General features: G+C 34.1%; 1 non-coding gene across 1 annotated transcript; it reads left to right on the forward strand.

Moving 5' to 3' along the window:
* Positions 1 to 114,020: 114,020 nt before the first annotated feature.
* Positions 114,021 to 114,127, forward strand: LOC139851183 (small nucleolar RNA R71). Its single transcript, XR_011760540.1, has one exon. It is a non-coding gene; the product is annotated as a small nucleolar RNA R71 (small nucleolar RNA).
* The last annotated feature ends 30,052 nt before the right edge of the window (positions 114,128 to 144,179 follow it).

Below are 144,179 nucleotides of genomic sequence, written 5' to 3' on the forward strand. Positions count from 1 at the left end.
ATCTCTTTAATGTAAAGTCGTGCAAGTTTCTCCATTTTGTCGGTTTCTTTCATGGCGAGAAAGTGCGCGGATTTGGTGAGACGGTCAACAATGACCCAAATTGTATCATAACCGCCTGACGTTTTCGGTAGTTTGGTGATAAAATCCATCGTGATCCTTTCCCACTTCCATTGCGGGATCTCGGGTTGTTGAAGTAACCCGGACGGTCTTTGGTGTTCGGCTTTGACTTTGGCGCAAGTCAAACAATTGGCGACGTATCTAGCAACCTCCTTTTTGATGTTCGGCCACCAATATTGTTCTTTAAGGTCATGGTACATCTTATTGGCGCCGGGATGAATCGAGTATCGCGATTTGTGGGCTTCGTCTAGGATGAGGTTTCGTAGATCGCCATATCTAGGCACCCAATTTTTTCCCGCGTAATATCGAAGTCCGGTCTCCTTAACTTCGAATCGGGAGACGAGAATGTTTAAAAGTTCGCGTGCGATGTTGTTGTCCTTAAGAGCTTCATCTTGGGCTACCCGAATTTGGCTATTAAGGTTGGAGTGGATGGTGATATTCAAAGCTCGGACACGAAGAGGCACCGCTCTTTCCTTTCGACTTAAGGCATCGGCCACTACATTTGCCTTCCCGGGGTGGTAACGAAGCTCGCAATTATAATCGTTCAAGGTCTCAATCCACCTTCGTTGTCTCATGTTTAGTTGCTATTGATCGAAGATATGTTGGAGACTTTTGTGATCGGTAAAGATAGTACTCTTGGTACCAAGAAGATGATGTCTCCATAGCTTAAGTGCAAAGATGACGGCACCGAGTTCAAGATCATGTGTCGTGTAGTTTCGTTCGTGAACCTTGAGTTGTCGAGAGGCATAAGCAATGACTTTCTTTCGTTGCATTAGTACACACCCATAACCGTTTTTCGAGGCATCACAATATACAACAAAATCATCATTGCCTTCGGGAAGTGACAAGATAGGAGCGGTGGTTAGTTTAGTTTTCAAGATTTGGAAATCGGTTTCTTGTTCGGATGTCCAAACGAATTTTCGTTCCTTGTGAGTTAACGCGGTTAAAGGACGAGCGATTAGGGAGAAATCCTTGATGAATTTACGATAGTATCCGGCGAGACCCAAGAATTGACGAATTTGAGTAGGAGTAGTAGGAGTCTCCCATTTACTAATGGCTTCGATTTTTGCGGGATCGACTTTAATGCCTTGATCACTTACAACATGACCAAGAAATTGAACTTCCTTTAACCAAAATTCACACTTGGAGAACTTGGCATATAGTTGCTCTTTTCTCAAGAGCTCGAGCACGAGTCGGAGATGTTCTTTGTGTTCCTCTTCGCTTTTAGAATAGACCAAAATATCGTCAATGAACACGATAACGAATTTGTCGAGGTAAGGTTTGCACACGCGGTTCATGAGATCCATGAACACCGCCGGTGCGTTAGTGAGACCGAAAGGCATGACAAGGAATTCATAACTACCATAACGAGTCCGGAAAGCGGTTTTGGAGACATCTTCCCCCTTAACCCTTAGTTGATGATAACCCGAACGGAGATCGATTTTTGAATATACACGAGAACCTTGTAGTTGATCAAAGAGATCATCGATGCGAGGAAGGGGATATCGGTTCTTAACCGTCAATTTGTTTAGTTCACGATAATCAATGCACATTCGTAGGGATCCGTCTTTCTTCTTGACGAATAAAATCGGAGCTCCCCATGGTGAATGGCTAGGTTGAATGAAACCACGGTCAAGTAACTCTTGGATTTGACTTTGTAATTCTTGCAATTCGGATGGAGCGAGTCTATATGGTGCACGCGCTACGGGTGCGGCTCCTGGAATAAGATCGATTTGAAATTCAACCGGTCGATGAGGTGGAAGACCCGGTAATTCGTCGGGAAATACATCGGAAAAGTCACTAACAATTGGCACATCTTCGATGCGCTTTTCGTCGGCCTCGACTTTCTTAACGTGAGCAAGAATCGCGAAACAACCCTTGCGAAGTAGCTTTTGAACTTTAAGGCACGAAACGAGATTGAGTCCGGTGCAATTTTTGTCGCCATAGACAATCAATGGTTCACCATTCTCGATAGGAATTCGGATTGCGTGAAGATCGCAAAGAATGTGAGATTTATTTTTGACCATCCAATTCATACCGATTATTACATCAAAACTCCCTAATTCCATGGGTATCAAGTCAATTTCAAATTCCTTACCCAAAATGTTCAAAGTACACCCCCGGTAATATGTGTCGGCACTTAAGAGTTTTCCGTCGGCCACTTCGATGGAATAAGTAGTATCTAAAGGGTGTGGTGGAGTGCAAAGGGTAGGAGCCAAAGTCTTAGACACAAAACATTTATCGGCACCCGAATCGAATAAGCAAGTAACATAAGAGTTGTTGAGAAGAAACGTACCCGTGACTAGTTCATTGTCATCTCGGGCTTCCTCGGTGTTGATGTTAAAGGCTCGGCCTCGGTTGTTGGGGTTGGCTTTCTTTTTCGGGCATTCGTTCTTATAATGGCCCGTTTGGCCACATTCGTAACAAGTGACCGTTTTTGGAGGATTGGGCCCCTTTCGAGCAACGGGGGCGGCGCTTGTGCAATTGTTGGCCCTATGACCAACACCTTGGCAACGGTGACAAACTAGCTTGTTACATTCGCCGTGATGATGCTTGTGGCATTTGTTGCAAAAAGGTAAGTTTCCGACATAACCCTTCTTGCCGTCGTTGTTGAAAGGCTTTTTGGTGAAGGTGTTGTTGTAGTTGGTTGATGGAGTGGCTTCCCATTTCCTTTTGTTGCCACCCGACTTGTCCTCGGCCTTAGGAGCCGGCACTACGACTTCGTCAACCGTTTCAATTAGTTGGCGAGCCATGTTCATAGCGGCTTGATGAGTAGTGGGTTTGGATGACATCACCCCTTGTTTGATGCTTTTTGGAAGACCGAGCATGTAGAGCTCAATCCTTTGAGATTCGGGGTTAACAAGATTAGGACACATCAAGGATAGTTCGGCGAAGCGTTGATTATAAGCTTTAAGATCGTTTCCGACCGCTTTCAAAGCTCTTAGTTCTTCCTCAAGCTTTCGGGTTTCTTCGCGCGGAAAATATTCAACAATCATCTTTTCCCTTAGATCGGCCCAAGAGAGGGCATGAGCTTCATCGGTACCCACCGATTGAACATAGGTGTTCCACCATGTTAGAGCAATTCCGGAGAAAGTGTGGGTGGAGTATTTGACCTTGTCTTGATCCCGACAACCGCTTATGCTAAAGACGGCCTCGGTTTGTTCAAACCAACGAGTAAGCACAACCGGTCCCCCGGTTCCATCATAAGTGTGAGGTTTGCACCCCATGAAAGCTTTGTAGGAGCACCCTTCGCTAGAGTTACCGGCTCCTTGGTTATTGTTGTTGTGGTTGGTGTTATTGTTGTTGTTAGACGAGTGACCGGCCATGGCCGCATCCACGGCGGTGGCTATCATGCGTTGTAAGGCTTGTTCGGGAGTTTCATTGCGTCGTACATGGCGAGGAGCCATTGTTCCTTCAAAACAAAAGAATACCGTTGGTTAGTATTCTAAATAATACTAACCGTGATATGGGATAAAGATAGAGAGAAAATTATCCTTGACCCGCCTTAAATTCTTTATGTCATAATGTCGGTATGTTCATATGAGTCACCGTAATATAATTTCCGGGAATTATATTACCCTAATTCATATGTGCATTCGACATTACATCATATAGTCAAGGTGGCGTGTCAATTAAATTATATAACGCAAGATTTAGATAGAATAAGAGCAGAGATGAGTAGAAGAGTTAGAGTATAAATGCACAATTTGTCAAGTAATTCCTATGTCAAGTCTATATGCCGGTTGTAGTCTAGACTCACCAATGTACCCTATGACTCGGGGTTGACACCAATGAACTCTAAATCCCTACAAATAAAGCTCTGATACCACTTGTAGCGACCTCGACAAATCGTCAAATGACGGCGTCATCTACGTATGGTCCCGTTACATGGTCGTAAGTCTTTATAACAAAGTTTGACCGAAAAGTATGTTGCATTCATTTCATAAATAAGGGTGTTTCAAAGTTTACAAAAGTAGTTTCCATAACAAGTACATAACAATGTTTAAAGTTTGTATGAAACACGTGCGACACAATTAAAAGTAGTCAAAAAGACGCTCCACGTATGCAAGTATACTCGACATCCAATGCAAGTATCAAAAAGTATGAGCGGAAGCATATATCACCTAAGTTCAAGGACCTGAGAAAAACATAGAGAATCTGTCAACGAAAACGTTGGTGAAATCATAGGTTTAAGTGAGTAAGTGAGTAAAAGTAAGTTGAACCACAAGATTTGCAACATCGATAAAGTCATAGTACATTCTAAAAGTTAATATTCACGAGCACTCAATTATCAAAGCTTAACATTCCGTCCGTTGAACCCCGTAATAATAGTGTTAGAACATACACTGTTTCCCGAAAATATATTTCACCCGTAGACGGTAGCGAACCGTCCGAAGTGAGGGTTTGTCAAACCCATATGGCCATATAACATAAGTTCTCGCTTACACCATCTGATGTAACTAATGATAATCGAATTGAGGATTTGTGTTCAAACTCGTATGTAGAATGTTTGTTTTCCCTGTACTTGTGTTCACGTAGTTTAAAAGAACGTTTATGTTTTCTCATCCCAAAAGTAAGTTCAAAAAGAGTAAAAGTGGGACTATGATCTCACCTTGTATGCACGAACCAAAAAGTACTTCGACAAGTAACGTGTGCAAAGAACAATGCTAGTCTTGACCTAAACAAATAGGTTGTATCAATAACGATAGTCACGAAGGGTCAAAGATGTTCAATTAGTCCTATGGCTCGTTACGACTCGATTATATTAACATGTGAATCAACTAGTCAAGTTTCATGCAAGTTACAAGTAAATAATCATGTTAGAAAGGTTGCATAAGTATTTGGTTAAGTTTGACAAAAAGTCAAACTTGGTCGAGTCAAAGTCAACGGAAAAGTCAACATGTTCGGGTCGGGTCTCGGACAAATTTTCTATGCTAGTTATTCATATATAAGCATGTTAAAACAAGTTGCAAGTGAATTGGAGGTCTAGAACATCCCAAACATTTTTCGTCAAATGACAACCCAAACAGCCAGTTTTAGTACAATGGGACGGCGTCCCAAATGGCTAGACGGCGTCCCAAAATGAAGGGTGGGACGGCGTCCTGATATCCTAGACGGCGTCCAGGTTCAAAAGGTGGGACGGCGTCCCCAGTATCTGGACGGCGTCCTGATCGGTTTCCAGGCCCTGTTTGCTGTATTTCCTAAGTGCACGAACCAAAACACAAACCAACACATTTCATGACCCGCAAACAATCAAGATATGTATCTTATATCATCGGAAAGGTAATTTGACAAGGAACATAACTAAGCACTTTTCATTAATCAAAATTCCACTTACAACTACCAAAAACCGCCATCAATGTTCCTCATTCAATGCATACAAGTCATAAATGCCATTTAATGATTCGGTAACCAAATTACATGAACAATATGCCGTTTCGAAGGTAATTAAGAATACAACACAACCTAACACTTACAACTAACATTCCATGTCATTCAAATCATTAAAAGTCCATTTTAAGTTCATGAAACCTTAACCTAAATTCACCAAATTTCATAATCAAGTTTAGGAGGTTTCATTAATCAAACTATACATCATAATGAAGCTAGTAACACTAGAAACACAATTAAAACATGAACTCTTAGCATCAAACAACATATGAACACTCAAATTTCAAGATTAAGCATGTCATCTTTCAATATGAACTAGTTACATTAAAATATCAAAAACGAGCATACAAATCACATAAACAAACTAGACTCGAGCCATAGACACTAATTAACAACCTTATAACTTAAAAATCTCAAGAACACAAGAATTAGTGATTTTAGAAAGTTACCCAAAATTGATGAAATCGGTATGGAAACGAAGAGGAGATCACGAGGAGTTCAAATATGCAATTTGTTTTGATCGAATCCTTCTTGAACGAATTTGGATGATGATTGAAGGTTTGAGGGTTTTGAGAGAAAAGGTGAAGTAGAAAAATTAAAGAGATGAATGAATGGATGAGAATAAGGGTTGACTCTTTGACCTAGTCAAATGTTTCAACCTTTGGCAAGTTTGGTCCCTCAACTTTAAACCGGGTGCGGGAATTACCTAAACGAGATAATTCAACGCATATTAACGGGATATGTTATAAACATATAACGGAACTTAAATAGTTAAACGGAAAAGTAAACGGAAAAAGGCGGGATGTTACATCAACCGGAGACCAAGTCAAAATATATATATCTTCAAGGCAAAAGTGAGTATATAGTCCCACTTTTAAACTCTAAATATTTCGGGATGAGAATACATGTATTTTATGTTTTACGATATGGACACAAGTAACTGAAAAATATATTCTACGTTGAGTTGTACCACTGGCATACTTCCCTGTAGCTTGGTAACTACTATTTACAGCGGTATTGTAAACGCGAATCCTGTTGATAGATCTATCGGGCCTGACAACCCCAACCGTACTGGACGACCAGTATTCAACGGTTGCACAGTACTTCGTTTCGTGACTATACTTGGTACGGTGTAGTAAGATTTCATAATAAAGGGAATATGCGACGTGATTAAATGTTAAGTATGGTTACCAAGTGCTCAACCACTTAGAATATTTTTATTAAAATGTTTATATATGAAATCTTGTGGTCTATATATATATATTTTGCTGCCGGCATTAAACCTATATCTCACCAACTTTATGTTGACGTTTTAAGCATGTTTATTCTCAGGTGATAACTAAAAGCTTCCGCTGCAACATGTTGAATTTAAGCAAGATCTTGAGTATGCATATTTGTGTCAAAAATAAAACTGCATATCCGAGGAATTGTAATGTAAAATATGCTAGAAATCGTATTGTTATCATCACATGTAAAGTTTGTAAGTCTAAGATTATCGCTAAACGATAATCATCTTTTTATTGTCTAAAGTTTGTATTAAAATAAGAGTTATGGTATATAATGTAAAATAAATGCAGTTGTTCTTTTAAAAATGTCGCATATAGAGGTCAATACCTCGCAATGAAATCATACGTTATCTAACTCGTTCTTATGGTTAAGGACGGGTTATGACAAAGGTTGCAAACACCAGCAGCAGCACCAGCAGCATAATTAGCACCACCATCAGTAACATCAATAATACCATCATCACCACTAACAAACAACATCCGTATCACACGTCTCGACATCATAACCTGTCCCACAAACATCAACATCATACGCACCATAGATACCAAGGAGTACCAACAATAATGAACGATGAAGTATTGATCCATAACTTCATTGATATTCTGTGAAGAATATGTGGTTTCAAAAAGTTTTAGAGATTTCTTATTCTAGCTCAAACCGAAAAGCAAATGAGATTAATATCATATTAACTCATTAAATTCATGATTTCATCTGAAGAAAATATATATGTATATATGTTTTCATAAAGATTGTAATTAAAAGTTCTTTTGTACAAAATATTAATGGTGAAATTTTTTTTTAACGGGTAGGTAATACCCGAGGAATAATTAGATTTCATCTTAATAAGTTACATTGTACATTCGTCGAAGCTGATTCAACAGTCATTTACTATCCTACTTACAACCACCGATATACGTATCCGTTCACCGCAGAATAACCATTTTCATTCAATTTCATATTTGGATTTTGACTTCCCAGAATCCAACAAGTGGCATATGAAGAAAACATATGACAAAATAAAATCTATTAGAAACAAACAAATTAACTATGAAAAATTTTGTTAAGAATCCACGCTAACTGTTCCAGCTAACTGTTCCTAGCTAACTGATTACATTTTATTTATCGCAGTTTATTTATCGCAATTTAATTATCGCACTTTTATTTATCGTCATTTAATTTCTGTAATTATTTTACGCACTTTAAATATCAGGACACGTATAAATGTTTTGACATATCATATCGACGCATCTATATATATTATTTGGAATCACCATAGACACTCTATATGCAGTAATGATCGAGTTCTCTATACAGGGTTGAGGTGGATTCTAAAATAATATATATAGTTTGAGTTGTGATCGAGTCTGAGACGTATACGGGTCACGACACGTATTAATTAATTCGTATATTATATATTAAACTATATATGAATTATTGGACTGTTACTGTGGACTATCGACTGTGGACTAATGACATTGGACAATTAAAATGAATTAAAATATTGATTATAACATATGAAACTAAACATTTCTTCAAGATTGCCACTTGATTTCATCTTAAACCTCATTCTATCTCGACGTTTACAATCAGCGTTCAAATCTACCATGATTCTTTAAAACACCTCAATCGAGAGGATAAACCAACCGCACTTCATCTACGGAAGAAAATATTGATGCATATAGTTATGCACCTGAAAAACCCTCGGAAACTGAGTAAACGTTTGACACGTATCTGTTCTAGATCCTTTGACATTGTTATTACCGAAGATCGTTTTGCAATCCCTTTGCAAAGTAGCTAATTTTGTCACAGCTCCAGCAAGTCAACTCCGACTTTTCATCCGAAACAACTTTATTATAACCGCGATATATATGCGTACTCTTTATTGTTACTGGGGAACCTTTTATATTCCACAATATTACCATCAGCGATTAATCATTCTAAAAACACAATTCTCCTGAAACTACCTCGGTTTGATAACCGATGACCCAGATCAGTTAACTTTGAAAATGCTAACGAAGCAGCATGTTGTAGATGATCTTAATGACCAAAAGTTTGATGATAAAGAAAGGAGTGTTAGGAACGCTCGATAGAAAATTTAGTACCGAAAAGCGGATTATGTGAAACTATGAAGAAAGCCGTGGACAAATCACAAAGAATAAGTTTGCCTTCAAAGAATCCAAATGATTCTGTGCCTGCTGAAATCGTTAGCAAACATCTTATTTCTCATTCTAAACCTTCACAGACAAATCTTCTTCATCATCTATTGATATTAGAAATTCTAAGATATTCTCGTATGTTCTATTATAAATAAATCCTCCATATTTCTGGCGATATTTTCACAACTATTCTTATCTGAGATCATTTATCTCTCCGTAATATCTGCAACATAAAAGAAACTGTGTTAGTTTCTAAATTCTGAAACCTTCGAGTTTAAAATATGAATGTTTTGAAGTAGTGTTGGGAACTGAAGCATGGATTAGTATAATATAATGACACTTGATCAACGTCATTATATTACAGTAAGTCATGCTGAGTTTCTAATGAAGCATGATGATTCACAGTACCGTCATCATGTGCCATTTACACGACTCTTACATTCTATCTAATCTCTAAACATATCAAGAGAATATTTTTCTGGATGACTCGGTCTTCTCCAGGGTATTCTGGTAATTTAACAAATCAAAATCATTCTATTACAATTTTCTTCTTAGAGCATTAGCTATGTTCATTCTGAATTTCATATCTACGAATTCCGGACCATTACTCGCTTGACTCGAAGTCGGGAAGAGAAAACGAAAGCATGAAGCTCCGAAAAATATTGAAGAATATAAACTTCGATAATAACCCCGAAATTACAAACCGTGTATATCGATGCAGATAGCAATATAGAGACACGGGAGAATTGGAAACACTATAAACACAAGAGTATAGTAGAAGTAAATAGATTCTTCTGGTGGTAGATGAAAAAGAAGAATGACAGATATAAAAGTTAGGAGTATATCAAGAATCAGGACTGGATGGAGCATATTGATGAATACTTTAAAGTAAGAATCAAGGGAGAAAGAATAGAAGGTGTGAGTCGTGGAAAATAAGGAAACGAAGGGGTGAATTTATAGTGAAATATCCGACAGAGCAATCGAAACAGATTATTGCATATAATCAAAGAAGATCCTGATTTCCTTAATCACCAAAGAACCAAATCTTATTACGTAAGATTCTCTTTAAATCCCTTAAATCCCGAAAATCAATCATAACTACGTCATCGGTTAAGACGAATATATTTTACTCATCTCACTCTTTTACGATAGTCTCATTTATATTCTTCGCATAATCGAATCGTTTTATCTATATTACTCAATGATGATAAAACTCCATTATCACCTTATATTTGTCATGAAAACCTTCTTATTGTTATCCATAACAACCTCTATCAAATTTCGGGGACGAAATTTCTTTAACGGGTAGGTACTGTAATGACCCGGAATTTTCCGACCAAATTATACTTATGAGATTAATATTTACATAAATTAAACCATACCAACATGATAAGCAATCCAAATTGTTGAGACTTGTGTTTTTGAAAAGAGTTTTACACAACGTTTGACTGTCCAATATGACCGATGATATCACGAACTATATAACATACGACAATTATACGTTTGTGTATATATATGTATTTATATATATTTAACATGATCTAAGGATGGTTTAACATCTCATTATGTACTAATGACAATGAGTTATAAGTATATTTTGAAACTACTAACTTAAGTTTTCAAAACGATAACTATACGTAACATTCTTTGATATATATACTTATAATCTATAATGCTTATACATGTATCGTATATATAATGTATTTAATCACTTTTTAAGGACTTAAATACATAAAACAATATAAGTATATTCACAAAATATAGCTATATTTGAATTCTCGTTCCGTTTCCTCAAGATTTCTATACGTATATCTAGGGTATATGTACCCGTATCATACCCAGCTTCTATACGTATTTACTGTTGGTATATACACATTAAATGAACATCCTAATCAACATTATTACTGCCCTAAATATGAGGTAACTAGGATTTGTCAAGTAGTATGAATTATTAGTAAGAAAATAAAATTAGGAATCCTTTTCTTTCTTTATAAACTAAAAACGTTTTTATAAATGAACACCATTTCTTCACTCCATTTTCTCATACCTACACCCTCATTTATCTCTCAAAATACTTCTAACTTCATACTTGATCATCTCCAAGCATTTTTCCCATCATTTAGCTTCAATTATAAGCGTTAAACACCATAAGAAAACTCTTTCAAGAACATATCAAAATAACCACCCATTTGAAGAAGTTTACTTCCAACCTTTTGATCTAACTCCACCACTCTTTGATTCCAAGATTATTTCTTATCTTTTGCAGTAACTTTGTCCAAGTAACTTGAGATAGTAACCTTGTTCATAATCTTATTCAATTCATATTCATATAGCTATCTTATTTTGTGGTATAAAATTTTAACAACAAGAACATAGTTTGAATGATTTCAAACTTGTTCGCAAACTAAATAAATCCTTCTAACTTGACTTTTAAAACATTTCAAGACCTGTAATATATCATAATGATATGCTAACCTAACAAGATATAACTTGGTTTTACAAAGAACATCTTAAAAACTGAATCTACGTCGTCGGAGTGCAACCGGGGGCTGTTTTGGGTTGGATAATTAAAAACCATCTTGAACTTTGAATTAGAAGTTCATGTTCTAGAAAAATGATATTTCTTATGAATATGTTAACACATAAAAATTTCATGGTTTAACTCAAAGTGTAAGTATTTTTAGAAAAATGATCATTAAATGTTGTTTTTATGATGGAAAATGATCACTTTCATAAGTTTTACCAAAGTTTGACCTATAACCTATGATTTCGAATACAAACTAAGGTATTTTCAGTTCATATTCTTAAAATTTGACTCGATCCAAGGAAGTGGCAAGTTGAACCAACAAAAACGGAGTTGTAATGAAGAAACTACGACTAAAACAAGATTGGGTATCCGAAGCTAGTTTAGCTACGAAAATATTTGGAGAAAAATTAAATTAATCATATCTTTTCTAATTAATATGATATTTTATATATAATTACTTATGATTTGATTTTATATATTTCAGGACCACCCGTAAACAACACGAGAAGATTAATCATAAGACCTCATGATTGTACGCAACACGTTATTTGACAACACGGTACTTTATGTACGCAACACGTCATTTGACAACATGGTACCATGGGTCAAGATTAATTCTGATCAATACGAATATGATGGGGTCTTTATTTATTTTATTTAAGCAACTAATTGTGGACCACTAACATCGGACTGCTAACTACGGACTAAGAAAAATATTAAAAGTATTAAAAGTATATATATATGTAACGATTACTTAAAAAGAAAATATGTTGATATATTATATATATGGTTAGGTTCGTGATATCTATCGAAGACCAAGTCGAATTAAATACCTTCAAGGCAAAAGTGAGTTTCATTTGCTCCCTTTTTAATTGCTTTTGCAATATATATTTTTGGGCTGATAATACATGCACTGCTTTTATAAATGTTTACAAAATAGACACAAGTACTTAAAAATATATTCTACGTTGAGTTGTACTACTGGCATATTTCCCTGTAGCTTGGTAACTACTATTTACGTGGGTATTGTAAACGCGAATCCTGTTGATAGATCTATCGGGCCTGACAACCCCAACCGGACTGGACGACCAGTATTCAACGGTTGCACAGTACTTCGTTTTGGTGACTACACTTGGTACGGTGTAGTGAGATTTCATAATAAAGGGAATATGCGACGTTGATTAAATGTTAAGTATGGTTACCAAGTGCTCAACCACTTAGAATGCTTTACATACACTTGCAAGTGTATTATGTTTATGATTATGAAATCTTGTGGTCTATTAACATATTGAAATGATTGTTATGATAAACCTATGAACTCACCAACCTTTTGGTTGACACTTTAAAGCATGTTTATTCTCAGGTACGAATTAAGTCTTCTGCTGTGCATTTGCTCAATATAAGGACATTACTTGGAGCCGATCATCGCAATGGGACCAAATGTTGATGACTTCGTCCAGGTGGATTAGGACGGGTCCTTTCATTTCAATACACATCCCATACATAGAGATAAAAATCATTCATATGGTGAACACTTGGTAACCGACATTAACAAGATGCATATATAAGAATATCCCCATCATTCCGGGACACCCTTCGGATATGATATAAATTTCGAAGTACTAAAGCATCCGGTACTTTGGATGGGGTTTGTTAGGCCCAATAGATCTATCTTTAGGATTCGCGTCAATTAGGGTGTCTGTTCCCTAATTCTTAGATTACCAGACTTAATAAAAAGGGGCATATTCGATTTCGATAATTCAACCATAGAATGTAGTTTCATGTACTTGTGTCTATTTTGTAAATCATTTATAAAACCTGCATGTATTCTCATCCCAAAAATATTAGATTTTAAAAGTGGGACTATAACTCACTTTCACAGATTTTTACTTCGTCAGGAAGTAAGACTTGGCCACTGGTTGATTCACGAACCTATAACAATATATACATATATATCAAAGTATGTTCAAAATATATTTACAACACTTTTAATATATTTTGATGTTTTAAGTTTATAAGTCAGCTGTCCTCGTTAGTAACTTACAACTAGTTGTCCACAGTTAGATGTACAGAAATAAATCGATAAATATTATCTTGAATCAATCCACGACCTAGTGTATACATATCTCAGTATTGATCACAACTCAAACTATATATATTTTGGAATCAACCTCAACCCTGTATAGCTAACTCCAACATTCACATATAGAGTGTCTATGGTTGTTCTGAAATATATATAGATGTGTCGACATGATAGGTCAAAACATTGTATACGTGTCTATGGTATCTCAAGATTACATAATATACAATACAAGTTGATTAAGTTATGGTTGGAATAGATTTGTTACCAATTTTCACGTAGCTAAAATGAGAAAAATTATCCAATCTTGTTTTACCCATAACTTCTTCATTTTAAATACGTTTTGAGTGAATCAAATTGCTGTGATTTCATATTGAACTCTATTTTATGAATTTAAACAGAAAAAGTATAGGTTTATAGTCCAAAAAATAAGTTACAAGTCATTTTTGTAAAGGTAGTCATTTCAGTCGAAAGAACGACGTCTAGATGACCATTTTAGAAAACATACTTCCACTTTGAGTTTAACCATAATTTTTGGATATAGTTTCATGTTCATAATAAAAATAATTTTCCCAGAATAACAACTTTTAAATCAAAGTTTATCATAATTTTTAATTAACTAACCCAAAACAGCCCGCGGTGTTACTACGACGGCGTAAATCCGGTTTTACGGTGTTTTTCGTGTTTCCAGGTTTTAAATCATTAAGTTAGCATATCATATAGATATATAACATGTGTTTAGTTGATTTTAAAAGTCAAGTTAGAAGGATTAACTTTTATTTGCGAACAAGTTTAGAATTAACTAAACTATGTTCTAGTAATTACAAGTTTAAACCTCCAAATAAGATAGCTTTATATGTATGAATCGAATGATGTTATGAACATCATTACTACCTTAAGTTACTTGGATAAACCTACTGGAAATGAGAAAAATGGATCTAGCTTCAAAGGATCCTTGGATAGCTTGAAAGTTCTTGAAGCAGAATCATGACACGAAAACAATTTCAAGTAAGATTTCCACTCGAAATAAGATTGTTATAGTTATAGAAATTGAATTAAAGTTTGAATATGATTATTACCTTGTATTAGAAATATAACCTACTGTAAGTAACAAAGGTTTCTTGATCTTGGATGATTACTTGGAATGGATTTAGAAAACTTGGAAGTAAACTTGCAATCTTGGAAGTATTCTTGATTTTATGAAACTAGAACTTTTGGAATTTATGAAGAACACTTAGAACTTGAAGATAGAACTTGAGAGAGATCAATTAGATGAAGAAAATTGAAGAATGAAAGTGTTTGTAGGTGTTTTTGGTCGTTGGTGTATGGATTAGATATAAAGGATATGTAATTTTGTTTTCATGTAAATAAGTCATGAATGATTACTCATATTTTTGTAATTTTATGAGATATTTCATGCTAGTTGCCAAATGATGGTTCCCACATGTGTTAGGTGACTCACATGGGCTGCTAAGAGCTGATCATTGGAGTGTATATACCAATAGTACATACATCTAAAAGCTGTGTATTGTACGAGTACGAATACGGGTGCATACGAGTAGAATTGTTGATGAAACTGAACGAGGATGTAATTGTAAGCATTTTTGTTAAGTAGAAGTATTTTTATAAGTGTCTTGAAGTCTTTCAAAAGTGTATGAATACATATTAAAACACTACATGTATATACATTTTAACTGAGTCGTTAAGTCATCGTTAGTCGTTACATGTAAATGTTGTTTTGAAACCTTTTGGTTAACGATCTTGTTAAATGTTGTTAACCCATTGTTTATTATATCAAATGAGATGTTAAATTGTTATATTATCATGATATTATGATATATAATATATCTTAGTATGATATATATACAGTTAAATGTCGTTACAACGATAATCGTTACATATATGTCTCGTTTCGAAATCATTAAGTTAGTAGTCTTATTTTTACATATGTAGTTCATTGTTAATACACTTAATGATATATTTACTTATCATTTAACATAATTAACCAAGTGTATCAATATCTTAATATGATTCATATGTACCTAGTAAGACGTTATAACGATAATCGTTATATATATCGTTTTCGAGTTTCTTAATTTAATAGTCTCATTTTTTATGTATATAACTCATTGTTAAAATACCTAATGAGATACATACTTATAATAAAATCATATTAACTATATATATAACCATATATATGTCATCTTATAATTTTTACAAGTTTTAACATTCGTGAATCACCGGTCAACTTGGGTGGTCAATTGTCTATATGAAACCTATTTCAATTAATCAAGTCTTAACAAGTTTGATTGCTTAACATGTTGGAAACACTTAATCATGTAAATAACAATTTCATTTAATATATATATAAACATGGAAAAGTTCGGGTCACTACAGGCGCGAATCTTAAATATAGATCTATTGGGCCTGACAAACCCCATCCTGACTATGGGATGCTTTAGTACTTCGAGGTTATTTTAAACACACCTGATCTGGTGTACTTCAGAGGGTAAAACATGAACGTTAAGGCTTGTTACCGGGTGCCTACAACTTATAGAATACTTTTATACACTTGCGAGTGTACATATATTTATAAACGGAAATCTTGTGGTCTATTAATATATTGAAATGATTGTTATGATAAACCTATGAACTCACCAACCTTTTGGTTGACACTTTAAAGCATGTTTATTCTCAGGTATTAAAGAAATCTTCCGCTGTGCATTAGCTCATTTTAAGGATATTACTTGGAGTCATTCATGGCATATTTTGAAAGACGTTGCATTCAAGTTATTGAGTTCATCAAGATTATTATTAAGCCAATTATAGTTGGATGTATTATGAAATGGTGTGCATGCCGTCAACTTTCGTTGTAAAGAAAGTTTGTCTTTTAAAAACGAATGCAATGTTTGTAAAATGTATCATATAGAGGTCAAATACCTCGCGATGTAATCAACTATTGTGAATCATTTATAATGTATATGAACAGGTCCTTTCATCTTCCTGGTCTTCCACCTCCTCAACAAGTTGAATTCCAAATTGATTTAGCTCCCGGTGCTGCTCCTATTGCTAAAGCACCATACCATTTAGCACCTTCCGAAATGACAAAATTATCCAACCAACTCCAAGAACTATTGGTTAAAGGTTTCATTCATCCAAGCTCGTCCCCATGGGGAGCTCCTATTCTATTCGTTAAAAAGAAGGATGGTACGTTGAGGATGTGCATTAATTACCGTGAACTCAACAAGCTTACTCTCAAGAATCGTTATCCGTTGCCACGTATTGATGATCTATTCGACCAACTCCAAGGGTCAAGTGTTTACTCAACTCAAATTCAAGGAATCCGACATTCCTAAGACTGCTTTTCGCACTCGTTATGGGCACTATGAATTTTGTGTCATGCCTTTTGGCTTAACTAACGCTCCTGCCGTATTCATGGATCTTATGAATCGTGTTTGCAAGCCGTATCTTGACAAATTTGTCATTATGTTCATTGACGACATCTTGATCTACTCCAAGAGTGAGAAAGAACATGAGAAGCATTTGCGCATGATTCTTGAACTCTTACGGAAGGAACAACTTTATGCTAAATTTTCTAAGTGCGAGTTTTGGCTCAAAACCGTACAATTTCTTGGACATGTTGTTGATAGTAATGGAATACATGTCGATCCAGCTAAGATTACCGCTATTCAGAACTGGGAGATACCAAAGACTGCGAAGCATATTCGTCAATTTTTGGGACTTGCCGCTTATTATCGTCGATTCATAAAAGATTTTTCTCTTCTTGCTAAACCCCTTACGAAGTTAACTCACAAAGGGAAGAAGTTTGAGTGGTCCGAAGAACAGGAATATGCTTTCAAGATTCTGAAGGATAAATTGGCCACAGCTCCGATTCTATCTTTACCTGACGGTACTGACGACTTTGTTGTTTATTGCGATGCCTCAAAGCAAGGCTTTGGTTGTGTTTTAATGTAACGTGAAAAGGTTATTGCCTATGCATCTAGACAGTTGAAGAAACATGAGGAGAACTATACCACACATGACCTTGAGTTAGGTGCCGTGGTATTTGCATTAAAGATATGGGGACACTATCTATATGGTACCCAGTTTACGGTGTACACTGACCATAAAAGTCTTCGACACATTGATGTCAAAGCAGAGGGGTATAAAATACTATTAAATTTTAGAGGAAAACACTATTAAATACGATACAATTTTACACAAGATATTTATTTATTTATAGAATGGATATACTTAAACCTTGCTACAACACTTATAGGCAGTGTACCTAATCGTACAGTAGTGTAGTTTTTAGTAAGTCCGGTTCGTTCCACAGGGAGATCTTTAAGCAAAGCTCAACGCTATATTAGTTTACTTTTATTAAAAATACAAATATATATATAAGTAATATTATTATTATAAAGGGGGGTTTTTACCGTTTAATGACCGGTTTGTCGATTTTAAAACTTTAGTCGCAGTTAAAACCTAATGTGAAATATAAAATAAATACAAGACTTTAAATTAAAGCGTAAAGTAAATAACGATAATGAAATTGCGAATAATAAAAATGCGATAAAATTAAATTGCGATAATTAAAAGGTACGATAATTAAAAGTGCGATAAAATAACAATAAATAAAAATGCGATAATTAGAAGTGCAATTAAATATAAAATAAAGGAAATTAAATATGAAATAAAAGAATTATGCTTATTTAAACTTCCGTAATCATGATGTTTGACGTGTTGATTTTAGTTTTATGCCCATGGGTTAATTGTCCTTTGTCCTGGATTATTCAATATGTCCGTCTGGTTTTTGTCCATAACAGTCCATCAGTCATAAATATAAATTGCAAGTGTCCTTGTCAAATTATTATTATACCCGAAGATAAATATTCCAACTAATTGGGGATTCGAATTGTAACAAGGTTTTAATACTTTGTTTAATGAATACACCAGGTTATCGACTGCGTGTAAACCAAGGTTTTACTACTTTGTTAACAATTACACCAATTACCCTTGAATGTAATTTCACCCCTGTTTTAATTATTCTAGTGGCTATTAATCCATTCCCGTGTCCGGTTAAATGAACGATTATTCGTACATATAAATACCCCGCCCATCGTGTCCGATCGAGTGTATATGGTAATTTATAGGGACGCCCAATTGTAAATCTTTATATTAACATTAACAAACTTTCATTTAGTTAAACAAATATAAAGCCCATTAATAGCTCATAGCCTAGTTTCCACAAGTGTCGTTCTTTTGTCCAAACCCCAATTATGGTACAAAGCCCAATTACCCAATTTTAGTAATTAGCCCAACATCATGATTACTTCGTTTTAAACAAGCATAATAATAACTTAGCTACGAGACATTAATATAAAAAGGTTGAACATAACTTACAATGATTAAAAATAGCGTAGCGTTACACGGACAGAATTTCGACTTACACCCTTACAACATTCGCTAACATAACCTTATTATTAGAATTATAATTAAAATTAAAATATAAATTATAAATATAAATATATATTACTTCGTATGAAGAGAAGAAAAAATGATGTAAAATTCGATCAGAATTCGGTTGGCTTTATAGCCAGAAATGAATTTTGGGGCTCCGCGACTCGCGGCAAAAAGCCCTTCAAACTCCGCGAGTCGCGGAGAGGTATTTTCATTTCACACCCTTGGAGTTTCTGGCTGCCGACGGTTTTAATAATATATATATATAATATATATATAATTAATATAATTAATTATATATTATATTATATTTATATACATAGTTAACTTGTAATTTTTAGTCCGTTGCGTCGAGCGTTAAGAGTTGACTCTGGTCCCGGTTCCGGATTTTCGAACGTCCTCGCGTACAATTTAATATCTTGTACTTTGCGTTTTGAATCTTGTATTCTTGTGATTTCGAGACGTTTCTTATCAATAATTGGAACCTTTTTGATTGTCTTTTGTACTTTTGAGCTTTTTGGTCGTTTGCGTCTTCAACTCGTCGAATCTGTCTTTTGTCTTCACCTTTTATTATTTAAACGAATATCTCTTGTAAATAGAACAATTGCAACTAAAAGCTTGTCTTTCTTGAGGAATAATGCTATGAAATATATGTTCGTTTTTAGCATTATCAAATATTCCCACACTTGAGCGTTGCTTGTCCTCAAGCAATATCGTCTTGAAATACTAGAATCACTTCTTTATTCTTCACACTTTGTACATCAGTGATTTCTATACGGTGGTATAAACAATGGTAGTAACGATATGGTTTACAGTCCCACATGACTATAAAAATTTAGATCCATTAAGGAAATTGGATCTTTATGAAAACATTTGATCTTTTGAAAATTAAATCTAGTTTTTACCCTAGATAAGTTTTCCGGAATAACCCTTTACCGGTGTTTGCAAAATATTTTTGTGGGTTTGGTGGGTTTCAGATTTGAAAATTTTAGCTCAAAACTTGCGGTTTTGTGTCACCCACTTGCTAACCTTGTATTTGGAAAGCAACACGTCCAGTTTACTTGTTCCGTATATTACCTTTCGGCAAACTACCGTCCGGTTGTAAAGGAAAGCGTTGAACAAGCAACTGTTTAAGGCAATGTCCCGTGACATGCTTTTGATTATGGTCTATAACGTGTCGGACGCAATTACTATCCTTGGTAGGAGCAATAGTAAAGCTCACCCTTATAATTTTTCGGTCTGGCACAAGGTCCTGTCTTTAACCATGCTATGCAACCACCGTTCTTACGGTTGACACCCGATTTAGTTCAGGTGACCTAATGAATTCCAGGTGAATTCCTAGGATTTTACGTTCAATGGTAATGAACGCATTGAAAATAGGGTTTTCAGAAAACAAATCGGTTTGTAATTTTGATCAAAATATTTTCTCGTTTAAGCTCGAGTTTAGATATCATTGAATTCCATGAGTTTGTAATTCTCAATCTTTAAGGTCAATCTCAAGGATTGAGTAATATCAGTCTTAAAAGCTGATTTTTAATCTTTAAGGAGATTATCCTTTCTGGGGATCTGATTCATTAGTCTTATCCAGCTAATTTGCACGGTGCCCCCCCATTGTACTTGATAAATCCTTCTCATGGTTAGGATAAATCTGACCACTTGGCGACCCTGTTTAATGCTGAGGTCCGTGGATTTCCTGCTGATTTTAGTGATGACTTTTCTAGATTTTTCGTCAACCTACAGCTGGTCTGGACGACAACTTCATGACCTAAATCAAAAAGCGCGTGTCTTTTTCGGAAGACTTTACTTCCTTTTAGTGATGGAATTGATTCATCGTGTAGATCCATCTCTTCTTTTCTTTCATCGGGTAAAACAGTTTAGTTTAGTCCAAAGCAAAAGTATTTTCAGTTATTGGTTACAGATATATGTGGCATATGTTTAAAATAACTTGGTAAATTTTCCCACACTTGACTTTTTATTTTTCTTTTTATCGTCCTCTATTCCATTTTAAATGAATTTTAACATTTTAGTTTGTTTCTCAATTTATGTCCTTTCCGAGGTAACAATAATTTCGGTGTTAAAACCTAGTTTTATCGTTCATAAATATGTATAAACATGATTTGAATTCATTTAATTGAAAATTTTGAAAAATTTTACTAGAATTGGGTAGTCAGTATATAAGACTAGGGCTGTTCTTTTTTATCAGAGAGCACTAGATTCTAATACAACTACTGCTTTACTAGTATTTTTAATGGTAACCAAGTGTATAAAGTAAAAATTTTTTTAAAATCCGAAAGAATTTAACCCCTTCCCACACTTAAGATCTTGCCATGCCCTCATTTGCAAGAAATCAGTAACAATTTAAATTATTGAGGGTGATTTGTGTGAAAATGATTAAATTTTTACCAAAGTTTCCAAATATATTGGCGTTTGTTTGCTGAATGATAAATGGTGCACGTCATTTGTTCATTCCGTCTTGTTGTTATTTCACATATATTTTGCATCATTGTCGTCAAAATTAGTTGCTTTTGCTGAACTTAATGCCAGTCTTTGAAAATGCGTTGTTTTACCCTGTTGTGTACATAAGATAAACTGCAAACATATATACATATTTTTGAAGTTTGGTATATTACCCCACATTCAAAAATTATTAAAATCTAAGAATAAAAGTTAGATAAATATAAAAAATGATTACAATATTAACAAAAAATATTAAACATATCAATAATTACAAATTACAAAATAAAAACAAAATAGGTAAACTAAGGATGATATTGGTACCAATAGGGATTCCACGCATAACCATAAGTGCTATAGAATGCCTCGGCAGGGTCATACGTAGGATATGGTGGCTGCATCTCTATCGACCAAGGAGGGAAGACGGGTTTCGGTGTAGGAATATAGTTTCTACCTATGTGTTGGCAATGCGCTATGATCTGGTTCTGATGAACTTGCCAATCTTCAAATGCTCTCTGTCTAGCATTTTCGTATTCCTGAGAAGCTATAAACCTATGAATTTCTTGCCCCCCTCCTACATTACCTTGTTCCTGGTTTCTCTCTACCTGTGGATGTCTACCATTGTATCGTACTGCGGCGTTATTTCGCCGCTTCAACACTTTCGCACCATGGTATACATTTAAACCTATAGTGTCGCGGGGTTCCGGCTCTTCTACCAATAATCCCCCCCGACTTATATCCACACCGAGATATTCACCAATCAAAGTAATAAAAATACCACCCCCTATTATGCTATGTGGACGCATCCCTCGAACCATAGCTGATAAATAATAACCCACACAATATGGTATACTTACAGCGCTGTGTGGGTCTCGAATACACATATGGTAAAACAAATCTTGTTCATTTACCTTTTCTTTGTTTTTACCCCTTTGTGTAATCGAGTTAGCTAAAAACCTATGTATTACTCTTAATTCGGCTCTATCTATATCCAAATAAGAGTAGTTTCCCCCTTTAAAACGGTGATGGCTTGTCATTTGACTCCACACACCGTGTGTATCAAAATTCTCATCTATTTTCCTACCGTTTAGTATCAATCCTCTACAATCGGCAGACGCTAATTCCTCAGGCGTATATATACGTAAAGCCTGAGCCATGTCCAGTAAAGACATGTGGCGCATCGAACCGCCTAACAAAAATCTAACAAAAGAACGATCGGTTAAACTGGCTACCCGATCATTCAACTCTATACTACATAACAACTCTTCACACCATACTTTATATACAGGTCTGCGTATGGTGAATAAACATATCCAGTCATTAAAAGAAGAATTACCATACCTCTGTACCAGTAATTCCCTAATTGGCCCGGCCAATTCTACAGCTTCCAAGGGTCCCCATTCTATGACCCTCGGTACCTCAACAACCTTTGAGTGAAGAGTATGCAAACCCCGTTGATATTTTGGATAATCTATCCAAAGTCTGTCAAATCGCAGGTTCGGGTGCAACTGTTCCAAATGCATATCTGAAAAGGTCATGACTGGATGAGGTACATCCTGCCTGTAGTAGTTATCTACCTCCTGTTGTTCCAAGTTCTCAGCAGGAGCGTGGCGGGCTTGGGATGAAGATTCACCCCTTTCATTCTGCAAAACACATCAAACACAAATTTTGTGCATCCAAATATGCATTAGTGTCAGCAAAATCATCAATCAAAATAATTACAATGACATTATCAATTTATATCAAACTTAAGCTTATTTTCACATTTTTATCAATTCTACACTTTTTCAAATAAGTATATACGAAAATTTTCGCCAAGTTCATAAGCATTCAACTCAAATAACATGTCAAAATAATCATTACTAGCAAATAAACAAGTCTCAAATGGCATTATCTTTCAAAAATCAAGTTCATGAATTTTGGACTTGAAAAAGTCCACTTTAATTCTCAAAATCATGTTTAGGCTCAAAGTTTGGATCATTTAACTACCTAGACATGTTACACTACTCAATTTAGCAATAATTCATGACAAAAATCGGCCATAACCTGTTTATATCAAAAAGCCCCAAATTGCTCAAGAACACAAACCCTAGATTCTAAAGATTTTGAAGTTTTTGGCTTCAAATCATGTTAACAAGCATCAATCTAGGTTATACATGCATAATATACTAACAATTTAACACTAATTACACTAAAAATTAACAAAATTCAAATTATGAAAATATGCTCAAGAACACACTAAAATTCGGATTTAAAGGTGATTTGGGGTGTAATTGTACCTGTTTTCTTGAGTAGTTCCTAGATATCATCCTTCTCAACATGATTGTAGTGAAAAATTTGAAGATTAACGGTGAAAAATCGAGTTTTTGGGATGATTTTCGTGGGTTTTCTCGGGTTTTTTTCGAAGTGCAGTATGTGTGTGTGTGTTGGTGGGAGTGAACTGATCGTGTGCAGCTGTTTTATTTTTTTCTGTAATTTGGTCCCTCCGCGAGTCGCGGAGGTTTGTACTGCAAACTCCGCGAGTCGCGGAGTTACTTTTTTTTTTTTTTTTTTTTTTTTTTTTTTTTTTTTTTTTTTTTTATATAATCTTTAACTTATAAAACAATTAAGAAATTAATTTTAAAATTTTGTTTCCCTTGTTATTTAGGACGAGGTCGTTTCGGATCGATGTCCTAGTCCGTTCCTCGACAAAATTTTAAAATTTGTCTTTTTGTAGCGATTGTTTTAAAAGCTAAGATTTTTGGGTTTTTTAATGTTTTTGGCATACTTTAAATCAATAAGATTAAAAATAATGATAATAAAAGTTCTCGTCCCTCCCTCGGGTAAAGCAATTTCGGTTCAAAGACCTAGTCTTCAACTTACGACGAATTTTAAAAATCATATTCTTAACTTAATGAGATAAAGTAAATTTTTGTTTTTAAATTCACACAACTTAAATATAAAATTCAAAATTAATATTAAAAATTCAAAATTCACACCAAACTTAAAATTTGAAATGCATAAAATTAAAATTTCATATTTTAAAACTTAAAAATTCACACCAAACTTAATTTAAAAATTTATAAATTCATATCAAACTTATATTAATTTTTCAAATATTTACAATTTTAAAAATATTGTTTTTACAAAGTTTACAATATTAATTTAAGATTTAAATATTAATTTTAAAAACATGGTAAAAATAAAATTAAAAATCTTTTTGTCTTTTTATCCCACTTTAATCAATCAAATATTATCAAAAATATGCGCCCCTCTTTTCGGTAAAGTAATTTCGGTTCCAAGACCTAATTTAACTCATGACGAATTTTTGAAATATTTTGGGTTGATTGATTAAAGATATTTATACCTTAAGAATAAACGTTAAATTTCGCAGTGATGTACTAAATTTTTGAATGATATCAATAATTTCGGTCGCCAAACCTAATTTTATTTAATACCAATTTAATACTTTTTAGCGAACAAATTAGCATTTATTATCAAAAGGTTAAAAATAAAAATAAAAATAAAAACTGTACAGACATACCTGTGAAATAGATTTCTTAGTTATATGATCTATTATATTCATAAGATAGTCGGTTTAATTGGTCTTCCATGGCTGCATAGGCGTAACCTCGAGCATTCATTGTCTTTTCTTCTAAACATATGAACGGTCCGTCTCTGCATAAAGTAACAAATTCGGTATTTGAATAGGTTTGATTATTTGAACATTTACCTCCATGTGACCATTTTCCGCATTTGTGACATTTTTCTAGGTGTCGTGCTCTTCTTTTCGCTGCGGATTTTGATTTTCCTTTACCAAATTGTAACTTATTATCTTCGCATCTGGATCCTTTTCTAACTCCGTCCATTCTTTCTCTGATTACTGATACTAATTCACTCGGTAGTATGTCATTATTTCTTTTAGTGATCAAAGCATGTAGCATTAGACCATGGTTTAGTTCACAGGCAGTCTTCATTTCGTAAAAACCTAAAAAAAATAAAAATTCAGAATGGGGGGAGAAGACTAGTTCTTTAGGGTCTGCTAGGGAAAGACCATACGTGTTCCATTTTCGAGAACTACACGAAAACAGACAATCTAACTCTAACAGAAATACATATTATCCTTTAAAGACTTGATTCTCCCCACACTTAGTTAGCTGTGGTGTCGAAATTGTGATTAACTTCGTTGTCGACTTCCATCGGACCATGTATGTAATGTTTAACTCTGTGACCATTAACTTTAAATTCAATCCCATTTGAATTTATCAATTCTATCGTTCCGTATGGGAAAACTCTTTTTACTATGAATGGTCCAGACCATCTTGATTTCAATTTTCCAGGAAATAGCTTGAATCGTGAATTGAAAAGAAGAACTCTGTCTCCTTCTTTGAATTCTTTTGAACTTCTGATTCTTTTATCATGCCATTTCTTCGTTCTTTCTTTATAGATTAACGAATTTTCGTATGCTTCATGTCTTAATTCTTCTAATTCGTTTAGTTGACTTAATCGTAGACGTCCAGCTTCATGTAAATCAAGATTACATGTCTTTAAAGCCCAAAATGCTTTGTGTTCAATTTCTACTGGAAGATGACATGCTTTTCCATACACAAGTCTAAAAGGTGTGGTTCCAATTGGAGTTTTGTAGGCTGTTCTAAAAGCCCAGAGTGCATCCTCCAATTTAATGGACCATTCCTTTGGATTTGATCCTACGGTTTTCTCAAGAATACGTTTTAAAGCTCGGTTTGTATTTTCAACCTGTCCACTTGTTTGTGGATGATATGCGGTGGAGATTTTATGAGTTACTCCATATCTTTTAAGAACTTTCTCAAGTTGATTATTACAGAAATGAGTACCCCGATCACTTATTAAAGCTTTCGGTGTTCCAAACCTTGCAAAAAGACGTTTTAAAAAGTTGACTACAACTCGTGCATCGTTGGTTGGGAGAGCTTGTGCTTCCGCCCATTTAGATACATAGTCAATGGCTACGAGTATATATAGATTATTATGAGATTTTGGAAATGGACCCATAAAGTCAATACCCCAAATGTCAAATACTTCACATACTTGGATGACATTTTGTGGCATTTCATCACGTTGACTTATTCTTCCGGCCCTTTGACATGCATCACAGGATTTGCAAAGAAGGTGTGCGTCTTTGTAAATTGTAGGCCAATAGAATCCAGCTTCATAAACTTTTCTTGCTGTTAGTTGAGGCCCATAATGCCCTCCTGTTGGTCCTGTGTGACAATGGTTTAAAATTTTACTAGCTTCATCTCCAAATACACATCGGCGTATTATTCCATCAGGACAACTTTTAAACAGATGTGGATCTTCCCAGAAATAGTGTTTTATATCACTGAAGAATTTCTTTCGTCTTTGGTACGATAATCCTTTTTCAAGGAATCCACAAACTAAGTAGTTTGCATAGTCTGCAAACCATGGGATTTCTTTATAATCTATCTTCAATAGATATTCATCAGGAAAGTTGTCTTGTATGGCCGATTCATTCAGAACTTCTAATTCGGGATTTTCAAGACGAGAAAGATGATCAGCGGCGAGATTTTCTGCTCCTTTTTTATCTCGGATTTCAATATCAAACTCTTGTAAGAGTAAGATCCAACGGATTAATCTTGGTTTAGCATCTTGTTTTGAAAATAGGTATCTAAGAGCAGAATGGTCGGTATAGACCACCGTTTTTGCTAGAACGAGATATGATCGAAATTTGTCAAAAGCAAAGACAATAGCAAGGAGTTCTTTTTCAGTAGTTGTATAGTTCGTTTGTGCTCCTTGTAATGTCTTACTAGCATAATATATAGGTTGAAATCGTTTTTCAATCCTTTGTCCTAAAACGGCTCCCATTGCAAAATCACTTGCATCGCACATTAGTTCAAATGGTAGATTCCAATTTGGCGTTATCATGATCGGCGCATTAGTGAGTTTTTCTTTAAGAATATTAAAAGATTTGATACATTCATCTGAAAAGATGAATGGCGCATCCTTTTCTAGGAGTTTATTCATAGGAGTGGCAATTTTAGAAAAATCTTTTATGAAACGTCGGTAAAAACCGGCATGCCCTAGAAAACTCCTAACTCCTCTAACATTGGTGGGATGTGGAAGTTTAGCAATTACATCTACTTTAGCTCTATCCACTTCGATTCCTTCTTTTGAAATTTTATGTCCAAGAACGATGCCTTCTTTAACCATGAAATGGCATTTTTCCCAATTAAGTACTAGATTTGATTTTTCGCATCTAATTAGCATTCGTTCCAGATTAACTAGACATGATTTAAATGTATCACCGAAGACTGAAAAGTCATCCATGAATACTTCCATGCATTCTTCTATCATGTCATGAAAAATCGCCATCATGCACCTTTGAAAGGTTGCAGGGGCGTTACAAAGTCCAAATGGCATGCGTTTGTAAGCAAAAGTACCATAAGGGCACGTGAATGTGGTTTTCTCTTGATCTTCGGGTGCTATTGGAATTTGAAAATATCCGGAAAATCCATCTAGAAAACAATAGTAACTATTTCCGGCTAATCTTTCCAACATTTGATCTATGAAAGGTAAGGGAAAGTGATCTTTTCTGGTGGCGTCATTTAATTTTCTATAATCAATACATACACGCCATCCTGTTACAGTCCTAGTAGGAATAAGCTCATTTTTCTCATTTGTGATGACAGTCATGCCACCCTTCTTAGGCACGCATTGAACTGGGCTTACCCATGGACTATCAGAGATTGGATATATCAAACCTGCATCTAGCAGTTTAATAATCTCTTTCTTAACTACATCTTGCATATTAGGATTTAGTCTTCGTTGGCGTTGCACATACGTTTTATGACCTTCTTCCATAAGGATTTTATGTGTGCAATACGAAGGACTTATTCCTTTAATATCATGAATCTTCCATGCAATGGCTGGTTTATGAGCTTTCAACACAGAAATGAGTTGTGATTTTTCATTTTCAGTAAGAGAAGACGATATTATTACAGGTAATTCAGATTCACCATGTAAATAAGCGTATTCCAAATGGTTTGGAAGTGGCTTTAACTCTAATTTCGGAGGTTCTTCTATCGATGATTTATATCGATATCTGTCTTCTTCTTTTAGCATTTGAATTTCTTCTGTTGTTGGTTCATATCCATTAGCTATAAGTGTAGCTAACATTTCAGCTTCATCAATTGGTTCATTACCTTCTCCTAAAGAACATTCTCCCGTTCCTTGTAATTCTGGAAATTCTTCTAATAATTCTGCATGTGCATCTATAGTTTGAATATAATAACATGTATCATCTGCAGATTGTGGTTGTTGCATTGCTCTATCAACTGAAAAGGTAACACTCTCATCCTCTATACTTAGGGTCAGTTTCTTACCGAACACGTCTATCATTGCTTTAGCCGTGTTTAAGAATGGTCTTCCTAATATGAGAGGAACTTGAGAATCTTCTTCCATGTCTAAAACAACAAAATCTACTGGGAATACTAAAGTACCAACTTTAACTAGCATGTTCTCCATTATCCCTCTAGGATATTTTATTGATCTATCGGCTAGTTGTATGCTTATTCTGGTTGGTTTCAATTCTCCAAGGTCTAGTTTAGCGTATAGTGAATACGGCATTAGATTTATACTAGCACCTAAGTCTGCCAATGCTTCTATTGAACTAAGACTACCCAGAAAACATGGAATTGTGAAACTTCCTGGATCAGATAATTTTTCTGGTATCTTATTCAACAGCACTGCTGAACAATTAGCATTCATAGTAACAGCCGAGAGTTCTTCCATTTTCTTTCTATTCGTGATTAGATCTTTCAAGAATTTAGCATATCTTGGCATTCCTGAAATCACATCAATGAAAGGAAGATTTACATTTATCTGTTTAAACATATCCAAGAATTTGGATTGCTCGGCTTCAAGTTTTTCTTTCTTCATTTTACTCGGATAAGGAAGTGGTGGTTGGTATGGTTTAACATAAGGTTTAGCCTTAACTGTGTTATCTTCATTAACCTTTTCAACTACCGGTTCTCTTTCCTTATCTTGATCGGGTTGTGGTTCTTGTGTAATAGGAATAGTTTCATCAGAAGTTACAGGTATTTCAGGTGGTTTAAGTGTTGTACCACTTCTTGTGGTAATAGCTTTAGCTGTTTCATTCCGGGGGTTAGCGTTTGTATCGCTTGGTAGACTTCCCGGTTTTCTTTCACCTATTAACCTTGCTAGGTTACTTACTTCTTGTTCCAGATTTTGAATAGAAGCTTGTTGATTTCTAAATGCTTGAGCATTTTGTTCATTTGTTTGTTTTTGAGATGTGAAAAACTGCGTTTGAGTTTCAACTAGCTTCGTCATCATATCTTCTAAATTCGGCTTTTTATCATCGGTTTGTTGTGGTGGTTTGTTTTGAAAATTCGGTCTTTGCTGATTGTAAGTATTATTGGATAATTGTGGATTGCTAGGACCTTGTTGGTTGTTGTATGGAATATTTCGGTTATAATTCTGGTTTTGATTATAAATCGGTCTTGGCGGTTGATAATTATTCTGATAATTATTTCCAGGCCTTTGGTTTATGTATGAAATATTCTCTCTTTGTTCCATTGTTAATTCAATACTGAGACAATCTTTTGTCAAATGTGGTCCTCCACACTGCTCACAACTAATTCGTATAGCATGAATATCTTTAGTCATCTTTTCCATTCGTCTCTCGAAAGCATCTATCTTTGCGGAAATGGAATCTAAGTCATGGCTAGAATCGGCTCTAGCTGCTTTAGATGATCTAATGATATCTTTTTCTTGGTGCCACTCATGTGAGTGGGAAGCAGTATTATCAATAATTTTGTAAGCATCAGTTTCGGTTTTCTTCATAATAGAACCACCAGCTGCTATATCTATGTCTTTCCTTGTAGTGATGTCGCATCCTCGGTAGAATATTTGTACTATTTGACAAGTGTCTAAACCATGTTGCGGACATCCTCTTAACAACTTTCCATATCTTGTCCACGCCTCATATAGAGTTTCATTTGGTTTCTGTGTGAACGTAACAATTTCTGCTTGAAGTCTTACGGCTTTGGATGCAGGAAAGAATTGTTTAAGAAATTTGTCAATTAAAACATCCCATGTATCGATCGCCCCTTCAGGTAACGATTCCAACCAATCTTTGGCTTCTCCCTTTAAAGTCCAGGGAAATAACATGAGATATATTTGTTCATCCTCCACTTCTCGTATTTTAAATAGTGTGCAGATCCTATTAAAGGTACGTAGATGTTCATTTGGATCTTCCTTCGGCGCACCACTAAATTGGCATTGATTAGTCACCATGTGTAAAATTTGTCCTTTGATTTCATAATCTGGCGCATTAATGTCTGGATGAGTAATTGCGTGACCTTGGCCAGTGCGTTTAGCTCTCATTCGGTCTTCCATACTTAAAGGTTCCAGATTCTCCATAATTGAATTTGTTGAATCGGTATCACTAGATGATTCTGATTTAATAGTTCGTTCCTCAACAATCTCTGTTTGAATGATTGGTGGTTCCGGAGGAAAGTTTAATGGTTCAGGATCTATGAACCGTTCCTGAATATTTTCTGGATTCTCAATTGTGAGGTTGGGTTTCAAAAAATGGATTATCGGAAATTTGAACTGAAGTACTTGGTTGACTGGATGACGATTCTAAAGAAAAATCAACGGCGGTTATATTTGTTAAACGATGTCTTGATCGAGTTACAGGTGGTGAACGTACAAAAGGTGATGAACGTCTTGCTCGGTGCATTCACAGAATATCCTATTAGTTTTTAAAAGGAAAGAAAAATTATAATAAGTTATCCAATCAATAGACTTTTCTGATTTTGCCCACGTTTCGAATAGCCAAAAGATGCAGCAGAGGGGCAGGATTCGTTTGGTCTCAATATAATTGAGGACTGTTTGGCTCCAATAACCCGGTCCACGTACAAATCCAACTATTACTACGAACCAGAAAATTTTGATGTCTATTAATTTAACCACTTAAAATAAATTTTCGTAATTTTAAGAAATTTAGATAAGAAGTAGAATAAAATTCTAAGTCCTAAAACTAGAATGGCGAGAAATAAGAGAGAAAAAGATTGCGCGTCGAAAAAGAAAAAATGGTTGAAAAATAAAAGGTGACGGAAATAAAAGAAACTTATCAAAACTTAAAAATACTTAACTAATTTAACCTTATTACTACAACTAACTTAAAATTATAATCGCAAATTGAAATTACTAATTGGAATGATAATTGGTACATAGTAAAAGGTCTAAAAATATTAAAGCTTACAGGAAAAAACTAAATCCCAAATGGAAATAACTTAAAAAGAAACTAAAACTTAAAAAGGCGTCGCAAAATTCTAAAGCACCTAAATCTTAGTTTAAAGAAAAGGCACTTAAGGAATTCTACGGCAAAGCCTAAAAATATAGGAGTAAAAATAACTATAGCTAAAACTAAGTTTAAAATTAAATATGAGCTAAAAAATACAAATATTACGCTACAACGATTAAAAAGGTACAAAATATAAAAATATACAAAAAGTTGTAAAAAGTACAATTTTTATAAAAATATTATTTTTATATTATTTATTTTATAAAATTACTAATTTTACAATTTTAATAAAACTAATTAAACAAAATACATATATAAAGTAAAAAGTAAAAATAAAACTAAAATTAATAATAATAATAATAATAATTAAGTTAAATAATAATAATAATAAATTAAAACTCCGTAATTAATGCAACTTTAGGGTTTTGTCCGTGTGTCAGAAGACCTCCGCGAGTTGCGGTGAATAAAGAGGAAAACCCCGCGAGTCGCGGGGTTCAGAAAAACAGTTGACAGCTTTAACTTTTTACGCGTTTTTCTTTATTTTTTTTTTTTTTTATTTTCTTTTTTCTGTTTTTTAGTTTAAATAAACGATTTTTAATAAAATTTATATTTTTATAAATTAAAATAAAGATAAAGAAACTTATAAAACTTAAATATTTAACAAAATCCTAAAAATACTTATATTTTTGTTTTTCTTTTTATATTTTTGAATAATTAAAACGTAATTTTTACAAAAACGACTTTTAATAAAAGTAGATAAAAATCTTTTTTTTTTTTTTTATATTAGCGTTGCGCTTCCGGCTTTTAAGATGTTCCCCGGCAGCGGCGCCAAAAATACTTGATGTCAAAGCAGAGGGGTATAAAATACTATTAAATTTTAGAGGAAAACACTATTAAATACGATACAATTTTACACAAGATATTTATTTATTTATAGAATGGATATACTTAAACCTTGCTACAACACTTATAGGCAGTGTACCTAATCGTACAGTAGTGTAGTTTTTAGTAAGTCCGGTTCGTTCCACAGGGAGATCTTTAAGCAAAGCTCAACGCTATATTAGTTTACTTTTATTAAAAATACAAATATATATATAAGTAATATTATTATTATAAAGGGGGGTTTTTACCGTTTAATGACCGGTTTGTCGATTTTAAAACTTTAGTCGCAGTTAAAACCTAATGTGAAATATAAAATAAATACAAGACTTTAAATTAAAGCGTAAAGTAAATAACGATAATGAAATTGCGAATAATAAAAATGCGATAAAATTAAATTGCGATAATTAAAAGGTACGATAATTAAAAGTGCGATAAAATAACAATAAATAAAAATGCGATAATTAGAAGTGCAATTAAATATAAAATAAAGGAAATTAAATATGAAATAAAAGAATTATGCTTATTTAAACTTCCGTAATCATGATGTTTGACGTGTTGATTTTAGTTTTATGCCCATGGGTTAATTGTCCTTTGTCCTGGATTATTCAATATGTCCGTCTGGTTTTTGTCCATAACAGTCCATCAGTCATAAATATAAATTGCAAGTGTCCTTGTCAAATTATTATTATACCCGAAGATAAATATTCCAACTAATTGGGGATTCGAATTGTAACAAGGTTTTAATACTTTGTTTAATGAATACACCAGGTTATCGACTGCGTGTAAACCAAGGTTTTACTACTTTGTTAACAATTACACCAATTACCCTTGAATGTAATTTCACCCCTGTTTTAATTATTCTAGTGGCTATTAATCCATTCCCGTGTCCGGTTAAATGAACGATTATTCGTACATATAAATACCCCGCCCATCGTGTCCGATCGAGTGTATATGGTAATTTATAGGGACGCCCAATTGTAAATCTTTATATTAACATTAACAAACTTTCATTTAGTTAAACAAATATAAAGCCCATTAATAGCTCATAGCCTAGTTTCCACAAGTGTCGTTCTTTTGTCCAAACCCCAATTATGGTACAAAGCCCAATTACCCAATTTTAGTAATTAGCCCAACATCATGATTACTTCGTTTTAAACAAGCATAATAATAACTTAGCTACGAGACATTAATATAAAAAGGTTGAACATAACTTACAATGATTAAAAATAGCGTAGCGTTACACGGACAGAATTTCGACTTACACCCTTACAACATTCGCTAACATAACCTTATTATTAGAATTATAATTAAAATTAAAATATAAATTATAAATATAAATATATATTACTTCGTATGAAGAGAAGAAAAAATGATGTAAAATTCGATCAGAATTCGGTTGGCTTTATAGCCAGAAATGAATTTTGGGGCTCCGCGACTCGCGGCAAAAAGCCCTTCAAACTCCGCGAGTCGCGGAGAGGTATTTTCATTTCACACCCTTGGAGTTTCTGGCTGCCGACGGTTTTAATAATATATATATATAATATATATATAATTAATATAATTAATTATATATTATATTATATTTATATACATAGTTAACTTGTAATTTTTAGTCCGTTGCGTCGAGCGTTAAGAGTTGACTCTGGTCCCGGTTCCGGATTTTCGAACGTCCTCGCGTACAATTTAATATCTTGTACTTTGCGTTTTGAATCTTGTATTCTTGTGATTTCGAGACGTTTCTTATCAATAATTGGAACCTTTTTGATTGTCTTTTGTACTTTTGAGCTTTTTGGTCGTTTGCGTCTTCAACTCGTCGAATCTGTCTTTTGTCTTCACCTTTTATTATTTAAACGAATATCTCTTGTAAATAGAACAATTGCAACTAAAAGCTTGTCTTTCTTGAGGAATAATGCTATGAAATATATGTTCGTTTTTAGCATTATCACACATCTTTGATCAGAAATAGCTGAATATGAGGCAAAGCCGATGGCTCGAGTTATTGAACGATTATCACTGTGAGCTGAAATATCATCCCGGAAAGGAAAATGTGGTTGCCGATGCCCTTAGTCGAAAAGACGATGTTAAATGTGTTCGTGCTTTAAACCTGAAAATCAAATCAAATCTTATATCACGAATTTGTGAAGCTCAACTTGAAGCTATCAAACCAACGCTTATCGAAGGTGAAGGACCTATCGGTTTCGAGAACCAACTCCAAGTGAAAGCTAATGGTACACAGTACTTTGGCAACAGAATTTGGGTTCCTCACTTTGGTAATCTCCGTGAACTAGTCTTGGATGAAGCACATAAGACTAGGTACTCTATTCATCCCGGTTCCAGTAAGATGTATTATGATGTGAAGGAATTCTACTGGTGGCCTAACATGAAAGCCAATATTGCTACTTATATTAGTAAGTGTCTCACTTGTCTGAAAGTCAAGGCTGAACATCAAAAGCCTTCTGGTCTGTTGACACAACCCGACATCCCGCAGTGAAAGTGGGAATGTATCACTATGGACTTCGTTACTAAGTTGCCTAAGACTTCAAACGACAACGATACTATTTGGGTCATAGTTGATCGTCTTACTAAATCTGCACATTTCATACCGATCAAGGAAACTGACAAGATGGAGAAATTATCATAGCTTTACATTGAAGAAATTGTCTCACGTCATGGAGTTGTTATCTCGATTATTTCTGATCGCGACAGTCGATTCGTTTCTAGATTCTGGAAAACTTTGCAATCTGCTCTCGGAACTCAACTCGACATGAGTACAGCCTATCATCCGCAAACTGATGGTCAAATTGGACGAACTATTCAAACCATGGAAGATATACTACGTGCTTGTGCAATCGATTTCAGCAAAGGTTGGGATAGACACTTGCCTTTGGTTGAATTTTCTTACAACAACAGTTACCACTCTAGCATTAAAGCTGCACCTTTTGAAGCTTTATATGGCCGGAAATGTAGATCCCCTTTGTGTTGGGACGAACTCGAGGACAGATATTTAACTGGTCCTGAAATCATTCATGAAACTACCGAAAAGATCGTTCAGATTAAGCAACGATTAGAAACTGCCCGTAGCCGACAAAAGAGCTATGCCGATAAGAAGCGAAAGGACATAGAATACCAAGTTGGAGATAAAGTCATGTTGAAAGTATCCCCTTGGAAAGGTGTTGTCCATTTCGGTAAACGAAGCAAACTCAGTCCATGATATGTTGGACCTTTCACAGTCACTCAAAAAGTCGGTCCCGTGGCGTACCGATTAGAACTACCAACTGAACTTAGCCAAGTACATGATGTGTTTCATGTCTCGAATCTTAAAATGTGTCTTGGTGATCCTTTAGATGATGTCCGCATTGATGAGCAAATGCACTTCGTTGAAGAACCTAGCCGAATTTTTAAAGGGTAAAATTACCCTTTTGCCCTCCCAAATTCGGCCACCCCATCACTAAACCCTAACCCTAACTTTTCCTCTAAGTAAACCCTAATTCTAGAATGCTCCATGTGTGTATATAAATAGGGACCTAGGCTAAAGCTTTTCATGCACCAAAACAATTCTCCTAATTCTCTCTCAAAGATAAATCTCTCTCTCCTTCTCCTAGGATCACGGCCACCACCACCATCGAAATCATCACCACCATTGATAATGCTAAAAACGAACATATATTTCATAGCATTATTCCTCAAGAAAGACAAGCTTTTAGTTGCAATTATCCTATTTACAAGTGATATTCGGTTAAATAATAAAAGGTGAAGACAAAAGATAGATTCGGCGAATTGAAGACGCAAACGACCAAAAAGCTCAAAAGTACAAAATACAATCAAAGAGGTTCCAATTATTGATAAGAAACGTCTCAGAATTACAAGAGTACAAGATTCAAAACGCAAAGTACAAGATATTAAATCGTACGCAAGGACGTTCGAAAATCCGGAACCGGGACCAGAGTCAACTCTCAACGCACGACGCAACGGAGCGAAAGTTACAAATTAATTATGTATATAAATATAATATAATATATAATTAATTATATAAATTATATATATATTATATTTATATAATAAAACGTCGGCAAAGAAGATCCAAAAAGGGATGAGCTGTAAAAGCAAACTCCGCGACTCGCAGAGTTCGAAGGCAACAAGGGTCGCGACTCGCGGAGCCCCAAATTTCAGTGTGGGCCTATAAAAGGCAACACATTTTTCTGAATTCAACACATCTTTTTCTTCATTCATCAACGTAGTATATGTATATATATTTATATTTTAATTTTAATTTTAATTATAATTTCCAATAATAAGGGTATGTTAGCGAATGTTGTAAGGGTGTAAGTCGAAATTCTGTCCGTGTAACGCTACGCTATTTTTAATCATTGTAAGTTATGTTCAACCTCTTTAATTTAATGTCTCGTAGCTAAGTTATTATTATGCTTATTTAAGCCGAAGTAATCATGATGTTGGGCTAATTACTAAAATTGGGTAATTGGACTTTGTACCATAATTGAGGTTTGGACAAAAGAACGACACTTGTGGAAATTAGACTATGGGCTATTAATGGGCTTTATATTTGTTTAACTAAATGATAGTTTGTTAATTTTAATATAAAGATTACAATTGGACATCCCTATAAATAACCATATACACTCGATCGGACACGATGGGCGGGGTATTTATATGTACGAATAATCGTTCATTTAACCGGACATGGGAATGGATTAATAGTCTATGGAATTATTAAAACATGGGTGAAATTATGTACAAGGACACTTGGCATAATTGATAACAAAGCATTAAAACCTTGGGTTACACGCAGTCGATATCCTGGTGTAATTATTAAACAAAGTAATAAAACCTTGTTACAGTTTAAGTCCCCAATTAGTTGAAATATTTGACTTCGGGTATAAGAATAATTTGACGAGGATACTCGCACTTTATATTTATGACTGATGGACTGTTATGGACAAAAACCAGACGGACATATTAAATAATCCAGGACAATTAACCCATGGGCATAAAACTAAAATCAACACGTCAAACATCATGATTACGGAAGTTTAAATAAGCATAATTCTTTTATTTCATATTTAATTTCCTTTATTTTATATTTAATTGCACTTCTAATTATCGCACTTTTATTTATTGTTATTTAATTGCACTTTTAATTATCGTACTTTTTAATTATCGCAATTTTATTTTATCGCACTTTTATTTATCGCAATTTCATTATCGTTATTTACTTTACGCTTTAAATTAAGTCTTTTATTTATTTAATATTTTACATTAGGTTTTAACTGCGACTAAAGTTTTAAAAATCGACAAACCGGTCATTAAACGGTAAAAACCCCCCTTTATAATAATAATATTACTTATATATTTTTGTATTTTTATAAATTAAAACTAATATAGCGTTAAGCTTTGTTTAAAAGATTTTCCCTGTGGAACGAACCGGACTTACTAAAAACTACACTACTGTACGATTAGGTACACTGCCTATAAGTGTTGTAGCAAGGTTTAAGTATATCCATTCTATAAATAAATAAATATCTTGTGTAAAATTGTATCGTATTTAATAGTTTTTCCTAGTAAAATATAAGCTATTTCATATACACCTCGCATAACATCAAGTATTTTTGGCGCCGTTGTCGGGGACCAATCTAGCTTAAAAGCCGGAAGCACAACGCTATATAAAAAAAATTTATTTTTAGTTTACTTTTATAAAAAAATACGCTTTTGTAAAAATACGTTTTAAAAATTCAAAAATATAAAAAGAAAAACAAAAATTTATATATTTTTAAGAGTTTGTTAAAAGTTTTATAAAGTTTCTTTATTTTTATTTTAGTGTTAAAAAAAATATAAGTTTTATTTAAATATTTCGTATTTATTTAAAACATAAAAAAAAACCTGTCGAACGAAACCAGCCTGTCATTTGAATTTGCATTCTCCGCGACTCGCGGAGTTTGTTGCCAGCTAGGCACCGCACTCGCGGAGTTTAACCTGACGCGCCTGACATAACCCTAATCGCATTAATTACGGAGTATTGTTAATTATTATTATTAATAAACCCTAAATTAGTTTAATTATTATTATTATTTAGTTTAAGTTTTTTAAATTAATTAATAATATTAAATTATAATTAGTTTTATTTGTATATAAAAAATTACTACTTTTATAAAATAAATAATATAAAAATAATATTTTTATAAAAATTGTACTCTTTATCAATTTTAAGCCTATTTTTATTTTTGTAACTTTTTAATCGTTTATTCGTAATATTTATATTTTTCGCTCGTATCTAATTTTAAGTTCTAGTTTTTGCCGTAGCTTATTATTATTTCTAGATTTTTAGGCTTTGCCGTAAAATCCCTTAAGTGCTTATTCCTTAGACTAAGATTTAGGTACTTTAGAATTTTGCGACGCCGTTCGACGCGCTACTTTCTTATTTTTATTTTTCGACGCCTTTTACCTATGTATCAATTATCACTCCAATTAGTAATCTCAATTTGCAATTTTAATTTTAAGTTAGTGATAATAATAAGGTTGGGTTAGTCGAGTGTTTTAAAGTTTTATAGTCACTCTTTTTCTTTCTTATTTTTCGACGCCTTTTATTTTTCAACCCTTTTCTTTTTCGACCTTTTTCGACGCGCTCTTTTTCTTTCTCATTTCTCGTCATTCTAGTTTTTAGGACTTAGAATTTTCTCTATTTCTTATCTAAATTTCTTTAAATTACGAAAATTTATTTTAAGTGGTTAAATTGATAGACATCAAAATTTTCTGGTTCGTAGTAATAGTTGGATTTGTACGTGGACCGGGTTATTGGAGCCAAACAGTACTCAATTATATTGAGACCAAACGTATCCTGCCCCTCTGCTGCATCTTTTGGCTATTCAAAACATGGGCAAAATCAGAAAAGTCTATTAATTGGATAACTTATATAATTTTTCTTTCCTTTTAAAAACTAATAGGATATTCAGTGAATGCACGAGCAAGACGTTCACCACCTTTTGTACGTTCACCACCTGTAACCAGATCAAGACATCTAGCTAATATTGTCGTCGTTGATTTTTCTTTAGAATCGTCATCCAGTCGACCAAGTACTCCAATTCAAATTTCCGATAATCTATTTTTTGAACCCAACCTCACAATTGAGAATCCGGAGAATATTCAGGGACAATTCATAGATCCTGAACTATTAATTTTTCCTCCGGAACCACCAATCATTCAAACAGAGATTGTTGAGGAACGAACCATTAAATCAGAATCCTCTAGTGATTCAGATTCAACAAATTCAATCATGGAGAATCTGGAACCTTTAAGTATGGAAGTCCGAATGCGAGCTAAACGCACTGGCCAAGGTCACGCAATTACTCATCCTGACATTAATGCGCCAGATTATGAAATCAAAGGACAAATTCTACACATGGTGACTAATCAATGCCAATTTAGTGGTGCGCCGAAAGAAGATCCAAATGAACATCTTCGTACCTTTAATAGGATCTGCACACTATTTAAAATAAGAGAAGTTGAGGATGAACAGATATATCTCATGTTATTTCTCTGGACTTTAAAGGGAGAAGCCAAAGATTGGTTGAAATCGTTACCTGAAAGGGCGATTGATACATGGGACGTTTTAGTTGAAAAATTTCTTAAACAATTCTTTCCGGCATCTAAAGCCGTAAGACTTCAAGGAGAAATTGTTACGTTCACACAGAAACCAAATGAAACTCTATATGAGGCGTGGGCAAGATTTGGAAAGTTATTAAGAGGATGTCCGTAACATGGTTTAAACACCCGTCAAATAGTACAAATATTCTACCAAGGATGCGACATCACTACAAGGAAAGACATCGATATAGCAGCTGGTGGTTCTATTATGAAGAAAACCGAAACTGATGCTTATAAAATTATTGATAACACTGCTTCCCACTCACATGAGTGGAACCAAGAAAAAGATATCGTTTGATCATCTAAAGCAGCTAGAGCCGATTCTAGCCATTACTTAGATTCCATTTCCGCAAAGATAGATGCTGTCGAGAGACGAATGGAAAAGATGACTAAAGATATACACTCAATACGAATTAGTTGTGAGTAGTGTGGAGGACCACATTTGACAAAAGATTGTCTCAGTATTGAATTAACAATGGAACAAAGAGAAAATGTTTCATACATAAACCAAAGGCCTGGAAATAATTATCAGAATAATTATCAACCGCCAAGACCGATTTACAATCAAAACCAGAATTATAATCGAAATGTTCCATACAACAACCAACAAGGTCCTAGTAATCAACAAGTATCCAACAATACTTACAACCAGCAAAGACCTAATTTTCAAAACAAACCACCACAAACCGATGATAAAAATCCAAATTTAGAAGATATGATGACGAAGCTAGTTGAATCTCAAACGCAGTTTTTCACATCTCAGAAACAAATCAATGAACAAAATGCTCAAGCATTTAGAAATCAACAAGCTTCTATTCAAAATCTGGAACAAGAAGTAAGTAACCTAGCAAGGTTAAAAGGTGAAAGAAAACCGGGAAGTCTACCTAGTGATACAAATACTAACCCTCGGAATGAAACAGCTAAAGCCATTACCACAAGAAGTGGTACAACACTTAAACCACCTGAAATACCTGTAATTTCTGATGAAGCTATTCCTACTCCACAAGAACCACAACCTGAACAAGATAAGGAAAAAGAACCGGTAGTTGAAAAGGTTAATGAAGATAACACAGTTAAAGCTAAACCTTATGTTAAACCATACCAACCACCACTTCCTTATCCGAGTAAAATGAAAAAAAAGAAACTTGAAGCCGAGCAATCCAAATTCTTGGATATGTTTAAACAGATAAATGCAAATCTTCCTTTCATTGATGTAATTTCAGGAATGCCTAGATATGCTAAATTTCTGAAAGATCTAATCTCAAATAGAAAGAAAATAGAAGAACTCTCGGCTGTTACTATGAATGCTAATTGTTCAGCAGTGCTGTTGAATAAGATACCAGAAAAATTATCAGATCCAGGAAGTTTCACAATTCCATGTTTTCTGGGTAGTCTTAGTTCAATAGAAGCATTGGCAGACTTAGGTGCTAGTATAAATTTAATGACGTATTCTCTATACACTAAACTAGACCTTGGAGAATTGAAACCAACAAGAATAAGCATACAACTAGCAGATCGATCAATAAAATATCCTAGAGGGATAATGGAGAACATGCTAGTTAAAGTTGGTACTTTAGTATTTCCAGTAGATTTTGTTGTTCTGGACATGGAAGAAGATTCTCAAGTTCCTCTCATATTAGGAAGACCATTCTTAAACACGGCTAAAGCAATGATAGACGTGTTTGGTAAGAAACTGACCCTAAGTATAGAGGACGAGAGTGTTACCTTTCAGTTGATAGAGCAATGCAACAACCGCAATCTGCAGATGATACATGTTATTATATTCAAACTATAGATTCACATGCAGAATTGTTAGAAGAATTTCCAGAATTACAAGGAACGGGAGAATGTTCTTTAGGAGAAGGAACTGAACCAATTGATGAAACTGAAATATTAGCTATACTAATGGCTAATGGATATGAACCAACAACAGAAAAAATTCAAATGCTAAAAGAAGAAGACAGATATCGATATAAATCATCGATAGAAGAACCTCCAACATTAGAGTTAAAGCCACTTCCAAATCATTTGGAATACGCTTATTTACATGGTGAATCTGAATTACCTGTAATAATATCGTCTTCTCTTACTGAAAATGAGAAATTACAACTCATTTTTGTGTTGAAAGCTCATAAACCAGCCATTGCATGGAAGATTCATGATATTAAAGGAATAAGTCCTTCATATTGCACACATAAAATCCTTATGGAAGAAGGTCATAAAACGTATGTGCAACGCCAACGAAGACTAAATCCTAATATGCAAGATGTTGTTAAGAAAGAAATTATTAAACTGCTTGATGCAGGTTTAATTTATCCAATTTCTGATAGTCCATGGGTAAGCCCAGTTCAATGCGTGCCTAAGAAGGGTGGCATGACTGTCATTACAAATGAGAAAAATGAGCTTATTCCTACTAGGACTGTAACAGGATGGCGTGTATGTATTGATTATAGAAAATTAAATGACGCCACCAGAAAAGATCACTTTCCTTTACCTTTTATTGATCAAATGTTGGAAAGGTTAGCCGGAAATAGTTACTATTGTTTTCTTGATGGTTTTTTCGGATATTTTCAAATTCCAATAGCACCCGAAGACCAAGAGAAAACCACATTCACGTGCCCTTATGGTACTTTTGCTTACAAACGCATGCCATTTGGACTTTGCAACGCCCCTGCAACCTTTCAAAGGTGCATGATGGCGATTTTTCACGACATGATAGAAGAATGCATGGAAGTTTTCATGGATGACTTTTCAGTCTTCGGTGATACATTTGAAACATGTCTAGCTAATCTTGAACGAATGCTTATTAGATGCGAACAATCAAATCTAGTACTTAATTGGGAAAAATGCCATTTCATGGTTAAAGAAGGCATCGTTCTTGGACATAAAATCTCAAAGGAAGGAATTGAAGTGGATAGAGCTAAAGTAGATGTAATTGCTAAACTTCCACATCCCACCAATGTTAGAGGAGTTAGGAGTTTTCTAGGGCATGCCGGTTTTTACCGACGTTTCATAAAAGATTTCTCTAAAATTGCCACTCCTATGAATAAACTCCTAGAAAAGGATGCTCCATTCATCTTTTCAGATGAATGTATCAAATCTTTTAATATTCTTAAAGAAAAACTCACTAATGCACCGATCATGATAACTCCAAATTGGAATCTACCGTTTGAACTAATGTGCGATGCAAGTGATTTTGCAATGGGAGCCGTTTTAGGACAAAGGATTGAAAAACGATTTCAACCTATTTATTACGCTAGTAAGACGTTACAAGGAGCACAAACAAATTACACAACTACTGAAAAAGAACTCCTTGCTATTGTCTTTGCTTTTGACAAATTTCGTTCATATCTCATTCTAGCAAAAACGGTGGTCTATACCGACCATTCTGCTCTTAGATACCTATTTTCGAAACAAGATGCTAAACCAAGATTAATCCGTTAGATCTTACTCTTACAAGAGTTTGATATTGAAATCCGAGATAAAAGAGGAGCAGAAAATCTCGCCGCTGATCATCTTTCTCGTCTTGAAAATCCCGAATTAGAAGTTCTAAATGAATCGGCCATACAAGACAACTTTCCTGATGAATATCTATTGAAGATAGATTATAATGAAATTCCATGGTTTGCAGACTATGCAAATTACTTAGTATGTGGATTCCTTGAAAAAGGATTATCGTACCAAAAATGAAAGAAATTCTTTAGTAATATAAAACACTATTTCTGGGAAGATCCACATTTGTTTAAAAATTGTCCCGATGGAATAATACGCCGATGTGTATTCGGAGACGAAGCTAGTAAAATCTTAAACCATTGTCACACAGGACCAACAGGAGGGCATTATGGGCCTCAACTAACAGCAAGAAAAGTTTATGATGCTGGATTCTATTTGCCTACAATTTACAAAGACGCACACCTTCTTTGCAAATCCTGTGATGCTTGTCAAAGGGCCGGAAAAATAAGTCAACGTGATGAAATGCCACAAAATGTCATTCAAGTATGTGAAGTATTTGACATTTGGGGTATTGACTTTATGGGTCCATTTCCAAAATCTCATAATAATCTCTACATTCTCGTAGCCATTGATTATGTATCTAAATGGACGGAAGCACAAGCTCTCCCAACTAACGATGCACGAGTTGTAGTCAACTTTTTAAAACGTCTTTTTGCAAGGTTTGGAACACCGAAAGCTTTAATAAGTGATCGGGGAACTCATTTCTGTAATAATCAACTTGAGAAAGTTCTTAAAAGATATGGAGTAACTCATAAAATCTCCACCGCATATCATCCACAAACAAGTGGACAAGTTGAAAATACCAACCGAGCTTTAAAACGTATTCTAGAGAAAACCGTAGGATCAAATCCGAAGGAATGGTCCATTTAATTGGAGGATGCACTCTGGGCTTTTAGAACAGCCTACAAAACTCCAATTGAAACCACACCTTTTAAACTCGTTTACGGAAAAGCATGTCATCTTCCAGTAGAAATTGAACACAAAGCATTTTGGGCTTTGAAGACATGTAATCTTGATTTACATGAAACTGGACGTCCACGGTTAAGTCAACTAAATGAATTAGAAGAATTAAGACAAGAAGCATAAGAAAATTCGTTAATCTATAAGGAAAGAACGAAGAAATGGCATGATAAAAGAATCAGAAGTTCAAAAGAATTTAAAGAAGGAGATAGAGTTCTTCTTTTTAATTCACGATTCAAGCTATTTCCTTGAAAATTGAAATCAAGATGGTCTGGACCATTCATAGTCAAAAGAGTTTTCCCATACGGAACAGTAGAATTGATAAATTCAAATGGAATTGAATTTAAGGTTAATGGTCACAGAGTTAAACATTACATAGATAGTCCGATGGAAGTCGACAATGAAGTTAATCACAATTTCGATACCACAGCTAACTAAGTGTGGGGAGAATCAAGTCTTTAAAGGATAATATGTATTTCTGTTAGAGTTAGATTTTCTGTTTTCGTGTAGTTCTCGAAAATGGAACCCGAATGGTCTTTCCCTAGCAGGCCCTAAAGAACTAGTCTTCTCCCCCCATTCTGAATTTTTATTTTTTTTAGGTTTTACGAAATGAAGACTTCCTGTGAACTAAACCATGGTCTAATGCTACACGCTTTGATCCGAGTAAGAAAAGAATCCAGATGCGAAGATAATAAGTTACAATTTGGTAAAGGAAAATCAAAATCCGCAGCGAAAAGAAGAGCACGACACCTTGAAAAATGTCACAAATGTGGAAAATGGTCACACGAAGGTAAATGTTCAAATAATCAAACCTATTCAAACACCGAATTTGTTACTTTATGCAGAGATGGACCGTTCATATGTTTAGAAGAAAAAACATTAAATGCTCGAGGTTACGCCTATGTAGCCATGGAAAATCAATTAGTCCGACTATCTTATGAGTGGGCTAGAGCATATCACTAAGAATACTATCTCACAGGTAAGTCTGTACAGTTTTTATTTTTATTTTAATTTTTAACCTTTTGATAATAAACGCTAATTTGTTCGCTATAAAGTATTAAATTGGAATTCAATAAAATTAGGTCTTGCGACCGAAATTATTGATATCATACAAAAATTTATTACATCACTGCGAAATTTAACGTTTATTCTTAAGGTATAAATATCTTTAATCAATCAACTCAAAATATTTCAAAAATTCGTCATGAATTAAATTAGGTCATGGAACCGAAATTACTTTACCGAAAAGAGGGGCGTATATTTTTGATAATATTTGATTGATTAAAGCGGGATAAAAGCCAAAAAGATTTTTAATTTTATTTTTACCATGTTTTTAAAATTAATATATAAATCTTAAATTGATATTGTAAACTTTTTAAATCGATATACTTAAAATTGTAAATATTTTAAAAATTAATATTTTTAATATAAGTTTGTATGTATAAAAACAAAATTAAATTTAAGTTTGGTGTGAATTTTTAATAATATGAATTTTTAATTTTATGCATTTTAAATTTAAGTTTGGTGTGAATTTAAAAAACAAAAAAATTTACTTTATTTTGCTAAGTTAAAAATATGATTTTTAAAAATTCGTCGTAAGTTGAAGACTAGGTCGTTGAACCGAAATTGCTTTACCCGAGGGAGGGACGAGAACTTTTATTATCATTATTTTTAATCTTATTGATTTAAAGTATGCCAAAAACATTAAAAAAAACTCAAAAATCTTTACTTTTAAAATCGCGCTTTGATTTGACAAATTTTAAAATTTTGTCGAGGGACGGACTAGGACATTGTTCCGAAACACCCTCATCCTAAAAAGAAACAAAATTTTAAATTTAATTAATTATATGTTCTAAAAGTGTAAGGTTTTATAAATAAAAAAAATGAAAAATATATGTGAAATAACAACAAGACGGAATGAACAAATGATGTGCACCATTTATCATTCAACACAAACAACAATATGTTTGGAAACTTTGGTAAAATTTAATCATTTTTCTACGCTAATCACCCTCAATAATTTAAATTGTTACTGATTTCTTGCAAATGAGGGCATTGCAAGATCTTAAGTGTGGGAAGGGGTTAAATTCTTTCGGATTTTAAAAAAAAAAAAAATTATTTAAACACTTGGTTACCATTAAAAATACAAGTAACGCAGTAGTTGTATTAGAATCTAGTGCTCTCTGAAAACAAAGAACAGCCCTAGTCTTATATACTGACTACCCAATTCTAGTAAAATTTTTCAAAATTTTCAACTAAATGAATTTAAAATCATGTTTATACATATTTATGAACGATGAAAACTAGGTGTTAATACCGAAATTGTCGTTACCTCGGAAAGGACATAAATTGAGAAACAACCCAAAATGTTAGAATTCATTTAAGAATGGAATAGAGGAAAATAAAAAGGCAAAGAAAAGAAAATAAAAGCCAAGTGTGGGAAATTTTTACCAAGTTATTCAAAATATATATCACATATTTTTGTACAAATAATTGAAAATACTTTTGTTTTGGACGATAATTAACTGTTTTACCCAATGAAAGAAAAGAAGGGATGGATCTACACGATGAATCAATTCCATCATTAAAAGGAAGTAAAGTCTTTCGAAAAAGAAACGCGCTTCTTGATTTAGGTCAAGAAGTTGTCGTCCAGACCAGCTGTAGGTTGACGAAAAACCTAGAAAAGTCATCACTAAAATCAGCAGGAAATCCACGGACCTTAGCATCAAACAGGGTCGCCAAGTGGTCAGACTTATCCTAACCATGAGAGGATCTGTCTTGTAAAATGGGGAGAACGCCGTGCAAATTAGCTTGATAAGACTAATGAATCAGATTCCCAGAAAGGATAATCTCCTTAAAAGATCAAAAATCAGCTTTTAAGACTGATATTACTCAATCCTTGAGATTGACCTTAAAGATTGAGAATTCAAACTCATAGAATTCGATGATATCTAAACTCGAGCTTGAACGAGAAAATATTTTGATCAAAATTTCAAACCGATTTGTTTTCTGAAAACCCATTTTCAATGCGTTCATTACCATTGAACGTAAAATCCTAGGAATTCACCTGGAATTCATTAGGTCACCTGAACCAAATCGGGTGTCAACCGTAAGAACGGTGGTTGCATAGCATGGTCAAAGACAGGACCTTGTGCTAGACCAGAAAATTATAAGGGTGAGCTTTACTATTGCTCCTACAAAGAATAGTAATTGCGTCCGACACGTTATAGACCATAATTAAAAGCATGTAAGGGGATATTGCCTTAACAGTTGCTTGTTCAACGCTTCCCTTTACAACCGGACGGTAGTTTATCGAAAGGTAATATACGGAACAAGTATACTGGACGTGTTGCTTTCCCAATACAAGGTTAGCAAGTGGGTGACATAAAACCGCAAGTTTTGAGCTAAAATTTTCAAATCTAAAACCCACCAAACCCACAAAAACAATTTGCAAACACCGGTGAAGGGTTATTCCGGAAAACTTATCTAGGGTAAAAACTAGATTTAATTTTCAAAAGATCAAATATTTTCATAAAGATCTAATTTCCTTAATGGATCTAAATTTTTATAGTCATGTGGGACTGTAAACCACATCGTTACTACCATTGTTTATACCGCCGTATAGAAATCACTGATGTACAAAGTGTGAAGAATAAAGAAGTGATTCTAGTATATTTCAAGACTATATTGCTTGAGGACAAGCAACGCTCAAGTGTGGGAATATTTGATAATGCTAAAAACGAACATATATTTCATAGCATTATTCCTCAAGAAAGACAAGCTTTTAGTTGCAATTGTCCTATTTACAAGTGATATTCGGTTAAATAATAAAAGGTGAAGACAAAAGATAGATTCGACGAATTGAAGACGCAAACGACCAAAAAGCTCAAAAGTACAAAATACAATCAAAGAGGTTCCAATTATTGATAAGAAACGTCTCAGAATCACAAGAGTACAAGATTTAAAACGCAAAGTACAAGATATTAAATCGTACGCAAGGACGTTCAAAAATCCGGAACCGGGACCAGGGTCAACTCTCAATGCACGATGCAACGGAGCGAAAGTTACAAATTAATTATGTATATAAATATAATATAATATATAATTAATTATATAAATTATATATATATTATATTTATATAATAAAACGTCGGCAAAGAAGATCCAAAAAGGGATGAGCTGTAAAAGCAAACTCCGCGACTCGCGGAGTTCGAAGGCAACAAGGGTCGCGACTCGCGGAGCCCCAAATTTCAGTGTGGGCCTATAAAAGGCAACGCATTTTTCTGAATTCAACACATCTTTTTCTTCATTCATCAACGTAGTATATGTATATATATTTATATTTTAATTTTAATTTTAATTTTAATTTCCAATAATAAGGGTATGTTAGCGAATGTTGTAAGGGTGTAAGTCGAAATTCTGTCCGTGTAACGCTACGCTATTTTTAATCATTGTAAGTTATGTTCAACCTCTTTAATTTAATGTCTCATAGCTAAGTTATTATTATGCTTATTTAAGCCGAAGTAATCATGATATTGGGCTAATTACTAAAATTGGGTAATTGGGCTTTGTACCATAATTGAGGTTTGGACAAAAGAACGACACTTGTGGAAATTAGACTATGGGCTATTAATGGGCTTTATATTTGTTTAACTAAATGATAGTTTGTTAATTTTAATATAAAGATTACAATTGGACGTCCCTATAAATAACCATATTCACTCGATCGGACACGATGCGCGGGGTATTTATATGTACGAATAATCGTTCATTTAACCGGACATGGGAATGGATTAATAGTCTATGGAATTATTAAAACAGGGGTGAAATTATGTAGAAGGACACTTGGCATAATTGATAACAAAGTATTAAAACCTTGGGTTACACGCAGTCGATATCCTGGTGTAATTATTAAACAAAGTAATAAAACCTTGTTACAGTTTAAGTCCCCAATTAGTTGGAATATTTGACTTCGGGTATAAGGATAATTTGACGAGGATACTCGCACTTTATATTTATGACTGATGGACTGTTATGGACAAAAACCAGACGGACATATTAAATAATCCAGGACAAAGGACAATTAACCCATGGACATAAAACTAAAATCAACACGTCAAACATCATGATTACGGAAGTTTAAATAAGCATAATTCTTTTATTTCATATTTAATTTCCTTTATTTTATATTTAATTGCACTTCTAATTATCGCACTTTTATTTATTGTTATTTAATTGCACTTTTAATTATCGTACTTTTTAATTATCGCAATTTTATTTTATCGCACTTTTATTTATCGCAATTTCATTATCGTTATTTACTTTACGCTTTAAATTAAGTCTTTTATTTATTTAATATTTTACATTAGGTTTTAACAGCGACTAAAGTTTTAAAAATCGACAAACCGGTCATTAAACGGTAAAAACCCCCCTTTATAATAATAATATTACTTATATATTTTTGTATTTTTATAAATTAAAACTAATATAGTGTTAAGCTTTGTTTAAAAGATTTTCCCTGTGGAACGAACCGGACTTACTAAAAACTACACTACTGTACGATTAGGTACACTGCCTATAAGTGTTGTAGCAAGGTTTAAGTATATCCATTCTATAAATAAATAAATAAATATCTTGTGTAAAATTGTATCGTATTTAATAGTTTTTCCTTGTAAAATATAAGCTATTTCATATACACCTCGCATAACATCAACCATCTTCAAGGTTTTCAAGTGATCTTCAAGCTCGTTCTTTGTCATCTTCAAGGTGTTCTTGATTTTTGGAGTGCTTTGATCTTCATCTTCAAGCGTTTCTTCTTTTCTTTTGTTAATCATCATCATATCTTCAAGGTATAACATAAACCCTAAACTTATTTACATAACCTTTGATCTATGTTTTCAATGCATATTCATGTTACAATCTTGTTAATTCAAACAAATAAACACATATACATTATATACATGCACACGCATATATATTATATATATATATATATATATATATATATATAATAATTTAATATGTATGTATATGTGAAGTCGATCGAAAAAAAAGGGGGATAAGAGTGTTTGATCTTTAGAAACCTAAAACCTAATAAAGATTATGTTAAGGTGGTTATAATTGGAAGGTATATACACATTACATATATATCTACTAGTTTAAAATATATATATAATTATATACATACATACATACATATACGGATTTTTATATAAAAAAAAAGAATTTTTGTTTGATCTTTAAACCCTAGGAGATTTGATAAAAGATTTGTTAGAGTTTAAAAAGGAAACAAATAAATATATACTATATATATATATATATATGTACGGTTCATATATCTATATATATAAAAAAAATTATTTTCAATATACATATACATACGCCTATATATATATATATAAAATAATAAAAACTATATACATATACATATACACGATATATATATATATACATATATATATATATATATATATATATATATATATATATTAAATAATAAAAACCTAATTAAACCTAAACCCTAAAACATTAATTAAAACCCTAATCATTAAATACTACTTTAATTAATTAAACCTAATTAATTAATAAAACCCCTAATACTACTTATACTTTATTACTAATATTACTTAACACTTATACAAGTATACTACTACTTAACACTTACAATATTACTAATACTTATAATATACTACTTATAGTATAACACACGATTACAATAGTCATTCACGATAACATGTGATTACTCGAACGTCAACGCTACTTAAGGCCTAGGGTGACCCTTGGTACCACTATGGGACGCTTGTGGATTACGAATGTCAAACTTAGATTTTGGTCAAGAAATCCTGGGCCAACCGGTAACAATTGGTCATTCTAGTGACTCGGCGGTGGAATAGATGTTTGGGTATGGTGCACAATGTCAAATTCGACTATGGTAATCATACACTTAGTTACTTTCACACTTAATAAGTGGTAGACTTCTTAAGAACAACACACTAGTGTTCAACACTAACTTACTAAAAGTAGAAACTTACTAGGAATGGAACTTAGTAAAACGAACTTAAAACACTTGCATACTTAAGCTTAAATTTGGGCAAAACATTTAACTACTCTTAAATGTCAATAGGTTGACTTTCTGCTCATCCATCCAACCTTTCTATTCCGAGGAATAACTCTCTCTCCTACTTAATAAGGTGAATTCATAGCCCCACTCTTTATTGCTAGCAAATTTATTTAACTTATTTGGGGTGAGACACATGCTACTTTTACTATTTACAATTTAGACACAAGTACCAAATGTTAAACTATGCTATACCCGGCTATGTCCGACTAAGTCCCTGCAGTGATATTTTTAATTGCTCGTTAAATGCATTCTTAATTATTGGGGGTAGGCCTATCGGGAGTAACGTCCCCAATACATTTGACTAAGTCTTTGTATTACTTGATAATGAAATTAAACCGACAAGTATAGACACAACTTGTCATTGGGGAAAACTTTGAACGTTTAGTCTAAATATCACGAATTGGCATAACTTTGTGATCCCTGCGAGATCAACTTTATAAACTAAATCTTGTGATCTAAAACAACGGTCAAACATATTTGTTAAACCTATGAACTTCACTCAACCTTTTTGGTTGACACTTTAGCATGTTTTGTCTCAGGTGCCGATTGATCAAGCTTATTTACTTACTGCTTATGTGATGCTACTTGGACTTAGGATCAAGAGATATCACATTTATTATTCTTGCATTTGAAACAATTACTTTATTGTAATTCCCATTATTGTAACGATATTTCATTTTCCGCTGTGTACTCAATAAAATTTGTTTTTATCATATAATATTGTTCTCGTATTATAATATGTTGGTTTGTTTGATATTAAGTCACATTTCACCCAGGCCCTAACTGGGGTGTGATATTGACCTTTTAATTAAATGGATTTTTGGAAATCGGAACGGATTGCTCTTAAAAATGACTAATCGGAGATTAATCGGCGACTAATCGGGTTTTTTACAACACTGCTCAATAGTATCATTATACTAAAAGTGAGGTAATTCTACTTCTATTATATTTTCTTATAATCTATATACTAACTTGTAGCCAATTTTAGCAGACTATTTTTTTGGGTTGTATGATGACTACACATGGCAAACGGGTAAAATTGGTTTGGTGTGGGTAACATGTCAAAACGGTTTTGGGTTGAAACGGTTATTATTCAAGCAGGTTAAAATTTCAAATGGGTCCAAATGGGCGATGTTGAGTCGGTATGGGTAACATGGCAAATAGGTCATGGTTAAACAAGTTAAACAGGTCAAATAGGTCACGTTCGTCAAATGGGTCAAACGGGTCAGGTTGGGTCAAGACCCATTTTTTTTCCTTAAATTTTTCAAAGAGCTAGAAGTCTTACATTGAGAACAAATGAGCCATTGATGACTGATGTTGTTTGTGATTAGGTGTTTGTACACAACGGCTATGTAATTATGGTTTGATATTATTTAGGTGTTAATCAATTGGATTCAAAAAAATAAGTCTTTAAATAGGTAGTTCATTATTGAACAGTTTCCTTATTAACTTGCATATTCTTTTTTTCTAATTTGGTGGTTCTGAATTAATCATATTACATGTTCTTGCTATCTATTTGTCTCTTGTCCAAATAAATCCAGTAGGGCTCACTCTGATTTCGGTAAGTTTATCATAGACTAAGCATTTTCTGATTTAATTTGTTGATCAAGTAATAATTATATGGGCATTGCAGGTCTTTTCTTTTTTGATGGATACAGACATTCCAAGTCTTTTGACAGGCTTTCTCTTTGAATCTGGTTTTGAATCTGGTGCTATGTAAAAGTTTTGATTCACTATTGTAACCCCTTAGTGTGACTTTTACAACTAATAAAGGTGACTCTAATTAGTATTGTTCAAAATGTTTTTAGTTGTGTTGAAGTGTGAGCAAGTTCTTCATTCTTTCATAGTTTTATTAAAATTTTGGAATAAACTTGATAATCATAGTAATGATAGTAATATGTTTTATATGCTACTTTTGAATAACGTAATTGGGTTGACCTCTCATGTGAAGAGATATTAGGCAGTTCTCATTTCTAGAACATGTGTGAGCATATTGGTGATACTGTAAAGGTGGCTATGTTGACCCATTTATATATTGAAGATGGATTTGGATTGCATATGTTTGAAGATTGAAATTTTCATATTCTTTGTCTGAGATCCGTTGCATAACATATAATTAAATAAAGCATACATAATTTCTTAAATGTATTGCACCATTACAATATTTTCAAAATATAAAATTTAGCCAAAAATAACTTTAAACATTTATTTTTTATTTTGTTAGTTAATAATGAAACATGTGTAGATGTTAACTGGCAAAAAAAAAAAAAAAAATGAACAATTTGAAAACTGATTTGATGAAAGAAGAAAGAGCTACTTGCTAAATAGTTGGAAAATTTACAAAAAAACTACAGCATAAACTTCTTTATCCGAACAAAATTTCGTCAATAAAAATGATGATTGTGCTATGACAAACTTTGCAAGTCATTTGTCAAGTTTAACAGGAAAATTCACTAATTTGATAGATTTAATAGAACGGTTAAACTAAAATATACACTTTATATCTATAATATCACTGATTACATTGAAATAGTCAAATAATATATCTGGTTATGTTTCTTATGCAGGGTGATAAATTGCGTGAAAAAAGTTTAAAGGATATGCATTGAGTAATCTATGGGAAACTCGTCAAAAAAATATTTAACTACATGATAATGTCTATTATCAAAAACTCATACAGAGTCATACTACACTACATTTTCGACGTGGTGTTATTAGTTATCTTTTTTATTTTTATTAATTGTTTAAACTTTAATTATATTCAGTCTTTTCAAAATATTTAATTTATATCTTCAATTTTGTTCAGCTACATCATTTGCTTTGATTAGTATCTTATACGTAATATTTGTCGACTCAATAGATGTACTCATACATAATATATTTCATTTTTAATTTTTATTGCCGAAACCCGCGAATCCGCGGGTCTTAAGCTAGTATTATATTAACATATTGTTGCAGTAAAATATAACAAATACATAAACATAGATAGTAAATTTGTAAACTGTAGAGAGTTTTATTAAAATATTGACGCACCAATTAAGTCGGTTATTTTAAACTTCATCTCAAGAAGGTCATTGGAATTGACAGGACTGAAGCCATATGTTGAAACATTGAACTGCGAGGTCGATTGCACCTTAGTAACTAAATACAAATTTACTTTAAATGTTATTGTCAACCAACTTGTATTTATGTTTATAAGTCTGTAAACGAAAAGTTTCAATTACACAACAATTACCCTCATTTAAGATATGCGCAAAATCTTCAAACATGTATTGCTTCACGCTTACCACAATTTTAGTCCCCTTATTAATTAATGAAAAGGTTAGTTAGATAACATGTAATCATTAATCATGATTTCATAATAACATGTAAACCTTCGACCGTTGAATGCAACATGCCCCAAAGTCCACCTTTTTCTCTTATAGAAAAAGACTTTCCTACCCTTGAGCATAACTCTCCTAAAGTTTCTCCTCACATTGCCAAGTCACCCTCTAAAAGTCAAACTTTTATCAATAATAATATCTCCTTTGCTGCTAAACTTTCTAAGATACCTCCATCTCCTGGCACTGATGATAAGCTGTGTTCCAACCCTGCTTGTCGAAAATCTTGTAATGAGATAAAATCTCGTTGCTTACATTCTAATAATAGTAAAGAGGTTTTTCTTCAACCTAAAGTTATTAACCGAAATAGTGGCCATAAGAAAAGTCATAGTTGGATTGATAGTGTCCCAAATTTATCCGACTTTTTTGATACTACAAGCGAGATTAATCATGTAGTTGGGCAGAGCTCTCATCAAAACAAAAGGTTAGATGGTGGTAATCAATTTGAGCAAATAAAATTTCATATAAAGAACAGTTACATAACTTCAGTAATTTTATGGATAATATGCCGGATGATTATACTCCCATTAAGAGTGCAAAGCCATGAGGTCGTATGGCGGAGTCTAGTTAATCATTTTCAATATCAATTTTTAGCTCTTCAAGATTCAATGGATAAAGAAGTGAGCTATCCCGTATTGAATGAATTTCGGAAATCGACTCTATTCAAGTGGAAGCTAATGGATGTTCGGGTGGTCTTGTTTCAATTTGGAAAACTGATATTTTCTCCTTGGGGCGGTGGAGAATTTCGTCAATTTGTTTCTTCATTATCGTTGAATTTTCTTTCGATAGGTTTTTCAGAATGAGTTTTAAGGCGTGAAGGTTTTGGAAGATGTTCGGACCCGCATCTTTTTGGGCCATTTGGATGGTTAGGAACGTCTTAATTTTCAATTTGAAATTCACTTGCCGATCTATCTTGGTTCGTATCATCAAGTTGAAGGTTTTTTCTTTGGGCTTCCTTTCTCAAGCTCATCCATGGAATGCACACATATGTTTGGAAGCACTCTCCATTTTACTATGTTAATAATCTCGTGATGTTAGCTTTTTTCAAGTTACTCGTCCATTGTTGTGTTTTGTATTTTTTTCAAGTGGTATTGTAATATGCTCTTATTTTCGGTAGCATTCATCGCTTTGATGGAGTTATCATGTTTTCAATAAAATCCTTTATTCGCCTTAAAAAAAATAAAAAAAAATGAAACATTACAATAAATATGACAGTAAGGCATTGAACATTTAAATAAAAAAGATTTAATAAAAAGAAAAACATACCTCAGCATCTACCATATCATCTCATGGCATGTAATCTTCTTTGGATTGCCGATGTAAGTTTGTGCCCATATCATCCCACTCTTCTTCAAGCATGGTTGGATTGGGTTAATCAAATTATCACTATTGATCCCATAACACCTGTATGGGTTAATTAATTACTCAGATAACAAAACAATAGAGATTACAAATGTCCCAAATCGACCCATTCGCAAGTAAGCCTAATATTTTTTTTTCGGATTGTAAACATATAGTGTTTTCAGCAATATTTGTTTAAAAAACTAATACTGTTAATTTAATTAAACTTACGTATCTGATTAAATCAAATAGGCGATGGAATGTTGTAATATCAGAAATCTGGCGGAAATTGATATGGCGTACCTTTAATTTCATGATATTGACCCAAACAATTTGACGTGAATCATCAATTTAGATTGTGTTAAGTTGGTTTCCGATACTGTAAGTTGCGATTTATGGTATGTATCCAATGGATGAAAGAGACGATGAACATTGCGATTTAGGGTTTCAGTCGTCGAAGGGAGGGATTTTGGTTTGCGTCGGTTGAACAGAGAATGAAAGAGAATGCTGTTTAAGGAAATTTTTTTTTCTTTCTTTTGTTTGTCCAACGTAGCATAGATTAGTGCTAATGACAATTAGGTTGTGAGTAACATGTCAGCATTTAGGATTAGGATTAAGTTAATGATGCCATGTGGGATTTATTTTCACGATTTATATGATGTAACTAGTGAAATGACCTGTGGAAACACGGATTTGTTTAAACGAAACAGTTTAATGATATGTCATAGGTATTAAGTGAATGTAAATGTTAAAGTCATTTAGTTTATTGACCCGTGTAACCATGAATTCAGTCTAAAAAATTTATCGTTGATTTTACAAACATAAAGTGCGCTCAAAGTTGAATATTTATATTAATATTTTTGATAATAATAATAATCCCTCTTATTATTAAAGCAAAAGCTTATATAAATAATATTTTTTTCAAACAAAAGATCTTAACCATCCATTCAACCCAATAAATTAATTACAACCATTAGATCTAATTTTCAAAAGATTATTACTTAATACTTTTTTCGATTTTCACTAATTTTACATAACTACCCATAATAATAACAGATTACTAACAAATCGCCTATTTAGCTATATTTCTATTTCTATCTTTATCAATTTAATTATTTTTTTTACCTAAATCGCCATTATAATTAGTCAAACACGGTTTTTGCTAAATTAAATCCATTTAGAATTGTATTTAACAAACCCTATAAATAAGGGATTTCATAATATTTTAGTTATTTCATTTCCAATTTCAATTCAAATTTGAATTGAATTATGATTGATGCCTCGATAGAAATATATGCTGACTTAAAGTCTATATAAATGCTATTTATATACCAAACCATCATTTTAGAACACAACCACTTTTTCCTTATATACATACACACAGATTCATCAATCCTTTACCTAATGGCGAATGCTATGCATTTCACCTAATTGAATGATTTACATCCACGAAAATCAAACCCTCATGTTCGTGTGAAGATTTTTGCAGTTTGGAGGTGCACGTTTTGGAGATTTCCCAATAATGCAAATGGAATTGAGGTCATGCTTATTGGTCAACAGGTTGTAAGATTATATTATTCTTGCATATCACACTATACTTTTTATATTGTCATCTTACCTTCTAATATTTTATTTGTAGGCTAACAAGATACTTGCATCAGTCGAAAAAAATGTAATGCCCGTTTTCGAGCCCTTTTTTGTTGAAGGTTTTTTTATACAACTATCTGGCTTCTCGGTTGTTCCACGTTTGAAATTGATAGATCAAGACTGGAAGATCAAGATCACACCTCTGACATCTCACAAATATTAAACCAAGTCCTCCATTCCATCTTAAAACTGACGGCTATCGACTGGTTGATTATAATGAGATCAATGACTGTGTACTAGCTTCAAATCTTGCATGGTATGTTTTTAGCATTGAATGGTTTCATGGTATATTATTCCAATTTTTCAAATCTAAATTGTGTTTGAAAATTAGAGTTAAATTTACTGTGGTTGATATAGGTAAATCAATTAATAATAAAACATAAACAAAATTATGTAACTGTATATGTAAGGCTTAAAATAATGTTGAAATCTTATTACCGAATGAGTATAACTATTTTTTTATATGCAAGTGTTGTACATTCCTTCGTTGGTGGTAGATGAAACATCCCTTCCCTTCCCTCTACTTATTAAAACAGGAGTTTAAATAAGTAATAATCTTTTTAAATAAATGATCTAAACCATCCATTCAAAGTTTCAAACTAATTACATCATTACAACCCTTGGATTTAATCTCAAAATTATTATTACCTAATACAATTTTTAATTTAAATAAGATTCAATTCCCATATTTCAAAATACATTTACAACAAATTACACTAAAATCTCCATGTAATGTGTACTCATTTATTTCAAACTAATTGATTTTTACTTAACTCTTTACCACCTTTACATTTAATCTCATCAAAATAATTAGCTACTACCTTTACACCAATATTATATGCTCTCTGTTGTGGCTAATGTGGGTTGGATAATGGGTCAAAGGGTAGAAAATAAATAAGATATATACTGCATGTGGGTCCGTTGACTGAATAGACATTTTCATTGCATATATTTAAGTTATAGTTAGTTAAGAGTATGTTAGATATAATTCTTGAAACGGTATTATTGTTGTGTTTTTTGTACTGTATATGAATGATGTTGTAAGATTGTGGATATCGAATATAAGATATCTTTGGTTATGAATAGGATTGATGGATATTTTGAAACTGATGGTTAACATATTATCTTTGTAGGTTAACTCGAAGGAGATCCCGCACTAACATCAAGTCTAGTTCCCACAATGAAAGAATGTTTTGAATGAAAAAATCTTGAGAAATTAACTGGTATGTACCCCATCTTTGACTTTATCACATTGCATTCAAATCCATTTCATATTATACTTCAGGTAGTTTAAGATTATATGATTTGGCTTTTCACCATATGCTTCTTCAATATATAACATCAACATTACAAGTTTATCTAGGATAGTTCTACGATGGTTGATTTCCTTGATGGCGTCAATTTTTACTCTGTTCTTCCTGATCATAGTTTTGGTTATAAAAAAGATGCTTAAGTGCTGTCTATCTTTCTAGCATCTTACCTACTTCAGAACCTTCATTTACCAGGCGAGTTTGTAATTGACACCTATCAAAAGTTAAAAGACAAGCTACATATGGTAATATTGTGTTTATTTAAAGTAGCTTATCTTCGTATCTCTTACATGTAGTGCAATGAATATTTGTAACAGGTGGCAGAATGAACCGGATGGACGGGTTTGATAATGGGTTAGACTGGGTTGGGCCAACTCATCGACACTTTATTATCATTCATTTATAACTAATTAATGAATTAATATTATATGAATTTTGGCATTGACAAAATGGGCAGAGCACGTTTGTGAAAGAGCTATAATGAGCCGGTCAAATAGACAAGTAACATATTAAATGTAGTACAAAATGATTTGTAAAATGGCGGGTCTAATATACAAGTAAATTATCAAATGGTTGTGAAAGAGGTAAAATGGGCGGGTCTAATATGGTAAAAAAATCATTATAATACAATTTGAATACTTTATAATCAAATTGTTCAATACTACTTGTGTCTTTTTTATGCAACTTTCATTTTTTACAGGACGATGAAGTATGTATTTCTACTATGAAAAAAGTTGAAGACATACTCAATATAAGACAAACATCGATGACATTACTCAACATTAACAACTACCTAAAAAGATTGAAGTCTTTTTAATCACAAATGGGAAGCTATAACTATATAATGTTTATTTAAATTTTCAGATAGCTTATTTTGAATTTGATTTTTGTGTTCCAACATTGATACATTTGGATTTCATTATTATTTCATGTTATTACTATTTTAATAGAACAAACTTTTTAAAATAGTCCTGCGAATTCGCGGGTCTTTAACTATAAGACAAAGAACGTTAGCATTGTTTGCACTTCATTGGAAAACTACCACAAACGAATCATTTCCTTTAACCACCATTGGAAATCCATACCTATGTAAAGAATATTTATTTCTACGTTGCAGTAAATTCTATTCTTATTACATATTTATGTTTCATCAACGTTATGTGTTTATCTCAACATAATTTGACCTTATTTCATTCTCAGCTTTTTTCGTTTTCACAATCAAAATCTACAAACATTTATCATGATTTTTCTTATCGTTAAAAATTCTTATAAAATACCCGCGAAGTCGCGGGTCTTTCACTAGTTTTTAATAATAATAAATGCCTTTTAAATTTTTTTAGAAAAATAAAATTACAATTTAGGAGAGATTAATATTTTCTTTTATAAAAGATTTTGTATTATTTTTTTAATTAAATTAATATATAATTATGACATCATTATTATGAAAAGTAAAGTGTAATTTAGCTTAATGATGATGTCATCATTTTAGAGGTTTATTAGACTATATAGATAGATAGATAGATTATAGATAGATAGATAGATAGATAGATAGATATCTATAAACAATAATGCTAAAAAATGTCAGGACAGTTACGTTTACAGTTATGTCCACGTTTTACAGTTAAGACGTTTATCTTTTCTATTTACGTTTCACATTTCTTATTCTTTTACTTACTTATTCTTTTACGCTTATATTATGTCGATGTTTAAAATTAGTCTTGACAACAAAGTTAATAATTTATATAAATTGAAACACAATAGACCTACAAAAAATAGTTTTATAATAACATTTTCTTTAATTGTTTGTTTTTTTCTGGAAAAAAAAAATTGGAATATGGATAATAACATATTTTGAACATTACAAAATGTTTTAATTAAAGAAATACTCTTTTGCAAAATGTATTATCAAACAATTGAGAAGTGAAAGAAACACAAATAGGCGAGAAGAAATGCAATAAACCCACTTGAAAGATATATAAAAAGAGATCTAAAATAGATCTCAATCAAATAAACACTAATATATTGAGTAAACAAGTCTAATATATCGCGCTCATTATACATTAAATTTTAATTGCGTCTTACGTTTTATCGTTATTTTTTTATTAAGAAATGAAATTCTCTCTAAAATTGCAATTAAACAGTTTCGATTGTAAATTTCCTTTTAATTTTTTGCCTTTTAAAATAATTCATTCCATATGACAATTGTGGTAATTGTGTTCCTATTATGTTTATTAAATAAAAAAAGATAAGGCAATAAAAATTACAAATATAATATAATATTTATGAGCACCTCAATGTAATCGAACAAAATTGTGTATAAAAAACAATTCAAGGCAAAACATGAAGTTGAACAAAATTTGTAGATATAAATTAAGCATCATGAAAAAACTGAATATAACTGAAGTTCAACTGGTTGATACAAAGGATAATTGATAACTCCATATCGGATATTTAGTTTTCGTTTGATATTTTAATAATGGACCATTATCATTTAGCTAAATATTATGCTAAAAAGTTCTCCCTAGATTACTCAATGTAAAGAATTGTCTGAAGTAGTCATTTAGTGTTAACACTTAAGCATCTAGTTAAAGACCCGCGAACTTGCTGATTCTTTTAGAAATTTTGTTATAGTATAGTATAAATGGAGTTTTTATACGAGGATTAATTATTACACATTATATTAATATAGCGATGATATGTACATAATCATTTTTTTATGTACACCAATCATGCTTATTTGTAAACTAACACTAAACATATTTTGTAAGTAGTTAAGGAACAAAAACATAAACTAACACTAAACTTATTTGTTTAGTTATCATTCTTATAGTGATAGTGAAGTGATTGTGAAACTGGTGTTATTGATTGGAAACCCATGTTTTTATGACTTGTACCTAAAGATTGATCCACATTTGATAAAGGCTTGAACATTTCATAAAGCAATGTAGCTAGATTTGATTTGTTGAGTGCAACATAAATCACCATAAACAATATTTGATTTTGATATATACGTTTCTGTTATTCCATCTCTTATTACTCCTCATTGTTTTCTATTTTTATTTAAAGATTGTATATGAAACAATCAAGTAACATTTTTTTTAATGAGACGATGTATCAGTTCAAGTGATCATATGCTTGCGTACTTTTGCTTGTTGAGCAACTTTGGTATGTCGAGAAACGTAAATCGGCTTTTTCAAGGATTGGTAAAGCCGGGTCAACAGTCCAGACCATAGCTTGGTAAAGTGAACAACGCTTATTTACTGCAGAGACAAAAGAATATGTAGAATCTTATTGCAATGCTAAATAAACCTTGTATTTGTTGTACAACATTTGTCAAATGTGTACATTAATTATTAGTCTTTCAAGAAAGAAACTTGTAACAGGAGGGAAAATTGGGCTTTTCTAATGGCAACATCTTGAAAATTGTAAACACCTCCAATATAATACTCCGTATAATTTAACCACACTCAAATTGATAACTATGATTGAAGCTGCACAATCTTTATATAACTGTCATAACAAATATGCACTGTGAGCTTCACATGTTCTGCGGTCATCGAATGCATATTTCAACACAACGAATCGTCACCATTTGAACTCAAGTAACTGAAAAGATAATATCTTACTACATTCTTGTGCTACTATCTTTAAAGTAATGTTTGCATAGATCGAGCATATAGATTCACCAAAGAATTAATCGGTTTGTACAGAATACATGAAAGTGATACTAAACACGAAATAGCAATAAAAAAATTAAATCGATTGTTAACCCAATTCAATGTGATCAAATTAACCCAATTCATGGTCGATTATAGCATTGCTAAATAGAAAGTGATCAAATTTAACATAGATGAAGGAGATATTCGAATTCGAAATTTACCTAAATTGTATATAAGATATGCATCTGACAACGACGAACCATAATTTTAATTTGATATAATCACGCGGATTTGTGGTTTCTGGTTTATTTTAATCATCAGAAAAATCGTTGTTCATCATCGGATTCATAGCAAGATTCGCAACACAGATAATCGATCTCCACAATACCACTTTGAAACCTTATTTTGAATTTCGTATAGGATATGGGATGGGATACGGGATCATCGTGTTTTGTTATTGTTGATATACGATAAATTGTAATTTTCGTAACATGGAGAAATTGATGTTGACGACAAAGAGTGATTGTAGGTTTTGTTTTTGTTTTTTTTTTTTTTTTTTAGGGAGAGAATTTGGGGAAATTTTGTTGGAGTTTGAGAGAATGGTATGAATTGTGAAGAACTCCTATTTTTTGAATTGATGCTGGACCTTTTTCTTAATTTAAGGTATTAGGGGGGTAATAAAGTAATCAAACAATTAAGCTAGGTGATTATGAGGTCATAATTTTGATTAGGAAAAATTGAATGGTTAAGATTAAGATTGTTAATGATAATTGAGGGCTAGGATTAGTGGCTGGATTTTTAGATGATCGATTTTTACTTTTGTTATTATAATACAAAGAGATAAGATAGTTTTAGATGTATCGATATCCATTGAGTGTTACCCTTTTTGACTAGTAGTATATATGTCGTTATTAAAACCTGTTTGATTCTTTATATTGAAACGAAAATTGATGAATATCTACTATAATTGCTTTCACTTCCAAAAACATAAAAGCGTTCAACTTTTAACACAAAAGATAAAAAGTCTCAAAAATCACGTATATAACTACTATCAACAAGCTATTTCATGTTATGTGGCTATGTGTGTGTAAAATTAACCAACTGTTATAAATTATATTTGACAAAAATTATTTATTGGTTGGACTCGTACACTTATTTTATTTCCCCCTGGGCGGCTGGGCGGCAGTTGGGAGCGGGTTACACAACTGTGGGAGATGAACGCGTGGGTAGTTAAGTCCCCCTAGATGATCCCGTACTGCGGTTAAAAAAAACGGTTATGCTTGTGAACTTATTTTCTCAATATAACTTTTTTGTAAAAATTTATACAGTGTTGTTATTTTAATTATCTATTGTTGATTGTGACACTATGTTTGTGACTCAACTCATTACGAGATATCAACTAAAATTTAGGAAGGCCAAAGAATTTCAAAGAAGTTCTAGGACTCTTATTTATCTTTCGAATGGTGTAGAAATTCTGTTAACATTCTAGAATTATGTACATACTTGAAATTTCTAGTACGTTCAGTCGTTCATCCTAGCCATTCATTCAATTTAATCTTAGTCGTCCATTGTGTAGTAAGACTAGTATAAATAGGGGTAGACTCATTATCATAACATATCTCACAGTTCTTCTCATAGTTCTTGTATTTTTCTCTTATAAAGTTCTCTCATTTAATACTTCATATACGTATTTTGTTTATTCCCCATTCATCTCTATTGGTTATTTGAATCGTTCGAGAGTCCGAGTAATGTTAACGTAATAGTGATCAAGTATCGCACGAGAAATTTATCATTCGTAACACGTAGCTCCTCATTTTTAAATCTCGAATTCATCGCATATTTGAGGAAAGTGATATAAAATAATGCTGAATTTATAGAAATTTCACTTTAGATTGATCGATAAATTTGGCCCATATTTTTATGTGCAGCCAGTGGTGGTACCAGGATTTTATTTTCACCGGGGGCAAAAAAAATTTAAAACCGTAATAATTTTTTTGGGCAAAATATGGAGGTTTTAGGACAAAAAATTGAGGTTTTTGGGCAAATTATGGAGGTTTTGGACGATTTGAAGGTTTGTGGGCAAAATTTGAAGGTTTTGGGGTAAAATTTGAAGATTTTTGGGCAAATTTTGAAGGTTTTAGAGCAAAATATTTAAGTTTTGGGACAAAAAAAAATCCACCGGAGGCAAAGTCGAAAAATTCAAAATTTTAACACTGAAAATTGCAAATCCACTAGGGGCGGCTGCCCCCGCTTGTCCCTTCATAAAATCGCGGCAGCGTGCAGCCAACCTCTAAAGCCCAAGTTTGCTTAATAAGCCTAAGCAATGGCTAGTTTACTTATAACCCCGTGGAGTCACGGGACACCAATAGTTTAAAATTCTTACTTTAAATTGTAAAGAACACTACTAAATTTAACTACAGGACCTCATATATTTTTCGAATTAATAAATTTTCTTTTAAATTCTATAAGACACCACTAAATTCAACTACTCGGACCCGATATATTTTTCGAATTTTTAGTTTTTTAAAAGTAAACTACCACTAAAATAGCATTCAAATATATTTAGTACTGAAAAAAAATCGGGACCCCATTGAGTTACAATCCTAGAATCGCCATTAAGCCTAAGATTCCTTTATTTTATGACTTGGGCACCGACTAATCCTTCGAATCCTAAAATTAACTAGTCGATGGAGCCCTAAATTGATCCTGAGAAAGCTTGCGAGATTGGAATTATTTGATGTAGTTAAGTATTATTAATCATTGTCGTTTCTATTTGTCGGATTGACAAAACTCTAAAAGGTATATTCTTCTATCATTCTACTATTCATATTGAGTTTTGTTAATCATTTGAATATATGTAATTGGATATTTTTTTAGATTAAGTAGAGAATTGGTTTTTGATAGTGTTAATTTTGTTAAACAGGTAGCAACTAGTGTGCGTCTAAATCAACTCGGCCACCTCAAATTTATTGATGTTGATATCCATTTTACAAAAGACGAAGAGATCTCATTTTTGCTATCTTTGCTGAGGAATGTTCCAAATTTGAAGAGACTTAGTATCACGGTAAGAGGTCTTTCCTAATATAATATGTTAATATGTTATGTTATGTTATGTTATGTATCTTACAATAAAATACTGTTATCGTTTCTTTTATATGCACGACATTTAGATCCTCCGATCGTATCTTTAAAACGTGACGCTTTTAAAGGATATGTGGGGTTGAAATTCAACTTCCTTGAGGAAGTTGAATTGATGGGCTATGCGCATACACTATTCGAGATTAAGCTCGTAAAGCTTCTGGTCGATAATTCATGAGAGCTTAAAAACGTTATACTGACACTTGGTGAAATATCTGCAACTGAAAAACAGAAGATATATGATTATTATTTGAAGCAGCGGCCGCATATATCTGCAAACCTTAGGAATCAGCGTTAAGGGTGGAAGAAATCTGGTTACTGTATTTCTTTGAAGAATAGATACAATATCTTACTTGTGTAGCAAAAAGATTTGGAGGCTTTACATTTTTGAATAATTACTTTACATTTTTCAAAATTTAAAAGCTTGTATTTTCTCCTTTAATTGCATTGAATGTTGTAACACTGACCTTCCATGGATTTTTTTGTGGTTTGATATGTGAGGATTATTTTGGATTCTTGTGGTCAAATATTTAAGTTTAAAAGGTTAAAAAGAAACAACTTTATGGCCAAACTATTTCCACTTTAAGACCATTCGTAACGGTAGGGGGCGTGGGTTGGGGGCGTGAGTTGCTTTTTGATGACTAGGACGTGTGAGTTGTTTTTGTGGAGTAGTGGTTGTGTGGGTTTTTGGTGTGGGTTGTGAGTATTGTGATGAGGTGTTAAAATATAATTGGGTTAAATATTAAAAAGGGGTATAAAATAATATTTTAAATTAATAAAAAAGAAAAGAAAAAAATGTTGCCCAATCGAATCCTCCCACCCGCGTCTCCTCCTCCCGTCGCCATCCCACGCACCACCCCCACGCCACCACCGCCGCCCCCCTGCCACGCCCCGCTACCTCCTTCCTCCCCGCGTGGCCGGTTGCCACATCACCCCTCACGGCGTGGCTCCACTCCCGTTACAAGTCGTCTAAAAGGTGGTACAAAAGCTAATCCCAAAAAGAAAAAAGCGCCTTTTTGTTGATTGTTTGCCTATTAAATCGTTTATGTTGCGTGATAATGAAGAGGATGTGGTAGTGGGGGATGTAATTCAAAGGATGTTAGTAAATGCAAATGGGGTCGACGGGTTAGTTCGTGGGTGTGATTCCTCTCCCCCGGCTTCAATTATTGGGGATGAATCTTCAAGTGTCCTTTCGTTTAGTTTCAAGAACCGGGCCGGAAAACACTTAAGACGCGACACGACACGGTCAACGGTAATTTATAAAAGGTCCCGCCTTAAGCTACTTTCATTTTGGTTATACCGCTTTATTGTATTTTCTTAGTTTGTCCGATATGTGGTTTGTTTATTGGCCCCTTGTTTAGTTAGTGTCGTTTTGTAACATCCCAAATCCAGAAAACAAGTTCAAATATTAACAGTTCAGGTGTGGACCAGCGGTCCACTTTGGTCCGACGGTCCAAATTCAGCATAAAGTGGAAACAAGTGCAACTTGGACCGGCGGTCCACTTTGGACCGGCGATACTGCATGGGATTCTTGTAATAGGCAGGTCAGGAGTGGAGCGGCGGTCCACTTTGGACCGGAGGTCCACAGCGGATTTTTGTGCAGTTTTGTTATTTTAGTAAAAAATATGAAGGGGTATTTCGGTCTTTTCACTTATGGACGAGTTATAAGTTGGAGATCTGATCTTAGACTCATTCCAATCTCATTTCTCACCCACTCAAAGTCTCTCATCTCATTTTAGAGTGAGAAACCCTGGTTTATAGAGTGAGAAAGCTAGATTGAGGAAGAAGGAGGTGATTTCCACCCAAATTGATTGTACATCTTGGAAGATCCACTGCTAGGACACAAATTGGTGTTGTGGTAAGTCTCAAACTCGAACTTCATATGTGTAATTTGATATTCAAGTTAGGGTTTGAGCTTTGGGTTATTAGAAACACTTGATTGAGCATGAAATGGGTTTATGGTAGCTAGTATTTGGGTGTAAGACCCATTTTCGGTGGGTTTTGGGTTGGAAGACTAATTAACCATGTTTAGGTCTAAATGTTATTGATTAATCACAAGTAAATGTGTAAACTTGTGATTGTGTTGATGTTTTGAACTCTTAAGAGTATTGTTGAAGCTTGATTTTGAAATGGGTCAAAATTAGGGGTTGTGAGTGATTTGGGGAAGACAAGTGTTTAACACTTGTGTTTTGGTTTTATTGGCGTTATAGGACCATTTTCACTATTGTTAAGTGATTATTGGTTAGTTTGGGTATTGGTTGTGCTTGGAAGTGCATTTGGGTCAAAATTGCACTAAGTGTCAGTTTGGGTTGGTTTGTAATCCACCCTAATTGTGTTGTTTATTATGTGATAAATGGAATAGGTACTTTCCATTGGCGGATTTCGGATTTGGTTTGCATTCATCAAGGCGACAAGGTGAGTGTAAATATATTATATGCGTATGTATGCATATGATGGGTACGGGTGGGGTAGAGTAATCCTTATGCCTTCAGGTTCACTTTACATGTGCGTGGGATGATGGACTCTATGAATTGTGGGTCCACGTGGCACGTTAGTGCGTTTTGGGTTACCACCCTTGGGGTAGCGAATCTCATGCGTTACGGATTCACAATGACAAGTAGATCAATCCCGTTGATGTTGAGGAGGTATGTTGGGATGGTGAATCTTGTGTAGTTCAGATTCACGATATCGTGTGTAGTTTCGAAATTCCCATTTGTGTTGTTATGACTTAGGGTGTGCATCTTGTGTAGTTCGGATCCTCTCAGGCGTGTGTAGTTCCGCCAACCCTATAGTCATTTAGTTGAGGTATGAATCTTGTGTAGTTCAGATTCATAAGGCACGTGTAGTTCGGCCATCCTCAATTGTAGTCAGGGAGGAAGGTAGTGAATCTCGTGTAGTTCAGATTCACTTAGGCATGTGTAGTTCGGCCACCCTTCATATGTTTAAGGTTAAGGGGTTAACCTTGTGGGATTGGCTGAATTTTCGCGCGCGCGCGTGTGTGTGTGTGTGTGTATTGTGGTGTTGTAGCTAATCTTGCGGTTTTGGCATGGTGGTACGTTATGTATAGATTTGCTTAGTTATACAAGGATGCGGTATGTGTTTATTACTTGTGTTGGTGATACGTATTCATTTTATGCATATGTATGTATATAGTATGTTTATCCTCACTAAGCTTTATAGCTTACCCTCTCGTTGTTTATATTTTTATAGATTCGCATGGAAGAGGTGGCAAGGGTAAGCGCGGGGATTAGTGAGCTATTGCGGGTTGCTTTAGAAGACTTTTCTTTTGGATTAGACTTAGGATTGGATAGTGCAATCCTAATCGTCATGCTCGGTCTTATGTTGGAGTTAAACGCTTTGGGTCGAAAGTGTCTTTTGTTATTTCAAACGGGTCTTGGGTTGTTATGCCCATTTTGACACCTAAACTTGTGTAATGTATAATTCAAAGTCGTTTAAACTTGTTAAGTATGGGAAATATTTTGTGAACATAACTATGGTGTCATTGTTATCGATATTAATGCGTTAAATAAAAGATAATTTTTTCCAGGTTGGTTTAATAACGGGTTGGGTCGTTTCAAGTGGTATCAGAGCATGGTCTAAGGGATTTAGGCGACTTGAGATAGGTGCCTAGAATTAGACTTTTGTGTGTGCTTATTTGTTGCGGGACTTGTGGGATTACAGTCGGACGGGGATTCGGTTAGTGCCTTAGTGTGTAGGTGAACTAACTAGGCGGTTCCGGATATTTCGTATAACTGGATTAATCATCGTTTGACACGTGTTTCCCGAGAATTTCGGACATTCTACGCCTATAAATAGACCCCTTGGGTCACCACATTCTACATCTGAACTTCGGTAAGAGAGAAGTATACTTTCTCTCTCACACAGTTCTTTCTCACTCAAAAACATTAACCGCTTAGCAACAGGACGCTACACGGACCAATTTTAGATTGGTCCAAAGATTGATTGAAATCACCTCACGGATTTCTCATCCGTGTTCCGAGTCTGCAGGGTTTATTTTCCGAGGGCAAACATCAGTAGGCAACATATCGCTCAACGCTAGGTTGTTATTGTACTGTTATGGTACCTTTCATCCTTTATACGAAAAATATATGGCGCCATCCGTTTCAAAGAATCACTCAACTCTCAAGAGCAGGAAAGATTACAATCATAGAATAATACGTGTCGAAGTAAATATATAACATAAGTGGCAAGCTGGACAACGGAGAAAAGCAGAAACTTTAGAAAACTGGAAGCAAGAGTTAATTGCTTTCCCTTCTATGTTTAATACTAATCCGTCTGATGCTCCTGTGGTGATTGAAGCTCGTATAGCAAATTGTATCGTTGGAGGAATATGTACTGATACTGGAGCAGGAGCAAATATCATGTATGAACACTGTTTTGTACAATTACCGGAAATAGTAAAAGAGATGATGAAAGACACCCTTGTTCCTTTAGCAAGTTTTTCTAACGATCCATCATGGTCAGAAGGAAGTATACTTTTAGAAGTGGTGTTAGGGAAATCACCATTCAAAAGAACAGCTCATATCGAGTTTCTTGTAGTAACAGCAAATTCACAATATAATGTCATTTTGGGGCGTTCAACTATGATGACATTCAGAGCTGTAACATCAACAGTACAAGGAATGATGAAGTTTTCTACGCCAACTGAAATTGCAACGCTATACGCAGAGCAAAAAAGAGCAATTGAATGTGTGCAAATAAATCGAACCATTGTTAAACCAATCATTCACGACGATGGGTCAATTTCACCAAACCCAACATGTAGTGACCCGAACTTTTCCATGTTTATATATATTAAATGAAATTGGTATATTTACAAGATTAAATTTTTTCAACATGTTAAGCAATCAAACTTGTTAAGACTTGATTATTTGAAATGTGCTTCATATAGACAATTGACCACCCAAGTTGACCGGCGATTCACGAATGTTAAAAATTTGTAAAAACTACATGATGATATATATATATATATATATATATATATATATATATATATATATATATATATATATATATATATATATATATGGTTAACATTAGATTATGATAAGTAAGTATCTCACTAAGTATATTAACAATGAGTGATATACATAAAAATGGGTTTATTGAATTAAGAAACTCGAAACGATATATATAACGATTATGGTTATAACAAAGTCTTACTAAATACATATGAATCATATTAAGATATTGATACACTATGTTTAACATGATAAAATGATAATTAATTATATCATTAAGTGTGTTAACAATGAACTACATATGTAAAACAAGACTACTAACTTAAGAATTTCGAAACGAGGCATATATGTAACGATTATCGTTGTAATAACATTTAACTGCATATCTATCATACTAAGATATATTAATATATCATAATATCATGATAATGTAATAATTTAACATCTCTTTAGATATAATAAACAATGGGTTAACAACATCTAACAAGATCGTTAACCTAAAGGTTTCAAAATAACATTTACATGTAACGACTAACGATGACTTAACGACTCAGTTAAAATGTATATACATGTAGTGTTTCAATATGTATTCATACACTTTTGGAAGACTTCAAGACACTTATCAAAATACTTCTACTTAACAAAAATGCTTACAATTACATCCTCGTTCAGTTTCATCAACAATTCTACTCGTATGCACCCGTATTCGTACTCGTACAATACACAGCTTTTAGATGTATGTACTATTGGTATATACACTCCAATGATTAGCTCTTAGCAGCTCATGTGAGTCACCTAACACATGTGGGACCATCATTTGGCAACTAGCATAAAATATCTCATAAAATTACAAAAATATTAGTAATCATTCATGACTTATTTACATGTAAATAAAATTACACATCCTTTATATCTAATCCATATACCAATGATCAAAAACACCTAGAAACACTTTCATTCTTCAATTTTCTTCATCTAAGTGATCTCTCTCAAGTTCTATCTTCAAGTTCTAAGTGTTCTTCATAAATTCTACAAGTTCTAGTTTCATAAAATCAAGAATACTTCCAAGTTTACTAGCTCACTTCCAATCTTGTAAAGTGATCATCCATCCTCAAAAAATTCTTGTTGTTTACAGTAAGATATCATTCTAAATCAAGGTAATACTCATATACAAACTTTGATTCAATTCCTATAACTATAACTATCTTAATTCGAGTGATAATCTTACTTGAACTTGTTTTCGTGTCATGATTCTGCTTCAAGAAATTTCAAGCCATCCAAGATTCTTTGAAGCTAGTTCATTTCTTGTCACTTCCAGTAGGTTTACCTACTAAACTTGAGGTAGTAATGATGTTCATAACATCATTCGATTCATATATATAAAACTACCTTATTCGAAGGTTTAAACTTGAAATCACTAGAACATAGTTTAGTTAATTCTAAACTTGTTCGCAAACAAAAGTTAATCCTTCTAACTTGACTTTTAAAATCAAATAAACACATGTTCTATATCTATATGATATGTTAACTTAATGATTTAAAACCGGGAAACACGAAAAACACCGTAAAACCGGATATACGCCGTCGTAGTAACACCGCGAGTTATTTTGGGTTAGTTAATTAAAAACTATGATAAACTTTGATTTAAAAGTTGTTCTTCTGGGAAAATGATTTTTCTTATGAACATGAAACTATATCCAAAAATCATGGTTAAACTCAAAGTAGAAGTATGTTTTCCAAAATGGTCATCTAGACGTCGTTCTTTCGACTGAAATGACTACCTTTACAAAAACGACTTGTAACCTGTATTTCCGACTATAAACTTATACTTTTTCTGTTTTAATTCATAAACTTAAGTTTAATATGAAACCATAGCAACTTGAAACACTCAAAACGGATTTAAAACTAAGAAGTTATGGGTAAAACAAGATTGGATAATTTTTCTTGTTGTAGCTACGTGAAAATTGGTAACAAATCTATACTAATCATATCCTATCTAACTTATATTGTATTACATGTATTCTAATATATTATGTAATCTTGGGATACGATAGACACGTATGCAAATGTTTTGACATATCATATCGACCCATGTATATATATTATTTGGAACAACCATAGACACTCTATATGCAGTAATATTGGAGTTAGCTATACAGGGTTGAGGTTGATTCCAAAAGTATATATACTTTGAGTTGTGATCTAGCCTGAGACATGTATACACTGGGTCGTGGATTGATCCAAGATAATATATATCGATTTATTTCTGTACATCTAACTATGGACAACTAGTTTTAGGTTACTAACGAGGACATCTGACTTAATAAACTTAAAACATTAAAACGTATTAAAAATGTTATAAATATATTTTGAACATACTTTGATATATATATGTACATATCTGTTATAGGTTCGTGAATCGACCAGTGGCCAAGTCTTACTTCCCGACGAAGTAAAAATCTGTGAAAGTGAGTTATAGTCCCACTTTTAAAATCTATTATTTTTTTTGGGATGAGAATACATGCGATTTTATAAATGTTTTACAAAATAGACACAAGTAATCGAAAATACTTTCTATGTTGGATTATCGAACCGAATATGCCCCCTTTTAGCTTGGTAGCCTAAGAATTAGGGAAATGGCCCCTAATTGACGCGAATCCTAAAGATAGATCTATTTGGCCCAACAAGCCTCATCCGAGTTACGGATGCTTTAGTACTTCGATTTATCATATCCGATGAGAGTCCCGGAATGAAGGGAATATTCTATATGCATCTTGTTAAGGTCGTTTACCAGGTGTTCAATATATGAATGATTTTTATCTCTATGCAGTTTGCGAAATGCCTGATATGAGATGTGTTATAAAAATGAAATCTTGTGGTCTATTATTATGATTTGATAATATGTAGGTTAAACCTCATAATGTGTTTGATATTGTGTGATAGATGTCTACCACTAGTACAAATCCCATCGATTCACCTAATAGTAATGAAGAGTCGAATATATTTTGGGAAGATTCACAAATTGACGAAGAGGAACCGGAAGAAGAGGAACCGGGAGAGGAGGAACCGGAAGAAGAAGAGGTTCCGAAGGAAGAAATATTGATACCTATAGTAAATCGATTAAATAAAAGAAAATCCTCAACCAACGGACCAAAGTTAATAATGGTCAATGGTGTTTCCGCCGAGGAAGCAAAATATTGGGAAGATTACCAATTTTCCGATGAATCGGATCCTGATGAGGATTCCGATGATGTTATAGAAATTACCTCGACCCAATTTAATAAAGCGAAAGAAAATAATAAGGGAAAAGGTATAGAAATAGAGAAATCCGATTTCAACCCCGATGAACTTTATATGTATCGGCAACATCCGTATTTCCTAAAATGTAACAATGACCCGGGAACCTCTAAACCACCAGGTTTTTCTAAACCATTGTGGAAAACGACGGCTCGTATTAGAGGAACACCATATATTCCTAGAAAATTAGGAAAACGAACCAAGTCCGAAGAAGAAGAAACCAGTGATTCAGATTAGAGGGTTGTAATCATGTTGTGTATTATATGTATTGTAGTGTGCTTGTACTTTTATGTTCTATGTAAAAATTGCTTGTATTGTTTGTTAATTATCTTTTATGAATCTAACCCTCGTCTATTTTTACAGTATAAAAACACAAAATGGACGTTAAGGGTAGACAACCAAATATTTTAGAAGACCTACCAGAGGATATGATTGATGAAATCTTGTCTAGAGTCGGTCAGAATTCATCAGCACAATTAGTTATGGCGAAATTAACTTGTCAAACATTTGAAAGACTTTCCAGAAATGCCTTAGTTTATAAAAGGCTTTCCTTTGATAGGTGGGGTATATCACATTGGGGAGACCGTAAGTTACGCCATATTTTCTTTAAAGCGTTAAATGCGGGGAACCCAAATGCAATTTTACGCTACGGGTTAAGAACCTATTTTGACTCAACATATCCCAACATAGGATTTCGTGAATTAGAAAGAGCTTCTAACATGCAACATAAAGAAGCATGTTATGCTTACGGGTTAGTGATGTTCGCCTCTTACCAAAGTGAGAAAAAGAACATCGGATTGCAACTTTTAAATAAAACCTTCCCACAAGTGACGAATTCAGTAGTTGGGGTGAGAAACAAGGTTTTTAGATTATTACGGGGCTGTTGGACATTACGAAACCCTCGTCCTTTTGACGACATTACAACATGCTGTCTTGTCAACGGTCACAACGGTTAGGTTCCTCAAGACCAAGGATGGGAAGTAGTCTTAGTAAAACCAGAATGCATGACTTGTTTCTGGACGTATGAATTACGTGTCTTTATTGCCTTTGTTGAACGACTTGCGTATTAATTAGAATTGTCTTCGCAACTATTTTGTATCAGAGTTTTTTATGTGCTATATTTCATGCTATATGTAAAATAGCGGTATTGTAAGTTTGCAAAATATTGTATAAAAGTTTGAATGTGAAATATTATTATAATCAATTTTTCATATAGAATTGTAGTAGTTGAATTGTATGTTAGCTACTAAGTATGAACTTAACGGGTAGGTATTACCCGAATTAAAACTTATAAAACGCTAATATGAAGAAAAAGCTTTTATAAATGAGTTCATATTATGCTACGGAATACTATTGACTACTCTTAATATTCTATATGATTAACTTAATTCTTTTGGCTATTTTTGAAGGAAATGGCACCGACTACTCGTCAGAACTTGAACATGAGTGAGGAAGACTTCCGTGTTTTCCTTGCAGCAAATATAGCCGTAGTACAGGCTACAATGCAAAACAACAATAACTCAGGGTCTAGCAGTGGAGTTAACTCCACAGGAAACCATGTAGGATGCTCCTACAAGGCTTTCACTGCCTATAAACCTCTGGAATTCGATGAAACTAAAGGGCCAGTCGGACTGAAACGATGGACCGAAAAGGTCGAATCTGTGTTTGCTATAAGTAAATGTGCTGAGGAAGATAAGGTAAAGTACGCCACGCATACCTTCACAGGTACTGCGTTAACATGGTGGAATACCTATCTTGAACAAGTGGGACAAGATGCTGCTTACGCACTTGGTCAGCATTCAAACACTTGATGAACGAGCAGTACCGTCCCAGAAACGAAGTCAATAAGTTCAAGACAGAGCTTAGAGAATTACGAACGAAGGGATTCGATATCACCACATACGAACGACGATTCACCGAGTTGTGTTTATTGTGCCCAAGAGTGTTCGAAGATGAAGAAGAGCATATTGATGCGTTTGTAAAGGGGTTACTAGAGAGAATTCAGGAGGATGTGAGTTCAAGCGCGCCCACTTCAATGCAAAAGGCAAGCCGAATGGCTCACAAACTTATAAACCAGATCGATGGAAGGATTAAAGAGCAGGCGGCCGAGGAGGCCAAAATGAAACAAGTCAAGAGAAAGTGGGAAGAACCCAGTGACAAGAGTCACAATTTCAACAATCAACACCACAATCACAACCACAATCGCACCATTTTTTGCAACAACAAATGCAACAAAAACCATTCTAACAACAACAACTACAACAATCATCCCCACAATAATACCAACTGCAACAACAAAAATCCCAACAACAATCTCAATAACAACACTGGTAATCAAAATCAGAAAATTCCGTGTCTGAGGTGTGAAGGGTACCTTCCAACTACTTTTTATCCAGCAACATGTACTAAATGTAATAGAAAGGGTCATGATACAACAAAGTGTGAAATTTATGGACCATCGGGTAAAGGAACAAGTAATGCCCACATTATTTGTTTTGGATGCGGGAAGAAGGGCCACTACAAAACTGCGTGTCCAAACCAGGGAAATAATAATGGGCAAAGCCGTGGGAGAGTTTTTAACATTAATGCGGAAGAAGCGCAGGAAGACCCGGAGCTTGTTACGGGTACGTTTCTTATCGATGAAAAACCTGCTTATGTTTTATTTGATTCGGGTGTGGATAGAAGTTATATGAGTAGAGATTTTTGTGCTAAATTAAGTGGTCCATTGACGCCTATGAATAATAAATTTTTACTCGAATTAGCAAACGGTAAATTAATTTCGACAGATAAAATATGTCGGAATCGAGAAATTAAACTTTCACTTTCGAAACGTTTAAGATCGATTTGATACCAGTAGAGTTAGGGAGTTTTGATGTGATAATCGGCATGGACTGGTTGAAAAAGGAGAGAGCGGAAATCGTATGTTACAAAAATGCAATTCGTATTGTACGAGAAAAAGGAAAACCTATAATGGTGTACGGAGAAAAGAGCAACGCGAAGCTAAATCTTATTAGTAATTTGAAGGCGCAAAAACTAATAAGAAAATGTTGCTATGTCATTCTAGCACACATCAAAGAAGTCAAACCAGAAGAAAAGAACATCAATGATGTTCCCATTGCAAAAGAATTTTCCGATGTATTTTCGAAAGAATTACCGGGACTACCTCCACATCGATCTGTTAATTTTCAAATAGATCTCGTACCAGGAGCTACACCAATAGCTCGTGCTCCATACAGACTCGCACCCAGTGAAATGAAAGAACTCCAAAGCCAACTAAAAGAACTTTTAGAGCGTGGTTTTATACGACCAAGTACATCACCATGGGGAGCTCCTGTTTTGTTTGTCAAAAAGAAGGATGGTACATTCAGGTTGTGTATCGACTACCGAGAGTTGAACAAACTTACCATCAAGAATCCTTACCCACTACCGAGAATCGACGACTTATTTGATCAACTACAAGGCTCGTCAGTTTATTCGAAGATCGATTTACGTTCCGGGTATCATCAAATGCGGGTGAAGGAGGATGATATTCCGAAGACTGCTTTCAGGACGCGTTACAGTCATTACGAGTTTATGGTTATGCCGTTTGGGTTGAATAACGCACCATCTGTGTTCATGGACCTCATGAACCGAGTGTGTGGACCATACCTTGACAAGTTTGTCATTATTTTTATCGATGACATACTTATTTACTCAAAGAATGATCAAGAGCACGAAGAACATTTGAGAAAAGTACTAGAGTTGTTGAGGAAAGAAAAACTGTACGCTAAGTTTTCAAAGTGTGCATTTTGGTTGGAAGAAGTTCAATTCCTCGGTCACATAGTGAACAAAGAAGGTATTCAAGTGGATCCTGTAAAGATTGAAACCGTTGAAAAGTGGGAAACCTCGAAAACTCCGAAGCATATACGCCAATTTTTAGGGCTAGCTGGTTATTACAGGAGATTCATCCAATATTTTTCCAAAATAGCAAAATCCTTGACTGTATTAACGCATAAAGTGAGGAAATTTGAATGGAAGGATGAACAAGAAAAAGCATTTCAATTATTAAAGAAAAAGTTAACTACGGCACCTATATTGTCATTGCCTGAAAGGAATGATGATTTTGTGATATATTGTGATGCCTTAAAGCAAGGCCTCGGTTGTGTATTAATGCAACGAACGAAGGTAATTGCTTATGCGTCTAGACAAGTGAAGATTCACGAGCAAAATTATACGACTCACGATTTAGAATTGGGCGCTGTTGTTTTTGCATTAAAGACTTGGAGGCACTACTTATATGGGGTCAAAAGTATCATATATACCGACCACAAAAGTCTCCAATATATATTTAATCAGAAACAACTAAACATGAGGCAGCGTAGGTGGATTGAGTTATTGAATGATTACGATTTCGAGATTCGTTACCACCTGGGGAAGGCAAATGTGGTAGCCAACGCTTTGAGTAGAAAGGACAGAGAACCAATGCGGGTAAAATCTATGAATATAATTATTCATACTAACCTTACTACTCAAATAAAGGAGGCGCAACAGGGAGTTGTATAAGAAGGAAAGTTGAAGAATGAAATACCCAAAGGATCGTAGAAATATCTTAATATTCAGGAAGACGGAACCCGGTATAGGGCTGAAAGAATTTGGGTACCAAAGTTTGGAGATGTGAGAGAAAAGGTACTTAAGGAAGCACATAAAACTAGATATTCAATACATCCCGGAGCGGGGAAGATGTACAAAGATCTCAAGAAACACTTTTGGTGGCCGGGTATGAAAGCCGATATTGCTAGATACGTAGGAGAATGTTTGACGTGTTCTAAGGTCAAAGCTGAACATCAGAAACCATCAGGTCTACTTCAACAACCCAAAATCCCAGAATGGAAATGGAAAAACATTACCATGGATTTCATTACTAAATTGCCAAGGACTGCAAGTGGTTATGATACTATATGGGTAATAGTCGATCGTCTCACCAAGTCAGCACACTTTCTGCCAATGAGAGAAGATGATAAAATGGAGAAGTTGGCGAGATTATACTTGAAGGAAGTTATCTCTAGACATGGAATACCAATCTCTATTATCTCTGATAGAGATGGCAGATTTGTTTCAAGGTTTTGGCAGACATTACAACAAGTATTGGGAACTTGTCTAGAGATGAGTACCGCCTATCATCCACAAACTGATGGGCAGAGCGAAAGGATGATACAGACTCTTGAAGACATGCTACGAGCATGTGTTATTGATTTTGGAAATGGTTGGGATCGACATCTACCATTAGCAGAATTTTCCTACAACAACAGTTACCACTCGAGTATCGAAATGGCACTGTTCGAAGCACTTTATGGTAGAAAGTGCAGATCTCCAATTTGTTGGAATGAATTAGGGGATAGACAGATTACGGGTCCAGAGATAATACAAGAAACTACAGAGAAAATCATCCAAATTCAACAACGGTTGAAAACTGCTCAGAGTCGACAAAAGAGTTACGCGGACCTTAAAATGAAAGATATAGAATTTGAAATTGGGGAGATGGTCATGCTTAAGGTTTCGCCTTGGAAAGGCGTTGTTCGATTTGGTAAACGGGGGAAACTAAATCCAAGATACATTGGACCATTCAAGATTTTTGATCGTGTCAGACCAGTAGCCTACCGACTTGAATTACCTCAACAACTCGCCAATGTACATAATACCTTTCACGTCTCGAATCTGAAGAAGTGCTTAGCCAAAGAAGATCTCACTATTCCTTTAGACGAAATTAAAATCAATGAAAAACTACAATTCATTGAAGAACCCGTCGAGATAATGGATCGTGAGGTTAAAAGGCTCAAGAAAAATAAGATACCGATCGTCAAGGTTCGATGGAATGCTCGTAGGGGACCCGAGTTCACCTAGGAGCATGAAGATCAAATGAAGCTGAAATACCCGTACCTATTTCTAGAAGATTCGTCAACACCTTCAACAGCTTAAAATTTCGGGACGAAATTTATTTAACGGGTAGGTACTGTAGTGACCCGAACTTTTCCATGTTTATATATATCAAATGGAATTGGTATATTTACATGATTAAATGTTTTCTACATGTTAAGCAATCAAACTTGTTAAGACTTGATTATTTGAAATGAGTGATATACATAAAAATGATTTTATTGAATTACGAAACTCGAAACGATATATATAACGATTATCGTTATAACAAAGTCTTACTAAATACATATGAATCATATTAAGATATTGATACACTATGTTTAACATGATAAAATGATAATTAAGTATATCATTAAGTGTGTTAACAATGAACTACATATATAAAACAAGACTACTAACTTAAGAATTTCGAAACGAGGCATCTATGTAACGATTATCGTTGTAACAACATTTAACTGTATATATATCATACTAAGATATATTAATATATCATAATATCATGATAATGTAATAATTTAACATCTCTTTAGATATAATAAACAATGGGTTAACAACATCTAACAAGATCGTTAACCTAAAGGTTTCAAAACAACATTTACATGTAACGACTAACGATGACTTAACGACTCAGTTAAAATGTATATACATGTAGTGTTTTAATATGTATTCATACACTTTTAGAAGACTTCAAGACACTTATCAAAATACTTATACTTAACAAAAATGCTTACAATTACATCCTCGTTCAATTTCATCAACAATTCTACTCGTATGCACCCGTATTCGTACTCGTACAATACACAGCTTTTAGATGTATGTACTATTGGTATATATACTCCAATTATCAGCTTTTAGCAGCCCATATGAGTCACCTAACACATGTGGGACCATCATTTGGCAACTATCATAAAATATCTCATAAAATTACAAAAATATTAGTAATCATTCATGACTTATTTACATGTAAACAAAATTACACATCCTTTATATCTAATCCATATACCAACGACCAAAAACACCTACAAACACTTTCATTCTTCAATTTTCTTCATCTAAGTGATCTCTCTCAAGTTCTATCTTCAAGTTCTAAGTGTTCTTCATAAATTCTACAAGTTCTAGTTTCATAAAATCAAGAATACTTCCAAATTTACTAGCTCACTTCCAATCTTGTAAAGTGATCATCCAACATTAAGAAATCATTGTTTTTTACAGTAAGATATCATTCTAAATCAAGGTAATACTCATATACAAACTTTGATTCAATTCCTATAACTATAACTATCTTAATTCGAGTGATAATCTTACTTGAACTTGTTTTCGTGTCATGATTCTGCTTCAAGAACTTTCAAGCTATCCAAGATCCTTTGAAGCTAGTTCATTTCTTGTCACTTCCAATAGGTTTACCTACTATACTTGAGGTAGTAATGATGTTCATAACATCATTCGATTCATATATATAAAACTACCTTATTCGAAGGTTTAAACTTGAAATCACTAGAACATAGTTTAGTTAATTCTAAACTTGTTCGCAAACAAAAGTTAATCCTTCTAACTTGACTTTTAAAATCAACTAAACACATGTTCTATATCTATATGATATGCTAACTTAATGATTTAAAACCGGGAAACAAAAAAAATACCGTAAAACAGGATATACGCCGTCGTAGTAACACCGCGGGTTATTTTGGGTTAGTTAATTAAAAACTATGATAAACTTTGATTTAAAAGTTGTTCTTCTGGGAAAATGATTTTTATTATGAACATGAAACTATATCCAAAAATCATGGTTAAACTCAAAGTAGAAGTATGTTTTCCAAAATGGTCATCTAGACGTCGTTCTTTCGACTGAAATAACTACCTTTACAAAAATGACTTGTAACCTGTATTTCCGACTATAAACTTATACTTTTTCTGTTTTAATTCATAAACTTAAGTTTAATATGAAACCATAGCAACTTGAAACACTCAAAACGGATTTAAAACTAAGAAGTTATGGGTAAAACAAGATTGGATAATTTTTCTTGTTGTAGCTACGTGAAAATTGGTAACAAATCTATATTAATCATATCCTAGCTAACTTATATTGTATTACATGTATTCTAATATATTATGTAATCTTGGGATACGATAGACACGTATGCAAATGTTTTGACATATCATATCGACCCATGTATATATATTATTTGGAACAACCATAGACACTCTATATGCAGTAATATTGGAGTTAGCTATACAGGGTTGAGGTTGATTCCAAAAATATATATACTTTGAGTTGTGATCTAGCCTGAGACATGTGTACACTGGGTCGTGGATTGATCCAAGATAATATATATCGATTTATTTCTGTACATCTAACTATGGACAACTAGTTTTAGGTTACTAACGAGGACAGCTGACTTAATAAACTTAAAACATTAAAACGTATTAAAAATGTTATAAATATATTTTGAACATACTTTGATATATATATGTACATATCTGTTATAGGTTCGTGAATCGACCAGTGGCCAAGTCTTACTTCCCGACGAAGTAAAAATCTGTGAAAGTGAGTTATAGTCCCACTTTTAAAATCTATTATTTTTTTTTGGGATGAGAATACATGCGATTTTATAAATGTTTTACAAAATAGGCACAAATAATCGAAAATACTTTCTATGTTGGATTATCGAACCGAATATGCCCCTTTTTAGCTTGGTAGTCTAAGAATTTGGGAAATGGCCCCTAATTGACGCGAATCCTAAAGATAGATCTATTTGGCCCAACAAGCCTCATCCGAGTTACGGATGCTTTAGTACTTCGATTTATCATATCCGATGAGAGTCCCGGAATGATGGGGATATTCTATATGCATCTTGTTAAGGTCGGTTACCAGGTGTTTAACATATGAATGATTTTTATCTCTATGCAGTTTGCGAAATGCCTGATATGAGATGTGTTATAAAAATGAAATCTTGTGGTCTATTATTATGATTTGATAATATGTAGGTTAAACCCATAACTCACCAACAATTTTGTTGACGTTTTAAGCATGTTTATTCTCAGGTGATTATTAAGAGCTTCCGCTGTTGCATACTAAATTAAGGACAAGATTTGGAGTCCATGCTTGTATAATACTGTTTAAAAAACTGCATTCGAAGACTTATGTTGATGTGTAATATTATTGTAAACCATTATGTAATGGTTGTGTGAAAAACGCTATATTTTAGATTATCATTATTTGATAATCGTCGTAATATTTTAAAGGTTATGGTTTGTTCTAAAATCGAATGCAGTCTTTGAAAAACGTCTCATATAGAGGTCAAAACCTCGCAACGAAATCAATTAATATGGAACGTTTATAATCAACGAAATCAACGGGTATATTTGCGCTACGCGCTGCTGTTCTTAGAACGTGTGTGTGAAGGTGGAAAAAATCCAGATCCTTCGTTCTGTGGACGAAGTCTTGTATTTATAGGATAACCTTTCTTGTCTTCTATTGCCAATAAACACATTGTGGCCTGCAAATAGTACGTCCTCAGGCAAGCTGGTCCGACAAAAGTAAAAAGTGTTCTTGTCGACTCTGATTCTTATCTGCCAGGCGTCCTCTGCCAGCTACAGCATCGCCCGTCATGTGGCCGCTACCTATGTGCGCTTATAGGACTAGCGCAATAGTAATAAGTATAACGCTTCAAGCCTTGGCGCGCTCTGGTAATTCCTAATGGTGATGCTATTTGATACGCTACACAAGCTGATCGGGTATGCGTATCATTAAGTCCCCCCAGTTCAATGGTATGCGCAATTGCGGCGCATGGCATTGAACTCAACTTGTAGCTATCGTTCAATGGTGCACGTAGGTGCGGCGCGTGGTGTTGAACTCAACTCGTAACTGTCGTTCAATGGTGCGCGTAGGTGCGGCGCGTGGTGTTGAACTCAACTCGTAACTGTTGTTTAATGGTGCGCGTAGGTGCGGCGCGTGGCGTTGAACTCAACTTGTAGCTATCGTTCAATGGTGCGCGTTAGTGCGGCGCGTGGCGTTGAACTCAACTCGTAACTGTCGTTCAATGGTGCGAGTAGGTGCGGCGCGTGGCTTTGAACTCAAATTGTAGCTGTCGTTCGATGGTGCGCATAGGTGCGGCACGTGGCGTTGAACTCAACTCGTACCTGTCGTTCAATGGTGCGCGTAGGTGCGGCGCGAGGCGTTGAACTCAACTCGTAACTGTCGTTCAACTACTTTTTACTGCGTGCTGCCATCTTCTTCTTTTTTATATTTAAAAAGTATTTTGTCCTGTTGCATTAAATGCAGGAAAACCAAAGTGACGGTTTGTCAGATGCTACAGTTGTATTCCTGCCGATTTCGCCGCGTTTTGTTTCCTCGTACTCTTCCCTTTCCATCTTTCGACACGTGGCTCAATCTCCACCCTTGATATTTTAACCGCCCATTTTCAACTTCCCTTAGGGCCTCTTCTATGTTTTTACTCTCCTATAAATACTTCATAATCATCTCTCTCAATTTTTTACTTCATCTCTGCTCTTCATTCTCGTGAAAATCTTATCGGCTTACTACTTCGACCTCGTCTATTAGCTTTTTTAGGTTAGTGCCCACTTACTCTCTCTTCTTACGATTCTTTGATTTATTTGTTAATAGAAGGCCTCGTCTTCCTCTACTGCTGAGCCCCCAAACTGTGAGGTTATCAAGTCTGTTATGACGCAGCGCAAAGTCGCGCAGTTGGTGAAGTGGTATCCACCTTTGGCTGATTTGAATCCTGTAGCACCCATGGTTGGTCAGCGCGTTAGTGATGTTATCGACGGTAAGGTTACCGTATATAGGCAGGTCATGTTGGATGGGAATGTGCGCTATCCTCCCACTTCTTTCTTTATGGAGGTTCTTAGTCACTTCAATGTTGGCATCGGGCAGCTGCACCCTTATAGCGCAGGTCGCGTTATTCTTTTCGAGATAATTTTCCAGCACTATCAATTTCCTCCATCGCTAAACTTGTTTAAGAACATCTTTTCATTTCGTAAGAATCAACAGAGCTGGTATACTTTTAATGACAGGATTTTGTTTGTACAGCGCACGAAAGCTGGGGTGCGCAGGAGGTGGAAGAATTCGTTCTTCTTTATCGACGATTCATTTATCCCGCTTTCATATATAAATATCTACTCATGGCATACCAGTGCTATCAGCGAGGAGTTAAACGTTAGGCCTCCCCTTTCCCTTGATGAGCAGCATAGACTTGTTCATTTTTATAACCGCGAACTCCCTATCCGTCCATAAAGCTCCGATATTTTAAGAGTTGCTAATATGTGTCCCTATCCGCCTACCATGCTAGTTATCTTAGACGCCGATGATAATGGTAGGTGGTAGATGGGCGTTATTTTTGCACTTGTTTTCTCTTTATCACTTGTGTCTAACTTAGCATGTTTTATTTGCAGAGATGCATCTAGACAGGCTTCTGGCTTCGCGCGACATTGAGGACGTTCATACCGGGATGCCTGATGTGGAGAATCAGGATGACCAGGACATGGACATCGATGGGTAAGCCCAAGGTGATGCTGCTATTGGCACCAGTGGGTCTGGTAGCGCCAATCAGGTCGAGAGTCATGTAGACGAGGACTCTCGTCAGGCGGATGTTGAAGGGGGCAAGGCTAGTGAGCCCTCAACTAAGGGTAGGAGTAAGCGCAAGCGCGCTAAAAAGGGAAAAGGTAATAACCATTTGTCTTCAAGTGCCGGGGCATTGCGCTACCTTTTTTGTTACTAACCAGTTGTCTTCTTATTTATAGAAGCTCTCCTGCAGTTCTATGGCATGAACGATCAGTTGTCTATTCCGGAGGCTACGGCGGCCTGTCAGTTCGACTACTTGGAAAACATCAAGCTTCACAACTACTTTGGACATCTCTCGCCTGTGGCAGCATGGCATTTTGACGTTCAGTTGGCGATGCTGAACTTGATGCGTGCTAAAAGCTGTCTTAAGGAGGCGAAGGCGCGCCTAGACGGTACCGGCTCTTCCACGTCGGGTGCGCTGACTGCTGAGCAGATGCATGACTGTATCGTGCATCTGACTTCTGATCTCGAGCATTCAGAGAAGGCTCGTAACGAGGCTGCCAGTGCCTCATTGGTCCTAGCTGAGGTGAAAGCGTCCTTGGCGTCTAAGGTTGAGGAGTTGGCTAAAAAGGTCAAGTCCCTTGAGTCTGAGAAGAGCGCTTGGGAAAAAGAGCGCGAAGACTTGACTGATCGCTTAGCTTCTTGTCAGGTCGATCGCGACACGGCCAAGTGCCAATTTGAGACATTGAAGAGGGGTCTCCCCGAGCTCGTCGGTCGTGCCATTGACTCAAAATACATGAGCGATCTTTGTCGACGCTGTTCTCGCTTTCAAGGAGGAGGAGAGACTCATTTTTTGGAGAAAGATTCAGCCTCTCGTCCAACCCTCTGAGGCCTTGGATGCTCTTATTTCCAAGGATGTGGATCCTCTTGCCGCGCAGAAGAGCAGGGCTATGGAGCTGACGCTGATGAACGTCAGGGTCCCTTCGTTGGTGGCCTTATCCGAAGACCCCACTGCTGATGCTAATCGTTTATTAAAAGACCCGTTGTAAACTTGTAATTTTCTTTTAACAATGTAATTACTCTTTTGATGATAATGAAAGTTTATCTTGTTTACTTGTCTATGTTGTGCGTAATTTCCATGTTGTAACGCATTAATAGTTTACACATGCGCTAGCGATTTATAACTGTTTAAATCAGTGTGGCCAAGTATATGGGTTATGTTCACGATTTTTGTATGATCATGCGCGTTAGATCATTCGTTAAAATGTTTGGCTAAGTGTTTCTCGATTTTCATCGTAATTATACTCGAGGCATGTCAACACATAACCTATCACATATATTGTTGTGCACATAATATATGCTTAAGTTAAGCATCCATGTGTGCGCATCAGGAGTCTTCTAAGTGCGCCAACACTTTGGATTGAGGTCAGGCGCGACCAACGCCGTCGTTTATAGTCATGACTTGTAGATCTCGAGTTATGCGCGGGTTGGTTAGGTCAATCCAATAACGCTTAACCGTCCGATTATAATAGACTAGCTTGTTGCCAAACAAGCTTCTGCCGCACGGGTGCCGGAGAAAGCAACCCTTCAAAGGCAGGAGTACGCTGCCTAAGAGATTGTGCGCACCATTTTCAAGTTACAGAGCTACTTTACATAAAATGGTACAAATATTTTTGCAGACAATAACTTGGAAACAATTAATTAAACATGCATAAATAATGCGCGTAACACGCTTTAGGATTGTCATTACAAACTTTCAAACATGATCTTAAAACAAGACGCGCTTACAAATTTCAAAATTCCTCAAACCGGTTAATCATTGTTGAAGCATGCTCTGCCCTCTCTCAACTTCTCATCCTTGTATTCTTCGAACTCATAGTCCACGCCGGCAATCTCGTCTCTCTCGTCAATTCCAGCTCCAGAAGAGCCGGCCCCATCTTTCTTCGCCTTTGCCTCGGCTTGATAACTTCGGATCTATGGATACCAGTCAAATAGTGTAACAAATCAACGAAAGCGCGAGTATGTGTGCAGGCGCACTCTAATATGCATCTTATGTTTCAGATTATGTAAGATTGTGCTCATTTTAATGCAGTAAGCGCGCAGACTGGTTGCGCTTTTATTGCATTCTATCCAGCGAAGTATACAAGAGCCCACTTTGCTGTAAAGCAGCTACGCGCGACCTGTGACTTTAATTTTCAGATCAGTGTTATTCATGTTAGCGTGTACCCGTCGAAGTCAAAAGTCCTCTGCGGTGATTTTGGACTTGAGCGTGGCTTCTCCTAGCTGGGTAGGTAGCGTTATGATCCCTCGGTAGAGACAGGTGCTGATAGCGAAATGTGATAGCGCCAGTTGCCCGAGGATAGAATCGTACTCCGATTCAGCGCGTATCACTCTGAAGTCGACCACCGTCGTGTTCGCCCTGTTCTTGTGCTCATCATCGCGCAATGTTAACGCTGCCCCCAGTATACCCTTTGACCATGCGGGGTCCCCACTTATCCCCCTGAACTGTTGTTTCACCTTCCTTAAGTTGCGCTTCACGGTGTAGTTTAGGTTCTCAAAACAATGGTAGAATAAAACATTAACACAGCTGCCAGTATCGATAAGAATTTTGTCAATGTGCTGAGTGCATTCAGGAAAATAACCTTCGACCACTAGAGGAGCGCATTCTCTTTTGAAAATGGGCTCGCGTGGGAGATGCGCCTTTAAGTTCTCATACGGCGGCGGTGGCTCCTTCTCAACTTCCTTCTTTCCCCACGAGAAGATATAAATGACCTTATCCTTTTCTGCTCCTTCACCCTCCTTCTTGTATCCTCCTGACTCGTCTTTACCCAGCTTCAAATGTTTCAGTTCTCCTCGTTTGAGGCAGGCAACTACCTTATCAACCAACGCTTTGCAGAGATTGGTTTCGTGCCCGAAGTCATCATGGAAGTCATAGAACTTCGACTTATCACGTCGTGCGTACTCGGAAATTCGCGCGGGCTTTTCAAACGTCTTGGAGATTGACTCATTCACGTAAATTTCCTTCAGACTCTTAGTAAGGCTTCTGATCAAAGCTTGCTTGTTATCCCTGGTATCACTTTCCCTATTTCGATGACGTTGCTGGTTGTTGTTGTTGTTGTTGTTCCCTTGGTGATTTCGTTGGTGCTTCCTATCATTGTGGTGATTGTTGATGTGGTGGCGGTAGGGGCTAGAGTCATGCTGGCTTCTCCCGAAACCACCCGACTGGCGTCCACCTCTGGGCGAATCATAGCCATCGCGCCGACCATTACCTGAACTCCTGTAACTCGAGTATCTTGAGGTGTTTTCTTCAGCGCGCATGTGTTCGTGCACTTCCCTTATTGCTTCCACCAATGTCTCTGGGGTCGCTTCCTCAACCTCTGCCACAACGTTAGGTGGCGCTCCTGGCAGATCCCATGTATGAAACCAGATACCTTTAGTGACTCCGCTCAGTTGGGAATTCTAGCTACCTCTTGACAATACCTGTCGATGAACTGCCCCAAGGATTCCCCTCTCTCGTGCTTGATGTCATGAAACTCAACATGCGTCCTTCGAGTCGCGTGCATGTTGTGGAAGTTAAGCAGGAAACGCGTCTGAAGATCATCATAGCAACTTATAACTGGCGCTGGTAGGTTGTTGAACCATTGCCGAGCTACGCCCTCTAAAAGCGGTGGGAACTCCATGCACTTTGTCTCGTCAGCCCAGCGCTGATTGCACACTATACCTTCATACTTTCGTAGGAAGTCATCTGGGTTTGAGAATCCATCATAGTACCTCAGGGTTAACGGTATTATAGGTAGCGGTGTAGAAACATGGTTCAGTATATGCGCCGAGAACTTTTCTCCAGTAGGCGCTGTTTCAAAAGAGGGTTTAACGGGCACTCCCTTCATCCCTGCGTACAGGTTCTTAATCATGAGCTCGGCCTTTCCCGGTTGCTCGAACTCATGCACCATATCATCTGGCGCAGCATTCATCAAAGCATGGATCAAATTGGCTTGGCTGTGGGCGCGTTGTTCGTGTGTAATAGCTGGTGATTCTGTGGATATCCCCTTTCCTACAGATGAAGCACCCTGCGTGAAAGTCGTGGCGCTAGACCCGGGTGTAGTTGGGGAGGCATCCCTCCAAGGTGACGGTGAAGGCCGCGCGCCCTGTAAGCCAGCGGGGCTGCTAGTGTGGCTAGGGCTATTGCGCACAGATTCAGTAGCTGGATAGATGGGTACAAATCCCATGCTCGCAGTGTTTGAGGCCCATGGTATCAGCCTAATTGCTTCTGGAGTCTTAAAGGATGACGCGGGTGCACCAGGGGGAGGCATATGTGCGCCCCTTGGCGACGCGTTATCAGAAGTTCCTACCGACCCCTTAGCGTCAGGTTTAGGTCCCGTAGGTGATGTAGCTCGTGCTTGAGCAGGCTTTGGTACTTCCTGCTTGATGGCTATCTCAATACCTGTCACTGTATATCAAGGGGAAACAAGCGGGTTGTTAGTGGATATACAGAAAAAAGATCAAATCAAAATCTTTTAACTTGATTGTCCCACGGATGGCACCAAATGATCAAGCATAGAATAATCGGGTCGGGTTCGGTCCATGCTTGACATCAATAAGAGGGGATTTAAGGGTCAATTGAGTTTAACTCTCCGGTCCGGAGTACCGTGAATAACCCTTTGCGAGATGATGATCTCAACAGGGGTGGTTAAACATTAGACCCACCATCAGCGGGTGGTCCGGTCATTGATGGCTCGCGCTATAAGATAGGGTTTCTGTTCATAGAACGTTACCTGTATATCAAGAATGTCTAGTGTAATGCTATGAGTCCGGTAGCGCGGGTATATTTGCGCTACGCGCTGCTGTTCTTAGACCGTGTGTGTGAAGGTGGAAAAAATCCAGATCCTTCGTTCTGTGGATGAAGTCTTGTATTTATAGGATAACCTTTCTTGTCCTCTATTACCACATAATGAGGCTAAACAGATCGTGGCCTGCAAATAGTACGTCCTCAGACGAGCTGGTCCGATAAAAGTAAAAAGTGTTCTTGTCGGCTCTGATTCTTGTCTGCCAGGTGTCCTCTGCCAGCTACAGCATCGCCCGTCATGTGGCCGCTACCTATGCGCGCTTATAGGACTAGCACAATGGTAATAAGTATAGCGCTTCAGGCTTTGGTGCGCTCTGGTAATTCCTAGTGGCGATGCTATTTGATACGCTACACGAGCTGATCGGGTATGCGTATCATTAAAATCAATTATCCACCTATCGAAAAATTGGTATATGCTTTAGTGTACACAGCTAGAAGGCTAAGACGATATTTTTAAGGGCATCCAATTCTTGTTTTAACAGACCAACTAATTAAGAAAATCTTGAAACACCTAGAGTCATCAGGACGTTTAGCAAAATGGTCAGTTGAGTTGGGGGAATATGAAATAAATTTTTCACCAAGACATGCAGTTAAAGGGCGGATTTTAGCAGATTTTCTTTTAGAAACGACCGAAAAAGTAGATTATTCACGAGAAGCTAAAAATAATCATAGCGTGTGGGAGTTATATACTGATGAAGCATCAAGTGAGGAGGGAGTAGGTGCAGGATTGGTGCTTACAAACCCAGAAGGGGAAGAACATACGTATGCACTTAAGTTTTGTTTTATGCATCTAACAATGAAGTAGATATAAGGTGTTGCTCTCCGGCCTCCGCATAGCAAATGAGATGGGAATAAAGCATTTACGAGCCTATGTGGAATCTCAAATTGTTGTACAATAAGTTAACGGGAATTTGAGGCAAAAGATACATCAATGAAGCGATATTTACAATTGGTTGAAAAGATTTCAAAGAATTTCGAAACTCTAGAGGTTGTGCAAATATCAAGAAATAAGAGCAAAAAAGCAGGTGTGTTGAGCAAATTAGCAACTTTAATGTTTGATCATCTGCATAAGAAAGTTTTGGTGGAAGTTTTTTTAGTGACCCGAACTTTTCCATGATTATATATTAAATGAAAATTATATTTTCATGATTAAATGTTTCCAACATGTTAAGCAATCAAACTTGTTAAGACTTGATTAATTGAAATGTGTTTCATGTAGACAATTGACCACCCAGTTGACCGGCGATTCACGGACGTTAAAAATTGTAAAAAGACATGACGATATATATATATATATGGATTTATATATATTTAACATGATATTTTGATAAGTAAGTATCTCACAAAGTATATTAACAAAGAGTTATATGCATAAAATGGAACTACTGAATTAAAGAAACTCGAAACGATATATATAACAATTATCGTTATAACAACGTTTTAATTAAAATAAATACATGTGTATTGTATTAAGATATGAACACACTATGTTTAACATAATAAAATGATAATTAATTATATCATTAAGTGTATTAACAATGAACTACACAAGTAAGATGAGACTACTAACTTAAGGATTTTGAAACAATATATATATGTAACGATTATAGTTGTAATAGTATTTTAACATATATATATGATATTAAGATATATTCATACACCATGTTATTATGTTAACATAACAATTTAACATCTCATTTAAGTATAATAACAATGGATTAATTACAGTTAACAAGATCGTTAACTTAAAGGTTTCGAAACAACATTTACATGTAACGACTAACGATGACTTAACGACTCAGTTAAAATGTATATACATGTAGTGTATTAAGATGTATTAATACACTTTTGGAAGACTTCAAGACACATATCAAAATACTTGTACTTAACAAAATTGGTTACAATTGCATTCTCATACATTTTCATCAAGAATTCTACTCGTATTCATTCGGTACTCGTACTCGTACAATACCCAGCTTCTAGTTGTATATACTATTGGTATATACACTCAATGATCAGCTCCTTAGTAGCCTTAATGAGTCATCAAACATGTGGGAACCATTATTTGTAATCTAGTATGAATTATTTAGCAAAATTACAAAAATATTATAAATCATTCATGAATTATTTACAAGAAAACAAACTTACATATCCTTTATATCTAATCCATGAGTCACGACCAAAAACACATACAAACACTTTCATTCTTCAATTTTCTTCCTCTAATTGATCTCTCTCAAGTTCTATCTTCAAGTTCTAAGTGTTCTTCATCAATTCTATAAGTTCTAGTTTCATAAAATCAAGAATACTTTCAAGTTTGCTAGTTCACTTCCAATCTTGCAAATCCATTTCAAATGATCATCCAACCTCAAGAAATCTTTGTTATTTATAGTAGGTTATCTCTCTAATTCAAGGTAATACTCATATTCAAACTTTGATTCAATTTCTATAACTATAACAATCTTAATTCGAGTAGAAATCTTACCTGAACTTGTTTTCGTGTCATGATTCTACTTCAAGAACTTCCAAGCCATCCAAGATCCTTTGAAGCTCTAGATAATTTCTTTTCATTTCCAGTAGGTTTAACTACTATATTTGAGGTAGTGATGATGTTCATAACATCATTCGATTCATATATATATAACTATCTTATTCGAAGATTTAAACTTGTAATCAATGGAACATAGTTTAGTTAATTCTAAACTTGTTCGCAAACAAAGTTAATCCTTCTAACATAACTTTTAAAATCAACTAAACACATGTTCTATATCTATACGATATGCTAACTTAATGATTTAAAACCTGGAAACACGAAGAACACCGTAGAACCGGGCATACGCCGTCGTAGTGAAACCGGGGCTGTTTTGGGTTAGATAATTAAAAACTATGATAAACTTTGATTTAAAAGTTGTTCTTCAGGAAAAATAATTTTTCTTATGAATATGAAACTATATCCAAAAATCATGGTTAAACTCAAAGTGGAAGTATGTTTTTCAAAATGGTCATCTTGACGTCGTTCGTTCGACTGAAATGACTACCTCTTACAAAATCGACTTGTAACTTATATTTTTGACTTAAACCTATACTTTTTCTATTTATATTAGTAATATTTGGTTCAATATGAAACCATAGCAATTTTATTCACTCAAAACGGATTTAAAACGAAGAAGTTATGGGTAAAACAAAATTGGATATTTTTACTTGTTTTAGCTACGTGAAACTTTGTAACAAATTTATATTAACCATAACTTAACTAATTTATATTGTATTATACATGTACTCTAACATATATTATGTAATCTTGATAGACCATAGACACGTATACAATGTTTTGACATATCATATCGACGTCATCTATATATATTATTTGGAATAACCATAGACACTCTATATGCGGTAATGATCGAGTTAGCTATACAGGGTTGAGGTTAATTTCAAAATAATATATATACTTTGAGTTATGATCGAGTCTGAGACTTGTATACACTGGGTCATGGATTGATTCGAGATAATATATATTGATTTATTTCTGTACTACTAACTGTGGACAATTAATTGTGGACTACTAACGTTGGACTGCCAACTTAACAAACTTAAATCGTTAAAATGTAATAAAATATGATATAATTATATTTCGATCATACTTTGATATATATGTATATATTTGTTATAGGTTCGTGAATCAACCCGTGGCCAAGTCTTATTTTTCGACGAAGTGAAAATACGTGAAAGTGAGTTATAGTCCCACTTTTAAAATCTATTATTTTTGGGATGAGAATACATGCAGTTTTATAAATATTTTACAAAATAGACACAAGTGATCGAAATTACATTCTATGTTGAATTATCGAACCGAATATGCCCCTTTTTAGCTTGGTAGCCTAAGAATTGGTGTTTATTATAATTGCCACCAATTAACGCGAATCCTAAAGATAGATCTATTTGGCCCAACAAGCCTCATCCGAGTTACGGATGCTTTAGTACTTCGATTTATCATGTCCGATGAGAGTCCCGGAATGATGGGGATATTCTATATGCATCCTGTTAAGGTCGGTTACCAGGTGTTCATCATATGAATGATTTTTATGCAGATTGCATGTTATTGAAAAATGGAAATGAAAATCTTGTGGTCTATTATTACGATTTGATAAATATATAGGTTAAACCTATAACTCACCAACATTTTTGTTGACGTTTTAAGCATGTTTATTCTCAGGTGATTATTAAGAGCTTCCGCTGTTGCATGCTAATTTAAGGACAAGAATTGGAGTCAGCATGCTTGTAATATATTGTTTAAATCGATGTGTAATATTATTGTAAACTAATATGTAATGTTCGTGTGTAAAACGTTATCATTTAGATTATCATTACTTGATAATCTACGTTATGGTTTTTCAACCTTTATCGATAAAATAAAGGTTATGGTTTGTTTTAAAAACGAATGCAGTCTTTGAAAAACGTCTCATATAGATGTCAAAACCTCTCAACGAAATCAATTAATATGAAACATTTATAATCGATATGAATGGGACATTTCAGTTTTGAAGGATAAGTCAATTGATGAGAAGGTGGTAATAGCAACAGTTGAGGAAGGGGGACCATGCTGGATGACTCCTTATGTTAAGTATTTGTAGGACGGAACACTGCTAGACGATGTCACGGAAGTAAGACGGATAAAGGTAAGTGCTCCGCTCTATGTATTGGAGAACGGCGTGCTCTACAGGAAATCTTTCAATGGTCTAAATTTGAGGTGTTTAACACCACAACAAGCTGTAGATTGGTGAAAAAGATGCATGAAGGTTTGTGTACACAACATTCTGGTTAAAGAACCATTGTAACACGAATCACGAGGTAAGATATTATTGGCAAACAAATTACATAGATACAACAGAAATAATCAAAGCATGTGATGCATGTCAACGGTATGGGACCGTCCAGCGTTTGTCAAAATATGATTTAATATCAGTTTCATCTTCATGGCCATTTTCTAAATGGGCAATTGATATAGTGGGACCATTCCCAAGGAGTGTTGGCAATGCAAGATTTTTGGTGGTTGCAATTGATTTTTTTACTAAGTGGGTAGATGCAAAGGTGTTAGCACAGATAACGGGTGAAAACATTAAAAGTTTGTAAGGAACGATATCGTATGCAGGTTTGGTTTGCCAAATGAAATTGTTAGCGATAATGGTAAACAGTTTGCACAGAAACCGTTCAAAAGTTGGTGTAAAGAGTTAAGCATTAAACAAACATTCACCGTTGTTGCTCACCCACAAGCCAACGGCCAAGTTGAAGTGACAAACAAGAAAATTGTAGTTGGCATAAAGGCTTGACTGGGATTAAATCAGACTAAATGGGTAGATGAAGTACCATATGTTTTGTGAGATCACCGTACAACGCCAAAACGGAGCACAGGTGAAATGTCATTCAGCTTGGTGTATGGTACTGAAGCAGTAATACCAGCTGAAATGCGTGTACCAACGCATAGGGTTTTGGCATTTGACTTTGAAAACAATTCATCCGTATTGTGTGAAAATTTGAATTTGTTGGAAGAGAAGCGTATCATGGTCGCTATTCGTCAAGCGGATGCTAAGCAGCGAAGGGCAAAATATTACAATAAAAGGGTAAAGCATGTACAATTCAAATAAGGAGATTTGGTGTTGAGTGACAATGAAGCAAGCAGACAAGCAAAGCAGGGGAAGTTGGGACCACGATGGGAAGGGCCATATAAGATCATACGGGCACATCCTAACAGATCCTATACCCTTGCAGTGCCTTCCAGCGAGGAAATGCAGCGAACATGGAATGTAATGAGTTTAAAGAAATTTTATGCGTAGTATTGCATATTCAAGTAGCTCGATCAACTATTTTGAATATGAGATGCAATCATCAATGTAAAAATTTCTTTAAGTGATAAGTATTAAAACAATTATTCTTGTAGCACAATATTCATAATTTTCATCCGGCCAAGGATTTTTAATCAGATGTCACAGAGCTGTGTGTCATCCCTGCCCACAGAAGAGAAATTTGTTCTCGGTGGTAGAAGTTCAATCGTACATAAAAGGTTGAAATGGCAGCGGATGACGTAGAACTCCGCTGAGCAACCAGGAAATAGATTGTCTCTACGACCGTCATGACGTAAAAAACTAAAAATAATGTATGGCTAGCCACCATATTTGATTCTTATAATCAGGTATATAAAGCTTTGGCACAAATAATACAAAGTAATAAAATAATATATATCTATTTGGCATTTATGTTCAGAACATAATACAATATTACATATCATAATTTCAAATTTCAAATATCGTCCACCGATGCAGCAGGGTTATTACACACATTTTATAATTCAGGAAATGATAAATGTTCTATTTTATCACCTACTACTCTAACCCTATCATTAGCATCTGGCTTCAATTGTGAAGTAATAGCATCCGGCAATGAATCAGGAAAGTTGGGCACATTTTTCTTCAGCGTTTCACGAAACCTTATCCGTTTAGCGTCTAGCGCAACAGTAATAAACTCATCGAATGGTTTGGTTAGTGCTTCAAAATTAAAGGCATTCTTCACAATCTTTGGGATACCTGCATCAAGAAGCCTAGTTTCATTGTTGCTTGCTTGAAGCTGTTCTTTTAAGGCTGCCTCAGAATTAGTTAAAGTTTCAATTTTATGCAGGTACTATTTCTCTTTCGTTGCTAGCTCGACAGCACGAGCTTGTGCAGCACGCTTGGCGGCAACTGCAACATCTAGTTCAAGCTTAGCAGTTTTTGCCAATTCAGAATCCTTTTCAATCCTCTCTGATTTATCTCGATCAATTGATCAGAACGCTCTAAGCGTTTCAAATTGTCAAACTCCGAGGCAATATTCTAGATAATGCCATTTGCTCGAGATTTACGAGCATCACTCTCAGTTAAACTTTCAAAAAAGTTGACGAGTGATGAAGATACCATTGCTTCAAGATATTTCATAAATTCCGCATAGCTACCTGGTGGATCCGTAATAAACGACGATATGCTAGCTGTGTCTAAATTAGGGAGACTGATTTGTGAGCTACTCTCGCCTATTGTATTACGCTGGACGGGAGGCAGAAGAGCAAGCCTTTTTTGTGCTTCTCCTTCAGAAGACGTGGCTGGATTATGTCACACCCTCAAATAGGGCCTGGGGTATTTGTGACTAATTATATCAAATCACAGTTGTATAAACAAGAATAACACTATATGAGACGTTTTATTGAGTTTTGCAGCGGAAGATAAATAGATTACATTGTATTTAGAGCATTAAATGTTTTTAAATAAATTAGTAAGTAATGCATGAAGACTCATGGTAAGAAATCTTCATCAAAGCAGCAGATATACAGCGGAAGCAATATTTAAGTACCTGAGAATAAACATGCTTTAAAAAGTCAACACGAAGTTGAGTGAGTTCATAGGTTTGTCATAAATAATGATTTCAGTAATAGATCACAAAATTTAATAAAAGACGATATATCATGTATATCAAAAGTATGCCATGAGCGTATAATATCAAAACTAAACGATTTTACCCCGTAACAATACATATGTAATTGTCGAGATCATTATTATACCACCAATTGACCTGAGGTCAACAGTGCGGGACATTACTCCCAATAGTGCTATCTATAATAATTCCGTTTGCCATTTTAGTTCGTATAGCAATTAATGATATTACAAAGCAGAGATTTGCATTTTCAAATGAACACAATAAAAATACTCATGTTGGTTGCATAATAGTTTGTACTTGTGTCTATCATTTATAAAAATAATACATGTATTCTCAGCCCAAAAATATAGATAAAAATGGAGCAAATGAAACTCACAATACGATATGATAGTATATAGTAAATATGCATAGGATGGCACTGAACAGTACAGAGTTGACCTCGGATTCATGAACCTATATCAAGTATATATATTAACACATATACTCGTAATTGAATAAGTTTATATATATATATATATATATATATATATTAGTTGTTATATATTTCTATATATATATACTTTTATATATATATATATATTCTATATATAAGTATTTATTCGATAAAATGATATTAATAATGATAATGAATAAAGAGTTGTATTATTTTGTAATAATAATGATAATATTCACAATAATGTTAAAAATAATAATATTAATGTTAGAAATAATAATAATAATAATGATAATATTAATAATAACGATACTGATAATAATTACAATATTAATAATAGTAATTTTTAATAACAATGATAAGTTTAATAATAATGATAACAGTTTTTAATAAAAATGGAAAGTTTAATAATAATAATAATGATAAAAATTATAATTTTTGGTAAGAATACTTGAAATAACCATAATCTTAATCATAATAATTAAAAATATCAGTAATAATACAATAATAATAATAATAATAATAATAATAATAATAATAATAATAATAATAATAATAATAATAATAATAATAATAATAATAATAATAATAATGTTAATACTAATGATATTAATAATAATGATAATATAAACTATATTAGTGATACAAATTTTAGTGTCCATGTTATTAACAATTAACAATAATGATAATAATTAGTAATACAAAAGTACTAGTAAGTAATAATAATAACATAATAATAATAATAATAATAATAATAATAATAATAATAATAATAATAATAATAATAATAATAATAATAATAATAATAATAATAATAATACTTATAATAATAAGAATAATAATAATAAATGAGAACTACCTTTATAAGCATTTTCTTAAAAAAATTGCCTAAGACGAGGCTCGAACCCGTGACCTCTCGATCACCCGTAAACACTCCTAACCATCGGACCATTTCTGTTTTTATATTTTATTATATATATATATATATATATATATATATATATATATATATATATATATATATATATATATATATATATATATATATATATATATAACTGTGTTTCTGTTTTTCCATTTCTTTTTCATCAGAACATTCGACCAGAGTCAAAACCATTCAAGCAGCTAGTTAATTATTTAGTTTTTAGGATTTGGAATTGAAACAGAATCGGCTTAATAAGGTGATTGAAATTAACAGCAAAAAGAAATTAAAATAACAGCAGTAGTAGTAATCGCTGAAAATAAAAAAAAATATGAACTTAAAACTTGATTTTGAAATCTAGACTCTTTTGGATTACGATTAAAACATGAAATAGGTTCTAATTCTTACCTAGAAACTTTATGAATTGTGAATTTAACTTGAAACATAACAATAAATTCGAATTTTATCATAAACAAAATGTTTGACTTTTTATATAAAAACTTTGACTTCAAAATTTGAGTTTGATAGGATGAATTGGAGCTTCAACTTTTGCAGATCGTTTGAGTAAAATGTTCTTAACAAGACTGCATTAATGGATTTTTAAATGGATTTCAAATTCAAATTTTGGCAAAAATGGATCAAGAACAGGGAGTCGACTTCTTTTTTTTTTTAACTTTCTGTTTTGATATTCAGTTAGCAGCAACTACAACCAATATATAATGATAATGATGATGTTATTCAGTGGTGTAAAGCAGAAACCTTTATTGTTGTTTAATGATAATGGATCGATCAAAACAAAAATGTAACCAGTAGTATATATAAAAAAATATCACGATGAAATAAAAATATAAAAGTAAATACCTAATCTGCCTTTTTATAAAAAAATATGAAAAGTAAGAAAAAAATAGATCACAAAGAAGAAAAAAAATGGCGACCTAATATTAGGTATATGTCTGATTCTTTCTTTATATATATATATATATATATATATATATATATATATATATATATATATATATATATATATATATATATATATATATATATATATATATTTATTTAGTATTAATAATTAATAAGTATTTTGATAATAATACTAATAATAATAATAATAATTATGTCAATAATAATAATAAATATAATAAATATAATTAATAATGAGAATAATATGATATTTAATAATAATATTAATAATAATGATAATAAGTATAACAATAATATAATAATAATACTAATAATGATAATAATAATAATAATAATAATAATAATAATAATAATAATAATAATAATAATAATAATAATAATAATAATAATAATAATAATAATAATATAAATTATGTCAATGATATTAATAATCATATTAATCATAATAATGATAAATGATAAATGAAATTAATAATAGTTTTGATAATAATAATATTAAATGACAATACTGATAATGATAATTGCAAATAATTAATGATAATAATAATAAATTGTCTTAGTTTCATAGTAATAAGGATAATGATAAGTATCAATAATAATATCAATAATAGTATTAACGATAATAATAATATTATTAATAATAAGTTGTATTAATAATGATGATGTTAATAATATATTAGTTATTATATTAATGATATTAATAATAATATTAATAATACTGATCATAATAATGATTGTAAATGATATAAAATAATAAATGATAATTTTGTTTAAAACAATATTAATAATAATACTAATACATAATTATTTTCAAATAATTGTTCGTGAATCGTTGGAATTACATAAAAGTTAGGTTTAAATTTTGTCGGAAATTTCTGGGTTGTTATAGTACCTACCCGTTAAAAGAAATTTCGTCCCGAAATTTTAGTTGTTGCCATCAGTCGGCGTTGTTTGTAAATAGATGAGGATATTTTCGTTTTTATTTGGTTTTCACGTTCCCAGGTATACTCGGGGCCTTGCGTGAATTCTAACAGATAGAATATTGTTTTGTTTCAAGAGTTTAAATTATACGAACCATATTTTCTACAGGTTCTTCTATGAAGTGCATTTTATCTTTAATGCGGAGGTTATCTAAAGGATTAACAAGAGTGTCATTGATTAGATTTTCTTAGAAGGGATGATGATGCTATTCAAGCATTTCAGTAAATTGGATACCTGAAATGTGTTATGAATAATATTGAGCTTATTTAAACCTTGAGCGTTTATGCCGCAATATTAGAGCAGACAAATAGAGAGGAGTTCATTAAAATCACAGTCATGAAATTTGATAGAGATCGTCATTGTTGACAACAAAAATATTTTAATGATGAATATGAGTTAAAAATTAGAGTTTTATCACCTTTGAATAATTCGGATAAAACGATTCGATTATAGGAAGAGTATAGACGAAGCTATCGTAAAAGATTGAAATGAGAAAATTAAATGTTAGTCTTAACTTTTGACATAGTTAAAGTTCATTTCCAGAATTCAAGGGATTTAAAGACATCTTCATAATCTTTATAAGATTTGATTCTCCGGTAATTAAGGAAATTTTGGGATTTTCTTTGATTAAATGCAGTGAATTGCCTCGATTGCTGTGTCTGGAATTTTGCTATAAATTAGCTTCTTCCATTTCATTATCTTCACCACTTCTATATTTTCTTCCTCAATTCATACTTCCAAAAGATTAAGGAAATGCTTAATCCAGTTCTGATCCTTGTTATTATATTGACCATATATACAGTCATTCTTCTTTTTCATTTACCACCAGAGGAATCTGTTTTCTTCTACTATGCTCTTGGTTTTATAGTGTTTTTATTTCTCCCGTGTCTTTATATTGCTATACGCATTGATATACACGGTTTGTAATTTCAGTGTCGTTATCGGGCTTTATATTTTCCCTTATATGTCGAAGCTTCATGCGTTTGTAAAGCAAGTAATGGTCCAGAATTCGTACGTATGAAGTTTCGAATGAACATAATTAATGTTCTAAGAAAGCAATAGCACTATCTTGATTTGTCAAATTACCAGATAGAACTATCAAGAATATATGTTCTTGATATGTTTAGAGATTAGATAGAATGTAAGAGTGGTGTAACATGGCAAATGATGATTATAAAGTCTATGAATTATCATCTTCCATTAAAAATTTAGCATGACTTACTGTAATATAATCGCGTTGTCCTGACGTCATTATATTATACTAACTCATGCTTCAATTCCCAACACTTCTTCAAAACATTTATAATTTAAAGTTGAATTTTACAGAATATAGAAACTAAAACAGTTTCCTTTATGATGTAATAAAGATATCGCAAAGAGATAATTAATTGCGGACAAGAATCGTTATGAAGATATCTTCAGAGATATAGAGGATATTTATAATGAAAGATACGATGATATCTTAGAATTTTCTAAGATCAAATGATAATGAAGAAAGTTCTTCTGTAAGGATTTAAGATAAGTAAGGAGCAGGGTAATTGATAATGATTTCAGCAGATACTGAATCATCTAGATTCTTGAATACAGGTTTAGTCTTTGTGATTTATCCATAAGTTCCTTTATGTTTTGCTCAATCCGTTTTTCAATACTAGATTTTCTTTTGAGCTTTTCCAAAACACAATTTTTTATTATCAAGCTTTTGGCCATTAAGACCATCTATAGCTTTTGTTGCTTCATTAGTCTTCATAAGGTTAGCGAATTTGAATCGTTAGTTATAGTTCTGAGGTGTTTTCAAGAATTTGGAGTTGAAGTGTTTATTCGTAAGATGTATCCATCAATGGATCTATCGGTTGACGAAGAAATGTTGTAAATTTCAAAGGTAATGAATTATAATTTTGGTGGTTTGATGTGGTAATTCATCGCAGAATACGAATGAATATAATTCATGAATGTAGTGATCTTTAGGAAGATAACACCTGCTAAAGCTTTACTTGGATTCTGATATGTAAAAATCAGAATATGTGATTGAATTTTTGAATGAAAATGGTTGTTCTTCGGTGAACATATACATATATCTGTGGATGTAAGTAGAATAGTTACTGACTATTGAATTAGAATTGAAGAATGTACAATGTAACATATTAATGTGAGATATAAATATTTCTAGGGTTTTACCTACCCGTTAAAATATTTTCACAATTAACAGTTTGTACAAAAGAATTTTTAATTACAATCTTTATGAAAATATATTTTCTTCAGATGTAATATAGATTTTAATGAATTAATATTAAATTAAACTCATTTGATTTACGGTTGAAACGAGAATAAATAATCTTCAAAACTTTAGAAATTACATAATCGTCGCGGAATATTTCTCTAATGAAGTTATGAATCAATACTTCATCGTTCATTGTTGTTGGTATTCCTTGGTATCTAAGGGGCGTATGATATTGATGGTTGAGGTACAGATTGCGGTGTTGAGGCTTGCGATGTGGTTGTTGTTGTTGGTGATACTGGTGATGTTGGTGCTGTTGCTGTTGCTGATACTGGTGGTGATGTCGGTGCTGGTTATGCTACTGGTGCTGCTGATGATCTTAGATTTCGCACCATATTCTCCAGAGCCACTATTCGAGAGCGAAGCTCGTTGACTTCTTCCATTATACTAGGATGATTGGCGGTTCGGACAAGGGGACGAATATGATCTAGAATTCTAGATATTATATAATCGTTGCGAGCTGTTCTGGAAATGAGGGTGAAAATGGTGAAACAACCCAACCCGTATACAACCCGACAATTGTTTTTTTTTTAAATAATAAACCATTAACGCGCCATTTAAATGGTTACATGGTATAAACCGTTTCATACAACTCGTTTAAGCATACAACAAGTTTAATGTTTACAAAAGGCACGAAGGCCAATAATTAAATGTAATACAAGTTCGACCCATTTAAAATGATAGTTTTAATCCAAACTACACCCGAGCATGGTTTGGGGCTAAACTACCCAAAACGCTAAGTCAACTTCAAAACTTCAACAATAATCCAACATGGGCAACTAGTATCCGACAACCCCCTTCCCTTTGTCCGCACCTGCATCTAAAAAGATAAACAACGAGAGGGGTAAGCTAATGCTTAGTGAGTGCAATAGTTATACATATGCATATATAATCTATCTACTTGCAATCACTTACACAAAACCGCATACAAGCTAGCAATTCAACAACCATGCGAACAACAAGCATTAACTACTATTCGCAATTCACATTAAGCTAGCAACATCAATAGCATATAGTTCAAAATTTAATATGCTACACAATTTCACACAATCATGGTTAACCAATCGTACAAAGGAATGGTACTCGAATTTCCCATCGGTGTTCATAACAACCGTTAGTGTACAACAACATATATCACTAACCCTTGGACAACACATATCCGTTCATAAAACCGTTAGTGTACAACGACATATATCACTAACTTGGACAACACATATCCGTTCATAAAAACCGTTAGTGTACAACGACATATATCACTAACTTGGACAACACATATCCGTTCATAAAATCCGTTAGTGTACAACGACATATATCACTAACTCGGACAACACATATCCGTTCATAAAATCCGTTAGTGTACAACGACATATATCACTAACTCGGACAACACATATCCGTTCATACAAATAAATACATTATATACATACATATATACTTATTCCACTCACCTTATCACGCCGGTGGTGATTAAACACTTCCGTGAGCTTCAAGCGAAGTACCTAATACATTAAGTACCCAATCAACATACAGACTTGTGGACTAGCCACCAATACTTAACTCTTGAGCATTTAATGACCCAAATGCATTAAATGACCCCTTTACACCAAAACCGCCCATTAAAGGCCAAGACTCATCATTAATCACTAAAAGCTAGTGATTAAAGTCTACTAACACTAACTAACACAAACTTAGGGTGTTTCATACCCATCTCACCCAATTAGGTCAACCATTACCCATTTGACCCAATTTAACACTTAGACTTATAAATTGGTCAAACCTTGAACCCATTAACAACCTTTCACTAATTCACAAGTGTAATAGTGTTTCAACAACAAAATTAACACTTACAAACACCAAATTCATAACCAAACCCTAGATTACAAGCCTTAGGGTTTTCTTACACCAATTTAACCCAAGTTCACCCATTTAACCACCAAATGGGCCTCACAAGTCTCAAATGAACAAAACCCTAGCCATAAATCAAATTAAACTCAATACATGGAGTTAAGACTTACCAATACAATCAACCCGTAGCTAGAGACGTAGGGAACAACTTTAAAACTCGGTCTCGGTCAAGATTCCTTCTTCTTCTTCCCCAAAATGAGCTTTCTCTCACTAGAACCTTACTCTTTCTCTAAAATTGAATGTAAGTGGATGAAAAAGTGTTTAAAGTGCTAGGGATAAGCTTGGATCAGCCTTTAAGTCCCCAAAATCGGCCACAAGTGAAAATACCAATACACCCCTAAAGATGCCATTTAAAATGGCTAAAATTGACATTACAGCGACATTTGTCGCGTTTCGCAGACTTCATCGTGTATCGCGACACCAGGATGCGATAAACAACACTGAAACGCGACAAAAGGGGCAGAAATCAAGTATCAGAAGTTGTCGCGTTTCAACCATGTTTGTCACGCAACGCGACACACCAGAACGCGACAAACAGCACTCAAACACGACAGTTTACCTGATGTACTCCAATTTCACTTTTAAAACATCCCAAAGTCAAATGTGGTCAAGTAAATACGTCCAAAAGATCAAATACCTATTCTTAGACTCCGCATGATGCCTCGAGCATCATGTTTAGAAAAACAGGGTGTTACAACTCTCCCCCACTTAAATTGGATCACGTCCTCGTGATCCGCATCAACACTAGAAATTAAGCACTTCTCCCTCGAACATTTTCGCTTCCAATGCGGAGTCACACAAGTAGTAATCACTCATCCGAATTCTCGCTTCGTACAATAACGCATTATATTACAACAACCATACCTCACCCTTCCATTCGACCAAAATTTCCACCACTCACTCGGAAGCACATCATGAAAACTTCATAACATCATTCCATTGGCCTTATCATTCCATCATTTTCCACGATATCGGGTAATCAACCCACGAATCAAATCAACCGCAACCGTTTGCTACTACGCCGAGTATCCAACCTCGTACCGTAAACTTCACAATCATCCTAGATGTAGAACAATTCACGATGATCATCGTCATCGCGCCTTTCAATTGTGGTGTATTCGGGAATCATCTCGACACTTTTCGAAAATCTCTCGTACCCGCCATTCGGTAACTTCACCATTTCAACTCGTGTCTCATAAATACCTTCACAATTCATTCCAAAGTCCAACTTGGGACTTGTCTGAAGACCATCAAAGTCTTCCTTTCCTAAATAAGCGACACCCGTTCGCCCATCACGTCTACTAGATAGGGATTATTCCGAAATCTCTGGTACTTAACTCCCCCACTTAGGATTCTAATCCCGTACATCCACCGTCAAGGTGATAACATTTCACAAAATCCTGACATTACGCAAACCCACATGATTGGTCTCAATGCTGGTCACACTCAATGAATTCTTCGCGGACTTATAACAAGGTATTCGAACCTCGATCCTTCAATTCGGTCAACACTAACGCCCGCTAAACACTGCAGTAAACCACAGTTGTATCTTCGGGTTCCTCACTGGAACTTAAATACAAAGTAATCACAACATCGGAGTGAAGCTGATATGCCCGAATTGGACGGTTTATTTATGCGGAGTCGTTAGGTCGCAAAACGTCAGTTCAGGATACCAACGGAAGAAGTTGATTGTTTAATTTATATGTACTGGGCCTAAATCTATTATTCCTTCCTATGGGTTAGCAAGGGAAAATATGACCTAGGGTCATTCCTTGTGCGTTCGAATTTGAAACAGAGCTTATCTAGATAATTTAGTGATTAAGGTGGGTTTGTACACAATTCAGTATCCAAGACTAGTGGCCAGGTACACCTTGTGTGGAGAGGCAGGATCCTTTTGGTCCCAATAAATTGGCGACTGTTCAGAAAATCCAACAACCAAGTCCAACCGGTTTATTCTAGACACCACTTTATCCGGAATATCAAATTGTGTAAAGGCAATAGTTGGGTTGAATAGTTTATATAATTTTAATTAAGATATTAAAGCAATATAATTAAAATAAGCTAGTTAGCATGCAACAGCTAAGGACAAAGAAAACGTGGTTCACCATGATTTAAGATAACGTAGTGTCGGGATGATTATGAGGCACTCCTTGGATAGATATACCTTGGTGTGAACACTAGATTCCCTACTAAGCGGTTTCCCGGTTAGCATGTCACGAGGAACTAGGTTTTGAAGATTCTGATCGGATGGACTATGCTCAATTCCCAACGCTTTATCTGGTTTAACGATATAAGCGGCCCATCTTGTATGCGGTGCATACCTTGAGCGCACGAATAAAGTAGCATAGCCATATACATATAGAATATTCAACCTTTCTTAACACCTTAGTGTATCACCCAAGTGAGTGGTTATGATTGTGTTTCGAATCCCTTTCTGTTAATGGTTTGGTAAAATCTAAGGATTTGTAGACAAATTAGAACATCCGATAGTTCTCAGTCATCCTTAAGATTTATAAGCTTAGTTTGTATTGTAGTGCGTTAAATTCCCATTTATGACTTAAACCAGCCCTTACTTAAATCTACCCAATAAATCCCTTAGTTATCCACCATGTACTAGACTTATAGTGGTTCCATAGCTTCTAACCTTGACCATGCTCAAGTGGTCCTATAGTACATCGACATGAGTCTTATACTCTTGACCAATGTCTTGATCTGGTCCTGTGGTAATTCCCCATGTACTTTATAGTATTTTCGATGGGTTCATACCTTGACCAATGTATAAACACAGATAACTAATTACCTTTATAATGTCGACTTTATAAAAGGTTTTAATCACGTTTATTGGTGGAAGGACGATAATAACGAGGTTTAATATCATAGACAGAAAGTGAGTATGAAACGATAATCATCCCTAACTAACATTAATAAATCATGGCAAACAATCAAGCAATTACTCACACATCATGGCAACAAGCATTTCAATCATTAATAAATCACAAACATCAAACAAGAACATTATGATGGATTAATAAAAGAAAAGGATATATAGTACCGGATAATGTCGGCAGAATAACACTTGTATTACTTCATAATATCCATAGCATTACAATGCTTGAAAGCTTCTACTACTAACTAAATACTAATCTCCTATTGATCACTAGAGAGCGACAATAGAGAGATAATTACATTTCCTAATCTCTGTATTTTTCTCTCTCTAGAAACTAGAGAGAGAAAGTAGAGAGAGAACTAATCTCCTATAGCTCACTAGAGAGTGACTATAGAGAGATATTTAGAGAGAGAGAAGTGAGGAATTGGTGTGAAGTGAGGAATTGGTGTGTTTTTGGTGTGTTGAAATGAGAAATGAAGCCCTCCTTTTATAAGCAAAGTTTGAGGGAAAAATTGTAATTTTTGGCCAAAAAAGGCCTGGCAGGCCGTATTTGGCAGGCCGTTTGCATACTGGCAGGGCGGATGGCAGGTGGTATGGCAGGGCGGATTTTGTGCTGGTCAGCCTTGATTCCCTGGATCGTAACTTGATTTCTCGTTTTCGCTCTAGAATCTTCGTTTTAGCTCCATTTTTGACGATTCTTGCGCCCACGCGTTCGTAATTGAATATCCTACAACATGAGGTTAAGTAATTAAACTTTTCCAAAAATTATAAAATAAGTTATTTAAACACGAGTTAATCGTCTTAGCCGGTTTTGCTCGTTATTCCTCGTTTCTCATCCGTTTTTAGTGATTCTTGAAACATAGCCTTTGTAATGACTAAATCTACTAAATTAACCAATAAAGTGATTATTTTGGCAATAAAGTTTGGAACTTTATGGTTTTAGGGCTCAATATCGGGGGTAAAAACGTGACTTTTTGGCCGATATCAAATATCCCACACTTAGACTTTGCTTGTCCTCAAGCAAACCTCTCTTTTATTTTTAGTTCAAGGATGCTTCTGAGGTTTCCATTCTATTATTCAAGTGGCTTGTTATTTATTATAAGACTAAGATCAGACAAACCGTCTTCTAAAAGGGGTAGAAACTATCTCTGCAAGCATGAGAGGAGGTTACATGACATTGGCTTGCTTACACGGGTCACTCAAATCACTCAAGTGTTTGGGGTTCCCTATCAATCTATGAAACGAATTCTCTCATCGCCAGTCATGTTGCAAGTATTGTCATAGGCTTGACCAAGAATCAAATCTCCACCGGTTAGATAAGGACGGAACTAATCTTCTCCCTAATCATTCTTTCAAGAGGAAGAGTGGGTTTAAAGGTTGGTTTGCAGAGAAATGCGAAGGTTTTGATATGGCGAAAAGGGTGATTTTCGAATCATTGAAATTTAGAGAGATTCGATAGATTTCGGTTTTATGAGGATATACTTTTTCTAGGAAAGATGATACTCTATTTTTGTTGAAGAGTTTCTTTAGAGGGTGCTGATTTTCAGCGAAGACTTTGCTTCTTTTCTGCAATCCTCCTGGGTCACAATCTTCATTATCTTGGGGGATCTATGCTTTTATTTGAAGACTATTCTCATCTTTATTTTTGGGACTTTGCTAAACTAATTTTTTTTTTTTTATACATCCCATCTTCATAACTTTGTCTATTTCTTCTTGTGCCCAGAGAGAAAGGTATTACACCAGAAATAGGTCTTTTATGACCCATCAAAAACAGTCTGGAATTTCGAAATTTTTCGACAAGTGTTTGAAGTAAACTTGGTCGATCTATCTCTTTTGAATTTCTAGATTTTGGAAATGAGAAAGGAAAGAGGGTGGAAAGGGTAATGTATTTGATAGTAAATTTGGGGGTGAGTATTTTCTGATTCATCAACTCTTTTAGCGGGAGTTGGTCGGTTTAAATGCGTAGAGTGGAAACGGAAACGGATGGTTTTTGTCTTCTCTATTCAGAATAATTTCGGAAGGAGTATCGCACCTACACCACGTATGGCGCTTACTAATCATTGGCCTCGAAATGTATGTCAAGGTCAAGTTCTAACTCTAAATGCTAACATCAGCACTCTCAACGGAAAATATAGTGAAGCATTAAAAATGAATGCTTATTGGGCCATTTTTGAGATGCCTCACAACAATTATATTGGGTCGATATTGCCTAGTCATGCAATGCTCTTTTAGAGAATCGGTTCATCCTTAAGAAGATTTATGTCTTAATTTGTCTTAATTTTTGAACAAACATGCTTGATTTTCGAAAGTACTTTTTCAGAAAGTATCATTTAGTCAAAAATTTTGAAAAATTTACGTTTGAGGATAAAGAATCTAAATAGTAGGTATACTCGAAAAGCTTAGTAATATTTTAAGTTAAGAACATTTTTCGAGCATTCCGTAGCTAATTACGGTGTACTACACCGCTATCCCACACTTAGAGGAACATTGTCCCTAATGTTCATTCTTAGATTTTAGGGACTAAAATCCCACACTTAGAGTTTGAACATGTCAGAAAATGTATCTAAGCTCAATATTGGGTTGGAATCCCACACTTAGTGATAAGCTTAGGATAGGGTATAGTTTAAGGATATAACGAAGCAAAATAAACAAACGAAGAGAAAGAAACGAATTACTCCCCTTAGGTGTGAGCTGAGGAACTGAAGGTAGACTGAGTCAGAACCATCTTCGGCTGGATTCGAATCGGTCTTCTTGAAGTGTACTCGAGCTCATTAGGGTATTCTCATCTTCCATTCAACATCCACCAATAACTTGCAATGAAATAATCAACGGGTTTTCTTGTCGTTTCATCATTATTCAAAGAGTCTCCACCACAGGCATCAATAACTGTCTATTACTTGTAAAGATAGAAAACATTAATCCTAGACAGGTGATTAAGCATTAGGCCATAGACTCACTGATTTACGTTTTAATGAAAAAGTTATTTGAAAATTAGGTTTTTGAAAATTCAACAAATCAGTGTATGACTAAAAAGCTTAATCTCACACTTAAAGTGTTGACTGCCTTTAATTTTAAGACTTTTGAAATAATGTAGCAGATAATTCATTTAAGCTCAAGACAAGTAGGAGAATTGAATTCGTCCTAAGAAATGTTGAAAATTCTATTTTAAGTTTCACTTTCTCATTTATTCAATTAACCTAATTATCCTAATCTACTACTACTAAAGCTATATAAAAAAAATAAACACACGGGTTGCCTCCCGAGAAGCGCTTGTTTTTGTTCGAGTCACGAGCCTGACTCTAGCCTTATTTTTCAGGAAATCTAGGTGGCTCCCTTGCATCCATCATTAGACACAAGAGGTAATATTGGAACATACCGATGAGATTGAAGCAGACATAGAACAAGGTATGTCCAATGAGAGGAGAAGGTGGTTTAAAGTGAATGCTTTGTTTAACTTGAGGTGTAACAAAGCTATCAGTTTCTTATACCTCCTTGATTTGTGCGGGTTGGTGAAAGGGTTCCTCATCACTCCATGATGTGTATGTCATTATGTATTTGAGTGATGGTTTATAGGGTAGCCCTGACGCAAAACCCGTATTTCTTCCATGTGACTTCGGGTTGGTCGTAATTTTGTACTCTAAGGATGGAGGTGGGATGATGTACATTGACGTCTCCAATGTGGTAGCAACATTAACAACTACTTCGGTGCTAGAATCCTCCATCTCTTTCTTCTTCTCCGGGCTCTCCATTTGAATTTCTTCATCGACCTCCTCGTCACTCGTGTTGAGAGTTTCAAGTATAATTAGTTCAGAGAGTTCTTCTAGAACGAAGTCCTTTCCAGTCATTAAAAGATCAAAATAAGGTGGGAGTGAAGATTGGGTAGGTGTGGAGTGGTTATTCTTCTTGTCTTCTACTTCTATCTTCTTCTCTTTATACTCAGAATAGAATGTGACTTTTGTAGTGGAGATGGTATTTACTTCGCCGTTCCCATCAGAAGGACATACAGACTCGTCGATCGTGAAAGTGACCTCTTCTCCACGGGCTCTCAAGGTGATAGTCCGTGAATAAACGTCAACGATCGCTTTGGCTGTATTCATGAAAGGCCTTCCTAAGATGATAGGGGTTTTCATGTCTTCTTTATAGTCCATAACCACAAAGTCGGTCGGAAAAAGGAATTTGTCAACCTTAACCATGATGTTCTCAGCTATTCCCTTAGGATATCTAGTGGATTGGTCAACTAGCTGGATGCTCATTTTGGTAGGGTTAAGGTTTCCAATTTCTAGTCTCTGGAACAGTGAGTAGGGCATGAGATTGATGCTGGCACCAAGGTCAGTGAGAGAATAGATAGTACCAGATTGGTAGATAGAACAAGGAAGGGTAAATCATCCGGTATCCCCTAGTTTTTCAGGAAGAGTATTTAAGAGAACAGCTGAACAATCCACGTTCAGCGGGACATTGGGTACTTCGGGTACCTTATCCTTGGTTGATAGGAGTTTCCTAAAATACTTCTTACTATGAGGATTTTTAGACACAGTGTCCAAAAATTTACCGTCAAGCTTGAAAGATTTCATCTTGTTATGTCTTTGCTTGAGACGGCCCGGGAATGGAATGGGTGTTTTAGGTGATGACTTAATGACTACTACAGAACGGGTATTAGTTAGTTTCTTCTCCTTAGAAGAAACTAAAGGTTGGCTATGTTCCACCTTTGAGTCATTTTTAGGACAACCAAGAGAATCGAGACGTTGATTTAGCTGGCTTATTTGATTTTCAAGACTACTCAGGTGATTAGTCATGACTAAGTCAGCCGCATCTTGTCTTGCTGTGATCATGTTGATGATACGCAGTATAACATCGTCTGTACTTATCTCTGGTAGGGTAGTAGGTTTGGTAGGTGGTTTGTGCGGATGAGCTAGGATCTTATCAGAGTAGACAACAGAGTCCTCACATTCAGCCTCGTATACCTTGGCCGGATGTGGATTAGTACAATTCTGGCATAATTGCACTTGAGACACATGTTGCGGGAGTTTCTTTAGCTCTCCAACTTCTTTGGTGAGGTTTTCTATTTGTTCCGAGAGATATTTTATGGTTTTGATAGGATCGGAGGCGGAAAGCGATGTTGCTGATGAAATGTGCTCTTCCGTGTTCCAATCGTGATGGTGCATAGTCATCTCCTCGATCAATCTCCAGGCCTCGTCAGCAGTGAAGTTCATGAAGTTACCCTGAGAAACAGCATCAAGAGTAGACTTGTTGTTCTGATTCAGACCTTTGTAAAAGGTCAAAATCTGATCAGAGCTCTCAAGACGATGATTCGGGCATCTTCGAAGCAAGTGTTTGAATCTTTCCCATGTGGTGTAGAGTGATTCATCGTATTCTTGTTGAAAGTTTACGATATCATTCCTAAGTATGATTTGTTTTGATGGGGGAAAGTACTTGATTAAGGAAGTTGTTGCCATTTCCTCCCATGAGGTGATAGAATTGGGTTCTAACCCCTCGAACCAGGCTTTTGCATGAAGAGTTAAGGAATATGGGAACAGATACAGACGAACTACATCTTGTTCAACCCCGTTTTGCTTATATGAGTTGGATAAGGAGAGGAATCTATCTAAGTGAGAGTTGGGATCATCAATTGGTAAGCCATCGAATAGACAGTGATTCTGAATGAGTTGTATGATGCTATGCTTAAGCACAAAAGACGCTCCATTAACCTCTGGATAGAGTATCGGTCCTCCTCATCCTTCTAATGAGGGTTTGGTGATGTCAACGAGAGTGATACGTGAGGCCATCGTCGAACTATTGGTAGGTAAGTGTGGATCTCGTCGGATGGGTACAATGTATGATATCGGATAGAAAAAAGGATGTGTCGGAAGAATTCTTAGCGGTCTAAGTATGTTAAACCATCCTAAAGGTTCACTAATAAGGAAATCCATTTTAAACTTTTCAATTAATCTAAATTAAGCTAATATTATCTAACATAACTACGGTAAACAGTAACTTCTGACAAAGCTAGCCTCGGTCAAAAGGATCTCTTAGAAACTAACTAATCTAAACAGGCTCCAAATCGTACAACCGCTCCCCGGCAGCGGCGCCAAAAATTTAACTACCCCGTGATATGCCCGAATCGGACGGTTTATTTATGCGGAGTCGATAGGTCGCAAAACGTCAGTTCAGGATACCAACGGGAGAAGTTGATTGTTTAATTTATATGTGTTGGGCCTAAATCTATTATTCCTTCCTATGGGTTAGCAAGGGAAAATATGACCTAGGGTCGTTCCTTGAGCGGTCGAATTTGAAACGGAGCTTATCTAGATAATTTAGTGATTAAGATGGGTTTGTACACAATTCAGTATCCAAGACTAGTGGCCAGGTACACCTTGTGTGGAGAGGCAGGATCCTTTTGGTCCTAATAAATTGGCGACTGTTCGGAAAATCCAACAACCAAGTCCAACCGGTTTATTCTAGACACCACTTTATCCGGAATATCAAATTGTGTAAAGGCAATAGTTGGGTTGAATAGTTTATATAATTTTAATTAAGATATTAAAGCAATATAATTAAAATAAGCTAGCTAGCATGCAACAGCTAAGGACAGAGAAAACGTGGTTCACCATGATTTAAGATAACGTAGTGTCGGGATGATTATGAGGCACTCCTTGGATAGATATACCTTGGTGTGAACACTAGATTCTCTACTAAGCGGTTTCCCGGTTAGCATGTCACGAGGAACTAGGTTTTGAAGATTCTGATCGGATGGACTATGCTCAACTCCCAACACTTTATCTGGTTTAACGATATAAGCGGCCCATCTTGTATGCGGTGCATACCTTGAGCGCACGAATAAAGTAGCATAGCCATATACATATGGAATATTCAACCTTTCTTAACACCTTAGTGTATCACCCAAGTGAGTGGTTATGATTGTGTTTCGAATCCCTTTCTGTCAATGGTTTGGTAAAATCTAAGGGTTTGTAGACAAATTAGAACATCCGATAGTTCTCAGTCATCCTTAAGATTTATAAGCTTAGTTTGTATTGTAGTGCGTTAAATTCCCATTTATGACTTAAACCAGCCCTTACTTAAATCTACCTAATAAATCCCTTAGTTATCCACCATGTACTAGACTTATAGTGGTTCCATAGCTTCTAACCTTGACCATGCTCAAGTGGTCCTATAGTACATCGACATGAGTCTTATACTCTTGACCAATGTCTTGATCTGGTCCTGTGGTAATTCCCCATGTACTTTATAGTATTTCCGATGGGTTCATACCTTGACCAATGTATAAACACAGATAACTAATTACCTTTATAATGTCGACTTTATAAAAGGTTTTAATCACGTTTATTGGTGGAAGGACGATAATAACGAGGTTTAATATCATAGACAGAAAGTGAGTACTAAACGATAATCATCCCTAACTAACATTAATAAATCATGGCAAACAATCAAGCAATTACTCACACATCATGGCAACAAACATTTCAATCATTAATAAATCACAAACATCAAACAAGAACATTATGATGGATTAATAAAAGAAAAGGATAGATAGTACCGGATAATGTCGGCAGAATAACACTTGTATTACTTCATAATATCCATAGCGTTACAATGCTTGAAAGCTTCTACTACTAACTACATACTAATCTCCTATTGATCACTAGAGAGCGACAATAGAGAGATAATTACATTTCCTAATCTCTGTACTTTTCTCTCTCTAGAAACTAGAGAGAGAAAGTAGAGAGAGAACTAATCTCCTATAGATCACTAGAGAGCGACTATAGAGAGATATTTAGAGAGAGAGAAGTGAGGAATTGGTGTGTTTTTGGTGTGTTGAAATGAGAAATGAAGCCCTCCTTTTATAAGCAAAGCTTGAGGGCTAAATTGTAATTTTTGGCCAAAAAAGACCTGGCAGGCCGTATTTGGCAGGCCGTTTGCATACTGGCAGGGTGGATGGCAGGTGGTATAGCAGGGCGGATTTTGTTCTGGTCAGCCTTGATTCCCTGGATCGTAACTTGATTTCTCGTTTTCGCTCTAGAATCTTCGTTTTAGCTCCGTTTTTGATGATTCTTGCGCCCACGCATTCGTAATTGAATATCCTACAACATGAGGTTAAGTAATTAAGCTTTTCCAAAAATTATAAAATAAGTTATTTAAACGCGAGTAATCGTCTTAGCCGGTTTTGCTCGTTTTTCCTCCTTTCTCATCTGTTTTTAGTGATTCTTGAAACATAGCCTTTGTAATGACTAAATCTACCAAATTAACCAATAAAGTGATTATTAAGTTTGGAACTTTATGGTTTTAGGGCTCAATATCGGGAGTAAAAACGTGACTTTTTTGGCTGATATCAGAAGCATTTCACTAGCATGCATAAGGAGGCACCTGACGCAGTGTTATGCAACTCTCATTACTATTACCGAGTCTCAAAAGCTCGACCCTTACGGGGTCTACTCTCGGTGTCACTTGTCTTCTAACTACTCGAAGTCACGCAATTTCCAAGGACTTTACGGCTCAGCGCCCATAACCTTCTAGCGACACCCGCTAGTCTCAATTCATCTAGCTCGCATCACTAGCCCATAAACCTTTCAACTCATCACTTAAAGAGATGTTTGGAACACCAAGGCTTATACTCTTCTAACTTCGTCATAAACATCATCATGGTTACCTTCTCACATAAATTCTATGAAAACTCGCTACACGTACCGCATCAAACCGCAATCGTGGTTAACGAATATGCCTCTCGAATGGCATACCACGCATACAAAACAAAAATATTAGAAGAAAAGAGTGGCCGTCAAGAGCGCACCACACTCGCCATATCGTATCCAAGCCAACGAAATTGAACCACCAATTAACATGTATATACCTCCTAGCATGTTAATATCATCAAGCATACAACTACACTTCGGTTACGCCCTAATTGGTTTCACTATAATGCTCAACACAATCGATAAATCCTACGGGTCTCACTCGAACGAGTTTAACGACCCAAAACCACAACGTAAAAAGCCTAGACAACCAAACACTCAGCAACAGAGTCAAGACACGACACATCGACCTATACGACCAATCTCTTCATGATTCATACGTCACATCACGTTGTTCCATTCGTCCCGTGCTACCAGTCTTACGACTAAATGACTTTGACTATAACCGACCTATGAACCTTACGGTCCTTCAACTTCTGACACTATAACGAACACGCATTATCAACCCAACACTAAAGCCCATTTGTATAGGTTGGTAAAACCAACCCTTCACTCAATGCTAAGGAATGCTTAAAATGATTAAGTCTTACGCCCTTCGTCCATCAATCCGGCCGTCAATCGTAGGGTAATTCCATTAGGAATGTTACCCATAATAATACTATGTACTTACACAATGCATTCGACCCAGGTCAACTCTCACGAGTCAACGACTCAAGCGCTACTCTAGTGCACCGTCATCGAACTCACTACCAAATCATATCATCACCGAGTTCACTAACCCCGGACCCTTATGGGTACTAATTACATATACGTTCACTCAAGACTAGTTAGGTCTCGAAACGATAATTAAGTCTTCTAACACATACTCGAATCAAATCGACACTCAACAAATAATCATAAGGCATTTTTGTATCGAAATCGAAAGTACCTGAAGCAGCATCGTTGGACTTCCGTGTTTCACTATCCATCGAATACTCGCGCTCTAACCTCTTAACCCAATCGAAAAATGATTCAGAACACTCCGACTTTCGGTGTCCCTCTTTTTGGCAAATAAAGTACTTGATCGTGCTTAAAGGTATACTCGCACAATCCCGTGCCAAATGACCTCGTTGTAGACAATTATAACCCATGGGCGCGAAATCTCCCAACTTACAAGTCCGTTTAACAACCAATTCGGGACACTCTGACTTCTGGTGCCCTTCATTCCGACAGTAAAAACATACAGTCTTGCCCGACGGACACTCGCGAGACTTATGTCCCCTTTGCCCACAATTGTAACATTTAGATGTACTGGAGTCCGACACTCCCTTCTCCATGCTACCCGTGCTCTTAATTACACCTTTACCTTGATCATGAAACAACTCAGGACACTCCGACCTTCGGTGTCCATCTTTTCGACACTCAAAACATATGTTGCTTTTAGGAGGTGCATTTGTGCAATCACGCGACAAATGACCCTTTTGTGCACAATTATAGCACGTAGGTTCATAACCTCCCTTACTTCTCTTCTTCACATTTTCAACGCCCTCGGGCGTACTTCTCGCCCTCTTACTAGGAGCACCTTGTGACTCAAACTTCCCTTTACCCGAAAAGTGATCGAATGTTTTCGGAGAATGTGATTCAAAACTCACTAATACTCCTTCACCGCCACCGACTTGAGGTTTGGGAAACCTCTTATCAAACTCTTCCATTACGACTTTAGCCATTTGGTCTCGGACCATTTCCGTTACCCATCCTTCAACCAACTCGTTGGTTACTTCCCTAACTTTGTCGGTGAAAATCGAGACATATCGCTCAAACACGGCCTCAACCCTTGCCTTTAACTCATCCTTCCTTTCATGAGTAGGCTCTTTCGTTCCGTACCCATCTTCCGTCTTCATTCTTAAGAAATGAAATAGATTAATCAACAAAACGAAAGGGAAACGACATATACATTTATATATATGTATCACACCGCCCCATCTTGCTCAACAATCGTCGTACATCACTTGTTTGACACGATTTGAACCCGTAACAATGGTAGCTAGTCATTGTTACGCGAGCACGCCGCGTTAACTTGTTAGTACAACGTCTATCTCGCTTGATGATTACAAACACAACACAAAATAATTAGTGCATGGTTAGTTCACCTAAACCTAGGCACCAACCAAACCCAGTCCGACCCGTCTCCTACAAGTCCCGCATAAAACGCATACACAATAAAGTCTAAGTCTACACACTTATCTCAAGTCACCTAAATCCCTTAGACCATGCTCTAATACCACTTGAAACAACCTAACCCGTATACAACCCGACAATCGTTTTTTTTTAAATAATAAACCATTAACACGCCATTTAAATGGTTACATGGTATAAACCGTTTCATACAACTCGTTTAAGCATACAAGTTTAATATTTGCAAAAGGCACGAATGCCAATAATTAAATGTAATACAAGTTCGACCCATTTAAAATGATAGTTATAATCCAAACTACACCCGAGCATGGTTTGGGGCTAAACTACCCAAAACGCTAAGTCTACTTCAAAACTTCAACAATAATCCAACATGGGCAACTAGTATCCGACAACCCCCTTCCCTTTGTCTGCACCTGCATCTAAAAAGATAAACAACGAGAGGGGTAAGCTAACGCTTAGTGAGTGCAATAGTTATACATGTGCATATATAATCTATCTACATGCAATCACTTATACAAAACCGCATACAAGCTAGCAATTCAACAACCATGCGAACAACAAGCATAAACTACTATCCGCAATTCACATTAAGCTAGCAACATCAATAGCATATAGTTCAAAATTTAATATGCTACACAATTTCACACAACCATGGTTAACCAATCGTACAAAGGAATGGTACTCGAATTTCCCATCGGTGTTCATAACAACTGTTAGTGTACAACAACATATATCACTAACCCTTGGACAACACATATCCGTTCATAAAACCGTTAGTGTACAACGACATATATCACTAACTTGGACAACACATATCCGTTCATAAAAACCGTTAGTGTACAATGACATATATCAGTAACTTGGACAACACATATCCGTTCATAAAATCCGTTAGTGTACAACGACATATATCACTAACTCGGACAACACATATCCGTTCATAAAATCCGTTAGTGTACAACGACATATATCACTAACTCAAACAACACATATCTGTTCATACAAATAAATACATTATATACATACATATATACTTATTCCACTCACCTTATCACGCCGGTGGTGATTAAACACTTCCGTGAGCTTCAAGCGAAGTACCTAATACATTAAGTACCCAATCAACATACAAACTTGTGGACTAGCCACCAATACTTAACTCTTGAGCATTTAATGACCCAAATGCATTAAATGATCCCTTTACACCAAAACCGCCCATTAAAGGCCAAGACTCATCATTAATCACTAAAAGCTAGTGATTAAAGTCTACTAACACCAACTAACACAAACTTAGGGTGTTTCATACCCATCTCACCCAATTAGGTCAACCATTACCCATTTGACCCATTTTAACACTTAGACTTACAAATTGGTCAAACCTTGAACCCATTAACAACCTTTCACTAATTCACAAGTGTACTAGTGTTTTAACAACAACATTAACACTTACAAACACCAAATTTATAACCAAACCCTAGATTACAAGCCTTAGGGTTTTCCTACACCAATTTAACCCAAGTTCACCCATTTAACCCCCAAATGGGCCTCACAAGTCTCAAATGAACAAAACCCTAGCCATAAATCAAATTAAACTCAATGCATGGAGTTAAGACTTACCAATACAATCAAACCGTAGCTAGAGACGTAGGGAACAACTTTAAAACTTGGGCTCGGTCAAGATTCCTTCTTCTTCTTTCCCAAAGTGAGCTTTCTCTCACTAGAACCTTACTCTCTCTCTAAAATTGAATGTAGGTGGATGAAAAAGTGTTTAAAGTGCTAGGGATAAGCTTGGATCAGCCTTTAAGTCCCCAAAACAGGCCACAAGTGAAAATACCAATACACCCCCAAAGATGCCATTTAAAATGGCTAAAATTGACATTACAGCGACATTTGTCGCGTTTCGTGACACTTCGTCACGTATCGCGACACCAGGACGCGATAAACAACACTGAAACGCGACAAAAGGGGCAGAAATCAAGTATCAGAAGTTGTCGCGTTTCAACCATGTTTGTCACGGAACGCGACACACCAGAACGCGACAAACAGCACTCAAACACGACAGTTTACCTGATGTACTCCAATTTCACTTTTAAAACATCCCAAAGTCAAATGTGGTCGAGTAAATACGTCCAAAAGATCAAATACCTATTCTTAGACTCCGCATGATGTCTCGTGCATCATGTTTAGAAAAACGGGGTGTTACAAATGGTGTTCCGAACTGGTTCGCCGGTAAGCGCTTCAGATTCTTCTCCAAGTGGTGAGTTCGGTTGGTGGAAGGGATCACCTTCTTCTTGTCTCCATTGATTAAGTCGACTACGAACCCCCCCCCCCCCCCCCCCCACAATTCATCCAGAAAAGATGATGGCTTATTGGTTTGGAATAGGGTTTGATATGAAATGGGTGTTGGATACTGAATGATATATTCGTTTCCTTAAATACGTATATATAGCAAAAAGATTTCCGTAATTTACGGAGGAAATTTAGGAAAAGTGTTAGACAAAGTCTATTGAGATAGATATGATAAGATATGATTTGTCTATACTCCATTTATGCAATAATTGCAGTATGACGTGTCGAGATTAAAAATGATAAGTATGTAATCAGATAAACTTTCGATTAAAGACTTTCAATTCGTAATGGCCTATTCAGGTCTAGGGGCTTGAGCTATAGGATCCTTTAAATTGGTAATCCAAACCCTTCCATTCTAGAGTTTCGTAGACGCCACCCGTCAAGAAAATTCAATGATCAAAAATAACGAGAAAGCAAAGATTTTGAAAGTAATGAATATGAATAGTAGAGGTTTCAAGAATCATGGATAACATTTCATGTAATACATATGTAATACACAAAACCATGATTGATGACAAAGGAATGTCGAGAATTTCAGAAATCATAGTGTCGCATTTAAATGTGGTGGCAGAATTGGATAGTACTTAGGAGAGTGAGCAGAGTTCTTAGGTTGACTCGGCATTCTAAGGAAGATTAAAGAATTTAATAAGTAAAGTTTATAAGGTATAGTGTAGCATTTAACAATTAAAGGCAACAATTAAAGGCACTGTGGTCAAGGAAAGTTGTAGTCCTACATTGCTAAGGTACCTAATTGTATAAGGCACACTTAAAATGTAATCCTGGTTCTCTACAACAATACTTCTCTGATACCAAACTGTCACACTCCCAAATAGGGCCTGGGGTATTTGTGACTAATTATATCAAATCACAGTTGTATAAACGAGAACGACTCTATATGAGACGTTTTATTGAGTTTTGCAGCGGAAGATAAATAGATTACATTGTATTTAGAGCATTAAATGTTTTTAAATAAATTAGTAAGTAATGCATGAAGACTCCAAGTATGGCAAGAAATCATCATCAAAGCAGCAGATATACAGCGGAAGCAATATTTAAGTACCTGAGAATAAACATGCTTTAAAAAGTCAACACGAAGTTGAGTGAGTTCAAAGGTTTGTCATAAATAATGATTTCAGTAATAGATCACAAAATTTAATAAAAGACGATATATCATGTATATCAAAAGTATGCCATGAGCGTATAATATCAAAACTAAACGATTTTACCCCGTAACAATACATATGTAATTGTCGAGATCATTATTATACCACCAATTGACCTGAGGTGAACAGTGCGGGACGTTACTCCCAATAGTGCTATCTATAATAATTCCGTTTGCCACTTTAGTTCATCTAGCAATTAATCATATTACAAAGCAGGGATTTGCATGTTTCAAATGAACACAATAAAAATACTCATGTTGGTTGCATAATAGTTTATACTTGTGTCTATCATTTATAAAAATAGTACATGTATTCTCAGCCCAAAAATATAGATAAAAAGGGAGCAAATGAAACTCACAATACGATATGATAGTTTGTAGTAAATATGCATAGGATGGCACCGAACAGTACAAAGTTGACCTCGGATTCATGAACCTATATCAAGTATATATATTAACACATATACTCGTAATCGAATAAGTTATATATATATATATATATATATATATATATATATATATATATATATATATATATATATATATATATATATATATATATATATATATATATATATATATATATATATATATATATATATATATATATATATTAGTTGTTATATATTTCTATATATATATTTACTTTTATATATATATATTCTATATATAAGTATTTATTCAATAAAATGATATTAATAATGATAATGAATAAAGAGTTGTATTATTTTGTAATAATAATGATAATATTCACAATAATGTTAAAAATAATAATATTAATCTTAGAAATAATAATAATAATAATAATGATAATATTAATAATAACGATACTGATAATAATTACAATATTAATAATAGTAATTTTTAATAACAATGATAAGTTTAATAATAATGCTAACAGTTTTTAATAAAAATGGAAAATTTAATAATAATAATGATAAAAATTATAATTTTTGGTAACAATACTTGACATAACCATAATCTTAATCATAATAATTAAAAATATCAGTAATAATACAATAATAATAATACTAATAATAATAATAATGTTAATACTAATGATATTAATAATAATGATAATATAAACTATATTAGTGATACAAATTTTAGTGTCCATGTTATTAACAATAAACAATAATGATAATAATTAGTAATACAATAGTACTAGTAAGTAGTAATAATAATAATAATAATAATAATAATAATAATAATAATAATAATAATAATAATAATAATAATAATAATAATAATAATAATAATAATAATAATAATAATAATAAATGAGAACTACCTTTATAAGCCTTTTCTAAAAAAATTGCCTAAGATGAGGCTCGAGCCCGTGACCTCTCGATCACCCGTAAACACTCCTAACCATCGGACCATTTCTGTTTTTCTATTTTATTATATAACAGATATATATATATATATATATATATATATATATATATATATATATATATATATATATATATATATATATATATATATATAACTGTGTTTCTGTTTTTCCCTTTCTTCTTCATCAGAACATTCGACCAGAGTCAAAACCATTCAAGCAGCTAGTTAATTATTTAGTTTTTAGGATTTGGAATTAAAACAGAATCGGCTTAATAGGGTGATTGATGTTTCGCGAGGTGTATATAAAATAGTTTATAATTTACTAGGAAAAACTATTAAATACGATACAATTTTACATAAGATATTTATTTATTTATAGAATGGATATACTTAAACCTTGCTACAACACTTATAGGCAGTGTACCTAATCGTACAGTAGTGTAGTTTTTAGTAAGTCCGGTTCGTTCCACAGGGAGATCTTTAAGAAAAGCTCAACGCTATATTAGTTTACTTTTATAAAAATACAAATATATATATAAGTAATATTATTATTATAAAGAGGGGTTTTTACCGTTTAATGACCGGTTTGTCGATTTTAAAACTTTAGTCGCAGTTAAAACCTAATGTAAAATATAAAATAAATACAAGACTTTAAATTAAAGCGTAAAGTAAATAACGATAATGAAATTGCGAATAATAAAAATGCGATAAAATTAAATTGCGATAATTAAAAAGTACGATAATTAAAAGTGCGATTAAATAAAATAACAATAAATAAAAGTGCGATAATTAGAAGTGCAATTAAATATAAAATAAAGGAAATAAAATATGAAATAAAAGAATTATGCTTATTTAAACTTCCGTAATCATGATGTTTGACGTGTTGATTTTAGTTTTATGCCTATGGGTTAATTGTCCTTTGTCCTGGATTATTCAATATGTCCGTCTGGTTTTTGTCCATAACAGTCCATCAGTCATAAATATAAATTGCAAGTGTCCTTGTCAAATTATTATTATACCCGAAGATAAATATTCCAACTAATTGGGGATTCGAATTGTAACAAGGTTTTAATACTTTGTTTAATGAATACACCAGGTTATCGACTGCGTGTAAACCAAGGTTTTACTACTTTGTTAACAATTACACCAATTACCCTTGAATGTAATTTCACCCTTGTTTTAATTATTCTAGTGGCTATTAATCCATTCCCGTGTCCGGTTAAATGAATGATTATTCGTACATATAAATACCCCGCTCATCGTGTCCGATCGAGTGTATATGGTAATTTATAGGGACGCCCAATTGTAAATCTTTATATTAACATTAACAAACTTTCATTTAGTTAAACAAATATAAAGCCCATTAATAGCCCATAGCCTAGTTTCCACAAGTGTCGTTCTTTTGTCCAAACCCCAATTATGGTACAAAGCCCAATTACCCAATTTTAGTAATTAGCCCAACATCATGATTACTTCGTTTTAAACAAGCATAATAATAACTTAGCTACGAGACATTAATATAAAAAGGTTGAACATAACTTACAATGATTAAAAATAGCGTAGCGTTACACGGACAGAATTTCGACTTACACCCTTACAACATTCGCTAACATACCCTTATTATTAGAATTATAATTAAAATTAAAATATAAATTATAAATATAAATATATTACTTCGTATGAAGAGAAGAAAAAAATGATGTCTTAATTCGATCAGAATTTGGGTTGATTTATAGCCAGAAGTGATTTTTGGGGCTCCGCGACTCGCGGCAAAAAGCCCTTCAAACTCCGCGAGTCGCGGAGAGGTATTTTCAATTTACTCCCTTGGAGTTTCTGGCTGCCGACGGTTTTAATAATATATATATATAATATATATAATTAATATAATTAATTATATATTATATTATATTTATATACATAGTTAACTTGTAATTTTTAGTCCGTTGCGTCGAGCGTTAAGAGTTGACTCTGGTCCCGGTTCCGGATTTTCGAACGTCCTTGCGTACAATTTAATATCTTGTACTTTGCGTTTTGAATCTTGTACTCTTGTGATTTCGAGACGTTTCTTATCAATAATTGGAACCTTTTTGATTGTCTTTTGTTCTTTTGAGCTTTTTGGTCGTTTGCGTCTTCAAATCGTCGAATCTGTCTTTTGTCTTCACCTTTTATTATTTAAACGAATATCACTTGTAAATAGAACAATTGCAACTAAAAGCTTGTCTTTCTTGAGGAATAATGCTATGAAATATATGTTCGTTTTTAGCATTATCAAATATTCCCACACTTGAGCGTTGCTTGTCCTCAAGCAATATTGTCTTGAAATACTAGAATCACTTCTTTATTCTTCACACTTTGTACATCAGTGATTTCTATACGGCGGTATAAACAATGGTAGTAACGATATGGTTTACAGTCCCACATGACTATAAAAATTTAGATCCATTAAGGAAATTGGATCTTTATGAAAACATTTGATCTTTTGAAATCTAGTTTTTACCCTAGATAAGTTTTCCGGAATAACCCTTTACCGGTGTTTGCAAAATATTTTTGTGGGTTTGGTGGGTTTCAGATTTGAAAATTTTAGCTCAAAACTTGCGGTTTTGTGTCACCCACTTGCTAACCTTGTATTTGGAAAGCAACACGTCCAGTTTACTTGTCCCGTATATTACCTTTCGGCAAACTACCGTCCGGTTGTAAAGGAAAGCGTTGAACAAGCAACTGTTAAGGCAATGTCCCGTGACATGCTTTTGATTATGGTCTATAACGTGTCGGACGCAATTACTATCCTTGGTAGGAGCAATAGTAAAGCTTACCCTTATAATTTGTCGGTCTGGCACAAGGTCCTGTCTTTGACCATGTTATGCAACCACCGTTCTTACGGTTGACACCCGATTTAGTTCAGGTGACCTAATAAATTCCAGGTGAATTCCTAGGATTTTACGTTCAATGGTAATGAACGCATTGAAAATGGGTTTTCAGAAAACAAATCGGTTTGTATTTTTGATCAAAATATTTTCTCGTTCAAGCTCGAGTTTAGATATCATTGAATTCCATGAGTTTGTAATTCTCAATCTTTAAGGTCAATCTCTAGGATTGAGTAATATCAGTCTTAAAAGCTGATTTTTAATCTTTAAGGAGATTATCCTTTCTGGGGATCTGATTCATTAGTCTTATCCAGCTAATTTGCACGGTGCCTCCCCATTGTACGAGATAAATCCTTCTCATGGTTAGGATAAATCTGACCACTTGGCGACCCTGTTTAATGCTGAGGTCCGTGGATTTCCTGCTGATTTTAGTGATGACTTTTCTAGATTTTTCGTCAACCTACAGCTGGTCTGGACGACAACTTCATGACCTAAATCAAAAAGCGCGTGTCTTTTTCGGAAGACTTTACTTCCTTTTAATGATGGAATTGATTCATCGTGTAGATCCATCTCTTCTTTTCTTTCATTGGGTAAAACAGTTTAGTTTAGTTCAAAGCAAAAGTATTTTCAGTTATTTGTTACAAATATATGTGGCATATGTTTAAAATAACTTGGTAAATTTTCCCACACTTGGCTTTTTATTTTTCTTTTTATCGTCCTCTATTCCATTTTAAATGAATTTTAATATTTTAGTTTGTTTCTCAATTTATGTCCTTTCCGAGGTAACAATAATTTCGGTGTTAAAACCTAGTTTTATCGTTCATAAATATGTATAAACATGATTTTAATTCATTTAATTGAAAATTTCGAAAAATTTTACTAGAATTGGGTAGTCAGTATATAAGACTAGGGCTGTTCTTTTTATCAGAGAGCACTAGATTCTAATACAACTACTGCTTTACTAGTATTTTTAATGGTAACCAAGTGTTTAATATAAAAATTTTAAAATCCGAAAGAATTTAATCCCTTCCCACACTTAAGATCTTGCAATGCCCTCATGTGCAAGAAATCAGTAACAATTTAAATTATTGAGGGTGATTTGTGTGAAAATGATTAAATTTTTACCAAAGTTTCCAAATATATTGGCGTTTGTTTGCTGAATGATAAATGGTGCACGTCATTTGTTCATTCCGTCTTGTTGTTATTTCACATGTATTTTGCATCATTGTCGTCAAAATTACTTGCTTTTGCTGAACTTAATGCCAGTCTTTGAAAATGCGTTGTTTTACCCTGTTGTGTACATAAGATAAACTGCAAACATATATACATATTTTTGAAGTTTGGTATATTACCCCACATTCAAAAATTATTAAAATCTAAGAATAAAAGTTAGATAAATATAAAAATGATTACAATATTAACAAAAAATATTAAACATATCAATAATTACAAATTACAAAATAAAAATAAAAATAAGTAAACTAAGGATGATATTGGTACCAATAGGGGTTCCACGCATAACCATAAGTGCTATAGAATGCTTCGGCAGGGTCATACGTAGGATATGGTGGCTGCATCTCTATCGACCAAGGAGGGAAGACGGGTTTCGGTGTAGGAATATAGTTTCTACCTATATGTTGGCAATGCGCTATGATCTGGTTCTGATGAACTTGCCAATCTTCAAATGCTCTCTGTCTAGCATTTTCGTATTCCTGAGAAGCTATAAACCTATGCATTTCTTGCCCCCCTCCTACATTACCTTGTTCCTGGTTTCTCTCTACCTGTGGATGTCTACCATTGTATCGTACTGCGGCGTTGTTTCGCCGCTTCAAAACTTTCGCACCATGGTACACATTTAAACCTATAGTGTCGCGGGGTTCCGGCTCTTCTACTAATAATCCCCCCCGACTTATATCCACACCGAGATATTCACCAATCAAAGTAATAAAAATACCACCCCCTATTATGCTATGTGGACGCATCCCTCGAACCATAGCTGATAAATAATAACCCACACAATATGGTATACTTACAGCGCTGTGTGGGTCTCGAATACACATATGGTAAAACAAATCTTGTTCATTTACCTTTTCTTTGTTTTTACCCCTTTGTGTAATCGAATTAGCTAAAAATCTATGTATTACTCTTAATTCGGCTCTATCTATATCCAAATAAGAGTAGTTTCCTCCTTTAAAACGGTGATGGCTTGTCATTTGACTCCACACACCGTGTGTATCAAAATTTTCATCTATTTTCCTACCGTTTAGTATCAATCCTCTACAATCGGCAGACGCTAATTCCTCAGGCGTATATATACGTAAAGCCTGAGCCATGTCCAGTAAAGACATGTGGCGCATCGAACCGCCTAACAAAAATCTAATAAAAGAACGATCGGTTAAACTAGCTACCCGATCATTCAACTCTATACTACATAACAACTCTTCACACCATACTTTATATACAGGTCTGCGTATGGTGAATAAACATATCCAGTCATTAAAATAAGAATTACCATACCTCTGTACCAGTAATTCCCTAATTGGCCCGGCCAATTCTACAGCTTCCAAGGGTCCCCATTCTATGACCCTCGGTACCTCAACAACCTTGGAATGAAGAGTATGCAAACCCCGTTGATATTTTGGATAATCTATCCAAAGTCTGTCAAATCGCAAGTTCGGGTGCAACTGTTCCAAGTGCATATCTGAAAAGGTCATGACTGGATGAGGTACATCCTGCTTGTAGTAGTTATCTACCTCCTGTTGTTCCAAGTTCTCAGCAGGAGCGTGACGGGCTTGGGATGAAGATTCACCCCTTTCAGTCTGCAAAACACATCAAACACAAATTTTGTGCATCCAAATATGCATTAGTGTCAGCAAAATCATCAATCAAAATAATTACAATGACATTATCAATTTATATCAAACTTAAGCTTATTTCCACATTTTTATCAAATCTACACTTTTTCAAATAAGCATATACGAAAATTTTCGCCAAGTTCATAAGCATTCAACTCAAATAACATGTCAAAATAATCATTACTAGCAAATAAACAAGTCTCAAATGGCATTATCTTTCAAAAATCAAGTTCATGAATTTTGGACTTGAAAAAGTCCACTTTAATTCTCAAAATCATGTTTAGGCTCAAAGTTTGGATCATTTAACTACCTAGACATGTTACACTACTCAATTTAGCAACAATTCATGACAAAAATCGGCCATAACCTGTTTATATCAAAAAGCCCCAATTTTGCTCAAGAACACAAACCCTAGATTCTAAAGATTTTGAAGTTTTTGGCTTCAAATCATGTTAACAAGCATCAATCTAGGTTATACATGCATAATATACTAACAATTTAACACTAATTACACTAAAAATTAACAAAATTCAAATTATGAAAATATGCTCAAGAACACACTAAAATTCGGATTTAAAGGTGATTTGGGGTGTAATTGTACCTGTTTTCTTGAGTAGTTCCTAGATATCATCCTTCTCAACATGATTATAGCAAAAAATTTGGTGATTAACGGTTAAAAATTGAGATTTTTGGAGTGTTTTTGGGTGTATTCTCGGGTTTTTTCGCAGCTATTTCGGGTGTTTATGTGTGTGTGTGAGTGATCAGTTCGAGCAGCTGGTTATATTTTTTTTTCTGTAATTTGGTCCCTCCGCGAGTCGCGGAGGTTTTCACTCAAAACTCCGCGAGTCGCGGAGTTATTTTTTTTTTTTTTTTTTTTTTTTTTTTTTTTTTTTTTTTTATAATCTTTAACTTATAAAACAATTAAGAAATTAATTTTAAAATTTTGTCTTTTTGTAGCGATTGTTTTAAAAGCTAAGATTTTTGGGTTTTTTTTATGTTTTTGGCATACTTTAAATCAACAAGATTAAAAATATTGATAATAAAAGTTCTCGTCCCTCCCTCGGGTAAAGCAATTTCGGTTCAAAGACCTAGTCTTCAACTTACGACGAATTTTAAAAATCATATTTTTAACTTAATGAGATAAAGTAAATTTTTGTTTTTAAATTCACACAACTTAAATATAAAATTCAAAATTAAAAAATTAAAAATTAAAAATTCACACCAAACTTAAAATTTGAAATGCATAAAATTAAAAATTAATATTTTAAAAATTAAAAATTCACACCAAACTTCATAAATTCATATCAAACTTATATTAATTTTTCAAATATTTACAATTTTAAAAATATTGTTTTTACAAAGTTTACAATATTAATTTAAGATTTAAATATTAAGATTAAAAACATAATAAAATTAAAAATCTTTTTGTCTTTTTATCCCACTTTAATCAATCAAATATTATCAAAAATATGCGCCCCTCTTTTCGGTAAAGTAATTTCGGTTCCAAGACCTAATTTAACTCATGACGAATTTTTGAAATATTTTGGGTTGATTGATTAAAGATATTTATACCTTAAGAATAAACGTTAAATTTCGCAGTGATGTAATAAATTTTTGAAGGATATCAATAATTTCGGTCGCCAAACCTAATTTTATTTAATACCAATTTAATACTTTTTAGCGAACAAATTAGCGTTTATTAAAAAGGTTAAAAATAAAAATAAAATAAAAATAAAAACTATACAGACATACCTGTGAAATAGATTTTTTTAGTTATATGATCTATTATATTCATAAGATAGTCGGTTTAATTGGTCTTCCATGGCTGCATAGGCGTAACCTCGAGCATTCATTGTCTTTTCTTCTAAACATATGAACGGTCCGTCTCTGCATAAAGTAACAAATTCGGTATTTGAATAGGTTTGATTATTTGAACATTTACCTCCATGTGACCATTTTCCGCATTTGTGACATTTTTCTAGGTGTCGTGCTCTTCTTTTTGCTGCGGATTTTGATTTTCCTTTACCAAATTGTAACTTATTATCTTCGCATCTGGATCCTTTTCTAACTCCGTCCATTCTTTCTCTGATTACTGATACTATTTCACTCGGGAGTATGTCATTATTTCTTTTAGTGATCAAAGCGTGTAGCATTAGACCATGGTTTAGTTCACAGGCAGTCTTCATTTCGTAAAAACCTAAAAAAAATAAAAATTCAGAATGGGGGGAGAAGACTAGTTCTTTAGGGTCTGCTAGGGAAAGACCATACGTGTTCCATTTTCGAGAACTACACGAAAACAGACAATCTAACTCTAACAGAAATACATATTTATCCTTTAAAGACTTGATTCTCCCCACACTTAGTTAGCTGTGGTGTCGAAATTGTGATTAACTTCGTTGTCGACTTCCATCGGACCATGTATGTAATGTTTAACTCTATGACCATTAACTTTAAATTCAATCCCATTTGAATTTATTAATTCTATCGTTCCGTATGGGAAAACTCTTTTGACTATGAATGGTCCAGACCATCTTGATTTCAATTTTCCAGGAAATAGCTTGAATCGTGAATTGAAAAGAAGAACTCTGTCTCCTTCTTTAAATTCTTTTGAACTTCTGATTCTTTTATCATGCCATTTCTTCGTTCTTTCTTTATAGATTAACGAATTTTCGTATGCTTCATGTCTTAATTCTTCTAATTCGTTTAGTTGACTTAATCGTAGACGTCCGGCTTCATGTAAATTAAGATTACATGTCTTCAAAGCCCAAAATGCTTTGTGTTCAATTTCTACTGGAAGATGACATGCTTTTCCATAAACAAGTCTAAAGGGTGTGGTTCCAATTGGAGTTTTGTAGGCTGTTCTAAAAGCCCAGAGTGCATCCTCCAATTTAATGGACCATTCCTTCGAATTTGATCCTACGGTTTTCTCTAGAATACGTTTTAAAGCTCGGTTGGTATTTTCAACTTGTCCACTTGTTTGTGGATGATATGCGGTGGAGATTTTATGAGTTACTCCATATCTTTTAAGAACTTTCTCAAGTTGATTATTACAAAAATGAGTACCCCGATCACTTATTAAAGCTTTCGGTGTTCCAAACCTTGCAAAAAGACGTTTTAAAAAGTTGACTACAACTCGTGCATCGTTAGTTGGGAGAGCTTGTGCTTCCGCCCATTTAGATACATAATCAATGGCTACGAGTATATATAGATTATTATGAGATTTTGGAAATGGACCCATAAAGTCAATACCCCAAATGTCAAATACTTCACATACTTGGATGACATTTTGTGGCATTTCATCACGTTGACTTATTTTTCCGGCCCTTTGACATGCATCACAAGATTTGCAAAGAAGGTGTGCGTCTTTGTAAATTGTAGGCCAATAGAATCCAGCTTCATAAACTTTTCTTGCTGTTAGTTGAGGCCCATAATGCCCTCCTGTTGGTCCTGTGTGACAATGGTTTAAAATTTTACTAGCTTCATCTCCAAATACACATCTGCGTATTATTCCATCGGGACAACTTTTAAACAGATGTGGATCTTCCCAGAAATAGTGTTTTATATCACTGAAGAATTTCTTTCGTCTTTGGTACGATAATCCTTTTTCAAGGAATCCACAAACTAAGTAGTTTGCATAGTCTGCAAACCATGGGATTTCTTTATAATCTATCTTCAATAGATATTCATCAGGAAAGTTGTCTTGTATGGCCGATTCATTCAGAACTTCTAATTCGGGATTTTCAAGACGAGAAAGATGATCAGCGGCGAGATTTTCTGCTCCTTTTTTATCTCGGATTTCAATATCAAACTCTTGTAAGAGTAAGATCCAACGGATTAATCTTGGTTTAGCATCTTGTTTTGAAAATAGGTATCTAAGAGCAGAATGGTCGGTATAGACCACCGTTTTTGCTAGAACGAGATATGATCGAAATTTGTCAAAAGCAAAGACAATAGCAAGGAGTTCTTTTTCAGTAGTTGTATAGTTCGTTTGTGCTCCTTGTAATGTCTTACTAGCATAATATATAGGTTGAAATCGTTTTTCAATCCTTTGTCCTAAAACGGCTCCCATTGCAAAATCACTTGCATCGCACATTAGTTCAAATGGTAGATTCCAATTTGGTGTTATCATGATCGGTGCATTAGTGAGTTTTTCTTTAAGAATATTAAAAGATTTGATACACTCATCTGAAAAGATGAATGGTGCATCCTTTTCTAGGAGTTTATTCATAGGAGTGGCAATTTTTGAAAAATCTTTTATGAAACGTCGGTAAAAACCGGCATGCCCTAGAAAACTCCTAACTCCTCTAACATTGGTGGGATGTGGAAGTTTAGCAATTACATCTACTTTAGCTCTATCCACTTCAATTCCTTCTTTTGAAATTTTATGTCCAAGAACGATGCCTTCTTTAACCATAAAATGGCATTTCTCCCAATTAAGTACTAGATTTGATTTTTCGCATCTAATTAGCATTCGTTCCAGATTAACTAGACATGATTTAAATGTATCACCGAAGACTGAAAAGTCATCCATGAATACTTCCATGCATTCTTCTATCATGTCATGAAAAATTGCCATCATGCACCTTTGAAAGGTTGCAGGGGCGTTACAAAGTCCAAATGGCATGCGTTTGTAAGCAAAAGTACCATAAGGGCACGTGAATGTGGTTTTCTCTTGATCTTCGGGTGCTATTGGAATTTGAAAATATCCGGAAAATCCATCTAGAAAACAATAGTAACTATTTCCGGCTAATCTTTCCAACATTTGATCTATGAAAGGTAAGGGAAAGTGATCTTTTCTGGTGGCGTCATTTAATTTTCTATAATCAATACATACACGCCATCCTGTTACAGTCCTAGTAGGAATAAGCTCATTTTTCTCATTTGTGATAACAGTCATGCCACCCTTCTTCGGCACGCATTGAACTGGGCTTACCCATGGACTATCAGAAATTGGATATATCAAACCTGCATCTAGCAGTTTAATAATCTCTTTCTTAACTACATCTTGCATATTAGGATTTAGTCTTCGTTGGCGTTGCACATACGTTTTATGACCTTCTTCCATAAGGATTTTATGTGTGCAATACGAAGGACTTATTCCTTTAATATCATGAATCTTCCATGCAATGGCTGGTTTATGAGCTTTCAACACAGAAATGAGTTGTGATTTCTCATTTTCAGTAAGAGAAGACGATATTATTACAGGTAATTCAGATTCACCATGTAAATAAGCGTATTCCAAATGGTTTGGAAGTGGCTTTAACTCTAATTTCGGAGGTTCTTCTATCGATGATTTATATCGATATCTGTCTTCTTCTTTTAGCATTTGAATTTCTTCTGTTGTTGGTTCATATCCATTAGCTATAAGTGTAGCTAACATTTCAGCTTCATCAATTGGTTCATTACTTTCTCCTAAAGAACATTCTCCTGTTCCTTGTAATTCTGGAAATTCTTTTAATAATTCTGCATGTGCATCTATAGTTTTAATATAATAACATGTATCATCTGCAGATTGTGGTTGTTGCATTGCTCTATCAACTGAAAAGGTAACACTCTCATCCTCTATACTTAGGGTCAGTTTCTTACCGAACACGTCTATCATTGCTTTAGCCGTGTTTAAAAATGGTCTTCCTAATATGAGAGGAACTTGAGAATCTTCTTCCATGTCCAAAACAACAAAATCTACTGGAAATACTAAAGTACCAACTTTAACTAGCATGTTCTCCATTATCCCTCTAGGATATTTTATTGATCTATCGGCTAGTTGTATGCTTATTCTGGTTGGTTTCAATTCTCCAAGGTCTAGTTTAGCGTATAGTGAATACGGCATTAGATTTATACTAGCACCTAAATCTGCCAATGCTTCTATTGAACTAAGACTACCCAGAAAACATGGAATTGTGAAACTTCCTGGATCAGATAATTTTTCTGGTATCTTATTTAACAGCACTGCTGAACAATTTGCATTCATAGTAACAGCCGAGAGTTCTTCCATTTTCTTTCTATTCGTGATTAGATCTTTCAAGAATTTAGCATACCTTGGCATTCCTGAAATCACATCAATGAAAGGAAGATTTACATTTATCTGTTTAAACATATCCAAGAATTTGGATTGCTCGGCTTCAAGTTTTTCCTTCTTCATTTTACTCGGGTAAGGAAGTGGTGGTTGATATGGTTTAACATAAGGTTTATCCTTAACTGTGTTATCTTCATTAACCTTTTCAACTACCGGTTCTTTTTCCTTATCTTGATCAGGTTGTGGTTCTTGTGAAGTAGGAATAGTTTCATCAGAAGTTATAGGTATTTTAGGTGGTTTAAGTGTTGTACCACTTCTTGTGGTAATAGCTTTAGCTGTTTCATTCCGAGGGTTAGCATTTGTATCGCTAGGTAGACTTCCCGGTTTTCTTTCACCTATTAACCTTGCTAGGTTACTTACTTCTTGTTCTAGATTTTGAATAGAAGCTTGTTGATTTCTAAATGCTTGAGCATTTTGTTCATTTGTTTGTTTTTGAGATGTGAAAAACTGCGTTTGAGTTTCAACTAGCTTCGTCATCATATCTTCTAAATTCGGCTTTTTATCATCGGTTTGTTGTGGTGGTTTGTTTTGAAAATTCGGTCTTTGCTGATTATAAGTATTGTTGGATACTTGTTGATTGCTAGGACCTTGTTGGTTGTTGTATGGAATATTTCGGTTATAATTCTGGTTTTGATTGTAAATCGGTCTTGGCGGTTGATAATTATTCTGATAATTATTTCCAGGCCTTTGGTTTATGTATGAAATATTCTCTCTTTGTTCCATTGTTAATTCAATACTTAGACAATCTTTTGTCAAATGTGGTCCTCCACACTGCTCACAACTAATTCGTATAGCATGAATATCTTTAGTCATCTTTTCCATTCGTCTCTCGAAAGCATCTATCTTTGCGGAAATGGAATCTAAGTCATGGCTAGAATCGGCTCTAGCTGCTTTAGATGATCTAATGATATCTTTTTCTTGGTGCCACTCATGTGAGTGGGAAGCAGTATTATCAATAATTTTGTAAGCATCAGTTTCGGTTTTCTTCATAATAGAACCACCAGCTGCTATATCTATGTCTTTTCTTGTAGTGATGTCGCATCCTTGGTAAAATATTTGTACTATTTGACAGGTGTCTAAACCATGTTGCGGACATCCTCTTAATAACTTTCCATATCTTGTCCACGCCTCATATAGAGTTTCATTTGGCTTCTGTGTGAACGTAACAATTTCTGCTTGAAGTCTTACGGCTTTTGATGCAGGAAAGAATTGTTTAAGAAATTTGTCAATTAAAACATCCCATGTATCGATCGCCCCTTCAGGTAACGATTCCAACCAATCTTTGGCTTCTCCCTTTAAAGTCCAGGGAAATAACATGAGATATATCTGTTCATCCTCCACTTCTCGTATTTTAAATAGTGTGCAGATCCTATTAAAGGTACGTAGATGTTCATTTGGATCTTCCTTCGGCGCACCACTAAATTGGCATTGATTAGTCACCATGTGTAAAATTTGTCCTTTGATTTCATAATCTGGCGCATTAATGTCTGGATGAGTAATTGCGTGACCTTGGCCAGTGCGTTTAGCTCTCATTCGGTCTTCCATACTTAAAGGTTCCAGATTCTCCATAATTGAATTTGTTGACTCGGTATCACTAGATGATTCTGATTTAATAGTTCGTTCCTCAACAATCTCTGTTTGAATGATTGGTGGTTCCGGAGGAAAGTTTAATGGTTCAGGATCTATGAACCGTTCCTGAATATTTTCTGGATTCTCAATTGTGAGGTTTGTTTCAAAAACTGGATTATCGGAAATTTGAACTGAAGTACTTGGTCGACTGGATGACGATTCTAAAGAAAAATCAACGGCGGTTATATTTGTTAAACGATGTCTTGATCGAGTTACAGGTGGTGAACGTACAAAAGGTGATGAACGTCTTGCTCGGTGCATTCACAGAATATCCTATTAGTTTTAAAAAGGAAAGAAAAATTATAATAAGTTATCCAATCAATAGACTTTTCTGATTTTGCCCACGTTTCGAATAGCCAAAAGATGCAGCAGAGGGGCAGGATTCGTTTGGTCTCAATATAATTGAGGACTGTTTGGCTCCAATAACCCGGTCCACGTACAAATCCAACTATTACTACGAACCAGAAAATTTTGATGTCTATTAATTTAACCACTTAAAATAAATTTTCGTAATTTTAAGAAATTTAGATAAGAAGTAGAAAAAATTCTAAGTCCTAAAACTAGAATGGCGAGAAATAAGAGAGAAAAAGAGTGCGCGTCGAAAAATGTCGAAAAAGAAAAATGGTTGAAAAATAAAAGGTGACGGAAATAAAAGAAACTTATCAAAACTTAAAAATACTTAACTAATTTAACCTTATTACTACAACTAACTTAAAATTATAATCGCAAATTGAAATTACTAATTGGAATGATAATTGATACATAGTAAAAGGTCTCTAAAAATATTAAAGCTTACAGGAAAAACTAAGTCCCAAATGGAAATATCTTAAAAAGAAACTAAAACTTAAAAAGGCGTCGCAAAATTCTAAAGCACCTAAATCTTAGTCTAAAGAAAAGGCACTTAAGGAATTCTACGGCAAAGTCTAAAAATATAGGAGTAAAAATAACTATAGCAAAAACTAAGTTTAAAATTAATTATGAGCTAAAAATACAAATATTACGCTATAACGATTAAAAAGGTACAAAATATAAAAATATACAAAAAGTTGTAAAAAGTACAATTTTTATAAAAAATATTATTTTTATATTATTTATTTAATAAAAACTACTAATTTTACAATTTTAATAAAACTAATTAAACAAAATACATATATAAAGTAAAAAGTAAAAATAAAACTAAAATTAATAATAATAATAATAATTAAGTAATTAATAATAATAATAATAAATTAAAACCCGTGATTAGGGTTTTGTCCGTGTGTCAGAAGACCTCCGCGAGTTGCGGCAATTAAAGAGGAAAACCCCGCGAGTCGCGGGGTTCAGAAAAACAGTTGACAGGTTTCACTTTTTACGCGTTTTTCTTTATTTTTTTTTTTATTATTTTCTGTTTTCTGTTTTTAATTTAAATAAACGATTTTTAATAAAATTTATATTTTTATAAATTAAAATAAAGATAAAGAAACTTATAAAGCTTAAATATTTAACAAAATCCTAAAAATACTAATATTTTTGTTTTTCTTTTTATATTTTTCAATAATTAAAACGTATTTTTACAAAAACGAATTTTAATAAAATTAAACTAAAAAAAAAAAAATCTTTTTTTTTTTTATATTAGCGTTGCGCTTCCGGCTTTTAAGATGTTATTCCCCGGCAGCGGCGCCAAAAATACTTGATGTTTCGCGAGGTGTATATAAAATAGTTTATAATTTACTAGGAAAAACTATTAAATACGATACAATTTTACATAAGATATTTATTTATTTATAGAATGGATATACTTAAACCTTGCTACAACACTTATAGGCAGTGTACCTAATCGTACAGTAGTGTAGTTTTTAGTAAGTCCGGTTCGTTCCACAGGGAGATCTTTAAGCAAAGCTCAACGCTATATTAGTTTACTTTTATAAAAATACAAATATATATATAAGTAATATTATTATTATAAAGAGGGGTTTTTACCGTTTAATGACCGGTTTGTCGATTTTAAAACTTTAGTCGCAGTTAAAACCTAATGTAAAATATAAAATAAATACAAGACTTTAAATTAAAGCGTAAAGTAAATAACGATAATGAAATTGCGAATAATAAAAATGCGATAAAATTAAATTGCGATAATTAAAAAGTACGATAATTAAAAGTGCGATTAAATAAAATAACAATAAATAAAAGTGCGATAATTAGAAGTGCAATTAAATATAAAATAAAGGAAATAAAATATGAAATAAAAGAATTATGCTTATTTAAACTTCCGTAATCATGATGTTTGACGTGTTGATTTTAGTTTTATGCCTATGGGTTAATTGTCCTTTGTCCTGGATTATTCAATATGTCCGTCTGGTTTTTGTCCATAACAGTCCATCAGTCATAAATATAAATTGCAAGTGTCCTTGTCAAATTATTATTATACCCGAAGATAAATATTCCAACTAATTGGGGATTCGAATTGTAACAAGGTTTTAATACTTTGTTTAATGAATACACCAGGTTATCGACTGCGTGTAAACCAAGGTTTTACTACTTTGTTAACAATTACACCAATTACCCTTGAATGTAATTTCACCCTTGTTTTAATTATTCTAGTGGCTATTAATCCATTCCCGTGTCCGGTTAAATGAATGATTATTCGTACATATAAATACCCCGCTCATCGTGTCCGATCGAGTGTATATGGTAATTTATAGGGACGCCCAATTGTAAATCTTTATATTAACATTAACAAACTTTCATTTAGTTAAACAAATATAAAGCCCATTAATAGCCCATAGCCTAGTTTCCACAAGTGTCGTTCTTTTGTCCAAACCCCAATTATGGTACAAAGCCCAATTACCCAATTTTAGTAATTAGCCCAACATCATGATTACTTCGTTTTAAACAAGCATAATAATAACTTAGCTACGAGACATTAATATAAAAAGGTTGAACATAACTTACAATGATTAAAAATAGCGTAGCGTTACACGGACAGAATTTCGACTTACACCCTTACAACATTCGCTAACATACCCTTATTATTAGAATTATAATTAAAATTAAAATATAAATTATAAATATAAATATATTACTTCGTATGAAGAGAAGAAAAAAATGATGTCTTAATTCGATCAGAATTTGGGTTGATTTATAGCCAGAAGTGATTTTTGGGGCTCCGCGACTCGCGGCAAAAAGCCCTTCAAACTCCGCGAGTCGCGGAGAGGTATTTTCAATTTACTCCCTTGGAGTTTCTGGCTGCCGACGGTTTTAATAATATATATATATAATATATATAATTAATATAATTAATTATATATTATATTATATTTATATACATAGTTAACTTGTAATTTTTAGTCCGTTGCGTCGAGCGTTAAGAGTTGACTCTGGTCCCGGTTCCGGATTTTCGAACGTCCTTGCGTACAATTTAATATCTTGTACTTTGCGTTTTGAATCTTGTACTCTTGTGATTTCGAGACGTTTCTTATCAATAATTGGAACCTTTTTGATTGTCTTTTGTTCTTTTGAGCTTTTTGGTCGTTTGCGTCTTCAAATCGTCGAATCTGTCTTTTGTCTTCACCTTTTATTATTTAAACGAATATCACTTGTAAATAGAACAATTGCAACTAAAAGCTTGTCTTTCTTGAGGAATAATGCTATGAAATATATGTTCGTTTTTAGCATTATCAGTGATTGAAATTAACAGCAAAAAGAAATTAAAATAACAACAGCAGTAGCAATCGCTGAAAATAAAAAAATTATGAACTTAAAACTTGATTTTGAAATCTAGACTCTTTTGGATTACGATTAAAACATGAAATAGGTTCTAATTCGTACCTACAAACTTTATGAATTGTGAATTTAACTTGAAACATAACAATAAATTCGAATTTGATCATAAACAAAACGTTTGACTTTTTATATAAGAACTTTGACTTCAAAATTTGAGTTTGATAGGATGAATCGGAGCTTCAATTTTTGAAGATCGTTTGAGTAAAATGTTCCTAACAAGACTGCATTAATGGATTTTTAAATGGATTTCAAATTTGAATTTTGGCAAAAATGGATCAAGAACAGGGAGTCGACTTCTTTTTTTTTTAATTTTCTGTTTTGATTTTCAATTAGCAGCAACTACAACCAATATATAATGATAATGATGATGTTATTCAGAGGTGTAAAGCAGAAACCTTTATTGTTGTTTAATGATAATGGATCGATCAAAACAAAAACGTAACCAGTAGTATATATAAAAAAATATTACGATGAAATAAAAATATAAAAGTAAATACCTAATCTGCCTTTTTTTATAAAAAATATGAAAAGTAAGAAAAAAATAGATCACAAAGGAAAAAAATGGTGACCTAATATTAGGTATATGTCTGATTCTTTCTTATATATATATATATATATATATATATATATATATATATATATATATATATATATATATATATATATATATATATATATATATATATATATCTAGTATTAATAATTAATAAGTATTTTAATAATAATACTAATAATAATAATTATTATTATTATGTTAATAATAATAATAAATATAATTAATGATGAGAATAATATGATAATTAATAATAATATTAATAATAATGATAATAAGTATAATAATAATATAATAATAATACTAATAATGATAATAATAATAATAATAATAATAATAATAATAATAATAATAATAATAATAATAATAATAATAATAATAATAATAATAATAATAATAATAATAATAATAATAATAATAATAATAATAATAATAATATAAATTATGTCAATGATATTAATAATCATATTAATCATAATAATAATAATAAATGATAAATGATAATAATAATAATAATTTTGATAATAATAATATTAAATGACAATACTGATAATGATAATTGCAAATAATTAATGATAATAATAATAAATTGTCTTAGTTTCATAGTAATAAGAATAATGATAAGTATCAATAATAATATCAATAATAGTATTAATGATAATAATAATATTATTAATAATAAGTTGTATTAATAATGATGATGTTAATAATATATTAGTAATTATATTAATGATATTAATGATAATATTAATAATACTGATAATAATAATGATTGTAAATGATATAAAATAATAAATGATAATTTTGTTTAAAACAATATTAATAATAATACTAATACATAATTATTTTCAAATAATTGTTCGTGAATCATTGGAATTACATAAAAGTTAGGTTTAAATTTTGTCAGAAATTTCCGGGTTGTTATAGATTAAAACAACATTTATTATTTAAAAAGTTTTTTCAATCCAGATATGATGATTCAAAATTCAACAATGGGTATTTAAGTGGGTCAACATTTTAATAGCCACCATTACTAGGCATGTGGAAAATGAAAAAAAGGTTTTCCTCTGCTATACATTCAAAAGAAATGTTAACAGCTGCACGACGTTTGCATGAGTTTGCTTGAGTTAAGGCTGATTCATCAACAGGCTCATTATCAGATAGACTTCTCTCAAGCGTTTCATCAACCATCTTTTCTGATGAGAATTGCAGCTCCTCATACTTTATATGACGCAGGGCGGTGAGCGGAGTAATTACTGAAATACCAATATTTCACAATTATTATGCAGTAAACATAACGAACAGCAAACAACAATTATCAATTTTAACATACCTTTGTTCTTTAACATAACAATAGCACATCCGCGTGTTGTTTCATCCCATTCAGCGTTAATTGTACATAAAGCTAGCATGTGCTCTAGATAACGCGGGTTAAGAATTCTCTCCTTGACCATCATAATCAACAATCTTCACTCATCTGCTGTCAGTCTAGGATAGGTAATTTTGGGAGGCTCGAGTGAAGTACGCCAATAACAAGATTTTAATGAGCTGTTGGGAATTACATCGGTATTGATAAAGAAAAAAGTATTTTGCCAATATTTTGAAACGTCGCTGGAGGTAAGAAGGAATCCGTTCATGTTCGAGATATAGAACCATCCCTTATCGTAAGATTTAACAGTAGCGAGGTGACAGAAAAGGCGAACAGAAGGCTTAATACTGCGAGCGTGACAATACATCTCAAAAAGCATGATTTTCGAATCGACATAGGTTCAAATTGGCCAACGCTTACACCGTGAAAGCTTCAAACATTCAAATAGAATGTCGTAAAAGGAATACGAAGAAATGAAAAGAACAGTACACGACCATAAATGGCAACTTGGCCACAAGGGGGATGAGATGCACGCTCATGAGGAAGTGGTATTACGGCGTCGACCCTAAAGAATTTAGGAAACAGAACTCTGACACGATATAAGTAGGTTGAAGTGATTTCCT

Source organism: Rutidosis leptorrhynchoides, chromosome 5, assembly GCF_046630445.1.
Source record: "Rutidosis leptorrhynchoides isolate AG116_Rl617_1_P2 chromosome 5, CSIRO_AGI_Rlap_v1, whole genome shotgun sequence".
NCBI lineage: Eukaryota > Viridiplantae > Streptophyta > Magnoliopsida > Asterales > Asteraceae > Rutidosis > Rutidosis leptorrhynchoides.